The 144,179-nt window shown below is 37.1% G+C and overlaps 7 protein-coding genes across 21 annotated transcripts; all 7 read right to left on the reverse strand.

Moving 5' to 3' along the window:
• Positions 1-1,861: 1,861 nt before the first annotated feature.
• Positions 1,862-3,079, reverse strand: LOC145823659 (F-box protein At5g07610-like). Its single transcript, XM_082923157.1, has 3 exons — positions 2,922-3,079; positions 2,342-2,654; positions 1,862-2,212 (listed from the first exon to the last, which is right to left on the reverse strand). Exons 1-3 carry the CDS (start codon positions 3,077-3,079, stop codon positions 1,862-1,864), a joined length of 822 nt encoding a protein of 273 aa, XP_082779283.1.
• A 15,870-nt stretch (positions 3,080-18,949) lies between these two features.
• LOC114273666 (F-box protein At5g07610) lies at positions 18,950-24,832 on the reverse strand. The gene is made up of 2 exons (XM_028215458.2): positions 23,413-24,832; positions 18,950-19,360 (listed from the first exon to the last, which is right to left on the reverse strand). Exon 1 carries the CDS (start codon positions 24,659-24,661, stop codon positions 23,453-23,455), a length of 1,209 nt encoding a protein of 402 aa, XP_028071259.2. The 5' UTR covers positions 24,662-24,832; the 3' UTR covers positions 18,950-19,360; positions 23,413-23,452.
• A 2,189-nt stretch (positions 24,833-27,021) lies between these two features.
• LOC114316108 (F-box protein At5g07610-like) lies at positions 27,022-42,227 on the reverse strand. Of its 8 annotated transcripts, none has more exons than XR_014366275.1 (4): positions 40,865-42,196; positions 32,681-32,712; positions 27,786-27,824; positions 27,022-27,311 (listed from the first exon to the last, which is right to left on the reverse strand). XR_014366275.1 is itself a non-coding variant. In XM_082924532.1 (2 exons), exon 1 carries the CDS (start codon positions 42,129-42,131, stop codon positions 40,905-40,907), a length of 1,227 nt encoding a protein of 408 aa, XP_082780658.1. In that variant the 5' UTR covers positions 42,132-42,196; the 3' UTR covers positions 32,358-32,712; positions 40,865-40,904. The 8 variants fall into 8 exon arrangements, 3 of the variants coding, with proteins under 3 accessions (XP_082780658.1, XP_082780657.1, XP_082780659.1); XR_014366273.1 differs by having other exon boundaries at positions 32,681-32,733; XR_014366272.1 differs by having other exon boundaries at positions 32,681-32,816.
• A 3,532-nt stretch (positions 42,228-45,759) lies between these two features.
• LOC114302623 (F-box protein At5g07610) lies at positions 45,760-54,863 on the reverse strand. 7 transcript variants are annotated; one of them, XR_014366279.1, is made up of 4 exons: positions 53,215-54,863; positions 49,309-51,975; positions 47,036-47,489; positions 45,760-46,742 (listed from the first exon to the last, which is right to left on the reverse strand). XR_014366279.1 is itself a non-coding variant. In XM_082924537.1 (3 exons), the coding sequence occupies exons 1-3, from the start codon at positions 49,366-49,368 to the stop codon at positions 46,282-46,284; spliced, it is 1,020 nt and encodes a 339-aa protein (XP_082780663.1). In that variant the 5' UTR covers positions 49,369-51,963; the 3' UTR covers positions 45,760-46,281. The 7 variants fall into 7 exon arrangements, 3 of the variants coding, with proteins under 3 accessions (XP_082780663.1, XP_082780661.1, XP_082780660.1); XR_014366278.1 differs by lacking the exon at positions 49,309-51,975; XR_014366276.1 differs by having other exon boundaries at positions 45,760-47,489.
• Positions 54,864-56,511: 1,648 nt separating this feature from the next.
• LOC145823660 (uncharacterized) lies at positions 56,512-58,689 on the reverse strand. Its single transcript, XM_082923158.1, has 5 exons — positions 58,644-58,689; positions 57,977-58,167; positions 57,514-57,710; positions 57,141-57,426; positions 56,512-56,979 (listed from the first exon to the last, which is right to left on the reverse strand). The coding sequence occupies exons 1-5, from the start codon at positions 58,687-58,689 to the stop codon at positions 56,512-56,514; spliced, it is 1,188 nt and encodes a 395-aa protein (XP_082779284.1).
• A 612-nt stretch (positions 58,690-59,301) lies between these two features.
• LOC145824536 (F-box protein At5g07610-like) lies at positions 59,302-68,589 on the reverse strand. The gene is made up of 2 exons (XM_082924538.1): positions 67,266-68,589; positions 59,302-59,569 (listed from the first exon to the last, which is right to left on the reverse strand). The coding sequence occupies exon 1, from the start codon at positions 68,521-68,523 to the stop codon at positions 67,306-67,308; it is 1,218 nt and encodes a 405-aa protein (XP_082780664.1). The 5' UTR covers positions 68,524-68,589; the 3' UTR covers positions 59,302-59,569; positions 67,266-67,305.
• A 26,371-nt stretch (positions 68,590-94,960) lies between these two features.
• Positions 94,961-99,716, reverse strand: LOC114284519 (F-box protein At5g07610). Of its 2 annotated transcripts, XM_082924539.1 has the most exons (3): positions 99,447-99,674; positions 98,804-99,207; positions 94,961-96,492 (listed from the first exon to the last, which is right to left on the reverse strand). In XM_082924539.1, exon 3 carries the CDS (start codon positions 96,484-96,486, stop codon positions 95,320-95,322), a length of 1,167 nt encoding a protein of 388 aa, XP_082780665.1. In that variant the 5' UTR covers positions 96,487-96,492; positions 98,804-99,207; positions 99,447-99,674; the 3' UTR covers positions 94,961-95,319. The 2 variants fall into 2 exon arrangements, with proteins under 2 accessions (XP_082780665.1, XP_028083261.2); XM_028227460.2 differs by lacking the exon at positions 98,804-99,207 and having other exon boundaries at positions 99,447-99,716.
• Between the last annotated feature and the right edge of the window lie 44,463 nt (positions 99,717-144,179).

Consider the following 144,179-nt stretch of genomic DNA (forward strand, 5'->3'; position numbering starts at 1 on the left):
ACTACACCATTCTGTGTATATATATGCCAGTATGGGTGTTTTGGTCATTTGTTATATGTTTTTGGGCAAAAAAAATTGCTCCACTCACCATTTATGGTCGTGCAACACACGTTCTGTTTAAACAAATAGTTTCATCGAAAATTGCACTTTGGTATGAAGTATAGGGGATTTAAGTATTACAAATGAAATTATAGGGGGGCTCTGTGTTTTTTAGGCAAACCACAGGTGGTTAAATTATAATTTACCCTTTTAATTATAATTGAAAAGGATTTTAGATATGTATGAAAAATATTTAATTATAATTTATGAAGTTAATGTTAAAAGTGACTTGGTTATAAAACTTGCATATGGTACATCTTTTTTTTAGGGTGTGTATTGTATCCTCACTCATATGATTTAGTGGCTTACCAAAATACAAATAAAAAAAAGAAAAGAAAAGAAAAAAAGACTGACCAAAATGAAAATAAATAAAAAAGAAAAGAAAAAAAAGAATTGAGCTTCTGTTCAATTCATACCTGGATTGACAGGTGTTGTCCGAGTAGGGGGCTCATCATCAGTTTTATTTTGATAATTTAACCTATTCATTTTGTAAGGTCTTCCATTTATATCATTTATCAAAAAATTAAGTAGATCTGATAATTGTAATATTTTCATTTTATCATGTTTGTCTAAACAAAAGTGTGCAAAAAATGTGTTTTTTAAAATTAATCATCCGTTTTTTTTTTCTTTTTCTTTTTGTTGAAGCAAAAGCTGTTAAATGACAAGGCTACAATAATAGGATTGACCAAATGTGAAAATGTAAGATGCTGACTGTCATAATTGATTGTTAAGAGATTAAAATGAGATTTCGATAAAAGTACGACCCTAAGCGTACCAAAACCTACAGCTAGTAGAAGTTGGCAATCAAACTCAGCTCCTACTGTAAGATGCTATTTTAATGACTAGAACCTACTTTTTTGAACCTTTCTGAAAACTCAAACAACACAAACATAGACCAAATTAATAGACTCAATCTAACCCTCACTGAGTGAAGAGACCAAGTTGAGCCTTCCAAACTTGAACACAGTTTTTAAATTGCAATTGCATGTTAAATCAAATTATACCAACGTAGTATTTGTGCTTCTCTATTTCTTCTCTCTCTTTTTATATTCTTTTTTTAAAAAATTTAATTGTTATTTACACAGTTCTGAACACAATTATTGGTTCCTATGTAAACTAACACCTTAAATCTCTTGATTTAGTAAGGAATTTCATTTTATTTTGGAAGAACTAGTGAAGCAGCACGGTCTTACTAGAAGCATTTTACAAAAGAAGAAGCTCATGAAAAGGAACTACTAATAATTAATGGCAGTTGCAAACAGCGGATTGATTTCTTTGAGTTGATGACAATTATGAAATTCCAACAATTTTTCAAAACATTTTGTTTCAATATATTCTACTCCTTCCCTAACCATTTAAAACCATCCCACCGAACTACTTCATAACTAGGAGATTAAAACCAGGAAGTGAATGAATTCAACATACCCTCTTTGGTAATCGGAACAATCTAAATGATACTTGAGTGAATAAATTACTGTGGTCAAAACAGGGCTCACATATGAAGCAACAAAATTAATAATCACAGTGACAGTAGGAGCTATGCTATGTACATCAGTTGTATTTCAACGTTAATTGATGAATGAGGAATCTATTTGTAATGCAAGCTTAAAACAGAATCTAAACATCAAAAGATGATAGTTGCATAGCATCACAAACCAAGAAACTAACAATAACAAATACTTAAACAGATAGAAATATAGAACAGCTTGTTGAGGGACATACCATCTGCTGAAGAAAGAAGTAGAAACATGCAGGACAATGATCAAACAGGTGATAGGCTTTCAATGAATTGATAAGTAGTATTACACCAATTTGCTCCCCAATCATCAAGATCATCTGTTGATAAATCATGAAGCTCCTTCAATGTCTTGGACTTGACATTATAAGAAATAACTTTTTCCCAAATAGCTAACACCAGTGTAAAATCTTTTTCATTCGCTCCTTTCACGACACAGAGCACATTAAACTGATAGCATGTGACTATGGTTTTGCGTTCTGTCTTAGGTAATACAAATAAAATGGGTCTAAGATGGATCCGGTACTTCACAATCCACTCGCAGTAATCCCTGTGCATCTGAAGGATTCTAAATCCCATAGCACAACGCTGAGGAGTCTAAATAAGAAGCAAATCACCACCACATTCTCCAAAATACCTAATCTTATCAAGAGAAAGGATTTTAGGGTTTCGAGGCATTGGGGTTTGTATCAATTTCTCTTCCTCAACCTCAAATCAAGCATGAACATTCGCATAGCTTATACCATGAATAGCTCCGTTCCAAAACACGCTGAACATGAATCGCACACCTCGCGGTTCAGGCACAGAAACGTGTTTCCAAAACGAAGTCTGCGAACTGTAAATTTCAATTTCGACCCAGTGTCCATTATTAACATAACTGTAATTAAACAATAAAACTTTATAATGAGGCGATGTTGCAGGATCAAAAGCCAAGAAAGCACCAGCATTTTTACGATACGATTCAGATGAAGTGGGACCAATGTCCGGAATAAGTGAGAATTTCTTTGTGGTGAGATTACAAACAATATATGGGGGTTTTCTGAAACCATTAATGCACAAGATTAAACCATTGCAAGAGCGTTCAATCGTTGTTGCAGAACTTGATACAATGACACCATCGAGAAAGAAGAGTGAGGGAAGAAGAGTTTGCTGTCCAGCAATTGATACAGACTGGAGTTGTTCATCGGGAGACCAATGGTTTGAGTAGAAATATAAGGCTGAGATAGAGGAATGGTGATTTCAGCGAGCGTAGTAGAAGGCGAATTGGGAGTCAAAGATGAGAGAGAGCCATTGCTTTGACACCAACTTGAATCTGATTAGGGATTTTGCTGGGACTCGGATTAGGATCTCTGTTAGGAGATCTGAATTGTTGGCAATTAATTCAGCAGCGAATGAATGTTCCGAGGAAGTACAGCCGATGATAAGCTTTCTTTTTCTTCTTCTTGTTTCGCTATATACTTTCATGGTTCAATTTTGACTCCAAAAGAATAGAGAATAGCCATTAATTTAACAACTTAGTTAGTAATGGATGATGTGCCATAATTTAAGAAATTTTTTATATTTATAATTTGTTTAATGAGTAGGGTGAATAATAATGTCATAACTAATATTGATACAGTAGTTAATATACTAATTGATATATGTAGTACCGCTGATACTAATTGGTACATGTAATACTACTTATAGGGAACGACTTTCATAAAGAATCTCACTTGTTGGGGATGGCGTTAATTTAAAGGACCTCTTTGGATTAGGACTACCAATGTACACCTTGGCTGGCATTAATTTTTTGGCTGGTGTTAATTTAAAGGCTACTACTTGCTTGTTTCCAGCCACCTGTGCTTAGGTTCACTATTAGAATCATATAAATATTGTGGAGATGTATTTTTAGGGTTATGCCACGTGGCCGAGATGTTGGTTGAGGTGTCACGTGTGCGAGTTATGATACTGAGTTTGTTGTGATATTGCGAGATATGATGTAGTAATGTCAGAATTCAGATAGAGGACAAGATCCTAGATGGCATCAAGCTACCTATTCGGATAGAGATGTGACTCTTGAAAAAGTTCATCTTAATCTGAATAGTGTGAGTTGTGATAGATGTTATCCTTGTAAAGGATAGAATTCCATGAAATAAAACTTCTAGGGAAGTTGGACACTGATCATTATAAAAGTAAGGCACCCAGTGGGTCTAAGGTATGCTCTGACTTATGCATTGAGTACTTGTTTGATATCTTTGAGAGATAAATTGACTGACTTGATCGTCGGAGTACCCCCGGGTGGACGAACCATTATGGTATTCTTATCTTCTTATTGACAGGTCGTTGGCTTAATCTATTCTATCACGTGCTCTCCAGCTTAGTTCTCTATTTGGTTGTGTGGTCGGAAATCCTCACCCAAATTTGGCGCAGTCTGTGAGAACTTAGTCAGAATATATGGTCATCATCGTGCAAGATCAACGTGTCGACGACAACTAGTTCAGTGAAGATGGAAAATGTGTCGATATTGACGGAATGAAGACCCTTCCAGAAAGGATGAATGCAAAGACAAGGGGTAGAAGCGCTCCTAAGGAGATGACCTTCAAGTATGGAAAGATCAACCTAGGTAAACAGATCCCAGATCCTAGAAGACAAGATCTCGACCTAGATGATTAGGTCCGAGAAAACAAGAGCTCAGCCTAAGTAAGCAGATCCCAGATCCCAGAAGACAAGATCTCGGCCTAGATGATTAGGTCCGAGAAGACAAGAGCTCAGCCTAAGTAAGCAGATCCCAAATCCCAGAAGACAAGATCTCGGCCTAAACGATTAGGTCCGAGAAGACAAAAGCTCAGCCTAAGTAAGCAGATCCCAGAAGACAAGATCTCAGCCTAGAAGATTAGGCTCAAGAACACAAGAGCTCAGCCTAAGTGAGCAGATCCCAGATCTAGAAGACAAGTTGTTGGCCTTGATGAGTAGGTCCAAGAAGACAAGAGCTCAGCTTAAGTGAGCATATCTCAGATCCCAGAAGGTAAGATCTTGGCCTAGATGAGTATGTCTGAGAAGACAGTAGCTCAACTTAAGTGAGTAGATCCCAAATCTCAGAAAATAAAATCTCAGTCTAAAAGAGTAGGTCCGAGAAGACAAGAGCTTAACTTAAGTGAGCGGATCCCAGATCCCAGAGAACAAGATCTTGGCCTAGATTATTAGGTCCAAGAAGACAAGTGCTCAACCTAAGTGAGTAGATCCTAGATCCAAAAGACAAGATCTCCGTCTAGATGAGTAGGTCATAGAAGACAGGAGTTTGACCGAGGTGAACAATTTTGAAAAGATCAGAACTTACTGGAGGCGAACTGTCACGACCCAAACCCGCCCCTATAGGGTTAGCGACGTAACTGGCCAGTAATCCTTGAATTACCAAAGGCCTCTTATCACTTAGACATGTAATTAGGGGCTACGGAAGAAAATACATAATAAGTAATCATAGTCCATTGAGCTGTGAAGACATACATGAGACAGATAAGCTTATACTTTTATAACATACGAATGCCAACAAAAGATATAGTATACACTCGTCACTTGTTCATAAGGCAAAAGGCACAGTCTTATACATTCATAATAACATAGCCACAAAACATGACTCGATCTGGAACCTCCTCGTGAGGCGCAAAAGGTGGCTGACAAACACAAAACGTTCCAGGCATCATCTTAAGCCTGATCTTGATCTTGCTCATCTCGATCCTGCTCACCTACATACATAATAAATAACTAGTGAGCGAAGGCCCAGTAAATAACAAATGCATAAAGGGGTTAAGAATGAATGTCATTTCAGTGTTTGAAACAGTTATTTGCATCAGTAAACTAGTTAATTGATCAATATTTCATAATTCCAAATCATATCTTTCACATAGGAATTACAGTAGTCATACGTGGTACATCCAATAGCTAAACAATACAGTAGGTCTTAAAACACCGAACAATCAATTGATGTCCATCGTATCAGTAAATAGTAGTTCCAACATTGGAACTGATAGAGATCTTTGTAACAGTAACATCAGTAGCAGTAACAGTAATGGTAACAGTAAGTTGCTATGGATGCCACGAGTACAGTTCATAAAATAGGACAAACATTCATTCAGTAAACAATATCATTCAGAAAGCAGTACAATTAATCATTCGGAAAATAATTATAATTTAACATAGCTTTACAGCATTGTTACTCACAGATAACAGGGCTGCAAGCGGGCTATTCAACTTCCTTGAGGCGCGTAACCTACACAGTTACAGAATGAACGTATACTAAATTACACACCCAGAATTGATAACTTAGTCCTTTCTACTTGTTTTGGTGTGGTTGTACTTCATTATCCTTATTATGATGTCTTAATCATGGCCTAGGAATGCCTAGGATGGGATAAGGGTGCAAAAATATACTTGAAAATATTTTTCAAAACTTGATGAAAACAGGGGTCTCGCTCGAGCGTAGCTTTCTTCGCTCGAGCGGACATACCGAATGTGAGTGGTTGCTCGAGCGCACACTCCTTCGCTCGAGTGGTCTGCAAAATGTGAAAAAGTTCTAGTTGCATGCAATCTTCGCTCGATGGTTGCTTGACGCTTGCTCGAGCGCAACTCTTGTCGCTCGAGCGTGCTTCCAAAATACGCAACTTCTGAGAGCATGCAATTTATGCTCGAGCCAACCTTTTCTCGTTCAAGCGAAAGTGTGAAAATGCAAGCGGTCGCTCAAGTGTGGAATCCTTCGCTCGAGCATAGAGGCAAAATTCTGGATTTTCCAGATTTGCCTCCAAATAGCAAACTTTGAATTCAACCCTTCAAAACTCATCCTTTTGGGCCAAAATTCTATAAAACACTTAGAAACTCACAAAACATCATGATTTAAAGATCATTTCATGAAATCAAAGCCCAAAAGTATGCCAATTGTACACAAATTCAACTTAAACTTTATGAATGATTCAAGAATACAACATACATGAATTCTCTTGAACCCAGTCACTTTAAAACATGATCAAATTTGGCAATTTGATAGAAAAAATGATGAATTCCTACAATTAAGCTCAATCTATGACATGCATAAGAGAATTCTTAGCAAACATGCGCCAAATGTAATGAAATGAACATGCATGCATGGATTAATCTTCCTTCCTACCTTTTAAGCTTAATTCTTACATCTCATAGCTCAATTCACTTGAATTCATAGATGAATTAACTCAATTTCAAGACTAGAGACTTGACTTCTTACCTTAGATGTTCAATTGGGTCTTAGGTGCTAATTTTTGAGCTAGATGATCAAATCTCCAAAATTCCCTCTTCTTTTCTAGGAATTCTTTGATTTGAGTTAAATTCTCAAGCCTAGGACCAAATCTTCCTACTCTTTCCATTCCTCTCATTTTTTAGCATTAAAGAGTAGGAATGAGGGTGTAAAGTTGAACTAGTGGGGTCAAATATGACTCACTTGGTAGTAAATAATCAAGGTTAATCAAATGGCATTAAATTAATCTAAGTTAATTGTTTCAAATCGAATTTCAATTAAACCTACCATAAAATTCTAAAAACCCTAATTAACATATAAGTCAAGTCAATTTCTGAATGGGATGTCGATAAGGCCTTCAATTCGCAAATCGAAACTAAAACATGAACAGATCTTTCTACATCAAACAGATAAAAATGCATTTAAAGTAACACACTCATGCAATTAATTTAGGATTTCGTCTAAATCATTTACTTAGCATGCTTAATCATACATTAGCGTTAATCATGGGTCGGGGTTGTTACACGAACAAATTTGAGATAAAACAAAGCTTACTTGAGATTAGAAGATCTTGAAGGTAAGAGATTGTTGAGGCCTTGGAATGTGACTTGACGAAATTTGGAGCTCGGCTCTAATGATGTCAATAACCTCAGCTGAAGTATTAATAAAACACTAGTATCGCATTTGTTCATTACAAAATTGTAACAACCCTCACTTTACTCTGGTCATGCTTGCGTATATTACCTGATCTTGTCTTGATATGTTGCATTTTGCAAAACCTTGATTTGTCTTGCATAAGTGTTACTTGCATGCTTTATTCCTTGTTTGGTGTGTGTGTTTAGCCTAGGTTAATCCAAGCCGAGGTCACCTTAAACTTAGAACTATCTTGGAACCACTCTGGTTGATCTCCACCTTCTCCAAGGCATGTTGGCCGAGATGTCATCATCTAGGCCGAGGTGTTCATCACCGAGGCCGAGATGTGTATTATCTAGGTCGAGATGTTACCTTTGCGCCTAAGTGATCTTGTTCCTGGATTGGTACGACCTAGGCTGAGGTGTGGCACATCTAGGCTGAGGTGTGGCACAGCTAGGCCAAGTGTTGTCCTTCTTAGCCGAGATCATTACCTGCTGGAGTGCCTATGCCATCTTGTTTGTTGAGCACACTTTGTCATGGTCTTGTCTTTTCACTCAGTCACCTTTTTGAGAAGAACCAACCAACCGTTGCCACGTGTCCGAGCTGAGTGTTAAATCAGCCGATAGAGAGAGAAATGCATCATTTTGTATCATATCTTGTTCTTAAGGAGAGAGAAGTTCCTAGAGGAGGAATAGATTTCCAAGCTTGATCCTTAGAGTTCAAACCGTTTTATTCGTGTTTTGAGGTTAGAATCTTAATCTACTCTTGTTGTTCTTATTGTCCATCTAGCTGCATTGCATGATCGAGCACGATTTGTAAGCCATGCATTGATTTAAAGTTTGGTTTTAGAAAGAGAAAGTGACATACATGTGTTCTTGAATAAAAGCCTTGTTTGATCCAAAAGTTTGCATTAAGATTCATGCTTTTGTGTTTGTTTTCATAAAATCTTCGAGTATGGGTGCCCAGGTCCATGTTTTGAATTCATAGCATGAAATCTCAAATTTTGTAATAGCAGGTTATGCTCTTTGCATTCATGTTCTTCATGTTCTTCAAAGAAAGGGAAACCCAGATTTTCCCGACTTCGTTTCCTTAAATGTGGCCATCGGGACCACACCTCGGCAAGGAGGTGTGGGACCTCGGCCAAGACCTGGTTGGTGCCCATTATGTTTTCCCGAGATGGGGAACAGTGCTTTGTTTCGGTTCGACTTAGTTTTGAAGGAATGCCGAGATCATTTGCATTCATGTAAAGCTTGTTTGATAGTGCATTCAATGGGATTTGTTATGTGCTTGTAGGCCTTGGATCCTTGCTTGTAACCCCGACGTTTGAAGAACTATGTGAGTGGTATTTTTAATAAAGCTATGTTATAACGTTTTGATAAAGCTTTGCTTTGCCTTGTTTTGGAAAAAGTATTTGTTAATCATGAATGACTATCCCTATTTTGTGTGTCAAGTATTAGCCTTGGTTTTGATACAATCCTTGAAAGTCCGTACGTGCTAGGGGACTATAAGCATTTGTAGCACAATCCTTGAAAGTGCGTACGTGCTAGGGGACTATAAGCATTTGTGGCACAATCCTTGAAAGTCTGTACGTGCTAGGGGACTATAAGCATTTGTTGCACAACCTTTGTCAAATGTCATCCCTTGAAACTTGAACGCCTTGGAAGACTTTGATTGATGAAGCTTGAAAGATTTGTTAGATGAACTTGATTCATCCCATGTTTTGTTACAAGCTATGATTATGTATTGTTTTGTTAAAGATCTCGGATATCATGCATACAAACCCTATATTACTTGTACCATTCACTGAGTATCCAAGCTCACCCTCTCTATATATATGTAGGTGATGAGCAGGACGGCGACGACGCCTAGATGTGCTTTGCAACTTGTTTTGGATTCGCATTTGTAGCATCTTGAAGATCATGCTTCTTAGCTTGCATTTCATTGTATTTTGTATATGATGGCTCGAAAAGCCTTTCGGTGAAGATGTACTTTTGTACTTCATTTTATTGTACCCAAGTTGTAATACCTTGTTAAGATGTATGCCATTCCATTTGACTTATGCACAACTCTTATGGACTAATTAGAATTATATATATTGCTTCCGCACTTGTGAGCCCCATATATTTATACTCTGATTGTGTGTGAATTTTGGAAGTTAGCCTTCGGTAATCTCGGATTACTTGCCATCACGGCGCCATTCTACTAGGGGCGGAATGGGGTCATGACAAAAATGCTGTTTATGATTGTGGGATAAGACTGAAAAAGTCTCAAGGCAATGTTCCTATGGTGAACATGACGATTAACTTAGACTTGCCATGATGGCATAATTGAACTAAGTCAGCAATGTTTCAACATGAAATATAACGATTAACTTAGACTTGCCATGATGGTAGAGTTAAACTAAGTCTACAATGTTTTAACATGAAACATGACGATTAACTTAGACTTTCATTGATGGCAGAGTTGAACTAAGTATAAGGAGATTTTCCTATGGTGAACGAGGCGATTAACTTAGACTTGCCATGATGGCAGAGTTGAACTAAGTATAAGGCGATGTTCCCATGGTGAACAAGGTGATTAACTTAGACTTTCCATGATGGTAGAGTTGAACTAAGTATAAGGCGATGTTCCCGTAGTGAACAAGACGATTAACTTAGACTTACCATGATGGCAAAGTTGAACTAAGAATCAAGCGACGTTCCCATGGTGAACAAGGCAATTAACTTAGACTTGCTATGATGGTAGAGTTGAACCAAGTATAAGGCGATGTTTCAGTATAAAACAAGGTGAAACTTGTCATATTTTGGCTGGTTTGTGCGAAAAGCCTAAGTAAATAGTACTCTCGATATACTAAGGTCAAGCCTTAAGTGTTTAGTTTGGGAAAGTCAAACGCAATGACCTCAATCATGGATGTCTAAGTTAAACTTAGGCAAGAATCAGGAGATGCATCCTTAATGTGAACATAAGAGACACTTAGATTCACATTAGGGGACAAGAAACATGAATGAGTGTAACACTTGTGAAAATTTTTAGAAAAATTTTACAAGTTGAAGATATTCGAGACAAATGATAAAGATACTATCCGAGATATGTTACCCGATATGGTTGATCACTAAGCTAAATCTGAGATAATTAATTAGTTCTAATCTAAGATCATGTACTCGAGGTATTTTGATCCAAGGTAAGGAACCAAGTTGTCATACTTGGAAAGATAAGAAAAATTCTAAGTATGGAAACATACAAGACAGAGAAGATAGCAAGACATACATCCAACACTTCGAAGAAAAAGAATAAAGACATATATTCACAAAAGGAAGCTTGTTCAATTACATTAGAAGGCACTTCGGCCCGACAAAAATAGAAGTTGTTCAAAAGAAAAGTTACAATTAGCTAAAGAAAAAGAAATGTACTTGAGAAAGGAAAGTGCGAAAGAAATAGGGTACTTACAGGGAGAAACCGAGAAGTAAACATTGGAATGAAGTTCGCCGGAGTTAGACGATGATGTTAACTAGAACCAAATAGTGAAAGGCTCGCTTGAGGTGATGAACAGACGGTTACAGTGAGCTCGAAGGAACAACAATGGAGGTTTGAGAGAAATTTCGCAGAAATGAGTTAATGAAGACTGAGTTAGTGATTTCAAAATCTTCACAAAATTTTGGTGAGATAAAGGTATCTGAAATAACATTTATACCTGAGATGACATGATCCGAGATGACGGTTTTATTCGAGATGTTGACCTGTTCCTTATATTGATCTCGGACAGAGTCTTGGCCTTCTTGATAGGCCTTGGCGTCTGTTTCTTGCTAGTTAGTGCCTCTGCTAGTTTCTTCTCAACTTCGACAGCTTTCTTTTCAGCGGCCTTAGTAATGGCCTCAACTTTGGCAGTAGTAACTTGGTCCTTTTGCTTCAAGTGCTTCTCTTCCGAGATGTTTAGTTGCTGGAGGCATGAGCATGTTCGATTGACTATAAGGAGATGGAGTGGATTGCACAGTTATGACATCAAGGATGTCAGCAAGAAGGTCTTCTACGACAAGACATGTTGTTATTAGTTACGACGATGGTTACTTGTTAGTATGTAACAGGTAGAGCGATTGGAGGTTTGTCAAGGTCGTAGGCTAGGAGCTTAGGACCTTGGTGTTTCCTGCTCCTAGTTTTGGCAGTAGGATTATCGCTATGTCGGCATTTGCATTGCCATTGAGATGGTGGGTTGATGCGTGGAGCAGTTGATGAATTGCTTGACTACTAGTCTGATTTAGCTAGTAGAGTTTGAACCTTGGGCATGAACGGAGTATTCATAGCAATGAAAGCTTCAAGAACAACGATGATGGTTTGTAGAAAAGATGGAGTCTGGGGACATAGATATAGACAAAATGAGAAAGTGAAAAGATTTTGTTGGAATTGAAAAAATATGGCAAAACGTTATGATTTTGAGTCCTTGGGCGACGTGCTCGTGTTGACGCCAGGCGGCGGGGGGCAAAACTACTGCGACACAATAGAGATGTGATTAGTACGCTCCAATTTGATGATGATCTTCATTGAGAAGTGCGATCTCAGTAGAGATGATGATCTCGGTTGAGAAGTGCGATCTCGGTTGAGATGGCAATCTTGGTTGACATGATGATTTCAGTTGAGATGTTGATCTCGGTTAAGATGTTGAATTTGGATGGGGGCAGAACTTGTTTATTTTTGGTTTCTGATGAGTTGATACTATGATCTTGATGTTCTTGAATTAGCAAGCCATGATCTCTACTAGTAATGCGATCTCTGTTGACATGTTGGACTTGGATAAGATAGAACATGATGGTTCTTGGTCCTTGATTCTTGATTCTTAACGAGTGGATATTTGAGTCCTTGTTTCTTTATGCTGACGAGTCATGATTTTGGTCGGAAAAGTATATCTAACATGTTGTTTGGCCGACATGTTGGAAGATGAAACGATGTAGGTTCCATCACCTCAGGTTACCGAGGTAATAGAACCTAGGAGGCAGTTGTGGGGACGTATTTTTAAGGTTGCGCCACGTGGCCGAGATGTTGGCTGAGGTGCTATGTGGACGAGCCATATAACGATCCCGGTTGTCCCTTTACTATTCTGTTGTGTTCCGGACTTGGTTCTGTGAAGTTGGTAGTTGTATCTATCTTGTTGTCGTCCTTTAATTCCGCTTGATTGAGTTTTAGGATGTTTTGGGCAGGGTTGTTACAGGTTGGTTAGGCCTTGGTTTCAATTCCTTGTTGCCCAATTTTTAGGCTGTCCGCTTGAGCGGGTCTTCTTGCGCTCGAGCGGGGATTGCACACCTCCAGTATTTCGTGTTCCTGCAAAACTTCTGCAGATGTGATTTTTACGCTCGAGCGGGTTTGTTTAAGCTCGAACGGGTAACACTTTCTGGGTATAAGTTCTGGGAGGGGGAAATCTACGCTCGAGCGGACTGGTTTTCGCGCTCGAGCGAACTTACATTATTCTTGTGTCTTGGCGCTCGAGCAGGAATTTTTGCGCTCGAGCGGACCTAGTTTTTGTTCTTGACGCTCGAGCGTTGTGTTTTCCGCTCGAGCGGGAATGTCGTATATCAGTTGGCTGTGAGGCAGTTTTAAATCACTTTTTCTTCTCCTTTCTCTCTCTTACTTTTTCGAAAAAGCCATTTGAGAGCCTCTCTCTCTAAAACCTTGCCTTCTCTCTAGATTTTGATCTAGCTAAGGTGTTTTCCTCACCTTTGGCCTTTACAAAAGAGTTGTTGATCGTCGAGGGCTATCTTTTGATCTGAGAAACTCGTGATTTGGAGCAAGTTCGTTTTCGTCATCTTCTTCGTTGGTTGTCATCTTTTGATGTAGGGATTCCTACTCACTCTTATGGTCTTTGACCTAGATTTTTAGTTGTTTTGATAGAGTGTTGAACTTAGAAGATGTTGGGACTTAGGGTTTCAAAATATGTAAAAAGGGTTTTGTGATTTTGGGCTCATAACTTGTATTTTGGGTTCCAAAGTGATGATATAGTTGTTGGTTGTTGATCTTAGGCCATTGGGTCAAAATTTGGAAAAGGGGGTAGAAAACCCTAATTTGTGGTATAAACTAATTGGCATAATTAATTTGGGAAAAATTGTGAACTTATGGAATTGTGTTGGAAATAATGAAATTGACTCATTATGTTGTGAAATGATCGAGTTGGATTTATAAATCGCTCGATTTTGAAAACATTGATATTTTATCTGTTGGAGCTTTTATTATCTGTTTAGAAATAATTGCTTGGGCTACCGGTGGAGGGTAGTTTTGATTGTTGTAGACAATGCATGATGATTAGGCAAACTAAAACTAATCAATTGGATATGTCATAGAGTATGGCGGTTGATAGAATACATTAACGTTATGTATTGATTGATTGTGTATATGACCTTTGTGTATATATGAATTGTGTGTGTGGGAGGAGATAGGGGATGTACTCCACGGTTTAGGGAAAGATAGGGGATGGACCTCCAAACCAGATGTTGTTTGGGAGGAGATAGGGGATGGACTCCACTGATACAGCTCATATGCTTGTCAGATAATGTGTTGATACAGCTCATATGCTTGTCATTGGAAGTGTTGATATAGCTAATATGCATATCTGTTGAAATGTGGATACAGCTTGTATGCTTATCTGTTGAGATATTGATATAACTTATGTGTTTATCTATTGTAAAAATGGAAAATGTTTAATATGAGTCTTGTCTCATATAAGTGGTTGGCCAGGTTCAAAGCCATTGATGGAAATTGTGAAATTGATAAGAAATGGAAATAGATTATGAATTGGTTTATGAAAATTGAACATTTATCAATTGCTAATGTCTTAGTCATTGCTCATACTGTGTTTAGCATATCTCTACTGGGCTGTGGCTCACCCTATATGGGAATATCATTTTCAGGTACAGGTAACATGCCACCTCCAAGGACGTAGCTTGGGAGGCTAGAGGCGGGCATACTTTTGTTGTTTAGTTTCTTGATGTATTATATGTATATTCAAGCCAAGGGCTAAATGTGTAAATGAGTTAGTACTCTTTTGTTGTATCCAAGTGTTAACTTGGAAAGCTGTAAGCCTTTAGGGCATTTGCTTTTGTCGTTAACATGTAATACTTTTGGTAATGGAACTCTGATAAATAAAAGAATGTGGAACTTTTATATATCCATGCATGTCTATATTGATGGGTTTAATGTTATTTTTTTTGAGGGCGTTACAAGCCATAATGCCAAGGTTGTTGTGATATTGCCAAGATATGATGCAGTAATGTCAAAATTCAGATAAAGGACAAGAGTCCTAGATGGCATCAAGCTACCTATTTGGATAGAGATGTGACTCTTGAGAAAGTTCATCTTAATCTGAATAGTGTGAGTTGTGATAGATGTTATCTTCGTAAAGGATAGAGTCCCATGAAATAAGACTTCTAGGGGAAGTTAGACACTGATCCTTATAAAAGTGAGGCACCTCTATGGGTCTAAGGTATGCTCTGACTTATGCATTGAGTACTTGTTTAATATCTTTGAGAGATAAGTTGACTGACTTGATCGTCGGAATGCCCCCAGGTGGATGAACTATTGCGGTATTCTCATCTTCTTGTTGACAAGTGGTTGGCTTAATCTATTCTGCCGAGTGCTCTCAAGCTTTGTTCTCTGTTTGGTTGTGTGGTCGGAAATCATCACCCACAAATATATATGGTGAATTACACTAACGGACCTTATAGTTTGGGGTTTGTATTATTTTAATCTCTGACTTTTCAATTGTGATATATTTGACCTTGAATTTTGAATCTTGTTTCAAATAAGGACAATCGAAGTTACCATTGGATTTTTCAAGGGCAAATCATCAATTTGATAAAATATAAACTAATTTGACAAAAATAAATGTCAAAAAAATATTTTTGAATTTAAAAAAAATTATTTCTACCCACTAGAGATAAAAGGGTAAATTACAAACACACTTCCTGAAGTTTACCTAAATTACAAATTACCCACTGTTGTTTTAGAAATTACATTATGCCCCCTAAGGTTTTTAATTTCAAAACAAATAGATCATTTTATTAATAAATCATCAAGTTAATTATCGGTTTTTAATAATGTTAAAATTTTATTTGAATTAATAATTCAGATAATTTTATTACTGTATAGGTGAACAGTTAAAAATTTCACTTGTTCAATTAATTTTGTTAAATAAAAAATTCTGACAGGGAGGTATTTGTAATTTTCCAAACCACAGGGGGCAATTCGTATTTTAAGCAAACCTCAGGGGATGTATTTATAATTTACCCAAGATAAAATTATGTAAAATTGATAAATCTTTTAGATATATACTTATTTTTTTTACCAAATTAATTTTTATTATGTATTTGGATGATAATCATGTAATGGGTGATGGTTTTTGTTTTCATTAAATTAGTTTCTATTTTTACAAAAGTCAAATATTGCGACAACTTTGATATCATTATTAAATCAATCCATCAAATGAAAAAAATCAAAAACTAAAAACATTTCACATATTAAATATATCAATCACACATTAAAAACTTAACAACTATCCATTACATGATCATCATCCAAATATATAATAAAAATTAATTTGGTAAAATAAATAAATAAATGTCTAAAAGATTTATCAATTTTATATAATTTTATCTTTGGTGGATAGCAATAATTTTTAAAAATTTTAAAATATTTTTTTGATATTTAGGCCAAGTTTGGCATGAGGCAAAAAAGACAAAAAGTCAAAAAGTCACTATCCTATTTAAATCACATCATCTTATTTAAGTCACATCACCTCTCTAACACATCACTTCAAACCCAACCCAAACCCAACCCATATTTCATAAAAAGTCAAAAAGTGCACTTATTTAGTCTTCCCAAACTAGGCCTTAGTTTGGTCAAATTAGTTTATATTTTATCAAATTGGCGATTTTGCCCTTGAAATTACGTAATGGTGTCTTCAATTGTTCTTATTTGGAACAAGATTTAAAATTCATGGTCAAATATGTTACAATTGAAAAGTCAGGGACCAAAATGACACGAGCCCCAAACTATAGAGACTATCAGTGTAATTCGCCAAAATATAAATTATTCATGAAAATTCCTTTGGTAGGTTGGGTTAGGAGTTTAAAAGATTAAAATAGTCATAAAAATATAAAATAAGTTAAAAAATTAATAAGATAAAATGTCATATCTAAATCATAACTGCGTCACTTTTTTTTCTTATAAAAATTAAAATAAAAAAAAGTCAAAAAATCTAATTCAAACGAAACATTTTAGCCCAAACTAAAATAGTCAAAAAGTCAACCCACTTCCCAAACGAAACCAAAATAAGCAAACATTGGTATAATAAGTTGTAGGATGCCAGATTCCCTCTTGCCCATAATCTGGATTAGAATGTGTTGTTTGAGCTTGTAGAATTTATCATGAGTTTCGTTTTAGTGATTAAAATTATTCATTTCGTCAGATATTTTATATGTTTCATTCATAAAAAAAAATTGATCGATCCGATAATTGTAATAAATTTAATTCATCATGTTTTTCATAAAATATAAATAATTTATTTTTAAAAATACAATTATCACTATTTTTTTAATAATTAACATAATAAATTAAATAAATTACAATTATCAAATGGGGGCTTTTTTGATAAATCTTTTTTCTAAGAGTTTTTTACCATAAAACCCAAACCATTTTTGACTATCCCATTAGGTCTCATTCAATGTAGTAAGACCAAATACCCTCCCTTTCGAACACGCCTATTCCATTCCCAAAACAAAACTGTTCATATTCCATATCTTCCCAGATTTCACTCCACAAATCATTCATTCCCCAAAACTGTCATTGTTGCCCCCCCAAAACTCCCAAATTGTAACCTTAGGTTTCACATCGCTTCACCACCATCCTACTGTCATCCTCCGCCGCCCACCGTTGCCGGCCACTACTATTCCACTTCGTCTCACCACTACAAAGGTTTACATTGAAAGAAGGGTGTTTGGTTCTTCCGTGGTTGTCGCTGGCCGACTGTTTTTCCTCAATTCTGGGTATTTCTAGCCCCCTTTACACAAAAAGGAGCAAACGTAGGCATCATCCTTCCACCCTCTGTTTTTCACATGTTAATAAAATCACTGATGTATACATCTACATTGACTTATTATTGTTATTGTTTTTGGATTTGATTTTGTAATGAACTCTCTATTTTCACTCTTTGTCAATGTTGGTGTTGTTGATTTTTTGTCCAATAGAAATCAAATAAACTGATGTATACATTTACATTAACTTGTTATTAATGTTGTTTGTGGTTGTGATTTGGTAATGAAATCCCTGTTTTCCCCCTCTGTCAATGTCGGTGTTGTTGATTGTTGATGGTCATTTAATAATTAGAATAGAACCCCAAATTTTCCACTATCTTTTGACTATTAAAGGTAAATTGTTTCTACAGGATGATTTAAGACGATGTAAATATTTACATCATTTTGGCAAGTTATTGAGTGAAAACAGATGTCAACATTGACATCATGGTTAGGAACCAATGTAAACATTTACACCCTCTGTTACTGTTGTTGGTTTTATCTTGTCATGTATTATTGTTTTGTAATACTCCCTATCCCCGCCCCCTTTATGTCAATGTCGGACTTGTTAGTGTTGTTGGTTATTCATGGTGATCAAATAATTACAGCCCAAATTTTGGATGGTTGCCAACCCTGTTTTAATTCAATGTGAATTCTTATAGGCATGTTGTAAATAATAATATCATATTGTTTCTCTTGTTATTGAGTAACAACCAATGTGAACATTCACATTCTGAGGCTAGCCATTTTATAAATTTACATTATGGTGTTTGTTGATTATCGGCTTTATTCTCAGTTTCGTAGTCTCAAATGTTTGTGTGAATATTCACATTGGTCAATGTGTTTCTATGCATGTTGACACTATGCAAGCCAACTTGATTTTAACATAATGGTCTGGTCTTGATGTAATTGTGGCTCAATTAGAATTTTCTGACGTTATGACATTATTGACAATAGGACTCATGTAAATATTAGAGTGAACATTCACATTATACTTATTGCTAAAAGAATGGCCACATGGGTTTGGTGAATGTGGTTATGTGAATATTGATGTTGAGATAATATGCAAATGTTTCCTTTATGTTGTGAAATTTTATTCCTGTCAATAGGAGAAGTTTACATATGTTGGTGCTACCTCAGTGGCCTATGTGAACATTCACACCTTGATTAATTCCACTATTACTTTTGTTTTCATATCCACATTCATGTGAATATTCACATCTTTACTATTGATGTTAACGTTATATTGTAAGCTGCATTTCAATGTTGATGTTAACAACCCTGTGAATGTTCATATCAATGGTGTGGATGTTTTCAACACTGTTGTTGTCACCAAAAAAATGCAATTCTCCACTCTTGTGGTCTGAATGTGAACATACATGTCAAATAAATTTGTGCTAATGCTAACACAAATGCAAAATCTAACCCTATTCCATTCAATCCTTTATCAGATGTGAATGTTTACATCATTGTCCATACATGCGAACATTCACATCAGTGCCCCAAGATGTGAATTTTCACACTTGTGCTCAGATATGTGAATGTTTACATCAGTATTTCAAATGTTCGCATCAATGTTTTCATAGTAGGAAATAGGAAACTCAGTTGATTTTTTGTATTGCATGAATATTATGTTAATGTGTATGCCCCATGTAACAGACGTTGCACACAAGCGAAAAAGGGACGAATATCATGTCAAAATGAAGGCCCAGCTGCAGCTAACTGCATAAATGTTGACATGCATCGTGTCAACTGCAAATCCGCATGACAGGCTTGGTGAAATTAATGAAAGCCACAAAGTTTACAAAACCGCAACTTGGCTGCCTGAGACAAACCACATTTTGGCAATTATTGGACGCACCCACATTTAAGACAATTTAGTACAAATAGTTTTGACATATTGGAACAAATTAGCTTGCTTGTAAATCAATACTATATAATTTCTTGTATTGCTAACTTTGATTCACCATATATATATATATATATATGTGCGTTTTAAGGTCTATTTGGTGTTGATATTTTGGAATATGAACTATATGAACATTCACATTGAGCTTCTATTCATTTTTTGGAGTATGGCAGTTTGCTAACAAAAGTGTGAATATTCACATTATGGTAATGAACATAGTGAAAACGTATTCACCATTCAATATTATATAGGTGTGTAAATAATATTAATACCAATTGACAACACAATGACAAATTTTCATTTCAAATTAATGTGAATATAATGACAGTCAACATCTTGATGCATGGGAACTACCAGAACAAAATGACAATCAATATCCATGTTTATTTTTTGTGTGTATTATATATCAAGATTAAATATAAGGGTATAAGAGTCTAAGAAAATAGTATAAATCAAGAAAGAGGACCTTATGGAATAAAAGTATAAATAAATGGGACTAAATAGGTTACAAATTTCCTTCATGGACTTCTTTGGTTAGAACACTCCTAAATGAGATTTATCAATAAAAATCCCTTATCAATTGATTTAATTTTTTTTAAATCAACAACAATAGTATTCTATTACTAATGTATATATCTTTTGACGGAAGGGGGATGCTCCTGCTACCACTCAATTGGTGGTGTTACATGCACCTTAGTGCATTAACTAGTGTATCAACTAGTGTTATAACATTATTATTGATCCTACCCATTATATAAATTACAAATATCCAAAAATTTTAAAATTATGTCACATCATCTATTAATACACTAATTAGTATATTAATTGATACATATAGCATTATTATTAAAGAATTGGCCACGTTAATAAATAGGATAGTTTACAATTTTTCCCCTTCAAAGTATGGATTACTTTTCAATTTGATCATTAGGGGAAAAAAAAATTTCCATTTTAATCTCTTAATTATGTTATGTTTTCACATTTATATTAACTGTAAGTATAATTTTAAAATTAAATTGTTGACATAAATATGATCTGATTAAGTGATTATTGATATCCAATCAACATATTTTTGCATGAATGAAGTACTTGACGAGCCTTCCACATTGAATGATTCAAATTATTGACGTAGGCTTCGTAATAAACCTACTGAGACTCAACAACATTCTCTAATTGATTTTTTTCCAATTGGAGAGATGTCTCTCCCTAAATATAATTTCCATAGCATTATTATTTGGAATAATAATAATACTGCATTGATGGTAGACATGAGTAATAAGTCCTATTTAAATTATTTCCAATAAATAATAAATAAAATATAATACATAAATATAATTTTTATAACAGTATTACGTAATTTATTTAGTTAGGGTAATCAATGAATTTTTTATTTTTTTTATTTTTTTTGAAGAATTGACTTGGGTGATCAATTATTTATGAGCAGTCTTTACCTTTCTATAGTATCTGCAATTACGACATTTCATCATATTTAACATTTTGCTTCCCTTTTGTATCTAAAATATGAAGTCTAAAATTCAGATCAATAGACATTTAACAATTTTGCTTCTCCTCTTGTGGTTGTAATTTTAATTATAATTGAAAAGCTTTTTAGATATGTATGAAAAATATTTAATTATAATTTATGAAGTTAGTGTTAAAAAGTGATTTGGCTATAAAACTTGCATATGGTACATCTTTTTTTGAAGGGTGTGTATTGTATCATCGCTCATATGATTTAGTGGCTTACCAAAATGCAAATAACTAAAAAAGAAAAGAAAAGAAAAAAAGAATTGAGCTTCTGTACAATTCATACTTGGATTGAAAGGTGTTGCCCGAGTCGGGGGCTCATCATCGGTTTTATTTTGATAATTTAAACTATTTATTTTGTAAGGTCGTCCATGTATATCATTCATCAAAAAATTAAGTAGATCTAATAATTGTAATATTTTCATTTTATCATGTTTGTCTAAACAAAAGTGTGCAAAAAATGTGTTTTTGAAAATTAATCATCCCTTTTTTTTCTTTTTTTTCTTTCTGTTGAAGCAAAAGCTATTAAATGAAAAGGTTACAATAATAGGATTGACCAAATGTGAAAATGTAAGATGCTGACTGTCATAATTGAATGTTAAGAGACTAAAATGAGATTTCGATCAAAGTACAACGCTAAACATACCAAAACTTACAGCTAGCAGAAGTTGGCAATCGAACTTAGCTCCTACTGTAAGATGCTATTTCAAGGACTACAACCCACTTTTCTAGAACTTTAAAAAAAAAAAAAAACAATCAATTTGCAGTTCTCAAACTAAGATTCAATATACATGTTTCTCAAATTGGACCGACCATATTCAATTTCTAGAGCTAACTATCGTCCAATTGATCTTTGAAATTTTCCAATAAAAAACAAACTGAAAACTCAAACAACACCAACGTAGACCAAATTAATAGAATCAATCCAACCCTCAAGTGAAGAGACCAAGTTGAGACTTCCAAACTTGAACACGGTTTTTAAATCGCAATTGCATGTTAAAACAAATTATACCAACGTAGTATTTGTGCTTCTCTATTTCTTCTCTCTTTTTATTTATTTATTTATTTATTTATCTTTTAATTGTTATTTGCACAGTTGTAAACACAATTATTGGTTCCTATGTAAACTAACACCTTAAGGGCATGTTTGATTAACAAGATAAGAGTATGAGATTAGAATTATTAATCCGTGGACCCAATAATCTTGTGTTTGTTTTGAAATTTTATTTTAGAATTATAAATCTAATGGATAATTAATCCAACAAATTTGTAGGATTATTAGTAATGAGGTATAAGTGAGATTATATTTCCTGAGTTGGAAAATATAATAAAAAGACTCTTTTACCCTTGACTAAAAATTAAAAAACTTATTATTTTTATATAATTTTATATTTTAGAAGGCTAAAAATAAGTTTTAAAAATTTTAAAATATTTTTTGATATTTATTTCATCAAATTAGTCTATATTTAAAAAAAAAAAAAAACCAAACGTGATCTTTGTATTTTGTATTTTTATTTTGCTTTTATTTATTTATTTATAATTTTTTTCAAAACCATGTTTCTGAAGAAATTTTGATAAAGTAAAGATTGTGAAGAAACATTGATGGAGGCCAAGATTCGAAAAGAAAATAAATATAGTTGTAATCCTAAATTCATATGTTTTCTTATCCAATGCAAATCAAACAATGGACAAGGGAATAATTTACCCTACTAATCCAACTGGATAGTAAATACCACACTAATTTGATGGAATTATTAATACGCTCACTATTAAACTTGGGAATCACACATGGCCTAAATCTCTTGATTTGTTAAGGAAATTCATTTTATTCTGGAAAAACTAGTGAAGCAGCAAGGTCTTACGAGAAGCATTTTACGAAAGAAGAAACTCATGAAAAGGAACTACTAATAATTAATGGCAGTTGCAAACAGCGGATTGATTTCTTTGAGTTGATGACAATTATGAAATTCCAACAATTTTTCAAAACACTTTGTTTCAATATATTCTACTCCTTCCCTGAGCATTTAAAACCATTCCACCGAACTATTAAAACCAGGAAGTGAATGAGTTTAACATGCCCTCTTTGGTAACCAGAACAATCTAAATCTTACTTGAGTGAATGAATTACTGTGGTCAAAACAGGGCTCACATATAAAGCAACAAAATTGATAATCACAGTGACAGTAGGAGCTATGCTATGTACATCAGTTGTATTTCAACGTTAATTGATGAATGAGGAATCTATTTGTAATGCAAGCTTAAAACAGAATCTAAACATCAAAAGATGATAGAAGCATAGCATCACAGACCAAGAAACTAACAATAACAAATACTTAGACAGATAGAGAGATGATAGTAGCATAGCATCACAGACCAAGAAACTAACAATAACAAATACTTGAACAGATAGAAATATAGAACAGCTTATTGAGGGACCTACCATCTGCGGAAGAAAGAAGTAGAAACATGTAGGACAATGATCAAACAGGTGATAGGCTTTCAATGAATTGATAAGTAGTATTACACCAAGTTGCTCCCCAATCATCAAGATCATCTGTTGATAAATCATGAAGCTCCTTCAATGTCTTGGACTTGACATTATAAGAAATAACTTTGCCCCGGATAGCTAACACCAGTGTAAAATTTTTTTCATTTGCTCCTTTCACGACACACAGCACATTAAACTCAGAGCATGTGACTATGGTTTTGCGTTCTGTCTTAGGAAATACAGATAAAATGGGTCTAAGATTGACCCGGTACTTCACAATCCACTCGCAGTAATCCCTGCGCATCTGAAGGATTCTGAATTCCATAGCACAACGCTGAGGAGTCTGAATAAGAAGCAAATCGCCACCACATTCTCCAAAATACCTAATCTTATCATAAGAATGGATTTTAGGGTTTGGGGTTTGTATCAATTTCTCTTCCTCAACCTCAAATCGAGCATGAACATTCGCATAGCTTATACCATGAATTGCTCTGTTCCAAAACACGCTGAACATGAATCGCACACCTCGCGGTTCAGGCACAGAAATATGTTTCCAAGACGAAGTCTGCGAACTGTAAATTTCAATTTCAACCCAGTCTCCATTATTAACATAACTGTAACTAAACAATAAAACTTTATAGTGAGGCGATTTCGCAGGATCAAAAGCCAAGAAAGCACCAGCATTTTTACGACACGATTCAGATGAAGTGGGACCAATATCAGGAAGAAGTGAGAATTTCTTTGTGGTGAGATTACAAACAATATATGGGGGTTTTCTGAAACCGTTAGAGCACAAGATTAAACCATTGCAAGAGCGTTCAATCGTAATTGCAGAAGTTGATACAACGACACCATCGAGAAAAGAGAGTGTGGGAAGAAGAGTTCGGTGCCCAGCAATTGATACGGACTCGAGTTGTTCTTCGGGAGACCAACGTTTTGAGTAGAAATATAGGGCTGAGATGGAGGAATGGTGATTTCGGCGAGCGTGGTCGGAGGCGAATTGGGAGTCGGAGATGAGAGAGAGCCATTGCTTTGAGACCGACTTGAATCTGATTAGGGATTTTGCTGGGACTCGGATTAGGATCTGTGTTAGGAGATCTGAATTGTTGGCAATTAATTCAGCAGCGAATGAATGTTCCGAGGAAGTACAGCCGATGATAAGCTTTCTTTTGCTTCTTCTTGTTTCGCTGTATACTTTCATGGTTCAATTTTGACTCTGCAAGAATAGAGAATGCCCTGCCCTACTACAGGGAACGACTTTTATAAACAATCTTCCTCGTTGGGGATTGCGTTAATTTCCCATCAATTGTGAATTGAGCCATAAATTCATACCGTACGTTTCGTGAATAGGGAGCACGTAAGCGATTTTCATTGCCACTGTAGTAAAAATAAATAAATAAATAAATAAATAAATTTAAATTGTCATATTATTCTAATTTCTAACTCTTTTTATCTCAAAATATTAATCTATTATTTAATTTTTTTATTATTTTAGAATATTAATTTATTTTTAAAAATTAAGAACTAAGATAACATACAGTATGTTTGGTTTGAATTTTTTGAATTAAATTTCTTAAAAATTGAATTTTTTAATTTTCTTATTTTTTTGTCTTTAGTAAATATTTTTAAAATTTTAAATATTTTTTTTTACTTTTTTAGATACACTTTACTTAGATGTATCTAAAAAGTACAAAAATTATGAAAAAATATTTTAAAAAATTAATAAATACATAAAAATACAAAAAATGTACTGAATTTTCGTATTTTTTTATATTTTTGGTATTTAGTGAATTTTTAAAAAAAAATTTTCACAATTTTTTTACTTTTTAGGTATATTTATGTTAGGTATGTCTAAAAAGTAAAAAAAATTTACTTAAAATATTAAAAAAATTCAGTAAAAACAAAAAAATACAGAAAAAAAGTAGAATTTTTTGAAAAGTGGAACCAAGTAAAGAAATTTTTTATTTTGTCATTTTTTAACATTAACATTATACAAAATTATACTATCAAAGAATAGTTTTTGAAAGTTAATATTTTTAAAATTTAATAATTATAATATCGAAAAAGTTAGAATATCCATAAATGAATTAATATTTTGAGATGGAAGGAATATTGTTTTGTACAATTTTCTTAAAAAAGTCAAAACGTTAATTTCCAAACGGGCCCTAATATACCAGAATGTATCGAGATCAAAATAGGGTTTGACTTCTCTCAGCCTTCATATGAGATGTTGATTGACTTTTTGATTTTTTAATTTGTTTGATTATTTTAATCTGAATAGATTGACTTTTTAATTTTTTTTACTTTTTAACTATTTTAACTCGAACTAAAAAGGACCTCTTTGGGACTACCAATTTACACCTTGGCTGGCATTAATTAAAAGCTACTTAAGGTTCAATATTGGAATCATATAAATATAAATTATCCATGAAAATTCCTTTGGTAGGTTGGGTTGAGAAGTTAAAAGGTTAAAATATTTATAAAAAGATAAAATAAGTTAAAAAATTAATAAGATAAAATGTCATATATAAATCATAATCATTTCATTTTTTCTCTTATAAAAATTAAAAAAAAAGGGGGTCAAAAAATCTAATTCAAACGAGACTTTTTAGCCCAAACTAAAATAGTTATAAAGTTAAAAAATCAACTCACTTCTCAAATGAAGCCAAAATAAGGAAACATTGGTATAGTAAGTTGTAGGACGCTAGATTCCCTCTTGCTCGTAATCTAGATTAAAGGATGTTGTTTGAACTTGTAGAATTTATCATGAGAGTACTACTATTAGCACTTACCTTTTTTCTTTGGACCCTCCATATCTTTTATTTTTTTTTTAATTCCAATTTTGTCCAAACATGAAGTTACATTTTTAACCTCGTCTGTAACATTCTAATTCTAATTTTCCAAACCCTAACCCTAACCATTCCTATCACCTCTGGTCGTCGCCCACCCTCTCCTATCGATCATGGTGACACTTCATTCCAACACTAGTGTTTCTTCAAAAAAACAATAATTCAATCCAAAAAAATTAACAAAGAAAAAACAAGCCTCCTTTCTATTCTTTCTCTACCCATTCCCTATACCTAGATCCTCGTAATGGCCACCACTAAACCCCCCTTCATCATCACTCTCTCCTTTATCTTCTTCTTTTTCTTCATTCTCTTCAATTCTCAACAGTCCAATCTCAACTCAGACTGCTCCAACCGTTGGATCCACATCCAAAACCTCCCTACCCAATTCAACCTTGACCTCTTCTCTACCTGCTCCAATTTCCCTCTCTTCACCGACTTTTGCCCCTACCTACCTAACCACGGCCTCGGACCCAAGACCCAGAACCATTGCCACAGTTGGTTCCACACCAACCTATTCATGCTCGAACTCATCTTCCACCGCCGCATGGCGAGGCTTGCATGGGATTTCATGTCACAACCCCATAACCTGCCCCTAAAGGTTCGGGCATGACCTATGTAAAAATGGACATGAAAACTGATGTACATACCGTACGGGGCCTTATCGGAAGCATAAAATATTAATATAACATAATACAAGCATACTCCATTGAGCTATTTCCAACATGCCAGGATCTCATGCATTACATATATCGCCAAAAGCGGCAAAGTTTAGAACTATAGCCCTAAATATCGTGTACAACATATACATTACAGCCCTAGCCCGATAATTGGGCATAACAAAAGGAATATGAAAGTTATGTACAACATCCGTAGATGGTTCTCAAAAGTAACCCCATATCTTAGCAGCTTCACAAAGATAAATGGCCTGGTATGGTGCCTGGACATGTAAAGGTTGACAAAAGGGACGGCGTCAAAGTTAGGATTGACCCCCTGACTGATGACCTACAGAAACAGACAAAATAGAGAGTGAGCCGGGCTCAATGAGTAGTAATACATCAATACATAAAAGATGCAGCATGCACTTGGTGTGTCTGATTCTGCGTTTAGTTCTTAATGGTCCTAGGCCTAATCCTGTGACATAAACATGTGGCTATAAGCCCTTGAAACATGATGGCACGAAGCCCTTGAACATATGGCACAAGGCCCTTGCAATTCACTTGAAACTTGTAGCACAAGGCCCTTGAAATACACTTGAAACTTGTGGCACGAGGCCCTTGAAATACACTTGAAACTTGTGGCACGAGGCCCTTGAAAATGGCATATAGCCCTTGTAAATGCTTTTCTTTACATGCTTTAACATTAACATATCTTAAACATGCATAAGTACATTACATGCTTGAGTCATTAACATAATTGCCTTACATGCCTTGAAACATTGACATGATTGCATAACACTACATAGGTACTACTACTCACAGTGTTGAGGTGGCGTGTTGCTTCCTTCTGGAATGTGCCCTGCACCCAATTAATACATTAGTTTTCTTTTCCAGAGTCTTACACTTTGCATGCATTTACAACCGCTTTAAAATCATCTATAAAATATTCTAAAAATACCAGAGAGACAAGCACTTAAAACTGATCCGACATTTAATTTTTCTTGAAAAAGAGTCCCCCGCTCGAGCGCCACTTTGGCCGCTTGAGCGGACTGTAAAATGCACAAAACTGCTGAGAGGTGGTTTTTCCCGCTCAAGCGGACTTTCCGCCGCTCGAGCGGACCGAGCAGATTCTGAAATTCTGAACCTCCATTCGAGTCCCAACCTGGTATTCACTCCATTTTTACATGCAACCCAAGGTTAGGTTAATGCAATATTCCCACCTAACATCACTATAACATGGATTCTACCTTGAGTATAATAAATTAACCAAGATTAAAAGCTTCTACAAGCCATCTCTCTCTCTAATTCCATTCTTGGATTCAAGTTCTTCATATCCTTGAAACATAACACATGATATATGCATCATTCCATGAAGTGATGATAGAAAACCACAGATTGAAGTATAATTTCCTACCACACCCAATCTAGATGCCTAAGCAACCAATTGAGAGAAACCCTCATTAATCAAGCATGAATTAGACATGAAACAAACATACACATCAATTACAAACTCTAAGTGGCCATAATAAGAAGGATTTGAGCTTACCTTGAATTCAACCCTACACCTCTAACAATTTTGTCAAGCTTTCTTGTTGAATCCCTTCTCTCCCGATTTCTCTTCTTCACTTTCTCTTCTTTTCTCCCCCAAAATGGTATTCACGTTTTTTTGTGTTTTTTTGACTAAGGCTCATGAAGTCTTGGAAGTATATAAACAAGGCATATAAGACAAAAATGAATCGTTTAACCATTCCAAAATTAGAATTTCGCAAACATGCTTAATATTACCTAAAAATTATGCTGATCACAGATATATAATCAATTTTAGCTAATTAAGCTGTTAAGGCTTCCAATTTCTAATTTAAACGTGTTAATGGTGACAGATGGTTTTCTTGTGAGACAGATAGACATTCGTAGACATGGATTTCACTTCCTTAATCATGATTTTTTTCACGGAACTACACAGTAAGCATTTAAAAGTACCAATCGAGGACTAAGAATATAACAGAAATCATGTGCGACGGTCGGGTTATTACATTTCAACCAACCTATCTTGATCGATCAACCACCTATTTTCCGATGGAGAAACCAAAACCAATCGACCCCCGATCTCCACGACATCAAGGGAAGTCCATTTTTACCCTCTCCCCCCTTTTTTTTTTTTTCGTGGGCACCATTGATGGCTCTTCTTCTTTCACTATGATGGTTTATTGTATGTAGCTCTTATTTTGGCCTTGGTTGGTTGTCAGAGGCAGTGGCAATGGTGCCGAAGGTAGTGGTTAGAAGTGGGGGTTACGGTTTGGGTTTGGGATATAATTAGTATTAAGGTAGGTGTTCAAAGAGAAAAGGGAGGAGATTCATTTTGCTATGTGGGGGGTTTAAAGAAATGGAGGGGCCAAAGTAAAGAAGTGGGTGCTAATAGTAAAATCGTCAAATCCTATTGAAAATAAATCTTAGTAAAATCGTTACTAAAAATAATTTTTTTGTGTTGATCTTTTACATGTCGCTAAAAATTGGTAATTAGTGACTTTTTTTGTCACGATTTTCATAAAATGTCGCTAAAACTTACAATTAGTAACATTTTTTAAAATGTCACTGAAAGTTTTAAATTAGTAACTTTTTGTGACGATTTTTTTAAATTGTTACTAAAACTTATAATTAGTGACATGTCGTTGAAAATTAACAATTAGTGACATTTTTTAATAATGGTTAATAAAAAATGTCATTAATTATCATAGGACCTATTAGACAATAAGTCCACTTATTAGAACTTACACGTAAGTCTCCAAAATTCCACGTACTTATATTCTACTTAGTCGAAATTATTTTCTTATACTACAATAAGTCATTTGGGTGACATAATTACCAAAATATCCCTAATAATAATAATAGGTGAAGCGCGCATTAATGTTCACATTGACAGTGTGAATGTTTTATGATGTGAACATTTACACTATCAAATTTATTTAATGTGAATGTTCACATCACCAAGTTGCTAAAGATTTAAAAAAATATTTATAAAGGTAAAATTATCCATAAAATACTTTAAATATGAAAATTAAGATTTGATAGATCAAATATCCAAATTAATAGGACTTATTGGAATACAAGAATATCATATGGACTAATTGACATACAAATACTTAAAAGATGATTTTCTAATAAATTCCCCTCAAAGGTTTTATTAATTTTTAATTTAATTTTGAAAATTTTATTGATTTGTTATTTCTCTTTTGATTTCCTTGTTTGAAAGAAATTTTATTTTGACCTTTGCAATTTTAATATAAATAATTTGATATAAATTTTATCTAGATGGACTAATGGTATAAATAATTTTAATATAAATTTTATCTAGATGGACTAATGGTATAACTTACCCACCATTGAAATTTGACTTTGGTTCTTATCCTTCAAGGAAAATATTTGAGACCACAAAAAAAATACTCTTACAATTTTAACCCTAGATGATGTGGTTAATAGGTGTCAATTTTTTATTTATTACATCTCCACTGATATAAGACCCAACTCTCTTGCGACATCATTATAGGTGAATTTGTAAGTCTAAAAATATGAGTTTCTAACATTTCTCTTAAAACCAAATCAAACTATAAAAAAATTTGAAACCAAACTTGACTGAGCCCGTAAAATGTTCGCCTTAAAATTTTTATTTTTTAAAAAAAGCTAAATTATTAATAGGTCCTACTTTTGGGACTTACACTTATTATCCAATAAGTTCTATTGATACATTTATCAAGTGATAAATTTATCAATCTCTCTTATTTTTATGAATAAATTTACAGTGATAAATTCATCAGTCATGTCTTGTAGGTAAATAAGTCTACTTAATAGGATTGATTGGTAAGTGTCCCTAAAAAAAAAAAAAAAAATAGTTAAAAAGCCAACTAAAATAGCCACCTCACAAACCAAAGTATCAAATATGTATAAATTATGACCCACCGTACAAAAAAATAGAAAAAGTAATATAACAACTTATAATAATTTTTTGACTTTTTAGTTATATTAACTCATTGCCAAACAAAGGCAATAAAATATTTAACTATTTACTATGGGTAACAAATTATATACGTGTAGATCTATCTAAATAGTCTAGTTTGATTTGGAAAACAAATCCACAAGTATAAACTGCGGATTGAATAGTACGGTTTGCTTATTTTTAGAACTGAGACCGAGTTGTGTATTGAGAACTAAACTAAACCATACGTTTTGGTTGTCATGGTGAATTCATGTGGCGTAAATAATCATTTTTTACTTTAGTTCTTATTATTAAAAGTGAACATTATTTGAATTGCTATGATTTAGAAATGAAAAATGTTTAGGAGCTCTAAAATATGAGCTCTAAAGGAGTTCTAGGGATGAACCTCACCCATTGATGTAATGTTTTGGCCTTGGTTTTTAGTTTTTTATTTTAAATTTCTACATCATTAGAACTCAATTAGAACTCCAAAATTAGGGGATGTATCATTACTGTTTAGAAATATTCAAAGATTAATTCATTATTGAGATCGGTCTCAATAGAGATGAGTGAGAGGGGGAAGAGAAGCAAAAGGGGGAAGGGAAGAGAGAGAGAGGGGTTGGGAGTGTGTTAGGGGTATTTCTGTCCTATAAAAAACTAAATCCATGATATTGTAATTGTTTTTTGGTCTTCCATCTATATTGATATACGGGATAACATTTCCATTGAAATGATGTCTTTCCCAAAATGCTAGTATTTATTTGCAATTTCCCCAATATAAAATGATTATATTGACCCTAAAATCTTATTTTACAATTTTTTTTTATTTAATTGGATCAAATTACATAAGAAATTTAAACATCACATGGCATTGTTTAGTGAACATAACATTAAATTGTAACTAAATCTCTATTAATCAAGTTGCACTAAATTGACTCTATTTTGACTTGTTTATTTATCGTGTCATTGAATTGAAAAATGTTCAATTCTAATCCACTAAATTCGTATAGCATTCGTATCATGTTTTGCATGTCGTATAAAAATTCTCCTCCCTCCATATGGTTTTTTTTAATCATCCCTCCCAATAATGTTTTTTGTATTTTTTAAATTTTTTGAATTGATTTCTAGGTTGTGCAGCTGATTTGGTTCTTCAAATGGGGAAGTGATAGTATACATACTTAAAAATAAAAAAAAAAATTATACATGACATACACTTTAGAATTTTAGTCACAATAGTTCATTATTAGTACACCAATTTGGGTTATAATGAAAACCAAATTGGATCATAATTAAAGACGACAAAATTCTCATAATCAAGACTTATCCGGTTCATAAGAGAACACCACAAAACCTCATAGTCAAGGTCTTTTCAATTCATAACTAAACACCACAAAACCTCCCAGCTAAAACCAATTTGGTTCATTTAAAAAAAAAGTCAGTCTTATATTCATAGACACTTCGATTAACCAATCACAACAAAGGCTCATAATCATACTCACCACAAACAAATGATTCATAACTAAGATTACAAGTTAAAATTTTACTAAAAACTATTGTGGCTGAAATTTTGAATACATTTGTTATGTGCACCTTTTGTAGTGTGTATAGATATTATTATTTCCCGAATCAATTTTATATAATAAGACCAATTGTGTACTCCAACACATTCCGATGAATTCGTAAAATCAATCGAAACAAGTAATAAAATTGTAAATTATGGGAATGAAATCAAGAGAAAGCTTTACCTTGTTGCAAAACTTGAAGGGATTCAGACCAACTGGGCAGAGACGCATCAAGACTTTCAGATATAGAATGAGAAAGAAAAGTATCAAAATAGAAAGTTAGGTTCTTGTTTATTCTTCAACTTTGTCATACATTGGTCTACAAGATGAAGGGAAAAGGAAAGAAAATTCAGAGAAGGCACTGAACCTTACTTCCATTTAGCAACAAAACAAGCACTACATGCGGCAATGATGGAACAATATTGCTTATCATGCTAACCTATAAGCATGCGAACAATAAGACCTATGTGCAATATTATGAAGTGAACAATAAGACCTATGTGCAATATTTTGCGAAAGGGTAACCTGGTGGTGCAGCAGCACGCATGTGTGTCCAAGAAGTGCTATCCAAAGAGTATATGTCAATTCAGTCAAAGCAGCCATCACTATTCCTAATGTAACTTAACAATACAACTTTGTAGTGAGGTGATTTTGAAGGATCAAAAGCCAAATAACCACCAAACATAGAACTAAAGAAAACACCAAACTTGTTACGAAATGGTACAGAAGATGCCTTAGTGCCACTATGATAGGGAAGTACTGTGTATTTCTGGGTGGTCAGGTTACAAACAATGAAACACGTTGGGCCATTCAAGCATAATAGTAAGCCTTTGCAAGAGTCTTCAATCCTACATGTACCAGACCCATATCCAACACCATCAAGAAATGACGAAGTCGGAAGACTTTGGTGTTGGCCGTGAAGTGAGACAGACTTGACTTTTTCATCGTCAAATGATTTAACAGTGTTGATGAATAGTCCTGAGAACAAGGCACTGGGACGTCGGTTAGAGTGGTTGAGAAAATGGTGAATTGGAGATTAGGGAGAACCAATCCTTAGACACGCACTTGAATCTGATGAACTTTGCCAGCACACGGGTTAGGATCTCTGTTAGAATGTCTACATTGCTGCCAATTAATTCTGTTGCCGGTGTATGTTCCGATGAATTGTAGCCAATAACTAGTGTTCCTTTACTGTTGGTCATTTTTCCCTGTGCATGACCCAGAACAAGAACAGAGAATACACATCTCCATCAAACTAAGTTAAATTTCAGCCAAATTTTAGTTAAAAAATTAGTTTTCCTACTTTAACTAATCACAAATTACTGCCACTGCTAGAATTCCTTTTAGTCAAGCATTTTCCTTACAACTATGATGTGTTCTGGTCACTATTATAATTCATTACAGCAATCTCCCATCCTTCACCAAATCTAGTGTCAAATTTGAATTTGATGACAATGACTCCAATCGTTTCATCAAATTTGTATCAAATCAAGTTTTAACCGAACTTTTCATCAAATCAAGGCAAAAATAAGTTTTTCACCAAATTTGATGAAACAAACTCTTGGGGATAAGCATGGAATTTTTAAGAGTTGGGCATCACTTCAATGGCTCGTAAGGCCCACTACAGGTCTTGTGTCGATGATCCGAACCGTTCATTTCATAAGATCTTTTGCATATATTATCTATGAAAAAAATTGGCTCAATCCGATAATCGTAACATTTTCCTTTACCGTGTTTGTCTCAAAAAAATATGAATGGTCTATTTTAAAAAACATACTCGTTGTCCATTTTTTCGAAAACAAACATGATAAAATGAAAAGATTACCATTATCCAATTAAGATAATTTTTTTCATGGATGATATACACGGAAGCCCCTACATGAACGGTTTGGATCATCGAAACATAACCTGTAGCAAGCCCCACGAGCCCCTCAAGTTCTCCTTTCTAGTTCTCTCAAGTTGAGATTTGAAGTTGAGAAGCCAAACCCAATTTTCAAAATGGATTTGATGAAATTTTTTAAGTGAGGATTGGAGCATTCAAAATTTTTCATCAAATTTCACCAAATCAAGCTTTTACTTAAATTTGATGAAAAAGCAGTTGGAGCATCCCATATCATATCAAGTTTATAACTAATTTTTCACCCAAATTTGATAAATAAATAAGCTAAAAGAATGAACTAATTGTATAGTGAGATCTAATCAATAGTTCAAAACTTTTAAAAACTGAGAAAAACTATTTGTGAGATTTATTAGTTTTCTCGTAAAATACTTCTTTTGCAATGCTTATACAAGAAATTATGTTAAATTAGTAATGTATCAAAACTATGGATTTTATACACATATATGTTGGCCCCTCCCACAAAAAATTCCTAGTTTCGCCCCTGCTGGCAAATGCTGTAAAGTGTATGCTTTTCTTTTCTGGCAATGGCTATGGTAAGATCATTTGGTAAAGTGTCTCCCAGAAAATTATGACAACCAAAGAGTGACTTTGCCGAAATTAGTGGGAAATGTTAATTTGGTATGGTATTTCCAAAAAAATCAAAGTGACTTCACAAATTGTTAAATTTGTTAAAAGTATCCAATGAACTGATCATATGTTCGTAAGACACACCCTTTTAAACTGAACTCAAAAATTAGCACAACCATTATCCTTATCACAGACAAAGAAAACTGCCCAAAAATACCATTAATACAAGATATCTCGATGGAACTTCTCTACTCTAGAAGTGAATTAGGACCGCAGAAAATGAACCTCTAAAGTACATGAGATGATGAGTGAACATGTACAAAAAGAAAAAGATTACCCACACTGTCTTGGTTTCATCTGACCCTAATTCACATATCATAGAGTTGATGCGAACATATCTTAAAAAACTAACAGATCATTCTTTGTAAAAACTAACAGATCATTCTTATAGAGTTGGTGACGACAATAGCCAACGCAAATCGGTGATGTTCGTTTTCCGTTGATGGCAGACCACAATTTACACAAACACTTGAAGAGAGGCAGAAGGGAAGAGGCGTGAAAGGGAAGAGGCCTGCCCTAAACTTCCAGAATTTCCTTTGCTTTGGTGACGACAATAGCCAACACAAATCGGTGATGTTCGTTTTCTGTTGATGGCAGACCACAATTTACACAAACACTTGAAGAGAGGCAGAAGTGAAGAGGCGTGAAGGGGAAGAGGCCTGCCCTAAACTTCCAGAGATTCTTTTGCTGTGTCATTTGCTTTAAATGTTGGGGATAGGGGTGCTCATGGGCCCATCACCAGCCCAATTAAGCTCGATATTTGTAAGATTAGACTGAATTAAAATTTTAAATTCATTCAATTTTTAAGTTGGATTTAGGATGATAAACTTTAGCTTATACCTGCCTAACTCGCTTATTTATAAAACATTAATATTAATTTTATATTATTTAATTATAAAATTAACTAGACAAATAATAAAAATATAAGAAAAGTATATACATTTATTTTTATTGGGTTAAGTGGGTCGATTTGGAATTAATTTTTTTTTTAGATAACAACCAAGAAACTTACAAGATAAAGAAAGAATAAAAAAAAATAGAACAAATCCCACAAGCCCAAATAAAGAAACCTACGCAAACAACAAAAACCAGCAGCGAAAAAAAACTAGCAACCATGGGTTGCCAAAGCACATGAACACCCACAACAGTAATGGGTAACCATTATGGGTACTGATAATCCCAAAATTTAAGACCGATGAAAGGAGAAAGCACTCTTTGTGTCAGAATTACATAGAAGCTTTCAAACTCTTCTCCGTATGCATAAAAACCCAAATCTACTGCATGACAATAAGTGTATTTGGAGCTTATCGAAAAAGCGTCAGAAAGTCATTGAATGGGCGTCGGGAATCTTTAGAGAGGAAGTCTCGTACCCTTCTTCACGGGATTGTCACAAAGTCATTGGAGGGGGTATTGGGAATCTCTGGAGATAGAAAGTCGTGCACCCCTCCACGAGATTTCTGTGTTGATAAGTAACTAATTAGTTGAGAGAAGCGAGAGTGAGAGTAGCTAATGTAAAAATATATATACGAATATTAAAGCGTGTAATGTGAAAATATATACATGGCTATTAAAGTGCTTGTTAAATTATATATATTAACATATATGTGTGGGATCATATATAAAAAAACTAGTGAAAAAGCACATTCTTTGCACTTGGCGTGTAAGACTACTTGACAATTCCTTTTATAAAACAATTCAAAGTTAATAAAAATTGAAAATGAAAAAAAAATGAAAAAAAAAAGGAAAGAAAGAAAGAAAGAAAAATCTTGCACCTTCAAGGCTTTCTAATTTCATCAATTGTCTCAGAAACCAAACAAAAATTAGTGAAAAAAAGGCATAAAAAAATAAAATAAAATAAAAATTGGCACGGTAATATATTGAAGTTTGTTAAAGGAAAAAACCTTTTCAAAGATTTGATCAGGAACATGAAAGTCTTAAAAGCTGAACACATTTTTATGTCAACATAAAAATGCCTTTTGAAAAAGGGCCTTTTTACAATATACACTTCTTTTCTTTTTCTTTTTTTTTTTTATGTATATTATATGTAAGTTATGATAATTTATAGCGTTGATATCACAAAAGTTATAGTTAAATTACTTAACAACTAGTTGATTGCTTGCCAAAAAAATTGGATGCGTGGTAATAATGAAATTAATAACCAAAAAAATAATGGACAATACTATTAATTGGCAAGTAGTTTAATGAGAACATTCTAGATAGGTAACTAATTAGTTTTCGATGAAAAAATGCAGTTTATATAAAAGCCAAGCAACTTACAAGACAATGAAAAGGAAAAAATACAACAAAGCCCACAAATCCACATAAAGAAGCTACTCAAACTACAAAAAGCCGCCAAGGAAAATAATTAAAAAAGCAACGATTTTGAAAACTTCCAATCTTTTTACAAACGTAGTGTGAAGAAATAAGATTTTTATCAAACTTAAAACCAAACCCATCATCGTCGTTGTTGTTGTTGCTCAAACTCCACCGTTGCCATCTCGATCATCAATAATTGTGAGAATATTAGGTTTTATGTATATATGATATTATATATATATATATATATATATATTGTATATATTAGGGATTGCTTCATTTTCAGTCCTAGGTTAGATTGTTATATAAACCGATATACTCTTGTATTACAAACACAATTGAATATATGAATTTAAGTGTTTTCCACAGTCTGATGGCCCGAAGAAATTGTTAGCACGTAAGAGGTTTCGATCCCTCCGATACCCAAGGCCTTGCCCCTAGGCCAATTCCGGGAGAACTATAGAAACAACAACACCATCTTACAAAATCTATTGTTTTAGATTTATTAACATGAACCCAATTACAAAATAAGAAAGCAATCTCTCTCCTATATGGGAAGTAAACTATGGATGGATTATGTAAATCAATTGTATGTCAGCCTTAATCGACCAATCAAAACCTAATCAATTATGATGTTTCCTAACGCCAATTTCAAAACCGTGAAGTGAAACGAGTAAACCAAGCCCTCTTTGGTGATCAGATCAAAGGATGATAATTGAGTTAATGTATTACAATGGCCAAAATTGGACTCATAGGGCTCATAGGGATGCAATAGTACTGCAGGCGGTGGAAATCAACAATGGATGAACTAAAATGTGAAAATGGAAGATGCTGACTGTCATAATTGAATGTTAAAGACTAAAATGAGATTTCGATCAAAATACGACCCTAAACGTACCAAACCTTACAGCTACCAGAAGTTGACAATCGAACTTAGCAGAAGTCATCCCAAACATACTCGTTTTTTTTTTACATCATATTTTAGCCAAAAAGCCAAAAAGTTCCTAAAATAACCTATTCCCAAACGAGGTCAGTTTACCAAATTCCAACCCTCACTAAGTGAAGAGACCAAGTTGAGCCTTCCAAACTTAAACACGGTTTTTAAATCGCAATTGCATGTTAAATCAAATTATACAAACGTAGTATTTGTGCTTCTCTATTTCTTCTCTTTTTATATTTTTTTATTTTTTTTTATAATTGTTGTTTACACCATTCTGAACACAATTATTGGTTCCTATGTAAACTAAAACCTTACATCTCTTGATTTGTTAAGGAAATTCATTTTATTCTGAAAGAACTAGTGAGGTAGCATGGACTTACAAGATCTTTTTCATAATTTTTTACTTATTCCCAATAAACATTTTACAAAAGAAGAAACCTAGTCGCTATCCTGTCCGCACAAGAAGGAACTACTAATAATTAGCGACAGTTGCAAACAACGGATTGCTTCAATATATTCTACTCCTTCCTAGAGCATTTAAAACTGTTAGAATAGTAGAGAGAGAGAGAGAGAGAGAGAGAGAATAATATGTATTATATTGAACGAATAGTATTGAATGAATTGTCCTATATAATAGAAGGCATATATATATAGGCTGAGAAAGAGTATCCTACTAGAAATCTAACTATGAGAAAGAGTATCATATAAGAGACTTAACTATGGCAATACCTAATATATCTAGGAAATCAATACCTAATATATGTAAGAAAATATACCATATATACATTAACATTACCCTTCAAACTCAAGGAGGATAAACATCTTGAGTTTGGAGAGAGAAACTAAAATATGAAATAAAACTAAATAAAATAAAAGGCAAATAGATTGCAAAATTCGAACGGGAGCGCAAGGGCGCTTGAAATAGATCAGAGGCCGTAACTAAGGCCTAGTTTGGGAAGACTAAATAAGTGCACTTTTTGACTTTTTATGAAATATAGGTTGAGTTTGGGTTGGGTTTGAAGTGATGTGTTAGAGAGGTGATGTGACTTAAATAAGATGATGTGACTTAAATAAGATAGTGACTTTTTGACTTTTTATCTTTTTTCAATCATGCCAAACTTGGCCTAAAACCGGGAGACAGTTTATGGTTGTGTCAAACCATTGTAGAAACTAGCTGAAACTAATGTCAGGACAATTTAAGGTCATGCCGGACCAATATAGAAACTGGCTGAAACTACTGTCGAGAGACAGTTTATGGTCGTGTCGGACCATTGTAGGAATTGGCTGGAACTAATGCCAGGACAGTTTAAAGGGGTCATGCTGGACCAATGTAGGAGCTAATTGAAATCAATGTCGGGCCAGTTTACGGGGTCATGCTGGACCGTTGTAGAGACTGGATGTTGAATCAGTACGCGTGGCACACACATAACTTATGACGTGGTGTTGAACGATAATGGCAACAGATGACTGAGTGCGCAAGGAGACGGCTTGGATAGTGCGCCAGGGGGCGAGTTTGGTGGTGCACCAGAGGAAGCGGCTTGGATTGTGCGCCAGAGAGTGCGGCTTGGATTGTGTACCAGAGAGGGGCGGCTTGGGTTGTGCGCTAGAGAGTGCGACTTGGATTGTGCACCAAAGGAGGCGGCTAGGTGGTTTGCATGGTGTATAACAATGTTCACCATGATATAAGTATAATACCCCCCCTCAAACTCAAATAGGTTTGAAGATAGAAACCAATTTGAGATTGACGCGGAGAGAAAGATAGAGTGGAGGAAAAAAAATGTATTACCAGTAAAAAAAAAGAAAAAAAAATATGATAGAGATATTTAGAGTAGGAATAAACTAGCGGATAGAGGAAGAGATCACCACAAAGCGATACTGAAAGAAAAACATAACAGCGGGATAGGTTGAGGTCCGACGGGCAATCAAGGCAAGGCTGCCACCCGCCGGTAAAGCGAAATTACTAGGCACTTAACCTAGCTCTGATACCATATTAGAATAGTGGAGAGAGAGAAAATAATATGTATTGTATTGAACGAATTGTATATTATCAATTGTCCTATACAATAGAAGTCCTATATAGATAGGCTAAGAAAGAATATCCTACTAGAAATCGAACTATAAGAGACCTAACTATGGCAATACCTAATATATCTAGGAAATAAATACCTAATAAATGTAGTAATATATACCATATATATATATATTAACAAAAACCATTCCACCCAACTACATCATAACTAGGAGATTAAAACCAGGAAGTGAATGAGCTTAACATACCCTCTTTGGTAATCAGAACAATCTAAATGATACTTGAGTGAATGAATTACTGTGGTCAAAACAGGGCTCACATATAAAGCAACAAAATTGATAATCACAGTGATGTTCTATTACTGCAGGAGCTATGCTATGTACATCAGTTGTATTTCAACCCTTATTGATGAATGAGGAATCGATTTGTAATGCAAACTTAAAGCAGAATCTAAACATCAAAAGATGATAGTAGCATGGCATCACAGACCAAGAAACTAACAATAACAAATACTTAAACAGATAGAAATATAGAAAAGTTTATTGAGGGACATACCATCTGCTGAAGAAAGAAGTAGAAACATATAGGACAATGATCAAACAGGTGATAGGCTTTCAAAGAATTGATAAGTAGGACTCCTCCAAGTTAATACCCAATCATCAAGATCATCTGTTGATAAATCAGGAAGCTCCTTCAATGTCTTGGACTTGACATTATAAGAAATAACTTTGCCCCGGATAGCTAACACCAGTGTAAAATCTTTTTCATTTGCTCCCTTCACGACACACAGCACCTTAAATCCAGAGCATTTGATTATGGTTTCGCGTTCTGTCTTAGGAAATACAGATAAAATGGGTCTAAGATGGACCCGGTACTTCACAATCCACCCACAGTAATCCCTGTGCATCTGAAGGATTCTGAATCCCATAGCACAACGCTGAGGAGCCTGAATAAGAATCAAATCGCCACCACATTCTCCAAAATACCTGAACTTATCAAGAGAAAGGATTTTAGGGTTTCGAGGCCATGGGGTTTGTATCAATTTCTCTTCCTCAACGTCAAATCGAGCATGAACATTCGTAGAGCTTATACCCTGAATTGCTCCGTTCCAAAACACGCTGAACATGAATCGCAAACCTCGCTGTTCAGGCACAGAAATGTGTTTCCAAGACGAAGTCTGGGAACTGTAAATTTGAATTTCAACCCAGTGTCCATCATTAACATAACTGTGACTAAACAATAAAACTTTATAGTGAGGCGATTTCGAAGGATCAAAAGCCAAGAAAGCACCAGCATTTTTACGATACGATTCAGATGAAGTGGGACCAATATCAGGAAGAAGTGAGAATTTCTTTGTGGTGAGATTACAAACAATATATGGGGGTTTTCTGAAACCGTTAGAGCACAAGATTAAACCATTGCAAGAGCGTTCAATCCTAATTGTACAACTTGATACAACGACACCATCGAGAAAGGAGAGTGTGGGAAGAAGAGTTCGGTGTCCAGCAATTGATACGGACTCGAGTTGTTCTTCGGGAGACCAACGTTTTGAGTAGAAATAAAAGGCTGAGATGGAGGAGGAGGAGGAATGGTGATTTCGGCGAGCGTGGTCGGAGGCGAATTGGGAGTCGGAGATGAGAGAGAGCCATTGCTTTGAGACCGACTTGAATCTGATTAGGGATTTTGCTGGGACTCGGATTAGGATCTCTGTTAGGAGATCTGAATTGTTGGCAATTAATTCAGCAGCGAATGAATGTTCCGAGGAAGTACAGCCGATGATAAGCTTTCTTCTGCTTCTTCTTCTTTTGCTGTATGCTTTCATGCTTCAATTTTGACTCTGCAAGAATAGAGAATGCCCTATAGTAGGGAACGACTTTTATAAACAATCCTCCTTGCTGGGGATGGCGTTAATTTCACATCAATTATTATGCCGTACGTTTCGTGAATAGGTGAACACGTCAGCAATTTTCATTGCCACTATAGTTTTAAAAAAAAAAATAATAATAATAATTAAAAGATCAATGTGTTACCCTTCTCATTCTAAAATATTAATCTCTTATTTTATTTTTTATTATTTCAAAATATAAAGGTATTTATAGAAGATAGTTAAAAATTATTTATTTAACTTTTTGTAAAAGAGAAAAGTAAAAGTTAAAAGTTTAGGAATGACTTTTAACCCACTTCTCAAAATAAATTATAAATTTAATTTTAATAATTAAAAACTAAAATAACATAAATTTTTTATTTTGTCATTTTTTAACATTAACATTATACAAAATTGTACTATCAAAGAATATTTTTAAAAGTTAATATTTTTAAAGCGTAATAATTATAATATCAAAAAAGTTAAAATATCCAAAAATAGACTAATATTTTGAAATGAAAGGAATTTTTTTTGTACATTTTTCTTAAAAAAGGCAAAATGTTAATTTCCAAATGAGCCTTAATATACCATAATATATCGAGATCAAAATAGGATTTGATTTCTTTCTGTCTTCTTTTTTTGATATATGGATTGATTTTTTGATTTTTATTGGGACTTCCAATTTACACCTTGGCTGGCGTTGATTAAGGGTTACTACTTGCTGTTTTGAGCCCGCCGTGCTTAGGTTCACTATTGAAATCATATAAATATAAATTATTTATGAAAATTCCTTTGGTAGGTTGAGTTGGAAAGTTAAAAGGTTAAAGTAGTGATAAAAAAAAATTAAAAAATTAATAAGATACAATATCACATTTAAATCATAATTATTTTATTTTTTTCTTATAAATTTTTTTTTTTTAAAAAAAAGGTCAAAAAATTTAATTCAAATAAGACTTTTTAACATAAATTAAAATAATTAAAAAGTCAAAAAATCAACACACTTCCTAAACGATGTCAAAATAAGCAAACATTAGTATAATAAGTTGTACGACTCCAAATTCCCTCTTGTCCATAATGCAGATTAGAGAGTGTTGTTTAAACCCTCCATCTCTTTTTTCTTTTTTTTTTAGACCCTCCATATCTTTTATATTTTTTAATTCTGATTTTATCCAAATGCATTTTTAACCTCATCCCTAACATTTTAACCCTAATTTTTTAAATCCTAACCCTTACTCTAACCATTCCCATCACTCCTGGTCATAGCCTACCCTCCCCGTCACTGTTTGCCATGATCTCCGATCGATCGTGGTGACACTTCATTCAACACAGTGGTGTTTCTTCAAACAAAACAATAATTCAATCCAAAAAAATTAACAAAGAAAAAAACAAACCCCCTTTCTGTTCTCTCTCTACCTATTCCCTATACTTAGATCCCCGTAATGGCCACCACCAAACCCATCATCATCACTCCCTCCTTCATCTTCTTCGTCTTCTTCTTCATTCTCTTCAATTCTCAATAGTCCAATCTCAACCCAGACTGCTCCAACCGTTGGATCCACATTCGAAACCTCCTCATCGAATTCAACCTTGACCTCCTCTTTACTTGCTTTGATTTCCCTGTCTTCATTGACTTTTGCCCCTACCTACCCAACCACGGCCTCGGACCCAAGACCCAGAACCATAGCCACAGCTGGTTCCACACCGACCTATTCATGCTCGAACTCATCTTCCACCGCCACATGGCGAGACTTGCATGGGATATCAGCTAACCCATATCAATCGATCAACCACCCATTTTCTGTCAGAGAAACCAAAGCCAATCGACCCCCGATCTCCACAGCAGCGAGGGAAATTCTTTATTTTTACCCTCTCCCTTCTCTTTTCCTTTTTTTTTTTTTTTTTTTTTTTTTTCCTGGGCACCATTGATAGCTCTTCTTCTATCTTTCACCATGGATGTTTTAATGTATGTAGCTCTTATTTTGGCCTTGACAGTGGTCCATTGAAATGATATGTCTTTCCCTAAATGCTAGTATTTATTTGCAATTTTCCCAACATAAAATGATTATATTGACCCTAAAACCTTATTTTACAATTATTTATTTATTTACTTAATTGGATCAAATTACATAAGAAATTTAAACATCACATGGCATTATTTAGTGAAAATAACATTAAAGTGTAACTAGGGTGGTTTGGCATTCCCTATATAATTCATCTTTTTATCTTTTTTTCATCACATCACCTCTCTACTTTTCTGCACATTTTTTTTTAAAAAGACAAAAAATACACTTATTTAGATTATCTCAAACAATCCCTAAATCTCAATTAATCAAGTGGTACTAAATTGACTCTGATTTGACTTGTTTATTTATCGTGTCATTGTATTATGTTATAATTAATTTTGTATTGAAAAATGTTCATTTCTAATCCACTAAATTCGTATAGCATTCATATCATGTTTTGCATGTCATATAAAATTTTTCCTCCCCCAATATGGTGTGTTTTTTTTTGGTTCTTCAATTGGGGAAGTGATAGTATACGTACTCAAAAATAAAAAATTATACATGACATACACTTTAGAATTTTAGTTACAATAGTTCATTATTAGTACACCAATTTGGGTTATAACAAAAACCAAATTGGATCATAATTAAAGACCACAAAATTCTCATAATCAAGACTTCTCCGGTTCATAAGAAAACACCACAAAACCTCATAGTCAAGGTCATTTCAATTCATAACTAAACACCACAAAACCTCCCGGCTAAAACCAATATGGTTCATTAAAAAAGAAAAAGAAAAAGTGAGACACCTTGATTAACCAATCACAACAAAGGCTCATAATCATACTCACCAAAAACAAATGATTCATAATTAAGATTAAGTTAAAATTTTCCTAAAAACTATTGTGGCTGAAATTTTGAATACATTTGTTATGTGCACTTTTGTAGTGTGTATAGATACTATTATTTCCCGAATCAATTTTATATAATAAGACCAATTGTGTACTCCAACACATTCCGATGAATTCGTAAAAACAATCAAAACAAGTAATAAAATTGCAAATTATGGGAATGAAATCAAGAGAAAGCTTTACCTTGTTGCAAAACTTGAAGGGATTCAGACCAACTGGGCAGAGACGCATCAAGACTTTCAGATATAGAATGAGAAAGAAATGAGACAGAAAAGTATCAAAATAGAAAGTTATTCTTGCTTGTTCTTCAACTTTGTCATACATTGGTCTACAAGATGAAGGGGAAAGGAAAGAAAATTCAGAGAAGGCACTGCACCTTCCATTTAGCGACAAAACATGCACTACATACAGCAATGATGGCACAATATTGCTTATCATGTTAACCTGTAAGCATTTGAACAATAAGACCTATGTGCAATATTATGAGGTGAATTGTGGGAGTTTTAGATTGTTCTTCCCTTATTTCTTCATTATGTAATATTCTATTGACTCTAAAACTCTTTGATATGGTTTGATGTCAATTCCCACAGCTACCTATCTTTCAATTGGTCTTAGAGATTTTCATATAAAGAACTGGCTAAAAAACTAAAACATCAAAAACAAAGATAATTATTTGACTCAAGCATAAATCCCCAAATGAGAGGGCATCACTAACTTTCACAAGGAAGAAGTACATGAAGAGCATAGCTTAAACATTACAGAATTCTTAAAAAAAAATAAATAAATAAAAATAAAAATTGAGTATTGCGAAAGCTTTAGGTCAAGAACAAGCTTAAAAAAGGCACATCTGATCTGTTCCAAGATGTAGGACATGCTCAAACAATGAACAGGCTTTCATAGAATTCATAAACATACTTAAAAGCATATGCACAAGAAATGTGCTTGTAACCAGGACATTCATAAAAGCCCGTTCGCAGAGCACCTTCACTGTCTTGCACTTCAGATTATAGGAAACAATTTTGCCAGGAACAGATAACACCAACGTAAAATCTTTTTCATTTGCTCCCTTCACAACACATCATTTTCCTAACGATGGGCGGGTCACACGTGTCTGCTTCTCTCTATCTCAGGAAAAAGAGATATTATGGGTCTAAGATTGACCTGGCACTTCTCAATCCAACAACAGTACTTCCTCTACATCTCAAGAATTCTGAATCCCATCTCGCAGCACTGAACAAGAAGTAAATGGCCACAGCATTCTCCAAAATACCAAATTCTCTCTTCGGAGAGAATTTTAGGGTTTGAAGGCATTGGAGTTCCTATTAGCTTCTCAGCATCAACATCAAATCGGATGTAAACATTATCGTAACTCATCCAATGAATTGAACCATTCCAAAATAACTTTTTTGCGAAAGGGTAAACTGGTGGTGCAGCAGCGCGCATGTGTGTCCAAGAAGTGCTCTCCGAAGCGCATATGTCAATTAAATAAAAGCAGCCATCACTATTCCTAATGTAACTTACCAATACAACTTTGTAGTGAGGTGATTTTGAAGGATCAAAGGCCAAATAACCACCAAACATAGAACTCAAGAAAACACCAAACTTGTTACGAAATGGTACAGAAGATGTCATAGTGCCACCATGATAGGGAAGTACTGTGGCCTTGTTTGGTTTGTATTTGAGAAATATGTTTTGAGATAAAAAGTACGAAAATTTGTTTGGTTTGCCTTTTTTTCAAAAGATGTTTTGAAAAATTATTTTGAGAGAGAGTTTTGGAAAAAATGATTGATTTGACGTGTATGAGAGAGAGATTTGTTTGGAAAATTTGTAAACTAAATAAGTTTTGGCAAAAAAAATTGAAAAAATTTGTTTGGTTTGATTACTTTTGAAAACTTATTTGTAGAGAATTTTTCTCAAAATTTTTTGAGAAACACAAACCAAACAAGGCCTGTGTATTTCTGGGTGGTCGGGTTACAAACAATGAAACACGTTGGGCCATTCAAGCAAAATAGTAAGCCTTTGTAAGAGTCATCAATCCTAAATGTACCAGACCCATATCCAACACCATCAAGAAATGACGAAGTCGGAAGACTTTGGTGTTGGCCGTGAAGTGAGACAGACTTGACTTTTTCATCGTCAAATGATGTAACAGGGTTGATGAACAGTCCTGAGAACAAGGCACTGGGATGTTGGTTAGCGTGGTTGCGAGAAAATGGTGAATTGGAGATTAGGGAGAACCAATCCTTAGACACGCACTTGAATCTGATGACGAACTTTGCCGGCACACGGGTAAGGATCTCTGTTAGAATATCTACATTGCTGCCAATTAATTCTGTTGCCAGTGTATGTTCCGATGAATTGTAGCCAATAACTAGTGTTCCTTTACTGTTGGTCAGTTTTCCCTGTGCATAACCAAGAACAAGAACAGAGAATACGCATCTCCATCAAACTAAGTTAAATTTCAGCCCAATTTTAGTTAAAAAATTACTTTTTCTATTTTAACTAATCACAAATAAATGCCACTGCTAGAATTCCTTTTAGTCAAGCATTTTCCTTACAACTATGATGTGCTCTGGTCACTATTATAATTCATTACAGAAATCTCCCATCCTTCACCAAATCTAGTGTCAAATTTGAATTTGATGACAATGACTCCAATCATTTCATCAAATTTGTATCAAATCAAGTTTTAACCTAACTTTTCATCAAATCAAGGCAAAAATAAGTTTTTCACCAAATTTGATGAAACAAACTTTTGGGGATAAGCATGGAATTTTTAAGAGTTGGGCATCACTTCAGTGGCTCGTAAGGCCCACTACAGGTCTTGTGTCGATGGTCCAAACCGTTCATATCATAAGATCTTTTGCATATATCATCTATCAAAACAATTAGCTCAATCCGATAATCGTAATATTTTCCTTTACCATGTTTGTCTCAAAAAAATATGAATAGTCTATTTTAGAAAACATACTCATTGTCCATTTTTTTGGAAACAAACATGATAAAATGAAAAGGTTACCATTATCCGATTAAGATAATTTTTTCATGGATGATATACACGGAGGCCTCCTACATGAACAGTTCGGATCATCGAAACATAACCTGTAGCGGGCCCCACGAGCCCCTCAAGTTCTCCTTTCTAGTTCTCTCAAGTTGAGATTTGCACTTGAGAAGCCAAACCCAATTTTCAAAATGGATTTGATGAAATTTTTTAAGTGAGGATTGGAGCATTCAAAATTTTTCACCAAATCAAGCTTTTACTTAAATTTGATGAAAAAGCAGTTGGAGCATCCCATATCATATCAAGCTTATGACTAATTTTTCACCCAAATTTGATAAATAAATAAATAAACTAAAAGAATGAACTTATTGCATAGTGAGATCTAATCAATAGTTCAAAACTTTTAAAAACTGAGAAAAACTATTTGTGACATTTATTAGTTTTCTCGTAAAATACTTCTTTTCCAATGCTTATACAAGAAATTATGTTAAATTAGTAATGTATCAAAACTAACAATGGATTTTATACACATATATGTTGGCCCCTCCCAGAAAAAAGTTCCTAGTTTCGCCCCTGCTGGCAAATGCTGTAAAGTGTATGCTTTTCTTTTCTAGCAATGGCCATGGTAAGATCATTTGGTAAAGTGTCTCCCAGAAAATTATAACAACCAAAGAGTGACTTTGCCGAAATTAGTGGGAAATGTTAATTTGGTATGGTATTTCCAAAAAAATCAAAGTGACTTCACAAATTGTTAAATTTGTTAAAAGTATCCAATGAACTGATCATATGTTCGTAAGATACACCCTTTTAAACTGAACTCAAAAATTAGCACAACCATTATCTTTATCACAGCCAAAGAAAAATGCCCAAAAATACCATCAATACAAGATATCTCGATGGAACATCTCTACTCTAGAAGTGAATTAGGACTGCAAAAAATGAACCTCTAAAGTACAAGAGATGATGAGTGAACATGTACAAAAAGAAAAAGATCACCCACACTGTCTTGGTTTCATTCAACCCAAAAGATCTGACCCTAAAATTCACATATCATAGAGTTGATGCGAACATATCTTAAAAAACTAACAGATCAGAGCAATTAGTACTGTATTCAAACAAAACCCACTATTATTTGGGGCGAATCTGTTGAACATCTACGAAATATGGCAGCTTACCACAATCCATTGATTCGTGTATAGAATGGAAGGGAAGAGATTTACATTGGTGGGAAGACAGCCGATGAAGAGTGGTGAGCAAGATAGCCGACACAGACGGGCCATGAAGATTGGTGACGACAATAGCCGAAGCAAATCGGTGATGTTCGTTTTCCGTTGATGGCAGACCACAATTTACCCAAACACTTGAAGAGAGGCAGAAGTGAAGAAGCGTGAAGGGGAAGAGGTCTGCCCTAAACTTCCAGAGATTCTTTTGCTGTGTCATTTGCTTTAAATGTTGGGGATAGGGGTGCTCATGGGCCCATCACTGGCCCAATTAAGCTCGATATTTGTAAGATTAGATTGAATTAAAATTTTAAATTCATTTAATTTTTAAGTTGGATTTAGGATGATAAACTTTAGCTTATTCCTGCCTAACACGCTTATTTATAAAACATTAATATTAATTTTATATTATTTAATTATAAAATTAACTAGACAAACAACAAAAATATAAGAAAAGTATATATACTTATTTTTATTGGGTTAAGTGGGTCAATTTGGGATTAATTTTTTTTCTTTAGATAACAACCAAGAAACTTACAAGGTAAAGAAGAAAAAAAAGAAAAATTGAACAAATCCCATAAGCCCAAATAAAGAAACCTACACAAACAACAAAAACCTGCCGCAAAAAAAATAAATAAAAAATAAACACACTAGCAACCATGGGTTGCCAAAGCACATGAACACCCACAACAGTAATGAGTAACCATTATGGGTACTGATAATCCCAAAATTTAAGAATGATGAAAGGAGAAAGCATTCTGTGTAAGAATTACACAGAAGCTTTCAAACTCTTCTCCGTATGCATAAAAACCCAAATCTACTACATGATGGAAGTGTATTTGGAGCTTATCGAAAACGCGTCAGAAAGTCGTTGAATGGGCGTCAAGAATCTTTACAGAGAGGAAGTCTCGCACCCCTCTTCACAGGATTGTCACAAAGTCATTAGAGGGGGTATTGGGAATCTCTTGAGATAGAAAGTCGTGCACCCCTCCATCAGAGTTCAGTGTCGACAATAACTAATTAGTTGAGAGAAGCGAGAGTGAGAGTAGCTAATGTAAAAATATATATACGAACATTAAAGCGTGTAATGTGAAAATATACACATGGCTATTAAAGGGCTTGTTAAATAATATATATTAACATATATGTGTGGGATCATATATAAAGAAACTAGTGAAAAAGCACGTTCTTTGCATGTGGCGTGTAAGACTACTTGACAAGTTCTTTTATAAAACAAATCAAAGTTAATAAAAACTAAAAATGAAAAAAAAAAAAGAAAGAAAGAAAGAAAAATCTTGCACCTTCAAGACTTTCTAATTTCATCAATTGTCTTAGAAACGAAACAAAAATTAGTGAAAAAAAGGCATCGAAAAAAAATAAAATAAGAATTGGTACGGTAATATATTGAAGTTTGTTAAAGGAAAAAATCTTTTCAAAGATTTGCAAAATAAAAATATAATGACCTTACAAGAATTGTTGTGGATTTAATCAAGAACATGAAATCTTAAAAGCTAAACACATTTTTATGTCAACATAAAAATGCCTTTTGAAAAGGGGCCTTTTTACAATATACATTTTTCTTTTTTCTTTTTTTTTTTTATGTATATTATACGTAAGTTATGATAATTTATAGCGTTGACATCACAAACGTTATAGTTAAATTACTTAACAACTAGTTGATTGCTTGCCAAAAAAAGGGGATGCGTGGTAATAATGAAATTAATAACCAAAAAAATAATGGACAATACTATTAATTGGCAAGTAGTTTAATGAGAACATTCTAGATAAGCAACTAATTTGTTTTCGATGAAGAAATGCAGTTTATATAAAAACCAAGCAACTTATAAGATAATAAAAAGGAAAAATACGACAAAGCCCACAAATCCACACAAAGAACCTATTCAAACTACAAAAAGACGCCAAAGAAAATAATTAAAAAAGCAACGATTTTGAAAACTTCTAATCTTTTTACAAATGTAGTGTGAAGAAATAAGATTTTTATCAAACTTAAAACAAAACCCATTGTCATCGTCGTTGTTGTTGTTGCTCAAACTCCACCGTTGCCATCTCGATCATCAATAATTGTGAGAATATTAGGTTTTATGTATATATGGATATTATACATATATATTAGGGATTGCTTCATTTTCAGTCCTAGGTTAGATTGTTATATAAATTGATATACTCTTGTATTACAAACACAATTGAATATACGAATTTAAGGGTTTTCCCCCAGTTTGATGGCCCCAAGAAATTGTTAGCATGTAAGAGGTTTCGATCCTTGAACCTTGGAGGGAGCACACCTCCAATACCCAAGGCCTTGTCCCTAGGCCAATAACAGGAGAACTATAGAAACAACAACACCGTCTTACAAAAATCTATTGTTTTAGATTTATTAACATGAATCCAATTACAAAATAAGAAAACAATCTCTCTCCTATATGGGAAGTAAACTATGGATGGATTATGTACATCAATTGTATGCCAGCCTTAATCGACCAATCAAAACCTAATCAATTATGATGTTTCCCGAAGCCAATTTCAAAACCGTGAAGTGAAACGAGTAAACCAAGCCCTCTTTGGTGATCAGATCAAAGGATGATAATTGAGTTAACGTATTACAATGGCCAAAATTGGACTCGTAGGGCTCACAGGGATGCCATAGTACTGCAGGCCATGGAAATAAAAAATGGATGAACTAAAATGTGAAAATGTAAGATGCTGACTGTCATAATTGAATATTAAAGACTAAAATGAGATTTCGATCAAAGTGCGACCCTAAACATACCAAAACTTACAGCTAGCAAAAGTTGGCAATCAAACTTAGCTCCTATTGTAAGATGCTATTTCAAGGACTACAACCTACTTTTCTAGAACTTTTTCTTTTCCTTTTTTTTTAATCAATTTGCAGTTCTAAAACTAAGATTCAATATTCAGGTTTCTCAAACTGGACCGACCATATTCAATTTCTAGAGCTAAATATCGTCCAATTGATCTTTGAAATTTTCCAATAAAAAACAAACTGAAAACTCAAACAACACAAACGTAGACCAAATTAATAGACTCAATCATATACATCCCCATGAGAAAGCAACAGGTTTACCAAATTCCAACCCTCACTAAGTGAAGAGACCAAGTTGAGCCTTCCAAACTTAAACACGGTTTTTAAATAGCAATTGCATGTTAAATCAAATTATACAAACGTAATATTTGTGCTTCTATACTTCTTCTCTCTTTTTATATTTTTTTATTTTTTTTATAATTGTTATTTACGCAGTTCTAAACACAATTATTGGTTCCTATGTAAACTAACACCTTAAATCTCTTGATTTGTTAAGGAAATTCATTTTATTCTGGAAGAACTAGTGAGGCAGCGTGGACTAACAAGATCTTTTCCATAATTTTTTATTTGTTCCCTAGAAACATTTTACAAAAGAAGAAACCTAGTCTCTCTCCTGTCCTCACAAGAAGGAACTGCCAATAATTAATGACAGTTGCAAACAACGGATTGTTTCAATATATTCTACTCCTTCCAAGAGCATTTTAAACCATTCCACCCAACTACATCATAACTAGGAGATTAAAACCAGGAAGTGAATGAGTTTAACATACCCTCTTTGGTAATCAGAACAATCTAAATGATACTTGAGTGAATGAATTACTGTGGTCAAAATAAAGCGACAAAATTGATAATCACAGTGATGCTCTATTACAGCAGGGGCTATGCTATGTATATCAGTTGTATTTCAACCTTAATTGATGAATGAGGAATCTATTTGTAATGCAAGCTTAAAACAGAATCTAAACATCAAAAGATGATAGTAGCATAGCATCACAGACCAAGAAACTAACAATAACAAATACATAAATAGATAGAAATATAGAAAAGTTTATTGAGGGACATACCATCTGCTGAAGAAAGAAGTAGAAACATGTAGGACAATGATCAAACAGGTGATAGGCTTTCAATGAATTGATAAGTATTACACCAACTTGCTCCCCCCCAATCATCAAGATCATCTGTTGATAAATCATGAAGCTCCTTCAATGTCTTAGACTTGACATTATAAGAAATTACTTTGCCCCGGATAGCTAACACCAGTGTAAAATCTTTTTCATTTGCTCCCTTCACGACACAGAGCACATTAAACTCACAGCGTGTGATTATGGTTTTGCGAGCTGTCTTAGGTAATACAGATAAAATGGGTCTAAGATGGACCCGGTACTTCACAATCCACTCACAGTAATCCCTGTGCATCTGAAGGATTCTGAATCCCATAGCACAACGCTGAGGAGTCTGAATAAGAAGCAAATCACCACCACATTCTCCAAAATACCTAATCTTATCATGAGAAAGGATTTTAGGGTTTCGAGGCATTGCGGTTTGTATCAATTTCTCTTCCTCAACCTCAAATTGAACATGAACATTCGCATAGCTTATACCATGAATTGCTCCGTTCCAAAACACCCTGAACATGAATCGCGCACCTCGCGGTTCGGGTACAGAAATGTGTTTCCAAGACGAAGTCTGGGAACTGTAAATTTCAACTTCAACCCAGCGTCCATTATTAACATAACTGTAACTAAACAATAAAACTTTGTAGTGAGGCGATTTCGAAGGATCAAAAGCCAAGAAAGCACCAACATTTTTACGATACGATTCAGATGAAGTGGGACCAATATCAGGAAGAAGTGAGAATTTCTTTGTGGTGAGATTACAAACAATATACGGGGGTTTTCTGAAACCATTAGAGCACAAGATTAAACCATTGCAAGAGCGTTCAATCGTAGTTGTACAACTTGATACAACAACACCATCGAGAAAGGAGAGCGTGGGAAGAAGAGTTCGGTGTCCAGCAATTGATACGGACTCGAGCTGTTCTTCGGGAGACCAACGGTTTGAGTAGAAATATAAGGCTGAGACGGAGGAATGGCGATTTCGGCGAGCGTGGTCGGAGGCGAATTGGGAGTCGGAGATGAGAGAGAGCCACTGCTTTGAGACCGACTTGAATCTGATTAGGGATTTTGCTGGGACTCGGATTAGGATCTCTGTTAGGAGATCTGAACTGTTGGCAATTAATTCAGCAGCGAATGAATGTTCTGAGGAAGTACAGCCGATGATAAGCTTTCTTCTGCATCTTCTTGTATTGCTGTATGCTTTCATGGTTCAATTTTAACTCTGCAAGAATAGAGAATGCCCTATAGGGAACGACTTTTGTAAAGAATCTTCCTTGTTGGGGATGGCGTTAATTTAAAGAACCTCTTTGGTACCACCAATTTATACCTTGGCTGGCGTTAATTTAAAGGCTACTACTTGCTTGTTTCCAGCAGAATCAGGATGCTCTCCTTGATTTCTCTCCCATTATTGGGCTCATTTTTTGGCTTAATTTTGATAATTTGAATAGTTTATGTTTTAAAATTTATTGAGTATATCATACTTCTAAAAAATTAAGTGAATCGAATATCAGAAAACTGTTTATTAAATTTTTAGAAAACTGTTTATTAATTTTTTTTTAAAAATGATTTTTTAGTTCGATGATCTGAACACATAATTTCTGATATCCGATGAACCTGATTTTTTATAGGTATAATATACTTAACAAATCTTAAAATGTCAACGGTTTGGATCATTGAAATTGAGTCCAAAAATGGGTCCAATGGCCCAATAAATAGAGAGAAAGAGATCAATGAGAGGATTCTGATTCGTTTCGAGCCACTTGTGCTTAGGTTTACTATTGGAATCATATAAATATAAATTATTCATAAAAATAAATAAAATAAACAAATATTGGTATAATAAGTTATAGGACGCCAGATTCCCTATTGTCCATAATATAGATCAGAGGGTGTTGTTTGGGTATGTAAAATTTATCATGAGTCGTGTTTTAGTGATTAAAACTTTTTATTTTGTCAGATATTTTATATATTTTATTCATAAAAAAATTGTCCAATCTGATAATTGTAATAAATTTAATTTATCGTTTTTTATTAAAAAAATAACTTTTTAAAAAAAATATAATTATCACCATTTTTTTAATAATTAACTTAATAATTAAATAAATTATGATCATCAAATCGATTTAATTTCTTAAAAGGCTTTCGGTTCATAAATCCAATTTTAGATTTCTGTTGTCTAAAAGTCCATGTGTCAAATTACTTTCCCAATAAGGACATACTTTTGCAAAAAAAACCAAACTACCTATATATATATATATATACTCTACCGTTCAAACCCTAATGCAGCAAACAAATCTCTCTCTCTCTCTCTCTCTCTCTTCTTCTACTTCCTCTGTGCATCCTTATACACAGGGACGGATGCAGGATTCTAATGTCGGGGGCAAGTGTATATGCAATCAAAAAATTTGTAATGAACATACGATATACAATATCAATTTCTACCCAAATATCACAAAAATATATAATTAGATGTTTCCATTCATCGCATATAATTACAAAATATTATTAAAACACAATTGGATATGTTCTAGTAAATCCATATTAATTTTCAAAAAAGTAACTATTTGTTCTACATATCTACTTAGGCATCTAAAGTTGTGCTCGACGTTTTTTCATAATATAAAAAGCATTTATGATGGAATCTACATCAATATCTTAAGCAATGTCTTCCTCAACATATGTTAACAAGTAGCTTGAAAGAAAATCATCCTCTATCCTGTTGCGCAATCTATTCTTTACAATTTTCATTGCCGAAAATGCACGTTCTGTTGTAGCCGTAGAAACTAGTAAAGTTAGAACAAGACGAATTAATCTATCGACAAGAAGATAAATTGTTGACTTCCTTGTTTTTACCCACATTTGGCACAAGTCAGAAATTGTCAACAACTGCTAAAACTCAAGATGTTCAAGGATGTCAATCTCGCAGTTTTGCAATTGAAATTTCAAATGTTTTTTTTTTTTTTTTTTTTTTTTGCTCTGTAAAGTCAATAGGATAAAATTGATTTGCAAACTTGCATATATCTTCAATTTTGAACAAACTATAATGATCCCTAGGATCTAAAGCAAAGCTAAGAATAAGCAACTCCATCACATCTTCTTTAAATCTGTTGTTCAATTCTTGTAATTGAGAATCATATATAACTGTAAAAATATCAACCCAAAAATGATGCTCAATAGTAATGTGATCTCTTTGGTGACAAGCACGAACTCTATCAGATGTGTAACGAGCACTCACATCATGAATATCTATGTCATATTTTCCACAAAATAGTTGAACATTCTCCAACGAAGGAATCCATCCATCTTCTCTATATTTTGGACAAGTGCTTTTGTAGTTGACACTAGATGTATTGCATTCAATATATATTGGGATTTACGTTGCGAAGCTTGGCAAATATCATCATTTGCCCGCATAATATCTCTCATAAGATGTAAGTTAAACACAAACTCAAAAGATGTAATCATATCATAAACTCCATCTGCATTTGCACGTTGAGTAGAGATGGCTCCATCATTGATGACAATATTTAAGACTGAACAAGTTGCACTAAACATATTTATCAAATTGGAAATAGATCCCAAGTGAGAACCCCATCGAGTATCTCCAGCCCGTTTCAATATCCTAACTTGATTTTTGCCTTTACCAGTTTCAACTTTATCAATGGCAAGTTTTGCTGCAATTTCTTCAGCTTGAGCAACTTTCAACTGATCATGCTTTTACAAGAAGAGCCACATAGATTAACTGTGAGAGCCAGATAAGAAAAAAATTGGGCAATGGGTATAACCTCTCTTGTTGTCGCTACCAATGCTAATTGGACTCAATGAGCAAAGCAATGAACATAATACGCAAAATGACAGTCATGAAGAAATAAAACTTGCAACCCAGTCCATTCTCCACGCATATTACTAGCACCATCATACCCTTGATCACGAATATTTTGTACACTAAGATTATGACGAGATAGGACAATACATATTTCTTCTTTCAAAGTTGCTGATGTTGTATCCGATACATGAACTATGTCAAAAAAATGATCCTTTATAAAACCATCTTTATCAACAAATCTTACAACAGTGGCCATTTGCTCCCTCTTTGATTCATCTCGATCTTCATCCACTATAATGCAAGTTTTTGCTTCATCAATCTCTTCATGAATGAATCTTTGTATTTTTTCAAAGAAAATATTAAGAATCTCTTTTTAAATTTGATGCGAGTAGAATGAAACATTTTGAGGAGCTTTGTGTAACATAACATCTGCGACATCCGCATTATAAGATGCCAAGAGCTTTATGAATTCAATAGCATTCCCTCGATTATTAGAATCATGACTTTCATCGCGACCTCTAAATGCACAAGCTTGAAATGTAAGCCATTTGACAGCATCTATCGTAGTCTTCAACCGCAAATGGTTTTTTTGCAACTTGTTGAGAAGTTTGTTTGTCAACTATATTCTCAATGTGTTGTGAATGATTTGTTAAATCATGGCAAGAATTAACATCAATTATGTGCGATGAATTAGGACTCTTTCCCATATAAGTTAAGAAAGCACAATTCTTCCTACTATTGACTTTCTTCCATGAAGAAAATCCATCAAAAATGAAAGCGCTAAAAGTAGTGCATCCATTCGGTTTTGTAAAAAGATAGCAAGGAAGACAAAAGGCATAATGTTTGGTTGGAGAATATTCTAGCTAATCTAGAAATAACTTGTACCAAGAAGCTAGAAAAATGACGCCCATTATTCTCTTCAAAAGTTTGGTTGTCGGGTTGGTATAGTCCAAATTTGATGTAAGCTTGTCGAATCTCATCACGTTGAGATATCAAATAATCCAAAATTTGTGGTCGTAGTCCTGGATCCCTTACCAAAGAAGATGTATCAACTTCTTTGGATTCTATTCTAGGCACTTTACAAGGACATTGTTCAAGAATAGAAGCTTCAACATTATCAGTGGAGGTTTTGTAGTTGCATTAACTTCTATATCTTGAGAGCCTCTTTTCTTAAAGAAAGAATCAATTTTTTGTGTTCACCATAATTCACCTAACATTCATCTCAATTTGATTTAAGAACTTGAAAATTATTTAACAATTTTTGTTACTCACTAGGTAAGAAGCACACTAACAATATAATCTAATCTAACAAATGACATGTCATTTTCAATGGGTAAACAATAAAAAAATTAACATAACAAGCAACAAGTCAATAGAAATGTAATACAAAAGCATAAATAGTTGACTGAGAATTACACAAATGGTTCCATTACCAGTATTACCAAGTTCATAGTCCAATCTTTTTTTCCCAAATAATAAACCCTAACTCTTCTTCTTCTTCTGAGAGAGAGAGAGAGAGAGAGAGAGAGAGAGAGAGAGAGTGCCGAAGTACTGCCAGAGGAATCACGATCTTGAATGCCGGAAGACTCGGGACGCATGAGAGCGAGATTGTGTTTTCGGTCACTGGTTTTGATGATTTGGATTCACTGGTTGTGAAATAAGAAAGAGAAGAGAAGCTTTTTTGTTTTGAATATGTGATGACTGCTCTAGGTAGGCTACTGCTACCTACATAGAATTGAGACTTGTATCTTCTTGAGTAATCAGTTTTTTTTTTTTTTTTAAATTTTTTTATTTAGTTATAAGAAAACAACTAAAAAATTTGAGCCCTAATTAGACAAAAAGGACTTTAACATATTAACAAATAAATTCTCAATTATTTTAACATACTAAATTTCAAATAAAAAGTAATCATACTTAAAAAATAAATTATTATTATTATTATTTAGTATTTATCAAAAAAAATTAAATTTTAAAGTACAAAATTTAGGGAGTGGCAATTCTTAAATTTTTTGCAAAAACTTTGGGGTGGCGAACCTATATAATTTAAAAATATTTGTGTCACGACCCAGACCCAAACCCATCCCTATAGGTTAGTGTTGTAACCGGTTAATAATCTGTGATTACGAAAGGCCTACTTAACAGTTGACAATAAACAGGGCTAACGAAAGCCAATATATAATAAAATAAAACGTCTAATGAGCTGTGCAGACTTAAATAAACAAAACAAACCTTTATATCAAGTTCAAGGCATTACATATGTACAAAACATAACATAACTTAGGGAATTAAATCTCGTTATCAAAAGTCATAGAACAAAAACTTCATATCATTAGTTCACATTTATAGATGGGCGAATCTTGAACCACCCAAAAGCCTTGACACATGACAGTTTGGAACCTTATAGTATGGCATGGTAGTTGGCTCGACAAAAACAGGGTTCAGGTCGACGCCGCTAAGTTTGTTCCTGTGCTTGATCACCTATATACATATATTAACTAGTGAGTTAGAGCCCAATGAATAAATTTCACAATAGACTCTAAAAATTATGCTGATCACAATAAAGTAATCAATTTTGGTTTCTGTAGCCTTTACAATCCTCAATTTCAGATTTTAGTACAATTCAGAATAGATTTTCCTACGATAAACAGATACGGATTCAAAACTCTTACAAAACACATAATTAGCATTCGAATCACACATGGCACGTATCACAATTAAAATTAAACACATAATTAAATTAATATAATCATGATATGCATTTTGGTGTCATTACAATTTGTAATTTTATTACTATATCTAGGGGGGGTTTTTCAAAACTTTGGGGGCAGCGGTCGCCCCTTGCCAGCCCCTCCTCGGTCAATCCTTGTCATATATATCTCTGTATATATCATCTCTCTGATCATCGTTCTCCGAAACCATCATTGTCGGCCTAGGGTTTCTGTATCGGACGATAGACTCATCGGAGTTCCGACGATGGATTTAAGGAAGCTAGGGCACCAGCTCACTCCTTCGTCGCCACACACTTTATCCCCCTTCGACAGCAACAGAAGCGACAACGGTGGTGGTGCTAGAACCAGATCTTTCTCTCTTTCTCTCTCTCTCTCTTTATATATGTATATACTTTTCAATAAGATCTATATTTAACTATATAGTAGATCTGGAAGATCTCGGTGCTGTCGTCATCAGTGACGCTCTTGCAGAGGCGGAGGCGGATTTGGAGAGCTAGAGAGAGTGAGAGTAGAGAGCTCTAATGGGGACGATAGAGGAGAGGTGGAGGTCTCTGTAAATGGAGACTGGTTTAACGAGCTTGAAAACACGGATGATGAGGAAGACCGAACTTTCAGACATTTCCTGCGCAAGCTTTATCTTCTCTATTTCTCGTATCGAAAATGGAATCCAAGTTTGACAGTATCGAAGTTGAAATCAAAATCTCTCTCTCTCTCTCTAGAATTTGACACAATTGGTAACTTCAATTAATGTATGTGAGTTTCGTGATATATATATCTAAATTATATTTGTCAAAATTCATAAATTGGTTAATCAAATTCATCTATTGAAAAGCTAATTATCAAATCATTTCTTAATCTTTATTTTAACTTTATTTTTCCATAATTGCAAGGATTGTGCTCTACTTTGTGAATGAGGTAAAGCATTTTTTGAGTGTAGTGTGGAGTGTGGCTATCTATGTGTGTATGTCTTTCCTCCGGTTAAGAGAGCTCTCACGTCTTCTTTGATTTTTCATCTTTGTATCTATTTATTTTGCTGTTGTGTTTGTGTGCGTGTTTTCTCAGCAATCGAACAAAGAACTACTACTGATCTGTTCTTATTTCAACAAATACAAACAGTTATAAGGAGATCACAAAGAGGGGAAGAGAAAAAGGGGAAATAGAGATCACAAAGAGAAGAGGGGAAAATGCATTTGATTTTTGCTTCTTTGATTTTTGATGATCATCTGTGTTTGAGAATGATTTTTTTTTTTTTTTGATATGTTTCTTAGAAAATTCCTTTTGCTTATGTGATTTTTGGTAGTGGTTTGAACATATAGTAATTGATTGTGATTTTGTTATGCAGTTTGTTGTTGCAGCTAAAAATTATACAGATAAAACATACACAAAACATATCTCTTACAAACTTTTTTTCAATTAGCAGCTTTGACCAAGATTAGTTCAAAACATGTTTCTGGTAAAAGGTAGGGTGGACCAATTGAACATATAAAATATTTTGGGATAAAAAATTGAATAGATAAATTTTTCAAAAAAAAAAAAAAATTTTGAACGAAAAAATACACAAATAAAAAAATTTAACAAATAAAAAATTTGAACAAATAAATAAGATATTTGCATTTTATTTTTGTTCAAGCAGATAGATAGAGAACCTCACAGGCTTTAAACAGATAAATAGAGAAACTCATAGATTTTGAACAGCTAGGGAAAAAATTAAACAAATAGGGAAAAAATTCAATAGATAGATATAAATTTGAACCGAAAGGGAAAAAATTGAACAAATAGAAAATAATTTGAATAGATAGATATAAATTTAAATGGATAAATATAAATTTGAATAGATAGTCCAAAAAAAGTCCACAAATAAAAAAAGTCAAGAGATAAATTAAGGGGTAAAATTGGAAATAAAATATAATTCAAAACTAACAAAAGGACTTTTCACCAAACTATTTCACAAAAGATATACCTTTTATCAATAAAAAATAATCACTGTACCTAATACCTTATACCCTACTTAAATTGGATTCATCACCAATTTACTCTTTAAAAAAAAAAAAAATCAACGGCAATAGTGACAATATAGTGTTCTATTACTAATGTATATCTCTTTTGAGAGAGGGGGGATGCTACTGCTGCCACTCAAAATGGCAGTGTGTTTGCCTCTTACAAACGAACCTCCGCCCAAAGCACAATTATTAAGGAATTGGCCACGTTAATAAATAGGATAATTTACAATTTTCCCCTTTAAAGTATGGATTGTTTTTCAATTTGATCATTGTAGAACAAAATTTCCACTTTAATCTCTTAATTATATTATGTTTTCACATTTGTATTAACGGTGAGTATAATTTTAAGATTATTTTATTAACACAAATGTGATCTGGTTAAATTGGGATATTTAAGCCTCATTTGGGAACAGGCTAATTTAGTAATTTTTTGGCTATTTGGCTAAAATATGAGCTAAAAAAAACTAGTATGTTTGGGATGACTTTTTGACTTTTTACGAAAAGATGTGCAAAAAGTAAAGAGAAAAGAGAATCTTTGACTTTTTGGTATGGGTTGTTGGCTTTTTTGGCTAATTTAGTAACTTTTTGACTTTTTTGCTAAAAAGTTCGGTTGCCAAACGAGGCCTTAGTCTAGCATCCCTCTTCAATTTTGATAGTGGGAGTGGTCCACAATATTTTTTTTCCCACCTCTCTCTCTCTCTCTCATTTTCTTTTCTGCTCTCACGCATTTTCTCTCATTCTTTCCTTTTGACACCGATCAAAGTCTAATTTGCATCATCAGAGTAGTCTACAATCTCCAAAACGGGCGTAGGAAAGGAAACAAAGATGCCATTGATTCCTGTATCTCTTGCTTTTGATGTCCCAGCACCCACAAGCAAACCCTCTGTAAGAATAATAAATTGAGATGTATATTATTATTGATGTTTTGATTGATATATTACAAGATTGTTGTATATCTTGATATTGATTACAACTCCTATATATAGAAGAGAAGGTAGCAGATTGTGGTGGTGCTGGTAGGGGGTGAAGTGGAGGTGGTAGGTAGAGTTGAGTGTGTTAGGTGAAGTGGAGGTGGTAGGTGGAGTACAATTTACATTTACAATTTACATTAACAGCCTCCCTCAAACTCAAGGAGGATAGGTACTAGCCAACTTGAGTTTGGAGAGAGTAACAAAACAGAAAGTAAACTGATAAATAAAAACAAAACAGGATAGGAGACACGGTATGGTCGTGTCAGACCGTTGTAGTAGACAGTTTACGGGGTCATGTCGGACCGTTGTAGCAGACAGTTTACGGGGTCATGTCGGACCGTTGTAGAAGACACTGTGTGGTCGTGTCAGACCGATGTAGAAGACAGTTTATGGGGTCATGTCGGACCGTTGGAGCAGACAGTTTACGGGGTCATGTCGGACCGTTGTTGAAGACAGTTTACGGGGTCATGTCGGACCGTTGGAGAAGACAGTTTACGGGGTCATGTCGGACCGATGTAGCAGGACAGTTTACGGGGTCATGTCGGACCGATGTAGAAGACAGTTTACGGGGTCATGTCGGACCGTTGGAGAAGACAGTTTACGGGGTCATGTCGGACCGTTGTAGAAGACAGTTTACGGGGTCATGTCGGACCGTTGTAGCAGCTGACCGGAATCAATGTCGGGACAGTTTATGGGGTCATGTCGGACCGATGTAGCAGACAGTGGTGGTGCACCGAGGAGGCGACTTAGGGAGTGCGCCATGAGCGACTTATACATGATACTGGTATAACCCCCCCTCAAACTCAAATAGGTGGGAAGATAGAAACCTATTTGAGGTTGAAACAAAGGGATTGATAAAGCTGACCGGTGGAAAAGACACTGTATGAGTGTGTATATAGGCTGCCCAAAAAATATACATGGATGTAGATATCGAGCCCTCAAAAGTCGTGCCCTCAAAAGGTGTGCCCGCACCCTCAAAAGGCGTGCCATCAAAAGGCGTGCCCGAATGCATCAAAAGGCGTGCCATGAAAAGGCGTGCCAGTTTGTCGGCGAGAAGAGGCGCGCGATGCGCGTGGCTGCCTCGGCTATTTAACCAAGACGGAGCTGAGGCAGAGGCGAAGACAAACAATTGGCGAAAATCCTCTGAAAAACTCTTCGTTTTGCTGAGAAGGTTTTGCTGAGAAGATACTCTGTAACACTCTCTATAACACTCTGTTGCCCAGAAAAAAAAAAATGGCTTCGTCTTCCCGCGGGCTGCTCACCCTCTTTCCCGACCTCAACGAGTCCACAGGAGAGAGAACTGGTGCGGTGGCCAGTGAACCGCAACCAAACACTGCTGGGTTTGCTCCGCTGAATTTTCCGATGCGGTCTGTGGAGCAAAAAATGGCGGTGCAGTCGGATGTGGAGGCCAATCAGTATACGTTGAAGACATGTGTGGAGTCCATGACGGCGGTTACAAATCTGTCGCACCGGCTGCAGAGTAGGACAAATGAGGTGCAACAATTAAACTCCCAGCTGGCTCTGCTCCAACGCATGTATAAGGATGCGCGAGCAGAGATAAGCGTGCTAAGGGCAGAAAACAAGGAGCTGAAGCGGAAGGCCACCGTGATGTTCCGATTTGGAGGGCCGCCATATGGTGCAGTGGAGGAGCAGGGCGTAGTGATGATGCCCAGTGGAGTGGGAAACACGGAGGCAACACCGGCAAGGGCCGCCCAGGACGGAGGCAAGAAGAAGAGACCGACGGCAGAGTAGAGAAGAAAAATCCCACTGTGGGTGTGGGTGCTTTGTTTGTTGTTTGTTTGTTGGTTTGTTTGTTTTTTTTTTTTTTTTTTTTTTTTTTTTTTTTTTTTTTTTTTTTTGTAAAATTGTGAGCGGGGTTGATCCCGGAGATGAATAAAATAAGAGGCTTGTGCAAATGTGTAAATTGTTGGGTTTTTTTTTTTTTTTTTTTTTTTTTTTTTTTTTGTGTAAAGAGGAGGAATTGGCGCATTGTCCAGCAAAGTAATGGGAGATAGGAGGAGAGAGAGTGTGTTTGAGTAATAAATTACAATAAAAATATATATAAATATATATAGATAGATATATGGGGCAGTGGAGAAGATGAGTATGTTTGTTTTTTTTGTGGTTTTTTTTTTTTTTTTTTTTTTTTTTTTTTTTAAAGACACCACCAGCTCGGGAAAGAGAGGGATGGTGTCGGCAGTGAATGATGTATAGAGAGAAAGAGAGAGTGTGTAAGGGAAATAAAAAAAGAGAGAGAGAAAAATAAAAAAAAAAAAAAAATAAAGAATAACATAATGGAAAGCAAAGGATGGTGTGGGGGCGGTGGATGGGTCAGAGAGAGAGAGTAAAGGGCATTGGGTAGTGGGATTGTTGTTGAAACCCCATTTGTTTTGGCTGCCAGAGTGAGGTGGAGTCAATGGATCAGTAGATTTCGGAGGGCGGCCTCTAGGCCTCGGCGGGGAAGCCTCCTCCGCGTCAGGCGGCGGCTGAGCCTTGGGCTCCGGCGGACGGCCGCGTCTCGGTCGTGTCAGACCGAGAACAAGATGAAGCAGAGCGGTCAGCTCGTCATGGTCAAGAACAACTACATGAAGCCCGACCCCAACGCGCCGCCGAGACGCGGCCGGAAGCGGTGGCCTCGATGTGCTTCGAGATCGCCGACTTGCTGGAACCGTTCTTGTCGTTCAGAGCCTCGATCGCAGTCATAATCATCTCTGGGAACTGAGGAAGAGAGAGAGGAGCCGGAGGCTCTTCAGCAGTTTTATGTAGATCTAGAAATGCTCTGAGAAGAAAGCTCCAAATAGGGCAGCAGTGGTGGTTAATCTAGGAATTTGTGAGTGTTGATAACTCATGAAATAGAGAAAATGGTGAGTGTACTCAAGAGAGAGTGTTTCGGCGATGAGGCGGCAGGTGGTGTTGGTCGCCGGTGACAACGACGGCGCCTGGAGTGGAGGACGGACTGACGTTTGTGTCCGTCACGGTGGGAGCAAGCGATGCAAATCCGAAGGGTGTGGGAAGAGTGCACAAGGTAGCACTGATTTTTGCAAGGCACACGGAGGAGGTAAGAGATGTGTAGAGGTCCGGCGGGCGGCCAAGGCGAGGCTGCCGCCCGCCGGTGAAAATGACTAGGTTGTTAACCTAGCTTTGATACCATGTAAGAATAATAAATTGAGATGTATATTATTATTGATGTTTTGATTGATATATTACAAGATTGTTGTATATCTTGATATTGATTACAACTCCTATATATAGAAGAGAAGGTAGCAGATTGTGGTGGTGCTGGTAGGGGGTGAAGTGGAGGTGGTAGGTAGAGTTGAGTGTGTTAGGTGAAGTGGAGGTGGTAGGTGGAGTACAATTTACATTTACAATTTACATTAACACCCTCAAGCTGCGTCATATGTCTTTTTCAAATAGTAGAATACTGAAAAGAAATTACAATATCCACACACATATACATAACACAAGAATAGTTAATGGCATCGCATCAGAGTACTGTTTGAATTGATACTGAATGGAATTGCAGGAGTTTGAAAATTGAGCATAAGACTTGCAGTTTTGGAACTTTTTTTTTTTTTATAATCAATTTGCAGTTCTCAAACTAAGGTTCAATATTTAGGTTTCTCAAATTGGACCGACCATATTCAATTTCTGGAGCTAACTATCGTCCAATTGATCTTTGGAATTTTCCAATAAAAAACAAACTGAAAAATCAACAACACAAATGTAGACCAAATTAATAGACTCAATCCAACCCTGACTATGTGAAGAGACCAAGTTGAGCCTTCCAAACTCAAACACTCTTTTTAAATCGCAATTGCATGTTAAATCAAATTATACAGTATTTGTGCTTCTCTATTTCTTCTCTCTTTTTCTATCATTTTTTTTTAAAATTTTTAATTGTTATTTATACAGTTTTGAACACAATTATTGGTTCCTATGTAAACTAACACCTTAAATCTCTAGATTTGTTAAGGAAATTCATTTTATTCTGGAAGAACTAGTGAAGCAACATGGTCTTACTAGAAGCATTTTACAAAAGAAGAAACTCATGAAAAGGAACTACTAATAATTAATGGCAGTTGCAAACAGCGGATTGATTTCTTTGAGTTGATGACAATTATGAAATTCCAACAATTTTTCAAAACATTTTGTTTCAATATATTCTACTCCTTCCCCATGAGCATTTAAAACCATTCCACCCGACTACATCATAACTAGGAGATTAAAACCAGGAAGTGAATGCGTTTAACATACCCTCTTTGGTAATCAGAACCATCTAAATGATACTTGAGTGAATGAATTACTGTGGTCAAAACAGGGCTCACATATAAAGCAACAAAATTGATAATTCAGCCTTAATTGATGAATGAAGAATCTAAATATCAAAAGATGATAGTAGCATAGCATCATAGACCAAGAAACTAACAATAACAAATACTTATATAAATATAGAAAAGTTTATTGAGGGACGTACCATATGCTGAAGAAAGAAGTAGAAACATGTAGGACAATGATCAAACAGGTGATAGGCTTTCAATGAATTGATAAGTAGTATTACACCAACTTGCTCCCCAATGAACAGTATCTTCTGTTGATAAATCATGAAGCTCCTTCAATGTCTTGGACATGACATTATAAGAAATAACTTTGCCCCGGATAGCTAACACCAGTGTAAAATCTTTTTCATTCGCTCCCTTCACGGCACAGAGCACATTAAATTCAGAGCATGTGTCTATGGTTTTGCGTTCTGTCTTAGGAAATACAGATAAAATGGGTCTAAGATTAACCCGGTACTTCACAATCCACTCACAGTAATCCCTGTGCATCTGAAGGATGCTTAATCCCATAGCACAAGGCTGAGGAGTCTGAATAAGAAGCAAATCGCCACCACATTCTCCAAAATACCTAATCTTATCAGGAGAAAGGATTTTAGGGTTTCGAGGCATTGGGGTTTGTATAAATTTCTCTTCCTCAACCTCAAATCGAGCATGAACATTCGCATAGCTCATACCATGAATTGCTCCGTTCCAAAACACGCTGAACTTGAATGGCACAGCTCGCGGTTCGGGCACAGAAACGTGTTTCCAAGACGAAGTCTGCGAACTGTAAATTTCAATTTCAACCCAGTGTTCATTATTAACATAACTGTAACTAAACAATAAAACTTTATAGTGAGGCGATTTCGCAGGATCAAAAGCCAAGAAAGCAGCAGCTTTTTTACGATACGATTCAGATGAAGTGGGACCAATAGCAGGAAGAAGTGAGAATTTCTTTGTGGTGAGATTACAAACAATATATGGATGTTTTCTGAAACCATTAGAGCACAAGATTAAACCATTGCAAGAGCGTTCAATCGTAGTTGCAGAACTTGATACAACGACACCATCGAGAAAGGAGAGTGTGGGAAAAAGAGTTTGGTGTCCAGCAATTGATACAGACTGTAGCTGTTCATCGGGAGACCAACGGTTTGAGTAGAAATATAAGGCTGAGACGGAGGAGTGGTGATTTCGGCGAGCGTGGTCGGAGGCGAATTGGGAGTGGGAGATGAGAGAGAGCCATTGCTTTGACACCGACTTGAATCTGATTAGGGATTTTGCTGGGACTCGGATTAGGATCTGTGTTAGGAGATCTGAATTGTTGGCAATTAATTCAGCAGCGAATGAATGTTCCAAGGAAGTACAGCCGATGATAAGCTTTCTTCTGCTTCTTCTTGTTTTGCTGTATACTTTCATGGTTCAATTTTGACTGTGCAAGAATAGAGAATGCCCTATAGGGAACGACTTTTATAAACAATCTTTCTTGTTGGGGATGGCGTTAACTTCGCATCAATTGTGAATGAAAAATGCTTGGGAGCAATAATTAGTGCTCCCACTAATTAGGTGGTAGTGAGTTTCGTCATTAATGATGTGATGTTTTGATTTTGGAGTTGTATTTTTTTTTTTTTTTTTACTTTTTTAATGCATTAGTGCTATTAGTGGTGATGTTTTTAGTGGGATAAATCATTGTTGATTGTGAATTGGGCCATAAATTCATACCGTACGTTTCGCGAATAGGTGAACACGCAAGCGATTTTTGAAAAAAAAAAAACATAAATTCAGTGGCTTTAATTTGAGTTTTTTGAATTAAATTTTTTGAAAATTGAATTTTTTAATTTTCGTATTATTTTATTTTTAGTAAATATTTTTAAAATTTTAAACATTTTTTTTACTTTTTTAGATGTACCTTACTTAGATGTATGTAAAAAAATATTTTTAAAAATTAATAAATAAATAAAAATATAAAAAATGTACTGAATTCTCATATATTTTTGTATTTTTGGTATTTCGTGAATTTTTAAAAGGTTTTTTTCAAATGTTTTTTTACTTTTTAAGTATATTTATGTTAAGTATATCTAAAAATTAAAAAAATTGCTCAAAATATTAAAAAAAATCAATAAAAATAAAAATAACACGAAAAATAAAAAAGTAGAATTTTCTGAAAAATGTTTTTGAAAAATGATAACCAAGCATGCTTATAAATTGCCATATTATTCTAACTCTTTTCATTCTAAAATATTAATCTCTTATTTTATTTTTTATTATTTCAAAATAGGGTAAATTACATTGACACCCCTGAGGTTTATGTGTATTATAGTTTCCCCCTCATGTTTTGGAAATTACACCCCCTCTTCCTGAGGTTTAAAGTTTCATTATAGATTGCTCCATCAGTTAGTTAACTGTTAAGTCCACTAAAAGATTTTGCTGATGTCAGCAATTTAATTTTTTTAAATACCAAATTTTCCCTCATTGGGTAAATTACATTGACACCCCTCATATTTTAGAAATTACAATTCTCTCCCCAAGGTTTAAAGTAGCATTACCAATTGCCCCCTCGGTTAGTATTCATTGAAAAAAAAAATCATTGAAAGAAAAAATTAGTTGGAAAAAAATTATTTGAAAAAAAAAATTAATTGAAAAAAAAAATTGTTAGTCAAATTTTTAAATTTCTGTTTAAAAATCAACGTAAACTCATTTTTTGAATTTATATTTTTTCCTCAAATTTACAAACTGAGACAACCATTTATAAACTAAAAAAAATTGTCAAACAAGTTTTTATGACAGTTTTTAAATTTTTGTAAATATAAATTGAAAACTAAAAATGAAATGGTTACCAAACAGGCATCAGATGGTAAAAATATTGCAAAATTAACAAATAATTAAATAAGTTACCAACGTAAGAAATGACTTATCAAAAGATTCTTAGGCTATGTATGGTTTGATTTTTAGAATTTTTTTTTAAAAAATTAAAAATTAATTTGGTTAAGAAATAAAAAATAAAAAATAATTACCATTTTTATATAATTTTTTATCTTTCGAGTGGTTAGAAGTAATTTTTTACAAATTAAATATATTTCTTCATATTTATTTTTATTAAATTAGTTTTTTTTTTTTTAAATGCCCGGGGGTTCCATATTAAATTAAAACCTCAGGGGGTGTCAATCTAATTTACCCTTTAAAGTATGTGTAAAAGGTTAAGGGTAAATATGTCATTTTAACTTAAAAGTTAACACCGTCAAATAATTACACTGGCAAGGGGGGTCAGTGTAATTTTTCAAATGTGAAGGAAAAAACTGTAATAAACATAAATCTTAGGGGGTGTCAGTGTAATTTATCCTTCAAAATATTAATTTATTTTTAAAAATTAAGAACTAAAATAACATAAATTTCTTATTTTGTCATTTTTTAACATTAACATTATACAAAATTGTACTATCAAAGAATAATTTTTGAAAATTAATCAGCTTGCTTGTTTTCATTTTTCAGAAAACACTTTTCAGAAAATTCTACATTCTTATTTTCTGTGTTTTTTTGTTTTTATTGTTTTTTTTAATATTTTATGTAATTTTTTACTTTTTAGACACACCTAACATAAATACATCTAAAAAGTAAAAAAAATTGTAAAAAAAATCTTTTAAAAATTCACTAAATACTAAAAATACAAAAAAATACAAGAATTCAGTACATTTTTTGTATTTTTATGTATTTATTAATTTTTTAAAATAATTTTTCACAAAATTTTTACTTTTTAGATACATCTAATTAAGGTGCATCTAAAAAAGTAAAAAAAATGTTTAAAATTTAAAAAATATTCACTAAAAACAAAAGAATACGAAAACCAAAAAACTCAGTTTTAAAAAAACTTAATTCAAAAAACTCAAACCAAACACACTGAATATTTTTGAAGTGTAATAATTATAATGGATCTGGGGTGTCTGTTGTGCACCCAACAGCAGGCACTGTTGTGCTGCCTTATGGGCTCATGTCGGTGTTCGGTTTGATAATCCAAACCGTTCACATTTTAGGATACATCAAGTAGAACATACTTATAAAAAATAAAGTTAATCGGATATCGTTAATCATTTCATTTACTCACATTTGTATCTACAAAAATAAATGACATTGTAATTTAAAGTATTAAAATGAATACAAATGTGAGTACATGAAAATGTTAACGATATTCGATTAACTTGATTTTTTACTAGTATGTTCTAGTTGATGTACTCTAAATTGTGAACGGATTGTCAAATCGGACCCCGAAATGAACCCATAATGTGCTGGGTGCACAGCAGGCACCCAAAATCCAATTATAATACTAAAAAAGTTGGAATATCTAAAAATAGACTAATATTTTGAGATGGAAAGAACATTTTTTTGTACATTTTCTTTAAAAAGTCAAAACATTAATTTCCAAACGAGCCCTAATATACTAAAATGTATCAAGATCAAAATAGGATTTGACTTCTCTCCGCTTCCGTTTTAAGATATGAATTAACTTTTTAATTTTTTTAATTTTTTAACTATTTTAACTTGAGACTGAAAAAAGACGTGGTTGGGACTACCAATTTACACCTTGGTTGGCATTAATTTAACGGCTAGTACTTGCTTGCCTCCAGCCACCGGTGCTTAGGTTCACTATTGGAATCATATAAATATAAATTATTCATGAAAATTCCTTTGGTAGGTTGGGTTAGGAAGTTAAAAAGGTTAAAATAGTCATAAAAAAATTAAAAAAATTAAAAAATTAAAAAGATAAAATGTCACATTTAAATTATTATCATTTTACTTTTTCTTTTATAATTTTTTTTTTAAAAAAAAGGTCAAAAAATCCAATTCAAACAAAACTTTTTAACTCAAACTAAAATAGTTAAAAAATTAAAAAGTCAACCCATTTCCCAAAATAAGCAAACATTAGTATAATAAGTTGTAGGACGCCAGATTCCCTCTTGCCCATATTCTAGATTAGAGGGTGTTGTTTGAACTCGTATAATTTATCATGAGAGTGCTGCTATTAGCACTTACCTTTTTTCTTTGAACCCTCAATCTCTTTTTTTTTTTTTTAATTCCAATTTTGTCCAAACATGAAGTTACATTTTTAACCTCATCCCTAACATTCTAACCCTAATTTTCCAAACGCTAACCCTAACCATTCCCATCACCTCCGGTCATTGCCCACCCATCCCGTCACTGTTTGCCACGATCTCCGATTGATTATGGTGACACTTCATTCCAACACAGTGGTGTTTCTTCAAAAAAACAATAATTCAATCCAAAAAAATTAACAAAGAAAAAACAAGCCTCCTTTCTGTTCTCTCTCTACCCATTCCCTATACTTAGATCCCCGTAATGGCCACACCCAAACCCATCATTATCACTCTATCCTTTATCTTCTTCTTCTTCTTCTTCTTCTTCTTTTTCTTCTTCATTCTTCTCAATTCTCAATAGTCCAATCTCAACCCAAGACCCAGAACTATAGCCATAACTGGTTCCACACCGACATATTCATGCTCGAACTCATCTTTCATCGCCGCATGGCGAAACATGCATGGGATTTCAGCCAACCCATCTCAATCGATTAACCACCCATTTTCCGTCGAAGAAACCAAAGCCAATTGACCCTCGATCTCCACAGCAACGAGGAAAGTCCTTCATTTTTACCCTCTCCCTTCTCCCTTCTCTTTTCCTTTTTTTTTTTTTTTCCTTCTTTCATGGGCACCATTGATAGCTCTTCTTCTATCTTTCACCATGGATGGTTTACTGTATGTAGCTCTTATCTTGGCCTTGGTTGGCTGCTGAAAGCAGTGCAGTGATGTCGGAGGTAATGGCTGGAAGTGGGAGCTAGGGTTTGAGTTTGGGGTATAATTGGTATTAAGGTAGGTGTTCAATCATGGGCACCATTGATAGCTCTTCTTCTATCTTTCACCATGGATGGTTTACTGCATGTAGCTCTTATCTTGGCCTTGGTTGGCTGCTGAAAGCAGTGGCAGTGATGTCGGAGGTAATGGTTGGAAGTGGGAGCTAGGGTTTGAGTTTGGGGTATAATTGGTATTAAGGTAGGTGTTCAAAGAGAAAAGGGAGGAGATTCATTTTGTTTGGTGGGAGTTTAAAGAAATAGTGGGGCCAAAGTAAAGAAGTGGGGGCTAATAACAGCCCTCTTATCATGAGTTTTGTTTTGGTGATTAAAACTATTCATTTCGTCAAATATTTTATATGTTTCATTCATAAAAAAATTGATCAATCCGGTAATTGTAATAAATTTAATTTATCATGTTTTCCATAAAAAAATAAATAATTTATTTTTAAAAATACAATTACCGCTATTTTTTTAATAATTAATATAATAAATTAAATAAATTACAATTATCAAATTGATTTAATTTTTTAAAATCAATGACAATAGTGACGATATACTGTTCTATTACTATTGTATATCTCGTTTGAGGGAAGGGGGCTACTGCTGCCACTCAAAATGGCAGTGTGTTTGCCTCTTACAAACGAACCCCCAAAGCACAATTATTAAGGAATTGGCCACGATAATAAATAGGATAGTTTACAATTTTTTCCCTTCAAATTATGGATTACTTTTCAATTTGATCATTAGAAAAAAAAAAAATTCACTTTAATCTCTTAATTATATTATGTTTTCACATTTGTATTAACGGTAAATATAATTTTGAGATTAAATTTTTGATACAAACGTGATCTAATTAAGTGACCATTGATATCTAATTAACATATTTTTGCATGAATAAAATACTTGACGAGCCTTCCACATTAAATGATTCAAATCATTGATGTAGGCTCCGTAATAAACCTATTGAGACTCAACAACATCCTCTAATTGATTTTTCTCAACTGAAGAGAAGTCTCTACCTAAATATAATTTCCATAGTATTATTATTTGGAATAGAATTGCATTGATGGTAGACATGAGTGATAAGCCCTATTTAAATTATTTCCAAGAAATAATAAATAAAATATGATGCATAAATATAATTTTTATAACCGTATTACTTAATTTATTTAGTTAAGGTCATCAATGATTTTTATTTTTTCTTCCTAAGGAATTGACTCGAGTGATCAATTATTTATGAGCAGCCTTTACTTTTCTATAGTATCTGCAATTACGGCATTTCATCATATTTAGCATTTTGCTTCCCTTTGTAACTAAAATATGAAGTCTAAAATTCAGATCAATAGACATTTAACAATTTTGCTTTGTATCTAAAATATGAAGTCTAAAATTCAGATCAATAGACATTTAACAATTTTGCTTTCCCTATTGTGGTTGTAATTTTAGTTATAATTGAAGAGGTTTTTAGATATGTATGAAAAATATTTAATTATAATTTATGAAGTTAATGTTAAAAAGTGATTTGGTTATAAAACTTGCATATGGTACATCTTTTTTTTGAAGGGTGTGTATTATATCATCACTCATATGATTTAGTGGCTTACCAAAATGCAAATAAATAAAAAGAAAAGAAAAAAAAAAAAATTGAGCTTCTGTACAATTCATACCTGGATTGAAAGGTGTTGTCCAAGTCGGGGGTTCATCATCGGTTTTATTTTGATAATTTAAAATATTCATTTTGTAAGTCCTTTGTGTATATCATTCATGAAAAAATTAAGTGGATCCGATAATCGTAATATTTTTTTATTTTATCATGTTTGTCTAAACAAAAGTGTGCAAAAAATGTGTTTTTTAAAATTAATCATCCCTTTTTTTTTTCTTTTCCTTTTTGTTGAAGCAAAAGCTTTTAAATGAAAAGGCTACAATAATAGGATTGACCAATTTTTTTTTAAAATGATACACACGGAGGACCTTATAAAATATGCCGTTTGGATTATCAAAACGAAAACAACACCCTCTAATTTAGATTATGAAATGGAGAGAAGCTCAGCGTAAAAAGAAAGTATGTCAAACATATATCTTCATTATTAATTCAATATCTGTTGGCTACATATTTTGTACAAGTCAGTTACAATTCGACGCGTGGCAAAGTAAGGGTAGTACGGGGAGACCATTCAAATCTTCGATCCTGATCGTACACGTGGCAGTTAGTATTGGTTGTTATGAGATCTGAGTAGCAGTGGATCAACAAAGAGATACAAGGTGATGTGACATCAACGGTTACTCACATTTAAATTCACATTTAGGAGGGAAGTTTAACTGCAAGTGATGGCGTAGTGAAGCTAATCTTGAGGTTACATGATCAGCGATCATGGAGGAGCAGTTCGACGGTTGGAAATACAGTTCGATGGTCATCCTTAAGCAGTATAAATAGCAGAGAAGGCCCCAAAAAAAGCTCTAGACTCAGATCCAAAAAACCAGTCTTATTCTACTTTACCTAGTTTTACATATCCTGTTCTTTACATTCCAGTACTTTAAATTCTGCACTACACTTCATTCATAGGAGTAGTTTCAAGTAGATTGTCGCTGTAAACCTCTACGAAACTGAGTTTGAATCATTGTAAGTTTTTTCATTCTAATGAAATGCTTCAGTTGTTCTTTATTTGATCGGTATTCTGTTTAATTCTCCTAAATCAAGCCACCTGTAAAAGTCCTCTTCATTGAGGCTGAGAGAACTAAAACACAATCGTCTGATAATTGGTTGGCAATTAAATTTCTGTAAGGACTGATTGATCCTTGCTGGCACGCTTGCAACAAAAAAGTCAACATATATTTTTGGCACGCCTGGTGGGGCAAAATTGAAATGGCTAGACGTAAGAGACAAGGAGAAAATGAACGCTTGGAAGAAGGCGCGGAAGGAGAGGTAGAGATACCTAATCCAGAGGATAATGTGATAACACATCCTGTGGAAACTCCCATTTTATCAGAACCTATGGTCGAACAGACCAGTACTTCAGAACAAATACTATATGTTCGTAATATTGGACGAGACCAAGGAACCGGACCATCCACTGTCCCATCTACTCAGCCAGTGAATTCATGGGGTGGCTTAATAGATGCAATGGGACAGCAATTAATGAACACAATGGAAAGGTGGGCAACATCCTTTTTAGATCGAATGAATAACCACCAACTAACAAACGTAAGACACATGGAGGAAATTTCGAATGTCCCTCAGCAAAGATTGGCTAGAGATAAACAGCCTATGCAAGTTAATGGACATTCTAATGGTCAAACTAGTAATCAGAACCATGAAAGACCATTACCTCAGTCTTGGTACGAACCTATTCCAAGGCCTGTAGTAGGTCAAAATGTCTCAGTACTTAACAGTGAAGCCATGCAATTTGGTGGAACTGGCCCAGTACAGGAAAATGACATAAGAATGGTTCCAAATCCCATGTTCGAAGCCATACCTGGCACAAGGGGGTTCACTAATCCCTTATTCGAATTTATACCCGGGGGGTTGGAAGTTTTTCCTACAAATGGAAGAGACACAACACCAGTTCCAGCACCTTTCGCAGGTCCTTTCGTAGGACAAATTCAAAGGGGTTACCCACACCCCCAACAGTAACCTGCATCATAGGGACAACCAGTCCCAAACATGCCACCTTATGGACCAAGAGGACCGCAAGCACAAGTTTGTCCACTTCCTGTGTTTGTTCCTCCAGCGGTGGTTCAGCAAACACAAAGTATGGTCCCTAGGGACCAAATTGCTGACATCGTTAGGGAGATGTGTGGACCAATGGCTTGAGGGGTCCAGACTCCTGTATACAGAAAACCATACCCAAAATGGGTAGATAGGGTACATAAATACCCAAGAGGTTTCAGGATACCAGATTTCGCCCTTTTTTATGGGAATGGAAACCAGTCAACAGTAGAGCATATCGCTAGGTTCGCTGCTCAATGCGGTGAATTCACTAATAATGACTATATGAAGCTGAGACTGTTCCCAAACTCTCTAACTGAGGGGGACATTTGCATGGTACATTAACCTTACACCTGGCTCAATTCAAACTTAGCAACAAATGGAAGAGGCATTTCATGCCTAATTCTTCCAATCGGAGCCAGAGGTTTCCATGGCAGACCTAGCAAGGTTGAGTCAAAGGCCTGAAGAGAAGGCTACTCAGTTTATTGCCAGATCTAAAAGGGCTCAAAATAAATGTAGAGTCATTTTGCCAGAGCCAGAATTCGTAAGATTGGCTCAAAATGGTTTAGAGTTTAGGCTTCGAAAGAAGTTTAACTCAACAGAGTTCAGGGACTTAGTGGAACTGACTTACAAAGTATCTAGATATGAAGCATTATTAGAAGAGGAGCAAGATCGAAATAATACATCATACAAGACATACTACAAAGATCCTAACTATGAGATTGATGCAGCAGAGATTGTGGGGAAAGAACTTGTGATCTGTGAAGCATTAATTCATAAGGATACACCAATTGACCAGCAGTTTAAAAAGAAAGACCTTCACAGGAAATACTCTTTCGATTTAACTAAGGCAGATGACATCTTTGATTATTTGCTTGCGGCCAACTTCCTTAAGTTACCAAAAGGGGTTAAAATTCCATCTCTTGATGAACTTAAAGGGAAAGTATATTGTAAATGGCATAATTCTTGGTCTCACTCGACTAAAAACTTTGTTGTTTTTCGAGACAGGATCCAAGAACAAATTCGGAAAGGGAGTTTGAAATTCCCAGCCAAAGCTGAAAAGGCCATGGGGATCGACAGTAATCCATTTCCAGAAATTGGAGAGGTGGCAGCCAATGTCATTATGCCCAATTTTCAGAACCTGTCTTTGAAAAAATTGGAAGAAGTCAATGTGCAGATGCATGTGGCCAACCAGACAGCTATCAAGAAAGACACTGGAAATCTGCCAGCTATTGGACAAGGTTTCTCGCACCAGAGGGAAGACTTTGAGGAAGGAGCACTAGATGGCGATTCCTTAGAAGCAGCTGTAATACAGAGGATGTGTCCTAGGTGCAGACTAAGCTACAAATGGTTGAAAGGACTCCCGATTGATGGGAAGCAATACTACAGGGATGTGCAGAGACGTCCTAAACCAACCAATGCTTACAATAAAAGGCCATATCCATTTGGCGTCAGGCAGCAGCCATTGAGGGATGAACCAACAGTTGACAGGATGCATTTCAAAGGCAAAAAGCCTTTACATGAATCCAGGCCAGCAAATTATTACAGAATGGAGAGCAGTCATTCTGGGAGGAGGTTGGAGAAAAGTTCAGCTTATGGGATTAAAGCCAGAGATTGATCCCCTAGACCAGCCTCATGTAAGGTAGAAAGTGGACACCTTCATCGAAGGCCGAAGCAAGGCCCAAAGCATGAAGTCAGGATTAAGCAGTGGCCATCGCAGCTAGCTTCGAGAAAGGTTTTAAATGAAGAAAGAAGTAGTTCAGCGGCAGGGTCAGTAGGTTCGTGGGTACCTGGGGTCCCAGATTGGTTCGTAATGCAGAACAAACCTAGGGAGGTGTCTACCCAGAGAGAGGTTGTTGGAAACCAAGGTAGGATGGTCAAACCTCTTGTGGTGGCTCCAAACAATTGGGTCTTGCTTAAGCACCCAAAAACAAAGAAACCAGATATGGTCCCTGTGATTTCTAGATCACAAAGGAGAAAAATTCAGCGTAGGTACACTTAGTACCAGTGAGACCTGAAAGAGAATGGTGAGAGTTCTTCATTGATATAGACAGAAAGAAAAAAGAATCCAAAGTCAAACCATACTCCAAAACCAACTCTACAAGGCAAAATGGGTTGCAGCAGAGAACAGTTGGCCAAAGTTCACTTTGAACTAAAAGCCAGAGAGAAATCCAGTTTAGCGGGATTGGAGAGGGCATTGATGGAAAGTGACAGCGAGGCAGAGACGGAAGTTGGCTTAGGCCAAAAGAAAGAAATGGTTGAGGAAGAAATGTTCGAAGCCTTCATGGCTGAACAAACATTTCTGGTTGAAAAACTAGTCGTGACAGACCATTCAAAGGATAAAGTACCAGAGAACAGCATGGAGGATGCTTCTGGAGTGACTGAACAAGGTGGCCAAAAGGAGAAGCAGACACAGCCAGTTATCCAATTTGGTTCAGTGTTAGTGAACATGGTACACATACTACCGCATGAATTCCAAGCTGGAGATGAGAATCAAGAGGGGCAAGAAATTGACCCAATTCCAATCTCTAGTGAAGACTCACAAGTGAGTATGGTACAAGATAATTTCGGAATGGTCACCCCAATGGAAACTGAATATGAGAGTGAGGAAGTGGTAAGTATTAACCTCTCGTATCCTTTTGAGTATCCCTCAAATTCAAGGATCCCTCGAATTCTATGACACAACATGCTAAACCTTTGTATATTAAGGCCTTCTTCGATGGGATACAGTTGAACCGAATCTTAGTGGACAATAGCGCAGCGGTGAACTTACTACCGAAATCTTCCTTGAAGAAATTAGGGAAAAGGAATCCCAGGTTAATCCCAACCAGTACAACCATTGCTGGTTTTGCTGGGGACAAACAGATGGCCCAGGGAATTCTACCCATCAACCTGAGTGTGGGAACCAGGGACTGCATGACGGCGTTCTTCGTCATCGACAGTAATGCTAAGTACAATGCTTTACTTGGTAGAGATTGGATCCACTCTAACAAATGTGTGCCTTCCTCTTTGCATCGAAAAATAATGATGGCCCTAGGCAATGGAGAGACAGAGGAAATTGATGCAGATCCTCAACCTTTCATAGCCTATGTAGACTTCGTAGAGGCCAAGTTGTATATTGAGGGAGTGACACCACTCAATATACTAAGGAAATCTGATGGTTCAGTCGAAGTAACGGCTGATGAGGAAGTGACACACCTGAAGCACCTAGTTCAAGAGAGTGCTGATGAAGAGGTGGTCGTTAAAGATGACAATGATGCCTGGTTGTAGGCAACAAGATGAAGCACCAAAAGCCAAGTCTTTGGCTTTAATTAAGTTTTCAATATTGGATGTAAAGTCAATAGTCCAGAAAGTGCAGGAGCAAGAGAAAGAAGCCATGATAATTGGCTACAAGCAAGAGCAGCAACAAGCTAGAGTTTTGGCCCTTGATAAATACTGTGCATTAGACATAGAAACAAAAGTCCAAGAAATACAGGAAGAAGAAGCCTTGTAGATAGACTTCGTCTATGAGGAGGAGGGTAAAGAGGTTGAATCAAAGAACCGGGGAACGGAACACAACAAGGAGATTGCTTCGAAGCCAGAAGGAATCAAAGAAGGAGCTCTAGTAAATTCTCAGATACAAGACCCCTTAGAAGAAATAAATTTAGGGGAAGGTGCTGTACAACAATCCATTTATATAAGTGCTTGGTTGAATACTCTTGACAGGGACCAGTTGTTGGTTATTTTGAGGAAATATAAAGATTGTTTCGCATGGTCTTATAATGAACTACCAGGATTAGATAGGTCATTAGTGGAACATAGGCTCCTTATGAAGCCTAACTTTAAGCCATACAAGCAAAAACCAAGAAGAATGGGTCCAGAAGTGATTTAGAAAATTAAGGAAGAAATTCTTAGACTACTCATGGCAGGCTTTATTAGGACAGCCAGGTATGTTGAATGCTATCTAATATTATGCCTGTAGTTAAAAAGAATAGTAAAATGAGGGTATGCATTGATTTTAGAAACTTAAATCTAGCAACTCCAAAAGATGAGTATCCTATGCCTATAGTAGATTTGCTGGTAGATAGTTCAGCAGGGCATCAAATTTTATCAATGATGGATGGGTACTCTGGTTATAACCAAATCTGCATTGCGGAGGAAGATGTTCACAAAACAGCATTCAGATGACTTGGAAATATTGGCACCTTCGAATGGGTTAAAATGCCATTCGGTCTGAAGAATACTGGGGCTACATATCAGAGGGCCATGAACACTATCTTTCACGACCTCATTGGAGGATATTTAGAGTGTTATATTGATGATATTTTAGTCAAGTCCCAATCCATGGAAGAGCATCTGTTTCTCTTAGAAGCAGCTTTCGAAAGAATGAGAAAGTTCAAGTTGAAACTTAATCCTCTTAAGTGTGCTTTTGGCGTATCATCTGGAAATTTCTTGGGCTATGTAGTACATAAGAAAGGAATACAGATTGACCAGAATAAAGCCAAAGTCATCATTGAAGCCAGATCTCCATCAAGTAAGAAGGAATTACAAAAGTTCCTTGGACAGGTTAATTTCCTTCGAAGATTCATTTCTAACACTGCAGGAAAAACTAAAGTATTTTCTTCCTTGTTAAGGTTAAGAGATGAAGAGGAATTTGTATGGACAGCAGAGCATCAAATTGCTTTCGAAGGAATCAAAGCCTACTTGGCTAACCCTCCAGTGCTGATGCCGCCAAAGGGCGATAAGCCTTTGAAGTTGTATATAGCTGTAGCAGAAGATTCATTGGGAGCTTTCTTAGCCCAAGACAATGAAAAAGGCAAGGAGCAAGCTGTTTATTACCTTAGTAGGTTTTTAAATTCTTGTGAATGTAAATATTCAGCTGTAGAAAAGCTTTGCCTTGCACTGTATTTTGCTGCAATAAAATTAAGATATTATCTTTTGCCTACAACTGTCTTGGTAATTGCAACCACAGATTTGGTTAAGTATATGTTATCTAGACCTATGTTGAGGGGAAGAATTGGCAAATGGGTATTAGCCTTGTCAAAATTTCATTTAGAATATGTTCTCCAAAAGGCAGTAAAAGGACAAGTTTTAGCCAATTTTTTGGTAGACCATCCATCTCAAACAGAGAGCCAAGAGATAATGGAATTTGGTATGGCTAGTGTTGAGCCATGGCGAATGTGGTTCGATGGATCGAAAGCCAATGGTCTAACTGGAATTGGTATAGTAATTAAGTCACTACAAGGAATAGAAACCACACATGGTTTCAGAGTGTATGGAACTAGTTCTAATAATCAAGCTGAATATGAAGCCTTGATAGTGGGATTGGAAGTTCTTATTGGATTACAAGTACATGCAGTTGACATATTTGGGGATTCTCAATTGGTGGTTAACCAAGTGAAAGGGATTTTCAAATGTCAAAGTATAAGCATGTTGTCATATTATGTTGTTGCATTACATTTACTCTCTCAATTTCAAATAGCAAATGTAACTCATGTCCCAAGATTCTTGAATAATAAAGCTAATGATGTGGCTCGGAAAGCTTCGAATTTCAAGAGGATGAATGATACTCAAAGGGACATAAGCCAAACAACATACCAGAAATCTATATCACCCCTAAATAAAAGGAATGTGGTCCTGGAAGTCAATCATAATGATTTGCAGGAACAAGATTGGAGGTATCCAATAATACAGTACTTGGCTGGCTCATCCTCAAAGGCCAGCAGAAGAATTAAATTGCAATCTATGCAATACATCATATATAACAATGATCTCTACAAAAGGGGGGGAGATGGTCTATTGTTGGAATGTTTAGGCCCAAAAAAAGCATTAATAGCTATGGCTGAGGTTCATGAAGGCATCTGTGGTGCTCATCAGCCTGGTATAAAAATGAGATGGCTACTTCGAAGGCATTCCTACTATTGGCCAACTATCCTTAAAGACTGCATAGAATATGCAAAGGGTTGCCAGGCATGTCAACAGCATGACACAATAAGGCATGTGCCTATAACTGACCTACATGCAGTAGTAAAGCCTTGGCCATTCAGAGGATGGGCCATGGATATGATGGGGAAAATACACCCACCATCTTCGAAGCATCATTGTTTCATTTTAGTGGCTACTGATTATTTCACCAAGTGGGTCGAAGCTAAGCCATACAAAGCTGTTGACCAGACTGAGGTCATTGGGTTCATCAAGGATTTAATCCATAGGTTTGGCATCCCGCAAACCATAACTGTTTATAATGAGACTGTGTTTGATGGAAAAATGGTAAGGTCTTTTGTGGTTAAGTTTGGAATTAGCCTTGTTAATTCCACTCCCTATTATGCACAAGCCAACGGCCAGGCTGAATCATCCAATAAGTCCTTGAAGAAAGGAATACAAAAGGTTGTGGAAAATAATCCTAGGGATTGGCATAACTTGTTGTTGGATGTATTGTGGGCTTATAGAACTTCCCCAAGGTCAAGCACAGGAGTTACTCCTTATGCCTTAGTGTATGGGCATGATGATGTGTTGCCTGTGGAAATTAATGTTAAGTCTTTGAGGGTAAGATGCCAAGACCAGCTAGATCCTGAGCAATACCATCAGACTATGTACTTGGAATTAGAAGGAATAGATGAAGCCAGAATTCTGGCATTAAATAGCATTCTCTTTCAAAAGAAGAAAGCAGACAAAATTTACAATAAGAAAGTCAAGAACATTGGCTTCGATGAAGGTGATTTGGTGTGGAAAACCATACTCCCAATAGGGATTAAAAGCCATAAGTTTGGCAAATGATCACCTAACTGGGAGGGGCCATACCAAATCCATAGAGTCCTTCCTTTTACAGCATACCATTTGAGAAATTTGAATGGATATGTACATCCCAAAAAGATTAATGACAGGTATTTGAAACCTTATTTTCCAACTATATGGGAAACACAAAGGGATAAATAAATGCCAAGTACAAGAACACAAAAATACTCAAATGATAAATAAGAATTTATTTTTCATAAAGAGTTAAAGACATTCTGCCATAAATTGGCCCAAAAATCATTACAATGCCTCAGTTGTTCTTTTACAACAGATGTTCTAGTTTTAAAAGATGAAAACAACTGAATGGCTGTAGTCATTTCTTGCTTTCGATCAGCCAGTTCTTGGTTGGTGATCAGCAACTTGGTATTAGCTCGGGCTAAGGCCTGGTTGACTATAGATAACTCCTTCTCAAGTTGAGCCTTCCTCTCCAGTAGTTGAGTGTGAAAATGGGAGACAGAGGAATGTTGTTCCTTTAGCCCCGAGACTTCAGCATGCACTGTGGAAACAAAGCTCTGGTCTCTCACTAATTTCTCCTCTGCAGTCTTGGCAGCCTGGCAAATGTTGATATAGAAGTCGATGGTAGCTGCTGCCTGAGATATATGATTTGAGACATTCATGCCGGACTACTCAGCAACTTTGCAGCACTGAAGGAACCCAAAAAGGTTCCTCGAAAATGAGACTAGTAGTTCTAGGCAAGTGTCTAAGTCCATTAGAAGTTCGGAAGGCTTGCTATTGGAGGAAGAGGGGCTTTCAAGAATTTCTAACAAGGAGTTAGCCAAGACTAATGGCTCAACTTCATCATTGGCTATTGGAGAGGTAGAGGGTATGTCGAATAGATTGGCTAGTCTTGCTTCGAAGATATCTACCTCGTTTGTAGACATGAGGGGCGTAGAGAGAGCTGTGGTGGAAGGCACAGAGGATTGCATGGGGATAGGAGAAATAGGTGGAGCATCTTCAACAGTCTCTATGGTCCTAGCCACCAATAGGTCAAGAGAAGAAGGGCTGGAAGCAGGTAAGGTATTAAACCATGGGCTGGAGAGCTGCCAGCACCCTCTGTAGGGGAATCAGCTACCATCAGAGATGGAGCAGCAGGTGGAACTCCTTTAGGAGGGAGGAAAAGAGCAAGGCTCGAGAGAGAAATAAATTGAGGTAGATCCAAAGACAAGTAAGGAAGATATGGATTTAATCCAAAAGAAAGAGATGAATGAATGCTTGGCTTAAGGAGGATACATTGGATGTAGGCCTAGGAAGTGGGGGCATTATCTGAAGGATCCTTACATTTTGCATCTGTTCAACTTCAACTGAAACTGAGGGAGTCCTCATTGGAAGAATAGGCTCAGTAGTTGTTGCTGCAAAAGAAGAGAAGTACCAAGAATAGGCTCAGTAACGACAAAGTTCAACACCAAAATTTGATAAGAGGGAAACAGTAGAGGCTTGAAAGAAGTTACTTGTTTCAAAAGTAATAGCAGCAATGGGAGAGCTTCGAAGGGAGTAGTGCTCAGCAATATGTTGCCTTCTTGCAGCCTCCCTTTGGATTGCATCAGCAGTAGCAGCTTCATCCCTTAAGAATTGTTGCTGCCGTCTCTTTTCAGCTCTCTCAAAGACAATTATGGCCCTGGAATGTTTTTGTTCCACTGCCTTAGCAGCCGCCTCATGAATAGGGTCTTTGACGAGGTCAGAAGGAGAGACAGTCGTTTTTCTTCTTTTCCTTATTGGTCCTGGCATTTCCTGTTCTTTCTCAACTTCTCTCTCTTCAAGATGGGATTCAGACTATTCAGGGGCAAGTTCTTTTTCTGCTACTTTGGTGGCTGTCCCATGAGCAGGATTTTCGACTGAATTAGCAGCAGTCATTTGCTTCATCTTTTTCCTCTGCAATGGTACCTCCTGTTCTTTCTCAATCTCCCTCTCTTCGGTGTGGGACTCAGATTCATCAGGAGTAAGTACCAGCTTTCTTTTCTTCTTCTGCTGTTGTTTGTCCTTGAGAGGAGCTAGAGTTTCAGTCCTCTTATGAGATTCTTCTTGTGGAGACCCTGCACCAAAATGTATGAGTATAAAGGAAACAAACAAGAGAGTCAAAAAGAAAAGTGACCTGGAATTACTTACCATTTTTTGAAGCAGCTCTAGTGACTCTAGCTAGAGGAGGCGAGGCTGCAGGAACAGTTTGGGCGACTGTGGAAAGAAAAGGCATGTTCTTAGCTGTTGTGGATTTAGCCCTAGAGGGCACTCCTAGCCTTATCAGTAAATCATGAGGGTGCGTTGATAGGCGCACTTCCATATTGACTGACCACCAGTTTTGGAATCTTTTCAAAATCGAACCATAGGGAAGAAAAGGGACAAATGTGAACTCATATGATTCTTTCAACAGTCTGAGTGTAGCTGCCTTTAGTTTTGATCTGGGTATTCTCAGGTCTCTGGCCGTAAGATGGACATTCGAGAGACTGCAAAGTGGAACAGGAATCCCTTGAGTGAGCCCAAATTGCTTGGCAAACTGAGAAGGGTAGTACCCCTCAGCTATACATTTATAAGCTCGAGGGTTTAAAGTGCCAATAAACAGCTCCCTTGGTAGCAAAATAGAAGCCCGCATATCTTTGTGAGGTGAGGTGGAGCACTCTTTATCAGCCAAAAAGGTTTGCAGCCAAGCGGGTCCTTTGCTGGCATCAAAGGGACAAAAGAAGGTGGGAGATGGAGAAATAGGAAGCTGGTGAAAAAAGGCGAGATAATAAGCAAAGGAAGCAGGATAAAGAACAATCCTAGCATACTTCTCCCCGTAAGTGCTAGGGTCCTGAACAAGGAATCTTAAGCATTTGGGATGCAAATCAGTAAAATAGGTGAAGAGCCAAAGTTGGAGCACCCAAAGGGGACCCCCTTGGTTCACATCGAGAGGTTTCTTACAAAATTGGAAAAATGCTCTATAAACATGGCCTAAGAGGTAAGGAGCCAGGGCTATACGTTTTTTCAAAACAAGTGCCTTGGCAAGTGGAGCAAACTCAGGCATAATCCTCTGGGATGATGTACAAAAAAGAAATTTACACAACTAGTACAAAATAAAGGAAAAAAGTTCTCTATCCCTCACGGGACCTACCCTTTTATTTTCGGTCTTTACAAAATCACTGTAGGAAGAGTTCAAGGGTGGAAGGGAGAACTTAACAGAGAGGTCTGGATAACTGGGAGTGAAAGGAGAGCCAAGGGGTGAAAGCCCTAAGAGATGACAAATATCAAGAACGGTGGGGGCCATCATGCCACACCGAAATTAGAAAAAATTAAAGGCCATGTTCCAAAAACAAAGGGCAGCAGGAATCAAGAAAGGGTCTTCAGGAATGATAAACCTAGAAAGACGGAGGGAATCAAGAATACAAAACTCTTGCAGGTCATCTTTTCGCGCAGGAACAACTCTGTCATACCATTCTTCCCATTCAGCTCTCAATGTTGGCCAGCAGCGATGAGGTCGGGTCACCCTCCAATTTCACCAATCAAGCCCTCCTTCGTAGAGAAGAAAATGGTCCTCTAGCCAAGGGTATAAGGTTGGAAGTTGAGCAGGGGCCTCTCGAAAGATGGGGCCCAAGACGTATTCTTGTTTGTTACTGTGGCAAGGGACGAAGAGACGGCCGTCTATGGCGCTCGACTCACCAGATGTTAACTTGACGATCTCTTCATCAACGCATTTTTTCAAAGCCATGGTTGGGCTTATACGATCACTAGCAAGCACTTTGAGAGAAGAAGAAGCCATTGGTAACAAGCAGCAAGGAAGAGGCAAGGAAGGGAAGGTTAACAGAGGAGAAGGGTTTGTGTTTTGAACGAGCGAGTGATTTCAGAGCATGAAATAAAAGGGTTTTTAAAAGCCTGTGTCTGGAAAATATATCGCGTAATTTGTTAAGTACTAAAAGTACGAATACGAAGAGTTCCTTTCAATATTGATACTTTTGGAGAGAAAAACACAGCTAAAATGATAATACCAGCTTCGAAATAAAATATTTGGCTTCGAAACCAGCGTTTGGCGCCAAAAGTCAAATAACAACGGCTTTGAAACTACGAAGCCGGCTTCGAAGCACATTCCATACCTAATGGATACAAGAATGCTCAAGTATTCATTTATTTCAAAGGGATTAAAGACCCGTTTTAGGTTTTCTCGATAAAAGTAGTGTTCTTCGAAGCAAAACTAAAGATCCCTTAAGAATGGAAATTGGTATTCAAAACATCAAAACCAATAGTTGGTTTATATATTCCAGAAAATTTGTCTTTTAAAACTAGAACAGTGCAGCCCTCAAAAGGAGCTTCCATATTTTTGAAATTATGGGCTGTTGTTCAAAGCAAAAGGATCAATTCAATACTGATTGATCATATTAAATCATTGACCATATGCTAGTTATGATTGAAACAAGTTTTTAAGGGTAGGGTTGTTAGATTCGAAGCATGAATCCTGAATAAAAATCATAAAAACTATCAACGGCAGTCCATAAATTGGAAAAGTTCATGGTCGTTTTGGTTCATTTAAAACGATTGAGTCCAGGTTCGAAGGATAAGATTGTTTAGTTCGAAGCTCTAAAGTTGCTTTTAAAGACAAATGAAGACAAGATCAAACCATACCAAACAAAGAAAAGTCTTAGTGGTATTAAAGCAAAAGCAGTTACATCGAATGGCCCTATTTGGGTATAAACTCAAGCACATAAAAGTAGGGAATGGAATAAATAACAAGATCATGAAATTTAGTCCAACAATGATCAATGAATTTCTGTTCTTTCTTTATTCTGTCCTCTATTTCTTCTAACATTGGTTGCATGAGTTGATGTGCTCTCACTTCGTAAAAGAGCTCTTCAGCCTTTATTTCAAATGCTGTTTCTCTCAATCCTTGTTCCAATTCATCTATCTCTAAGTCATCCCACTACACAGAATCTTTATTCTTAAAATCATCGAATTCTTCAACGAAGTTCTCTGCTTCGTACTGGGCATGAATTCGAAGGGACGAAAGTTGGTCTAAAGATTGTGTGGTGGCCATAGAGGTCTGATGCCAGTAGAGAAGCAATGGAAGTTGGTCCAAAAACATGTGAAGCTCTGCTTGGGTGAGGGGATTGAGAACATGACCCCGAGTCAGAATATCACAAGCCCATCGAAGGTTCTTGAAAGGGACTTCGTCCTCAAGAACATTGAATGGCAAGTGAGAAAAAGCCGCGAGCAGAAGCTGAGCTTGCTTCCGTTCAGCTGGAGTAGGGGAAGATGGAGGTTTGTAAGGTGGAAATATCTTATCTGCGGAGAGGGCAAACCTCAATCTCTCTGTCCAGCAAAGGTTTAGCGGAGGAGAAGGTGTGGATGCTTCTATTTCAAGAGATGGAACAAGGGCAGAAGGAACGAGGGCATTAATATAATCGAGCCAGTCAGAAGAACAAATCTTTGCCTTCTGGGCTAGGAATGATGGATTGTACCCTTGTGCCTCTTCTAGGCGTCGGGCGGTGTGCACTATCTTTGTAGGCATGAAGGATGTATACCATGCCACAAGCAGATTCTCCTCCAAACTGCGTCGATGGTCAATGGGCACGTAGGGGTAGACCACCGAGCTTCGTGCATAAGAAGGGAACTCTAAAGGGTCAGTAAATTCGACAAAGTGATGGTTGATTCGTTCCCTCAAATTACAAGCCTTAGGTTTTGACCAACTTATCCAGTCGGAAGCACCAGAAGAGGAAGAAGTCGCAACCTTGTCCCATGCAGAGGATTGTGAGGAAGAATTTCCCATGTCCATATTTGCAACTTTCTGAATTAAAGGATTGAGAGCAGTTTGTTCGTAGTCCAAGGGTGAGTCAGAAGAAGAACTTCCCATGTCCATATTTGTGAGTTTCTGAATCGAAGGATTAACGACAATATGTTCGAAGTCCAAGGGTCGATAATTTGCAAAGGCATCCATGACCTGAATATAGAAAGGTGAGTAAAGGTGGCTAATTAATGCATGGACGTTCTTTCGAGGAGGAACAACATCGTGATATGACTCTTCGTGTGCTCGATCATTGGAGGAAAAAAATTAATTCGGCCATGAAATGTATCAGTCTGTTCGAATGCTAAGGTGGTGGGAGTGTTTATAGGATTAAACAAGAGTTTAATACATATAGTGAATGACAGTTGCATTTCTGGGAAAATGCAAAACCCATGCACGTTCTAAGACGTGGAAAAAAGACCTTGATCCACTAATATCACCAAGTGTTGGGTATATTAGTGCGGGGGGTAATGTTGGCTATATATTTTGTACAAGCCAGTTACAATTCGACGCGTGGCAAAGTAAGGGTAGTATGGGGAGACCATTCAAATCTTTGATCCTGATCGTACACGTGGCAGTTAGTATTGGTTGTTATGAGATCTGAGTAGCAATGGATCAACAAAGAGATACAAGGTAATGTGACATCAACGGTTACTCACATTTAAATTCAAATTTAGGAGGGAAGCTTAACTGCAAGTGATGGCGTAGTGGAGCTAATCTTGAGGTTACATGATCAGCGATCATGGAGGAGCAGTTCGACGGTTGGAAATACAGTTTGATGGTCATCTTTAAGCAGTATAAATAGCAGAGAAGGCCCCAAAAAAAGCTCTAGACTCAGATCCAAAAAATTAGTCTTATTCTACTTTACTTAGTTTTACATATCCTGTTCTTTACATTCCAGTACTTTAAATTACGCACTATACTTCATTCATAGGAGTAGTTTCAAGTAGATTGTCGTTGTAAATCTCTACGAAACTGAGTTTGAATCATTGTAAGTTTTTTCATTCTAATGAAATGCTTCAGTTGTTTTTTATTTGATTGGTATTCTGTTTAATTCTCCTAAATCAAGCCACATGTAAAAGTTCTTTTCATTGAGGCTGAGAGAACTAAAACACAATCGTCTGATAATTGGTTGGCAATTAAATTTCAGTAAGGACTGATTGATCTTTGCTGGCACGCTTGCAATTACAATAATAACCTTCGAAAGCCAAAAAGCCAACAATATCATTAAATTATTTTCCATTTTTATGCAATAATTTAAAAAAATAAAAAAATAAAAAACTAAACACCATAAAACCTCACAAGTTAGATCAATTTAATTCATAATTAATATTAAAAAAAAAAAACGGACCAAAGCGTTATATCCAAAGTCACTTCGCCTCATAACCAACCACAACAACGTCTCATGGTCACGTTCACCACAAATTTAACCACCATAAAATCTCATAGGTAACCATTTGATCCATAACTAAGAGCATATACTATACACTTTGCAAACTGTAGTAGCTATTGTTGATGCCTCATGTTGTCCAGCTTTCTTAGATAGTCAGACATCATGTGATCACTTAGTTTTAGGAAAGAAAAATGTTAGGGATCTTAAATATTTTACCAAATATTCTACCATCTGTAAGGTCCATACCCATATAAGACATTTATAAATAGAACATTTGGTAAAATATTTGAGATTCTTAGTATTACTCTTTAGGAAAATAAAATCAAGGTGCAATAGCTATAATCTTAAAAACATATTTTATGTGCACCTTTTTGTACTAGGTACGGACAATAGTACTTCCCCTTTACATGTGCTGACGATAGTACTCCCAACAGATTAGGTCACATATAGAAAATGACCAAACGAGTTAATAAATTTGTACATCATGGGAATGAAATCAATAGTGTCAGGGTGACATCTTTCACAACATAATTGATCAATAAAAACCAATCAATTAAAGTGGGGTTAAGAGTGATCGATGAGAGTATCTAATAATGTTATTACTGTTGCACCCAATATCTCATTGGCAGAATGGAGATGCTATTATTTTTTGCAACATCAGAATCCCTAACCTCAAGCGAGAGGAAGCTTCAGCTGAAGCAAGAGGAGACCTCAACTGTTGAGTATCCACACCATATGAAGTTGGCTTTGGAAGTTAAGAATTGAGGCCGCTGATTTTGGCTAGAGATCTGGAGTTTTTCAACCTAGTTATCCTATTGTAGGGTGGCTTAGGTCAATGGCTTGCTATTTATTTTAGTGGTTGGTTGTTGGTAGGCAAGTATTAATTGTTGCTCTCCCGTTTGTGTATAAATAGGGAGAGTTGTGAGCTGAGTTGATAGATAGAGAGTGAAGAAAAGAGAGAGTTGTGAAAAGCGTATGAGAGCTGTGAGTTGAGTTGAGAGAGTAAGAGACTCCTTTTCTGTTTTGTTTTTGTTTTTGTTCATAGTGAAGCTTTTTCTCTCTCTCCCATAGACGTAGGCATTGGGCTGAATCATGTAAAAATTTGTGTCTTATTTGTCTGTGATTGTTTGTTGATTACCTTTCTGGGCATGTTTAATCCCAACATTAACAAGATTCAAATCAACCAGATAGAATATTATTACAGCTGCTTAAGGCACTCTTTCTAAAATACCACCTCTGTAAACTCTAATGATCCAACATCAACAATTACAGAGATAGGATGAGAAAGAAAATGAGAGAGAGAGGTATCAAAACAGAAACTGATCTTTTGTTTCTTTATCTTCTGTGTGTCTCTTGACAATGGATCTGTCCTCTAGATCTAGTTGCACATGTCTTAGAGAGACAGAAAACTAACTCGAGATAACTAACCACCTCTCTAATTAACTGAAGCTCCATGGTTGCCGAACTGTATCATTCTGGCTAATCCTTAACTTCTTATCAGTTTAGGATATGCCCTTACAATTGACCAACCTTTGGACGTTATCAATTGAAATCTTTATGGTACTATTTATCAATTCATTATCCCTCCTGATCAAAATGCACAAGAAGAAGCCAGTGATCTTACTCAGACTGTAATGCACCGTTTCATGAACCACAAATCAATTTTATCAAACTATTATATATTCATACCATTTCATTGTAAATAATAATAATAATTATTCAGTAGGCAAAATTGTCAAACTATGAATAAAATTCAATACTTTAGTCTACAAGGTGGAGGGGAAACGAAAGCAAATTTAGAGAAGGCTCTGCAACTTGCTTCAATTTAGCAACAAAACATGCACTTTATAAAGCAAAAGATTGATCACAGACAGCTGATCATACGAACTTATAAGCATGTGAACAATAGGACGTGCAATATCATGAGGGAAATTTGTAGGATTTCCAGATTGTTATTCCCTTATTTCTTCATTATGCTATATTTTGTTGACTCTAAAACTCTTTCATATGGTTGGTTGTCAATTCCCACAGCTACCTATCTTTCATTCGATTTTTTACACAAATATTTTACTCAACGAGTCCTAAAAAGTGAACGGTTTGAATTACTAAAATCGGTCCCAAAATGGTTCTACCAAATCCAAACACTCTGTTAAGTTGAGATGACAACTTGAGAAACACTCTGTTAAGTTAAGATAACAATTTGAGAGAAACCAAACCTATTATTTTTCTCAACTCTTATTGGTAGAGCAGTGCTAATTCTAACCTTCCTCTTCCTTTTGATTTTTATTATTCGATTTCTTTTTTTTATTATTCATTATCATGTTAGTCATTACTATTCCTCTCGTCTTCATCATTAGCTTATCACTGAAAAAGTTTTCAGATTTACACTCAAATCTGATTTGTAGTTGAGATATAATGCTACTAAACCCACTTTTACACATTAGGTGACCTATGCCCTAGGTACTCTAAAAAATATCTTCTTCTTTTTTTTTTCATTTCCCTTTTCTTTTCTTTTTTGTTTCTTTTTTCTTATTAAAATTCTTAATTAAAACACATAATAAAATCCCTAATTGTTAACCAATGGATTGCTCCATTCCATAAGACCCCGTGAGTCGAGTAATCACCGCAACGTTTGTTGGCAGGAATGTGTTTCCAAGACGCACTCTCTGAAGAATAGATATATATATATATATATATATATCAATTAGATAAGGTCCTCCATTATATTTAGACGAGTAATTATGAATGTAATATGGTCCCATTGATAATGCAACTATTGTAGTGTGTCACTCGATTATGAGGACCTCGGGCAAATGATACTTGTATCTTCACAATTTTTCATTTGCATTTTATCACAGACATACTTGAAACCCTCATGTGGTAATTTTTTTCCTCACATACATACCCCTCATGTGGTAACTCATGTGGTAATTTTTTTCCTTTCTTCCATCTACATATAGTTTCTCCCTAATGCCCTCCGACATATTGTATTGAGAATCATTGTCCGATGCATTATTTGATATTGATGGTTTCACCATGTATTTAAATGTTAAATGGTATGCAATGTTTTGAAATCCATACCGTTGGTCAAATAATTGTCGAATCAATCAGAATTAAACCGCAATGTCTTAATTATCTTATAACTATATTTAAAAAAATATTTAAATAAAAATTATAAGTATTAATATACAATTATTTAAATTGTTTTTAAATATAAAGATATCTTTGTATATTAATTGGTTGCAAAAAAAGCTAACTATAGTTTTGTTTAAAAGACTTAGGCCAAGTTTGGCATGATTGAAAAAAGATAAAAAGTCAAAAAGTCACTATCTTATTTAAGTCACATCATCTTATTTAAGTCACATCACCTCTCTAACACATCACTTCAAACCTAACCCAAACCCAACCCATATTTCATAAAAAGTCAAAAAGTACACTTATTTAGTCTTCCCAAACTAGGCCTTAGAAGTTAAGTGTATTAAATATTATATTTATAGTTATTATTATGATCCTAGTAATAAACATTTTTTCATCTGATATTTTGTAAGAAAAATTGAAAACATAATAAAGTCACGATTGAAGCAACTTCGTCACAATACTCCAAGCTTGAGAAACCTTATAGTATAAAAAAAAATCTGCTAGATAACCAAAAAAAGAAAAAAGAAAAAAAGAAAAGACACTATTTGTTAACATAAATAAATGGGTAAATTACACTTACACCCCTAAGGTTTGGATTTAATACATATTACTCCTAAAATTTAAAAAATTACATTGACCCCTCTGTCATTATAATTATTTAGACGGAATTAACGTTGGTATAAAAAATACATTAAATTCAAACAGTCTCTCTTTTCTTACTTTGCTTTACTTCTTCTGTTTTTTTTTTTTTTCTTCTTTCCTTTGCTTTACCTTTTTTTTTTTTCAATGTAATTTTCTTTATTTTTCTACCAAGAGTTGTTGTGTTTTATATAAGTAGGAGGCTTGTGAAATGAGACAATTAATCATAGGGATTAGAATGTAATTTCTCAAACGTCAAGGAGTGATATGTATTAAATCCAAATCTCAAATAAATAAATAAACAATTTTGAAACTGATAATTAATTAACATAAATAAAAGATTGTCAAATGAATGAAATTTTCACTACCTGGCAATCAGTCCAATGAATGAAATACTAACCAACCATTTGAGATGGCAAAATATTCAGACAAAAAAAGAAATTACAACAATATTTGGAACATTTTGTTTCAATATTTTCCATTCCTTCCTTGAGTATTTAAAACCACTAAACCCAACTACATCAAAACAAGTAGATCAAAACCAAAGAGTTTAAAATGCCCTCTTTGGCGATCAGACAAATGAATAATACTTGGGTTAATGCATTACAGTGGTCAAAACGCGGCTAACATATAAAGCAACAAAAGTAATTATTACAGAGAGGATCTATGGATGAACTATATACACAACAATTCTATGTCAGCCTTAAAATTGACCAATGAAAGCAAGCTTAAAACAGAATCTAACCAGCAAAAAGAAGCTAACTACTGATAATACTAAGCAGAGAGAAATTTAGAAGAGTTCACTGAGGGACATAACCATCTGTTGAAGAAAGAAATTACAGCAACATAAGCCTTTAAAACAAGCACCCTACTGCAATTTGTGACAACAAAATACTGTTTTTTAACACTAAGAAGCTACTTCATGCAAAATGATTTTAATAGGCTTGCTCAAACAGGTGGGCCATTGATCAAACAGGTGAAAGGCTTTCAATGAATTGATGCGTATTATACCAAGTTGTTTCCCAATCTACAGACTTACTAAGCACCTTCAATGTCTTGGACTTGAGATTATAAGAAATAACTTTGCCAGGAATAGCTAACACCAGTGCAATATCTTCTTCATTTGCACCCTTCACAACACAAAGCACATTAAATTTTGGGTAAATTTTCGACGGGAAGACATCTATTATAGGTCTCAAATTAACCCGGTACATCACATTCCAGCAGCAGTAGTCCCTGTTCATCTCAAGAATCCTGAATCCCACAGGAAATGACTGACGATTCTGAATTAGAAACAAATGGCCATGACATTCTCCAAAATATAGAATTTTATCTTCTGAAAGAATTTTAGGGTATGGAGGCATTGGAGTTCCTGTCAAATTCTCTCCATCAACATCAAATCGAATGTGAAGGTTCATGGAATTCATCCAATGAATTGCTCCATTCCAAAAGACCCTGCGTTTGAAGGTGCCACCTGGTGGTGCACTGACACAAACATGTTTCCAAGAGGCACTTTCTGAAGAGTAGATATCAATTAGATAAGATCTTCCAGAGCTTCCGGCATAATCAAGACTGTAATCAACCAATACAACTTTGTAGCGAGGTGATTTTGAAGGTTCAAAAGCCAAGTAAGCACCAAACTTGTCATAGAATAATCTAAATGATGTGCCAACACGTGCAGGTAATGCAGTGTATTTTTGGGTGGTCGGATTACAAACAATGTAATGCTGTCTGTAAATCTTCGAGCACAACAGCAAGCCGTTGCATGAGTTTACAAACATACGTGTAGATTCTTCTCCAACACCATCAAGGAAGGTGAATGGTGGAAGAGTTGAGTGGCTTTGAAGCGAGACAGAATTAACATCCTTCAACATCCAATTGCTGTAGAAGTATAGGCCAGAGATCACTGAAATGTTAGTTCGGCGGGTGTGGTTAGAGGAAAATTGTGAGTCTGAGATGAGAGAAAGCCAATGCTTAGATACACATTTGAATCTGATGAGTGACTTTGTTGGCACACGTAGAAGTATCTCAGATAAAAGATCTACATTGCTAATTACTTCTACTGCCAGTGAGTCTTGCAATGGCGTGCAGCCAGTAACTAGCTTTCTTCTTTTATTGGATATTTTCTTGGTCATTTTTTCCTGTACATACGACAAGAAGATCAGAATAGGAGAGTGTGCACATATGTGATTAGAGGGAAGGGTTATTTCATCATGCCAATTACATTTGATATTTGAGTCTAAGAGTGATGTGATGCTAAAACTACTTATTTTCTAGATAAAATTATGTGTGCTTCTTGATTGCTCCAAGAAGTGAAACTCATAGCCATTTCTTGTTTCTTTCACAAGAAGCAGAAATTTGAATGGACTCCAGGGATCTAAAAACTTGGTTCAGTCTAGTTTAAAATCAATGTCAACTGGGGGTGGCACTAATGTCAAAGGTGATTATGATGCTGCCACAGCACTTTCCCTCTCAAACAGTCTATTTCGTGATGGTGCCAAGTGGGTGTGTGCTAGGTGATCTCTGCTTAAGTGAACCCACATCCCCACCCACTTGACCTTCTGAAAACCAAAACTTCAAAAAGGAACACATTGACAAAAACCCTTTTTAGATAGTGCTCTTTTGGCACATCTGGTTCAACAGTATGAACCAAAACCATGCATTTCCTTTCTTTTCTTTCCGAAATAACCCAATGCAAACGGACTGTGAATGTGAAACAAGGATGTGAATACAATAAACATGGCCAAGTATTATTGGCCAAGAACAAGCAGGGCAAATAAGAATTGTTTTAGCTAAAAATAAAACTAGGCCAAGAATCATCACAAAAAGTTCTAGTTTTAACATATTCCTCATGCATTATTCTTTGTCCAACTCCTTATGGAATAACAAGGATCCAAAGTAATTCTAGCAGCGAATACCTCCGCAAAGTCCTACATTTTTTTTTTTGGCCAAACATTGTGAAAACTTATTTGGATTTGTGAGTTGGGGCAACTAGATAATCTATAACAAAAATTGTGCACATTTTAAACAGCATGAGAATCTAGGAGAGAGAAGAAAAGAAATGATTACTTTAAGTCAAGATAGGAAAGAAAAGAAGAGAAAAGATAAATAGGACTCTCTCTCTCTCTCTCTCTCTCCCTCTCTCGTTTGGATAAATAGGAGGAAAAAAAAGATTAAACTACATAAAAGATTTCTCTTATCCCATATATTTGGATAAAAATTTCTCTACTATCTTGAAAAATTAACAAATAGGTCTGATCCGAATCAAACCACACTGTTTGGTTTAGTTTTGCCAATGCATGGTTTGGTTCTAGTTTTAAGATAGCAAATCATACTTCACAATTTGGTCCGTGGTATTACACTTATGGTTCTGGTTTAAAACTAAACTGGACCATTTAAATATATACACAAGAACTCAAGTAGCTTATTAGTATCTCATTAAATTCTTAACCCTTGTGCTCTTACATAATTGATAGACTTAGTTATAAACAATCATTTAAATAATTGTTATATATAAAATGATCACATATTATTTATCAAAAAAAAAAGAAAGAAAAAAAGATCACATATTGTTTGATGTTTAAGTCTATTGCAATCATATTATGAACAATAACAATATTTATAAGGTTAATTACACTTTTCACTCTTGTTCTTTGACTTAAATTTCACTTTAGTCCCTTAAATCTAATTTTAATTTAGTCCTTCCATTTAAATTTTGTTAATTTTGAATACGTGTCTACCTTAGAAAATTGACAAGGCTTACAAAATAGTTAGTTTAATCTCTAATTTGGATAGAAGAACCAAATTAAAACCTTAAAAAATTGAAAATTGTCCCAAAATTGTTAAGTTTAACCTCCAATTTAAATTCCAATTGGATCATGGAGTGAGAAAAGAAAAGCAATTGATTTTATTTTCTCACTATCATATTTAGATGAGTAACAAAACAAATCATGTGAGAGAGGGATATGTATGAGTTTTATTTTTATTTCTTTGTATTTGAAGGAGCAATATTGATATTATATAACCCAAGGGGGTGTGGCAACTTGGTAAGGGTCGAGGTATAAACATTGAGGTCCCAAGTTCCACTTTCGCCTGGGCCAACCATCCAGGCAACAACACATATGATTGGTAGGAAGAACCTTCAAGGCCTAGGTTTGAGCATAACCAGTGTTAGAAGTGTGAGATCGAATCTCCACCTGTACGCAAGTTCGTGACTTATCACTACATAATTAAGCTGCTCTACTGTGTAGAGCCACGTAAGGGTGACCTCTGGGGCTGCAGCTGCTTAGGCCTAATCTAACTGAGAGGCACCCCTATGTGGTTAGGATTTTTTTTATCACTCTAATATTGATATTATAAATATTTTACAACCAATCAATTTGTTTCTAACCAAATCTGACTATTTCGGTGACAAATAAAATAGGCTTACTAAGACCATCTACAACATTTCACCTTTTCTTTCAGTAAATTTAAATTTGATGAAAAACTTATCAAAATCCTGCTCCAACGTTGTCATCAGTTTGACATCAAATCAAGGATATCTAAAAGTTTTCATCAAATTGAGAATGCCTGAAATTTTCATCAAATTACTGTAGATAGCCGTTAGTGTAGGAGCACTGTACGACCAGCCCATTGTCCCCGAACATCCACTTCTTTGCAATTTACATTGGGCAATTTACAATGGCCAGTCAACCGATCAGACATCCTCCTGGTTGTCCGCCCAATCGACCAGTGATTTGATGAAAGATCAAATCCTAGTGGGCAATATCAGATGAAGCTTTTACTCAAATTTAATGAAATAAATGAGTAAACGTTGGAGATGCCGTAAGGCAGTTCACTTTCTCAATCCTCAACATCTGGATGAAAAGACCAAATTGAAACTAGAGTGTACAGATTAAATTATTCAAAAAAGTGAAATTCGGATCAAACTACAAGCAAAAAAAGTGCAATTAACAATAATGGTGGTTCCAAACCGAATGAATCGCATTTTCATGGTTCAATTTGAACCCCAGTAGTGATTTTTGGGTTAAATTGAACACGAACATGATTTGCATATTGAAATTGAGATCTAAACTTGTCTGATCAGTAAATTTACCTCTTCGTTTTCATGATCCTGTTCTTGCTCTTGCCGATGGCCTGCGCTGTTTACAGTCGAAGGAGACTTGTATTTGACGACAGCCTCGATCTTCTCCTTATCTTCCTCCGAAACATTTGAGGCATTGCACAGAGCTTCCTCCGATGAGTTCTTCGATTTCCATGGTTTCGCCATGTATTCGAAGGTCAAGGGTTTTTCTGAAGCCACAAAACCAAACTGTTTAGAGATAGAGAAATTAGATTTTATTTTTATTTTTATTTTTTTTTGACAAAAGAGACAGAAATTGGTTGAATTGTTTTTTTAAAAGACCGAAATTAGTTTTTTAGTTTTTTTATAAATGGAATTTTAAGGGATTATTTACGTAGACCCTCAAAATTATTAAGAAATATTTTGATTGAGAGGGAAGTTTTTATGTGCACTAGGGTCGAGTTAGGCGAAGGTACGGTAATGGGTCGTTCCGTGGGTCGCGGTAAAAAGGGCCCAGTGAAAATACCTTGCAGTTAGCTCAGTCCAATTGTGGTTGTGGTTACCACGATCGGTATGGTAATATTTAGCTCGGTTATGGTATTCAGAACTGAGGTATTTGGGTTCTTATGATGGACCTTACTCTCGTTAGCTCGGTCAAAGCTTACTGCGGTTAGCTCAGTCTCAGCAGACCAAACCGAGGTACAAGCAATGAAGGGAAGAACCAAGCTAGTTGGAGCTCAGTCATTTCTGCCGCTTTACCATGGCCATGTTAGCCCAGTCATTTTGTCATACTACCGAGGTAAAACCATCTCACTTGGTTTAAGCAGTGAGTGGGGTGTTGAAGGATAAGCATTATCTTTCAGGAGTGTGATTCCTAGGAGGACTCTACATAGAGGAATAAGGGTCCTACTAGGATTGTGCTACACGGAACTTATAAAAGCTCACAACATCACCTATGGAGAGGTAACACAATTTTGACTTTCGGAATATATAGAGCTTTTGTCTATTTGTCTATTTTGCTGACTTAGGCATCAGAGAGGTATCCGGCACACACCCGTCGGCTAGCTCACGTTTGTGTTTTCAGGAAGTAAAGCGATGACGTACGGAGGAGCGCTGACTTGATCAACAGGATTATACGAGAACATTATTTCGTGCTCGTACAATTGGCGTCGTCTGTGGGAATTCCACAAAGGACAAAATCTCTTGATCAAGCTTTCCTCTCTAGTTGGAGGCAATGGCGCACAACGAAGACTTGCCGCAGTTAACCATTGATGGACAAACCCCAGAGGGGGGTGGGAGGCACGAAGGTTTGCCTTTTATCCCTCCCATGGCGGATTTGGAACCCCAGCGACAGAACCCCCGGAGGGATACAAGGGGGAGGCGGGCTAACAGCCCCCGTCGCTCTCAAAATCTTGAAAGACAGAGGCGGATGATCAACCGCCAAGTTCTGGAGGACTGCGTGAAGGAGCAGGACGAGTTAATATGAAGGATGGCGGCGGACATGGAGTCAATGAAGTGCCAGATAAAAGGAAAATGGGTGGTGACAGGAAAGGGGCGCAAAGGCAGTACGCCCCCTCGCCACTCGAAAGGTCGTGGTAGACATACCACGCCATCGCAAGCAGAGAGTAGGAGCCTGAGAACAAGCGACACCCAAACAAGAACTTCCAGGACTCGTTACTCCAGGTCTAAGAGAATGAGAACTGAGAGATCTTATACTGAGGGAAGCACCTATCGGCCCTCGCACACACACCAGACGTCATCCAAGCACAGAGAGTTGCCTAGATCATCTGACTTGCGAACTGTGCTTGAAGAAAGGGCACGATGGAAAGAGGATGTCAGGGCACGCGACCCGCACAGAGTTTCAGCCCTTCATCGGTTGGCCCCTCGGATGCATGGGAGCGTCGAGGTAGGAATACCAATACCGCGCCTTGCTTATGAACCAGCAGACAAAGCATTAGCAAGATTACAAAGCTCGCCGTTCGTTCTGGCAATTGAGAACGCACCACTACCTTCGGGCTTTCTCTAGCCCAAATTCACTACTTATGAAGGGAAGACAAACCCCTACATGCACTTAAGCCATTTTCGCCAGGTTATGGCAGTATACCAGTGGAACGAGGCCTTGATGTGTATCCTATTCCCATCCAGCCTGGGCGACCTAGGTTTAACCTGGTTCGAAAGACTACCAGAAGGCAACATCGCCTCCTAGGCAAAGTTGGCAGAGGCGTTCGTGACTAGATTCAAGACGAACACCAAAACACCAGTGGAGATCGACCAGTTACTCTCTATTGACATATGCGACAAGGAGACGTTGAGATCCTACAACAGTCGTTGCTGGGAAAGTTTCAACCAGATAGGGGATTACCCTACAAACCTCGCCATTGCGCAATACAAACGGGGTCTGCCAGTCGGAAACAAGTTGAGGGACTCGATTACTATGACGCCACCCCTCACGATGGAGGCCTTAATGGAGCGAGTGCATCAACATATTCGCGTGGAGGAAGATGGCACCCGTGCTAAAACAAAATCTGGCACAATAGCAATGCCAGATAAAAAGACTACGGCAAAAGTCAACACGGTAGAACGACCCAGCAGGAATGGGCGAGGTAGGCGGGCCAACAAAGAGAACCCAGACAAAAGGTGGTTAAGAGTCCGCACCGCCATTACCATAGTATTCAAAAAACCAATCTACCGAATTCTCAGCGAAATACGCCACGAACCTTTCGTCAGATGGCTAGCTAAATTAGGAGAAGTACAAAAGGACTACGACAAAAGATCCCGGTGCACCTTCCATGATGAAAAGGGGCACCGTACTGAAAATTGCATGCCATTGAGACATCATTTGGAGGAGTTAGTGGCAGCTGGGCACCTGGACCAGTACATAGAAGGAGGAACATAGCCAGCCCCTCAGAACTACAACAACCCAAACGGAATGCCGATCGACGCCCCACCTCAAGGCGTAATTAACGTAATACATGGGGTATTCAAACCTGAGCGGGTTTGTGAGCTCAGGGGAATGATCAAAAAGGCTGAGCACTTGAGGGAGGTATTAAGTGCGTAGCCTGCCATCAAAAAAGGAAAAACAGAGGCCACAAATGTCATATCTTTTTCAGACAGAGATTTGGCAAGGATATATTGCCCTCACAATGATGCACTGGTCGTCACTCTCCGCGTCAAGAATTCCGACGTCAAACGGATTTTGATTGACCAAGAGAGCTCATGTGAGATAATGTATTACGAAACCTTCAAACAACTAAAACTGGAGGATAAAGACTTGGCACCTGCAACATCTCTCCTGATCGGATTCAACTCAATGCCAGAATGGCCAGTGGACAAGATAATCCTCCCAGTCAGAGTAGGAAGCATGATGAAACAGGTGGAATTTTGGGTATTGAAAGTCCCTTCCACTTACAACATAATCTTGGGTAGGGCATGGTTGCACGCCATGCGATCGGTAGCGTCAACCTACCATCAAGTATTACGGTTCCCCAACGAAGCCGGAGTAATTGAAAAGGTCTTTGGAGACCAAATTATGTCCAAGCAGTGTTTCGTCACAGTAAATGGCAGTTGAGCTGCCAAAGGGTATGTACAGATGGTGGAAGAACCTGAGAGCAATGAATTGTTTACAGATGTTGGCAAAGCCGCTGAACAGAAGGCAGTGGAAAACTTGGTACATGTAAGGATAGATGAAAAGAACCCAGAAAAGTTCTTTTTGCTCGGCTCATCTATGTCCAACACTGAGAGAATAGAGGTCATGGAATTCTTAACCTCTAACATCGAAGTGTTCGCCTGGACACCGTATGACATGCCTGCCATTGACCCAAACTTCATCTATCACCAATTAAACGTCCACCCAAATGCCATACCAATTATACAGCGCACTCGCAGATCAGCACTCCACCATGCCGAGATAGTGGCGGAAGAAGTGGGAAACCTTCTAGAGGCAGGAGCTATCAGAGAAGTGCACTATCCCAAGTGGATATCTAATACAGTAGTGGTGCCAAAGAAGAATGGAAAATGACGTGTTTGCGTGGACTACAAAACAGCCAACAAGGCATGCCCAAAAGATAGTTTTCCCTTACCCAGGATAGACCAACTAGTAGACTTGACGGCAGCCCATAATCGACTTAGCTTCCTTGATGCGTATAAAGGTTACCATTAGATCGCTATGTATGAGCCTGACCAGGAGGTCACATCTTTTACAACGCCCAGAGGTTTGTATTGTTATAAGGTCATGCCCTTTGGCCTAAAGAATGCAGGGGCAACATTCCAACGGATGGTCACCAAGATGTTTGAACCATTATTAGGCAGAACAATGGAAGCTTACATAGATGACATGGCGGTCAAGAGCAAGGATGAGAAGGACCATCTCAGGCACCTAGGTGAAATGTTCCAGATCCTGAAGAAGAACAAGTTATGCCTTAATGCATCCAAGTGTGCATTCGGCGTAGGATCAGGCAAATTCATAGGCTTTCTGGTGACCAACCGAGGTATAGAAGCAGACCTCTCTCAGATTAAAGCAATTCAGGATCTAGAGAGGCCCAACTCAGTAAAAGAAGTGCAGCATGTCACTGGCATAGCAGCTGCGCTCAAGCGGTTCATAAGTCGATCGTCAAACAGATGTCGACCATTCTTCCAAGCACTAAAGGCCAAGTTTGAGTGGGATGAAGAATGCGACCGCGCACTAGAAAGCCTGAAAGAATACATGTCTTCTCCACCATTGCTAGTAACCCCAATACCTGGAGAAGAGCTCTTTTTGTACCTGGCAATTTCACAGCACGCAATAAGCGCGGTGTTGGTCAGAGCGGAAAGAATCCAACACCTGCCCATCTTTATGTCAGCAAGACCTTGCTGGGCACAGAGACCAGGTACTTACCATTGGAAAAATTGGCCTTAGCCCTGATGATGGCCTCTAGGAAATTGTCGCATTACTTCCACTCCCACACTATAATCGTCCTAACAGCTTTACCAATCAAATCTCTGTTTGAGAGGGCGAACTTTTCTTGGTGAATCGTGAAGTGGGCGGTGGAGTTGGGACAATTTGATATCAAATTTCAACCCAGAACCGCAATAAAAGCTTAAGTCTTAGCAGACTTTGTGGCAGAGTTCACGCTAGGAAGCCACCATATCTGCCCAGTTGACTTGACTGGCACAACAGAAAAGGGGATGGAAAGTGCCGCAGGAACTGCGCAACCCCCAAAACAAGATGCCCAGACACACCGAATTGAAGAAAGGGAGGAAGAGGCAGACCGCGCTATGCCTGGCGAAGACTCATCAACAAGTAAAAACTCGGTTCAAACAGACATTGAGGGGCAAACAGTAGGTATGGACTTGAAAGAAGACATCAGCAGTACTCATGACCCCAAGACATCATCTGACCCCTCCACCTGCTGGAAGCTATTCGTTGGAGAGATGTGGAAGCTCTTTGTGGATGGAGCATCTAACAGGCACAGTGCAGGACTTGGCATAGTTCTCATCTCACCAGATGGCCTAGTGGTGGAACAAGTAGTCAACCTTGGCTTCCCAGCATCAAACAATGAAACGGAGTATGAAGTGCTCTTAGCAGGCCTAAAATCAGCACTTTTCATGCAGGCCACCGAGCTAATGGTTTACAGTGACTCCCAACTGGTAGTAAACCAGATTTCAAGCGATTATGAAGCAAAGGATGAGAGGATGACTAAGTACCAAGAGTTAGTCAGAAAGGAGATCATGAAGTTTGAAGTAGTACAGATAGAGCAGATCGGCCGAGAAGAAAACAGTAGAGCAGACGAACTAGCAGGCTTCGCGTCGATGGCAGATACATCCATCCTACATCCATTACTGATCGACTTCCTACCAAGACCAAGCATTGAAGAACCTGAAGCAGCTGAAGTATGTTGCGCCGAACTAGGCCCTTCGTGGATGGATCCCATTATAATGTTCCTAAAAGACGACATTTTACCCGAAGAGAAGAAAGAGGCCAACAAAATAAGAGCAAAGTCACAGCGATTTTGGCTTTCTCCATCAATGGTCTTGTACAAAAAATCCTTCACAGGACCTTACTTGAAATGTGTCCATCCCAGCAAGGTTAAGGCATTCTTGTTCGAGATACACGAAGGTGTATGCGGAAGTCACTAAGGGGGAAGATCATTGGCTTACAGAGCAATTTCGCAAGGATATTGGTGGCCATACATACAAGCAGATTCAGAGAAATATGTCAAGAAGTGCGAGAAATGTCAGAAGTTCGCACACCAAATACATCAACCAGCCAGAGAGCTTCTACCATTAACTAGCCCATGGCCCTTCGCAATGTGGGGCTTGGACATAGTAGGACCACTTCCAATGGCATCCGGCAACAGAAAGTTCTTTCTTGCAGCAACAGACTATTTTACAAAATGGGTAGAAGCGAAAGCACTCGCATCAATAAAAGAGAAAGATGTGAAGAAGTTCGTCTGGCATAATATCATCACTCGATTCGGCATACCCAAGGCTCTAATATCTAACAACGGCACCCAGTTCAATGGCAAAATTTTTAGAGGCTTTTGTGAAGAATACAAGATAGAATTCTACAACTCTATATCGGCATACCCCCAAGCAAATGGCCAGGCGGAAGCATCAAACAAAGTCGTCTTGGATGGATTGAAGAAAAGGTTAGAGAAAGCAAAAGGAAAGTGGGCTGAGGAGCTTCCTCATGTTTTATGGGCTTACCGTACCACACCTCGGCGATCAACTGGAGAAACACTATTCTCCTTAGCCTACGGCATGGAAGCAGTAATCCCACTGGAAATTGGTCTCCCCACCATTAGAAGCAAAAATTTTGACCTAGAGTTAAATGGAGAAGCCATAGCCTTGGAACTCGACCTTGTGGAAGAAAGAAGAGAAAGAGCACTGGTTCACATCGCCTCATACCAACAAGAGTTATCTAGAAAATATAACAAGACAGGAAAAGGGGCATACCACTTGGTACGCAAAGTAATGGGTGCTACGCAAAGTAATGGGAAACACCCTAGTACCCGGAGATGGCAAGTTAGGGCCTAATTGGGAAGGACCTTACAAAGTGGTTGGATTAGCAGGAAAAGGGGCATACCACTTGGAGGATAAAGACAGCAAGGCCATTCCTAGGCCATAGAACACTGTCAATCTCAAACTATTTTATTTTTAGCTTTTCTTTAAAGTACTTGTAATTTTTCCTTTTTCAATAAAACAAGTAGTTTCTTTTCAGTATAATTGTTTTCCTCTGTAAAAGTTGTTTTAGTAAGCTCGGGGCACTGAAAGTAGAGTTGACCGGAATACTAACTTTGCGCTCTCTTCAGCCAAGATCAGGATCTGAGCTGAAGAGGTTGGCCGGAAAAACCAACACTTACTTTTACCTAAGCCAAGATAAGGATCTAGGCTGCAGGACATTTGGCAGGAATAACCAAACACTTCGTTCTAAGTTGGCAGGAATAACCAACTTTGAGCTCTCTTCAGCTAAGATTAGGATCTAGGCTGAAGAGGTTGGCTGGAAAAACCAACACTTCTTTTAAGCCAAGATAAGGATCTAGGCTGCAGGACGTTTGGCTAGAAAAACCAAACACTTCGCTCTAAGTTGGCAGGAATAACCAACTTTGAGCTCTCTTCAGCTAAGATTAGGATCTAGGTTGAAGAGGTTGGCTGGAAAAATCAACACTTCTCCTAAGCCAAAATAAGGATCTAGGCTGCAGGACGTTTGGCTGGAAAAACCAAACACTTCGCTCTAAGTTGGCAGGAATAACCAACTTTGAGCTCTCTTCAGCTAAGATTGGGATCTAGGCTGAAGATGTTGGCTGGAAAAACCAACACTTACTTTTACCTAAGCCGAGATAAGGATCTAGGCTACAGGAAGTTGGCAGGTATGACCAACACTTTCTTCTCTTTAGCCGAGATAAGGATCTAGGCGGAAGAGTGGTTGATTGGAATAACTAACTCTAAGTACTCTTCAGCCGAGATAAGGATCTAGGCCGAAGAGTGGTTGGCTGAAATAAACCAACTTTAAGTACTCTTCAGCTGAGATAAAGGATCTAGGCTGAAGAGTGGTTGGCTGGAATAACCAACTTTTAGTACTCTTCAGTCGAGATAGGGATCTAGGCAGAAGAGTGGTTGGCTGGAATAACCAACTTTTAGTACTCTTCAGCCGAGATAGGGATCTAGGCTGAAGAGTGGTTGGCAGGTATGGCCAAACAGCTTTCAAGGTTAAGACCGAGGTATGTATCTCGGCCAGGAAATGTTATACTTCATACAACTACAGTTGAAAAATAAGTGCAAGAATGGAACAGACCGAACAAAAAGAAGAAGATTTTCATTCAAAAGTAGAAGTACAAAAGGTGGGGCCTCAGCCCGGTTATAAGCTTTTTTGTTAAACAAAGAAAAGAAAAATCAGTAGAAAAGGTCCTCCAAGTTGGCGTCCAAATCAACCTGGGCTTCACCCAGAGGTAGCTCGGTTAAGGCAAGCACACCTTGGTTTAGCTCGGCCGTAGGCACCACGGTAGTCACAACAGTTGAAGGTGGGACAGAGACCACTGAAGTGGGAGAGATGGATTGGCGACCGAGCTGGGTGTTGGCCTCAGGAGCAGAATCCTCGTCGTCCTCCCCTTCTTGAAGAAATTTTTGTTGAATGGCATTGGCGTACTCTACCATGTAGCTGGGAATAAAATAGGGAGGGGGGCTCTGAAAAACCTCGGTTTCCTGACCATAACCGAGCTGCGCCACGGCTACTTTCCACCCACATTTAAAAAATATATCCTTAGCAGCCTCACACTGCTGGATATAGGTGGCTTCACCCTCCTTGTAACCGCGGTCTTCCGCGTCTTCTATCTTTTTCTCCAGTTTGGTTATTTCGTCATTTTTCTTTCTCTCGAGCTTGGCCAGCTCGCGCAGATATTTGCCTTTCAGCTCGGCCGCAGCCTTTTGCTTATCTGTTTTAGCCGAGCTGACGAGACCGGTCAGACGGGCTACTTCGGTGCGTAGCTCGGCCATTTTTTGCTGGGACTCTTTTAGCTCGGCCGTCTTTGCGTCGGCCTCTGCCACGGCCTGCCGTGTGGTCTTTCGAAGTTCCAACATGCGCTTGTGAGTGACGTGGTTCTTCTGTAGGGCTTGCAAAAGGAGAGAAACAATTTTGAGAAAAGCTGAGCAAACAGATGTATAAATTAGGACAGGAAAAGAGAGAACTTATCAACACCATTGATTTTGTTGCCGAGCGAATGGCCTTCAGCTCGGTGAGATGGTCGTGGTGCTCCATATCAACTGGAAGGCATATACTCTTGGCAAGGTTAAAAGCCAACGAATGGTCTTTTTCGGCGACCACTGAGTCAGAGTCAGTGATAGCTCGGTTCTTGTAGGTGACCTTCGGCACCCATTCTGATGGGCTAGCTCGGTCTGATCGCTGAGGTTGTGGGCTCGGTGGTGTGGTTTGGGGAAGAACAGTTTCATCCTCGTCAACAAGGCGTGGCTCGGTTGTGGAAGTGCACGCTTGCTGGGCCGAGATGATGGAGGCTGGGCAGTTGGAAGCGCTACCGCTGCCTCTTGTGTTTGGTCGGTTGGTGGTACCTCGGCTTGGTTTGTTTCGGTGATAAGCGCCTTGACAGCTCTCTTCTTGGCCATCTCTTGTTTTGCTGATAATGGAATGAGGTTGATTTATGGAAGGGAAGGATCAAGTTCTGGTGATGGCTCTAAAAGGAAGTCTATGACCCTGGTCTTCCTCCTACTGCTGTATCTGTAGGTCGGTTCGAAATTGAGTAGATCGGCCCAATTTCTATCATGATATCAAAGCGTGGCACGGAGTGCGTTGAGATTGGGGTAACTGTACTGCGACTTCATATGGTTCAAGTCTGCATAAAGGAAAAAGGCCAACGGTTAGCACGGCGCAAAAATTATCTCGGTCAAGAAAAGAAAGCACAAACTAAGCCGAGGTATTTATACCGGCTACTCTTTTATTCCAGTTGATTCGGTCGCCCGGGATCTGGGCTTCCAGGTCTTCGAAGTTGCCCGAGATCTAGAAAAAGTCATCATCATTTACGTTTTTGTCCAGTGTCTTCTTTATTATTTTCTCTCGACGACGTCTTATTCTTAAATAATATACCCAGCCATCCTCGTTTTGGCCTAATGAATATTGGTGGAATAACTCCGCTAAACCGAGATTAAGGCCAAGTCAGCAGTTTAGCTCGGCGATGCCATTTATTATTCTGTACGAATTGGTACTAATCTGGGTTGGGCAAAGTCTTGTTTGTCGAAGCAATTCACAAAGAAGAGGCTGGACGGGAAAACGAAGGCCAGCCTCTACAATGGAAATGACGTTGAAAGGGATGAAGCTCGGTTTTCCCCAGGGAATAGTTTCTAGTTCGGCTAGCGAGAGGTGGACGTCATCTGGAATTTGGTAATCCTTTCGGAACTCGGCTATGGACCCTGGACAGTTCACTAAAAATCGACACTTCCCCATGTGACCTTAAATCATGTATAATTTAGCTTGGCGTTGAGATGACCTTCGGTATCTCGGTTGAGCGTGCAAAGGTGTGCCTGGCCAACCTAAGTCAGTCTGCAAAGTGAAGAGGAAAAGTGTTAAGCGCAGATTGATGGGCCGTGCTAAAAGTAACAAAGGTAAAATAAATGTTGTCCTAGCTCGGCTACGAAGGATATTATCGGTCCTTAGCTCGGTTGAAACGAAGGACTTTAGCCCAATTAAGTAAGCGAGAGGATCGTAGCCCGGTTGAAGCCTAGGGTGCAGCATTCTTAGTTCGGTTTTGACTAAGTTAGAAAGCTAGTTTGGTCCCAAATGATAGCCCGGTCATGGGTTAAGGCTTTCTAGTTTGGTAGTGCACACACTTAATAGAGTTCCTTAGTGCAGCTAAGTGAGACAAAAGGTAAAACCTATTTGAACTTACTCAAGTTCGGCTAGGGTGCACACCTTAAGTACAAACAGGTTCCTAGCTCGGTTGGAATTCTATTTTGGATCAAACTCATCGTTCTACAGATTGTTCGTGAATCTAGTGGTTCTACTAAGTGGTTATTTCCCATGGAAACTACAAGAAAGTATTTTTGAAAAACATATATACTGTCCTATGTATTACAATACAATGCGAAATGAACCAAAAAAAAAGAAAAAAAGATGTGAGCCACTTACCAGTGCAAAGTGATGGAATTGAAGATGAAAACAGTACCAACAGAGAATACGAGCTTTTTCAGATGCAGTATTGAGGAGAAATGAAAGCTCAGAAGGTAGAGAGAGAAGAAGATGAATAGTGGTACGTTTGGTTCAAAGAGTAGGGTTTTTTGTGAAAAGCACGAGTTTGGGCGGGACTGTTCAAATGTTGCGAAGTACAAAGACGGTTGGACATCTGTGCTTGACAAATAAGGGTCAGCCACGTGTCCGTGGAATAGAAAGCGATTCAGTTTTGCAGTGACTGAAAAGACATTTAGACCGGACAGACTAGTAGCCCGGTGTAAATTTAGCTCGAATAAAAGCCACTTCTTAGCTCGGTTGGAAGGCTAAAGTTTTTAGCTCGGCTGGTAATAGGTAATTCCAGTCATGTTGCGCAGATGGAATTAAGGGGCAATTGAGAGGAAAGTTTTTATGTGCACTAGGGCCGAGCTAGGCGAAGGCACGTTAATGGGCCGTTCCGTGGGCTGCGGTAAAAAGGGCCCAGTGAAAGGACCTTGCAGTTAGCTCGGTCCAATTGTGGTTGTGGTTACCACGGTTGGTATGGTAATATTTAGCTCGGTTATGGTATTTAGAATTGAGGTATTTGGGCTTATTGTGATGGACCTTACTCTTGTTAGCTTAGTCAAAGCTTACTGCGGTTAGCTCGGTCTCAGCGGACCAAACCGAGGTACAAGCAATGAAGGGAAGAATCGAGCTAGTTGGAGTTCGGTCATTTCTGCCGCTTTACCATGGCCATGTTAGCCCGGTCGTTTTGTCATACTACCGAGGTAAAACCATCTCACTTGGTTTAAGCAGTGAGGGGGGTGTTGAAGGATAAGCATTATCTTTCAGGAGTGTGATTCCTAGGAGGACTCTACATGGAGGAATAAGGGTCCTACTAGGATTGTGCCACACGGAACCTATAAAAGCTCACAACATCACCTATGGAGAGGTAACACAATTTTGACTTTCGGAATATACAGAGCTTTTGTCTATTTGTCTATTTTGCTGACTTAGGCATTAGAAAGGTATCCGGCACACACCCGCCGGCTAGCTCACGTTTGTGTTTTCAGGGAGTAAAGCGACGACGTACGAAGGAGCGCATACTTGATCAACAGGATTATACGAGAACATTATTTCGTGCTCGTACAGTGATTCTATTTATACACCACTAATAGTTTCAATATACACTATTATTTAGTACACATAAAATAATTTTTATGATTTAAAAATATCGTAATTCATACCTTAACTTTCAATTACTAAACTTATATTAATACATCACTAACTATTTGAATACACAACTCTTCATCTTCACCACTACACACAACAAAAACCCCATAATTTTCAAAACAGAGACCAACATAGATCATCTTCATTGGTCTTAATCTCCATCACCGACAGAGGTTTCATTCGGCCTCCATCTTTGCCGGTGTTGATCTCCATAGTTGATGTTGAACTCTCGTTGTATCTCATCTCACCGTCTCGTTGTTTTAGATCACCAGTGAAGTGTTTCATTCGGCTTCCATCGTTATTGGTGTTAATCTTCATTGTTAGTCTTGAACTCTCATCTCTTGTCATCATTTCAAATTCATCAAATTAGTTATGTTCATACATACAGAGTTAAACATTAATATGTATAAAAATTTATATCGGAACAATAAATAAAAGTTTAATTTATTTTAACCAAACTAACTTAAAACGCTTAATTTTTTATGTGTGAACATTTAATATTTGGTCAATCTTAATATTTTGTTCAAATATAAATAATTGAATATTGTGTAAAAGTTCAATTCTGGTTATTTGAACATGATGAACAAACTCATCTTCCCAGCATACGAATGAGATAAATAAAAAATCAAAACGCTAATTTATAAACTAACATTTTTAATATTCTAATCAATGTTTTCAATATTTATATTAGAACCAACGATCTTAGAGTCATCCATGGTGTGCAAATCTTCAAAACTAATTGATTTCAATATTTTTAAACCCTAAATCTTCAAAGACAATAATATTTTGAGTTTGAAAAAAAAGTATAATGGAGAAGTGAATGAAGTGAGTTAATTGATAATGAATGATATCATAAGTGTATGTTAATGATGAAGATGATGAAGAAATAGAATATTTATATGTTAAAACCCTAAACTCTATAGGAATAATGATGTATGAAGAGTATATTGTGTTTTAAATATGAAATTTTTGAATTGATAGAAAACACCTCATGTTGTCCTTAATGGTAATTTCATTGGGAGATATTATTGAATATAAATTTAATCTATTAATGGGGTCTACTGAGAGTATTATAGTGTGTAAATAGAATCACCCATCACTTTAACTCATAAATTATAAACGACAAAGGCCTCATTTGGTGTAGCTGTTAAAACAGATTATAGATTATAGCTTAATAGATTATAGATTATGACTTTAATCAGAAGTTATTTATCTGTTTGGTGTAACTGTTAGATTATAGATTTAAGTTGCTGAGTAGTGTTTGTTAAATAAGCTATGAAGTAGCTTTTTGCTGTGTAAATGTCTTTTTTACCTTTGTTAGTTATAAATTGAATTTATCTTGACTTTTTGCTATTCTTTTTCTTCATTTTATTTTATTTTCTTTTTTGTTCTTCTCTTCTTACATATTAATTATTTAAAGATGAACCAACAAAATTAGTATAAAAAAATAAAATAAAATGGATAAATTACACTCTTTTGTTGATAATATAAAAATTGTTAATTTTTTTTAATTTATTAATTCATTACAAAAATATACAATATACACAATATTTGTTTCAACTATTTTTTCATTTTATTGTTTAATTTATTATCAATTAATGGCTTAATTAGTATCAATTACTACTAAAATTATTAATTAGTATCAATTAATATAAAATTTATTTATTTCATTAATGGCTTAAAATGCTTAATTATTATTATTATTATTATTATTATTATTATTATTATTATTATTATTGAAAAAACACTAAAAACCCTAGGGTTGGTCGTTGATAGTCACCGTCAAAGGCACAGCGGCGATGGAGGATGGGGGACGATGACGGATGATTGATCGTCCCCATTAATCGTCATGTAGTTGATCGTGACTCTAGGGTTTTAGATCGCGATGGTTAGGGTTTCACCCCTCAATTGAGATTGCAGACATGGAAGCTCGATCGTGAAGCTAGGGTTTACAAATCCATGGTGGTAGTGAAGAGAGAGAGAGAGAGAAGAGAGCTTTGGTTTGTGAATGTGAGAGAGAGGAAGAGCACTGGTTCATGAGAGAAAGAGAGAGAGAGAGAGAGGTGTTGAGAATAGGTGTTGAGCGCCGGAAATCGCGTCTTGCTACAAATCGCTTGCCGAAAATTGCCTCTCTCTCTCTTTGAGAATGAACAGTGATCTTTGTGGTTTCTATAATGGCAATCTGGTAATACTTCAAATTAGTAAGGGGCATTTAAGTAATTTTGTCCCTCAATTTTAGCTTTCCGCTTAAGTTGAATCCGAAAAGCACCCTTTCTGCCACTAAGACAAAAATTAATTTAAGCTACAAAAAGTGATTTTAAGCTCTACCAAACACACCAAAAAAGCTCAAAATAATCTAAAAGCTGAGTTAAGCTAAAATTAAACTTTACCAAATAGGGACAAATGAAAATGTACAAATGGACCTTCTAATTCATTAGCGTATTTCACTTTGACTCATTTTGTTAACGGTCCAATTTGTACGATTTTATAGTTTAAAGAGTAAAATGATACTTCTCAATAATTTAGAGGATATATTTATACTCTTTCATAGTTTAACAATCAAAATAATATTTATCAATAATTTAAGAGATTTTTGTATAAATAACCTAATTTAAAGAAATTGGATGCTTTCAGAAAGTTGTGAAACAAATTTTTTTTTTTTTTTTATGTGAAAAAATTAGTGGGTCTTCAACTTTTTTTCTAAAGTTAATGATAAATAATTTTTTTAGTGTTTTTTTTGTATGGTTTTTATTATTTTTAATTTAAAAAATATATTAAATATGTTCATGTCTATTTTGGATAAAAATAAAAATGAAAATAAAAAATATGTTTATTACACTAACATTTAAATTTTTTGTTTTGAAAATAATTGAAAATGGGAGATAATGAGAGATACATTAGGCAAACATCCACTCTGTAATGCCCCAAATTTCTAGCCCAAATGATAATACAACAATCATGGCTCTTTCAAGGAAAACCGAATATAAATCTCCAAACTTACATTACATGATACAATAGTTCTTCATGCAACAATACATTAATCCAACAACAAGTAAATAAACAAATAAATACCCCCAAGGGTTTACAAGTTTTCAAGGCTTACACAAAACGGTTATTCAAACCCACACAAACACAGCCCTTGGCTTACACACAAAGTCATAACAAAATGAGAGCATTGTACTCCCAACACACATACTTCCACGTCCCTAGTTGGGTGGGATCACCACATCTTTTCCTGCACAAAAATCCTGTAGGGTGAGCAAGAAGCCTAGTAGGAAATTCTTAACAAAGTATATACATTTTATACAAGTCTCAAGAGATGAAATGCACATGCCATGCTATGCCTTTTTGAAGATAAATCACATTTTCATCTTTTGAAAACCATCATGCTCAATGATATCATGCAATTTCAATTGTTCAAAACTTAACAATTTATTTCAAGGGCGGTAAATATGACTCTGTAATCCTTAGGTCGACGTCTACAAGTAGACTATACAAGTACTACCAAATTGTCATTTTTACTGGCATTAACTGAAAGGCTCGACACCTATCCACGCGGGTTTTCGGTCTTTCACCTCGGACTCTCAGGCCAACTTGTTCAATACCATCTACACCACCTATCAAGACTTACCAAAGTATTTACCCCAAAACCATTTCATGAAAATTTATTTCTTAACATTCTTTTCTCAATGCAAGTTGTCAAATCAACTTTCAAAGTTTCATGTAATCAAATGAATTGATATGCCAATTTCACAGATGAATATAAATACTTTTATTCTAATTCATCATCTAAGGAATAACACAATTTCCTCTTATCAAGTATCCTCAACAATTAGTTATTTCAAGATTATTTCAACATTTTGAACAATACTTTTCAAAATAAACAACAATTCTTATATTCCCTGAAATTTATCATTTATATAAATATAAATAAGAAATTTTCCAAACATCAATTTATTTTGACACACAAAATAAATATAACAATATCATTCATGTATTTTCATTCTTCTTAAAAAAAATTCCCCAAATTTTAGGTTTTCTCACCAAAACTATACAACTCAAATCTTTTGAAAGAAAACTTTCCAAAATCATATTTTCTTCAATCAACGAAGATCAAAACCTATAAGATCATTTTAAAAGAACAAGAGGCAAACCCACTTTCAAAATCGCTCAACTTCTTGAATCAACAATCAATTTTCAAAGCTATCGAAAGATTATTTTAAAAATCATATAGATCTTGCAAATATATATATATATAACTCTAAGAAAATCCCTACCTCAAATTTTGAAGAAGAAATGAGATGAAACCCCCAAAATCAACGGTGTCGAAACTCGATCTTCACCGCACACAACAAAGCCCTTGAGAAGTTAACCAACTTTGATGAAGAACCTATGGCAGAACTCTAATGGATCTTGAGAAATCAAGGTTTTGATCCAATTTGGCATAGGCAAATGTAGAGAGAAGGAAGAGGAAAGGGTTTTTAGAGAGAGAGATATATACAAAAGTGATTTGAAATATTAGATTCACGAACTGATATAACATGGTCCGCTCGAGCGTGGAAAGCCTCGCTCGAGCGTCAAATACACTTTCCCAGTACTTTTGTAGACAGTTCAAACTTCTGGAACCAAACATTCTCCGCTCGAGCGCATAAACAACCGCTCGAGCGGACAAGCAACTTCTAATGCATTTTGCATTTTTGCTTCGGGGGCGCTGCCCTTCAACCCTGCCAGGGCGCTGCCCTAGGACCCGCCAAGGGGCGCTGCCCCTTGGACCCTCGCGAGCTGACCGGGCAGCTCGATCCCCGACATACTCAGCGAAGTGGCAAAACTGGGATTGCTACACACTCGACTTGCCTAAATTAAATAAGCTGACAGTTTGATAGATGTGGATGCATTTTTCTCAATCTGTCTAAATGCAGACGAATGACAGATGTGAGGTAACCTACCTCGATCCATGTGTCACGTCCCAAAATAATTACAATGTTCCCATCTCATAACAGCCGGTAAGTGGTAACATACATGAATTATTAAGCTTTCATTAATCAGAGTTTGATATACAAAATGTGGCACATGCGATATCCATTCATATACAGTACATCCTGAATCTACAGCATGTGTTACAAGATTGAGAAAAGAAATTGAAGCTAAACAAATAATCGTATGCCCTAAAGGCTTACACCTTTCCAAGTCAATGCTTGGGTACATCAAAAATGAGTCTTAAGCTCAATACATATAAAGCCCTAGGCTTGTACAAAATAAAAATAAAAAAAATAAAAAAAAAACAAAACAAAACAACACTAAGCCTTCTCCTCCGCAATCTTCCCAAGCTAAGTCCTTGGTGAATGTATGTCACCAGCACCTAAAAATGGTTTTTCTATACAGGGTGAGCTAAAGCCCATTAGAAATAATCTAACACAATATATGAATCTTAACAAAGATATAATGGTGAAATGCATATGCAATGCTCATGTCAAAATGTTTTATCTTTCTTTCCCAAAACTAGGCCATGCTCAGTTTATATAACAAGTCCAAATTCATGTTCTTTACAGTGGAAAACAAGGGGGGAATCTCAAATTGGTACAATATTTCATAGATATTTTGTCTGGCTTGAAAGTTTAGGCCATGACCGGCCTGTATTTATGCCTTAAAACAAAATTTTTGAAAATATTTTGCTCAATAATGGGGCTTGAAGCGGAAGCAGATAAATAACAGAATGTCAATTGAGCAGTGCTTATATGCCCAAATTTTAAAATATCATGTCATATATAGAAAGTCCATATACATAGTTCATATACACAAAAGTACAGGTCAAGTAAATATATACAGGGAATTAGTAAACCAAAAGTTTCATAATAACAAAGTGGCCCAATAAAAGTCACCAAAGGCTTAGCTTAACATCAAGGTAAATCTCCAAAAGACAAGAGGCCCCATTTTGGAGGCTTAACAAAATAGGTCCAACAAATAGACGCCTGAAGCTGACCTAAGGCTGGCCTCCGAGCTGGTCACCTACATAAATACACATAAATATGGAGTGAGCGAGGCTCAGTGAATAATAATAATGTAAGAGGGTTCGGGTGAATATGCATATGTCTTGGAGAATATTTATCTAACGTATACATGTCTCCTTCGTCATATTCCAAAACGGGCTCAGGCCCACATAAGACGGAATGGCCTAGGGCCCAACGTAAGACGGAACAGCCTTAGGCCCAATGTGATGCACAACAGCCTTGGACCCAACATAATACATAGCGGCCTCAGGCCCAACATAATAGATAACGGCCTCGGGCCCAATATATTAACACAATAGCCTTAGGCCCAACATATCCACACAACGGCCTTAGGCCCAACATATCAACAGCTGTTCTAGACTTTATAGGGTAGATGGAACATCGGCATATCTCCATCTCCCTTGGCCTTAGAGCCATTAATCATAACGATACATATCACGGTAGGGTAGATGGAACATCGACTTGTCTCCACCTCCCTCGGCCTTAAGGCCATCATATATAACGGAAAAAGAATGACCTTAGGTCCATTTCATATGCCATTGCTCATACTTGTACCATTGCTCAATTGTTTCCATTCACTTATAATTTATTTAACGTATGCCACTCACAAGCAAAAATTCGTGAATCATAGCACCATTTATCCAAAATATGCCATTCATAATCATAATGCATAAACCATAGCATAATTTATCTTGAATATGCCAAGCACAATCAATGTACATAATTCATAAACAGAAATATAGAAATAAATATATCATTACACTATTATTACTCATAGTGGTTTAGTTGAGTGGCGGTCGCTTCCTGTAAGTGAACTACACATGGCATATACACATTCTTTTCTTAACTTCCATTCCTTAATCATTTTTTCATTTCGTTCAATTCTTATTTCGCTTTAAGCTTTTCGGAGTGATTAAATATACATATTACCAGATTCAGAGGATCAAAAAAGGTAATAGAGAGTGATAGGATTCTTCTCCAATGCCCGCACGTGCGGTGAACATGTACGGAAGTCCTTCACCGCACGTGCGACTACGCATGTGCGGCCCCGCACGTGCGACTACGCATGTGCGGCCCCGCACGTGCTTTTATTTCAGAATACCGAAGTTGCTTCCCCTGTTTTCCGCACATGCGGCTGTGCATCCCGCACGTGCGACCATGGGCCCTACACGTGCGGTCCTGGGCTCTATTTGAGCGGTCCAAAAATTCTTCAAAATCAAGCTGTCCAAATGCATTTCTAAGCTCAATTCAAGCAACTTCACTTCAACAACAGGACATATGATCAAAACAAACATGAAACCTAAACTCAAGTGGATCATAACTCATTTTAATTTCTCATATATAACTCTAATTTCCACATTCCCTCATCTTCTCCATATTTTCATGATATATATTTACAAGCATCTATACAAATATATACATATATATGCATGAGTTCAAAACAAGCCAAAAATTAAAGATAAAAAGGAAATGACCCACAATCTAACTCAAGACAACTCAAAACACAAGGATCAACCCTTAAATTAGCCAAATCCAAAGATTACATCTTCAATTTCATGAAATTGGTTAAGTTGAGATGATAACCCAAAACCCTAACTCATATAAATGTAAGAAACTTCATTTTAAGACTTGATTCCAAGCAATTGAAGAAATATCGAGAGCATTTGGGTTGATTAACACTTACCTTGAGCCAATCTTAAAGTTACTCTTCCAATCTCCAAACTTAAATTGAATTCTCTTCTTTTCTCTCTTTTCTCTTCTTCTCCCTCTCTCTCTTTCCACGTTTTTGTCTCTTAAAAGGCTAAGGATGAGCTCAACGACATAACAAGTCATACGTATCTATATAGGCCAACCACACATAACTTAACGAATCAGACGAAATCAATTTTCAATTAAACTACCCAAATGGCTCTAAGAATTCCCATTAGCATATACATGTACTCAATTTTGGTTTCTGAACTCATTGAAGTCATTAATTTCAGTTTCAAAGTGTTAACTCTAAGAGTTTTAGCCAAATAGAACTAATTAATTCATTACGAATCAAATTTTTACAAAACTTCATATAATGTCCTAAAAATCATGCTGATCATAACTGTAAAATCAATTTCGGTTTATCGCGTCTCTAAGACTTTCAATTTTCAGTCCAAAGATCGCAATTTCAATAGATTTTTGTGATAACCGATAGATACAATTGATATATTTGTAATTCACACATTGAAATATGGAATTTCACATTTACCACATAAACATACGTATAATGAGGGAATTATAGCATATGAGAGAGTCAGGTTATTACCCTCTTCCCCCCTCTAAGAAGATTGGTCGCTCAAACTTACAATGGAACAAGATTCAAGATTAGAAATCTTGGTTTCATAGCATTATCCAGTTCCGTTACAGATGCTCAATTTCAGTCGTGCAGAATTCGAAATTAACTCCATCTATTATCCCATAGAATCACGTGTACAATAAGATAAGGCTATAGCAATCAAAATCATATATTTCCGATAGACAATGTTTATAATCTCAGTAGTTTCCTATCAACAAGTGTCATAGGAGTTTATCAAATCTCATAAATAAGTGTGTATACCCGTTTTTATATACATATATATATATATATATATATATGCTAATTGATATGAAGCAAAATTAAAATCAATGCCGTTAGCCCCCTTACCAGATCCGAAGAGGAGTCAACACGCATAAATTCTTGCCACTGCTATTAATACTACATTCAATGTCCAATTAGTTCTAACATAGATCAATGTGTCATATATAACAGTTCGTATCAAAACGTCAATACATAGCATGAGAACTAACCTAATAAATTAGTAAAATTACAAGTTTAACCCTATCCATAGTAAGGGTAATCTATTGATAAATTTCATTCAGAGCATCGAATATAAAATTTCAGTCAAGCAATAAATTTCAGGGGTACTCCACAATTAAAGTTCAGTTAGTCTATGTAGCAGTTGATTGTCACAGTTTTCTCATTAAGCATAAGTAGCAATACTCATCATATATTAACGAAGCAATTTCACTCCAATCTATTCAGCAGATTTAATTTGATAAGTTCTTCAAGTTCAGAAGTTCATCTGTAATTCCCAAGAATATTTCAAAACCTTACGTCAATTCCTTCATGTTCGATACAAATACAAGTCTAATCTTAGCCCTTTAGAAATACTTAACAACAAAAGTTCATTCGTCATCCCATTCCCAAAATTTTACATATGGAGTATTCCATTTGTGCAAGTTTATAAGTCTAATAAGCTTTTAAGTTCAGTCAGCACGTCCCCAAGTTTTATCGAATTCAGAATGTTCAATTTCCATTCTAATTACCACATAATTATTTGCACAATATCTACGTTAATTGTTTCATTTATGCTCATAATCATCTCAATAGGCATCATAGTAACTTGCCAACTATAGTGTGAGGGCTAATCAACATTTTCTGTATACCCACAAGGTCAAACATAAAAGTTATCAATCAGTGAGGTTCAAGAGTGTGCAATTCTAATACCATTTCACAACAATATTATCAGAGTGTCGAACGTAAAATAAATCATCTTATTACTATTGCATTTCATGCCAAAGGATATATGAATTTCCCCAAATCGATTTTCCACACATAAACGTTGCATATAAATAAGGGGTTAATCCTGTGGGGCTCATCAATCTAATACACATGTCACAGATATCTGTATCAAATAATATCCCAAGCAAGGATGTACACATGCACTAGCCCAAAATCAATCAACATATAGGCATTCAGTTATAAACAATATAAATACCTGGAGTAACAAGTTCAGTGTTCTGGGTGTTTTCTGACACAAGTGTAATTACTCTATCCTAAATATCAATCCGAGGGCAGTTCCTTACTACATGATCCATTTCACCACACCTATAACAAGTCCTGGAAATGCGGTAACAAACCCCTCGGTGTTTCTTACCACATTCATCACATGTTGGTGCTGTATTCCTTGTAAACTTGGAAGTGCGCGATGATCCCGCATCTTGTTTCTTAAGCGATCTTTTCCTTAGGAAAAAGTCATGCCTCCTAGTTTCCCATTCAGAAGGTCGGTTCAGATTCATTTGGGGCTCTTACATTGATGGAGGTAAAGATTCTTGTCGTAGTAGCAGCTGATGTTGTTGCCTTAGGATCTCTGCCATTTCTGGGACTATACCTTCCAGTCTATCTAGTCGGGCTGTGGGAGAGTCTTCTAACTCATTTGCCCTTGTTTTCTCCATAATCTAGTCGCGCTTGTAACCTATGTAGTACAGAAACAAGCACAATATATAGGCATACATTTTTCGTACCATCAAAACACGATATTCATGGTAATCATATACATAACACATAATTGCATACTTATCAGATATCGTATGCTGAATAGTATTAAATAAATGCACACCTATCCATATTCATAGTCTACATACTCACCCCTTTACAGAATTGAAATGGCTATAAGTAATAAGTCATGCTTCACATGTCCATATACTTGCATTATGAACAAAACAACACTTGCTTGTCCACATTCACACAACAATGCATATCTCATAATTGCATAGATAATAAGATCAGAATCATACATGTGGCTACATAACCTTCGTATTCATAGGCTAATAATTCTTTACATTTTTCATAGATTTCATTCAGATATATTCCTTCAATTCTCATGTGTTCACTTCATTTCATTTTCTAATGTCTTCACACACGCACCCATGTTAGTGCAATGTCCCTAAGTCTTTTCTAGAACACCCTATAGCTCAAATGGACCCGTGTGTGTGGAAGTAACTCATGCTCTGATACCAACTGTCACGACCCAAACCTGCCCTTAAAAGTTTAGGCCATGACCGGCCTGTATTTAGGCTTCAAAACAAAATTTTTGAAAATATTTTACTTAATAATGGGGCCTGAAGTGGAAGCAGATAAATAACAGAACGTCCATTGAGCAGTGCTTATATGTTGGGATTTTAAAACATCATGTCATACATATACATAGTTCATATACACACAAGTACAAGTCAAGTAAATATATACAGGGAATTAGTAAACCAAAAGTTTCATAATAATAAAGTGGCTCAATAAAAGTCACCAAAGACTTAGCTTAACATCAAGGTAAATCCCAAAAGACAAAAGGCCCCATTTTGGAGGCTTAACAAAACAGGTTCAACAAAAAGACGCCTGAAGCTGACCTAGGGCTGGCCTCCGAGCTGGTCACTTACATAAATACACATAAATACGGAGTGAGCGAGGCTCAGTGAATACTAATAATGTAAGAGGGTTCGGGTGGATAGGCATATGTCTTGGAGAATATTTATCTAACGTATACATGTCCCCTTCGTCATATTCCAAAACGACCTCAGCCCCATATAAGACGGAACGTCCTAGGCCCCAACGTAAGACAGAACGGCCTTAGGCCCAACATGATGCACAACAGCCTCGGACCCAACATAATACATAGCGGCCTCAGGCCCAACATAGTACACAACGACCTTAGGCCCAACATATCCACACAACGGCCTTAGGCCCAACATATCAACAACTGTTCTGGACTTTATAGGGTAGATGGAATATCGACATGTCTCCATCTCCCTTGGCCTTAGAGCCATTAATTATAACGATTCATATCATGGTAGGGTAGATGGAACATCGAGATGTCTCCACCTCCCTTGGCCTTAAGGCCATCATATATAACGGAAACAAAACGACCTTAGGTCCATTTCATATGCCATTGCTCATACTTGTACCATTGCTCAATCGTTTCCATTCACTTATAATTTATTTAACGTATGCCACTCACAAGCAAAAATATGTGAATCATAGCACCATTTATCCCAAATGTGCCATTCATAATCATAATGCATAAACCATAGCATAATTTATCTCGAATATGCCAAGCACAATCAAGGTACATAATTCATAAACAAAAATACAAAAATAAATATATCATTACACTATTATTAGTCACAGTGGTTTAGTCGAGCGGCGGTCGCTTCCTGTAAGTGACCTACACATGGCACATACACAAATGGATAAGCCACATATTCTTTTCTTAACTTCCATTCCTTAATCATTTTTCCATTTCGTTCAATTCTTATTTTGCTTTAAGTTTTTCAGAGTGATTAAATATACATATTACCAGATTCAGAGGATTAAAAAGGGTAATAGAGAGTGATAGGATTCTTCTCAATTCCTGCACGTGCAGAAGTCCTTCACTGCACGTGCAGAGAGGTGTGCCACATGTGCGGCCCCGCACGTGCTTTTATTTCAGAATACCGAAATTGCTTCCCCTGTTTTCCGGACGTGCAGTTGTAAGCCCCGCACGTGTGGCCATGGGCCCTGCACGTGTGGTCCTGGGCTTTGTTTGAGCGGTCGAAAAATTCATCAAAATCAAGCTGTCCAAATGCATTTCTAAGCTCAATTCAAGCAACTTCACTACAAAAACATGACATATGATCAAAACAAACATGAAACCTAAACTTAAGTGGATCATAACTCATTTTAATTTCTCATATATAACTCTAATTTCCACATTCCCTCATCTTCTCCATCTTTTCATGATATATATTTACAAACATTTATACAAATATATACATATATATGAATGAGTTCAAAACATGCCAAAAATTAAAGATAAAAAAGAAATGACCCACAATCTAACTCAAGACAACTCAAAACACAAGAATCAACCCATAAATTAGCCAAATCCAAAGATTACATCTTCAATTTCATGAAATTGGTTAAGTTGAGATGATAACCCCAAACCCTAACTCATATAAATGTACGAAACTTCATTTTAAGACTTGATTCCAAGCAATTGAAGAAATATCGAGAGTATTTGGGTTGATTAACACTTACCTTGAGCCAATCTTAAAGTTTCTCTTCCAATCTCCAAACTTAAATTGAATTCTCTTCTTTTCTCTCTTTTCTCTTCTTCTTCTCCTTATCTCTCTCTCTCTCTCTCTCTCTCTCTCTCTCTCTCTCTCTCTCCATGTTTTTGTCTTTTAAAAGGCTAAGGATGACCTCAACTACATAACAAGTCATACGTATCTATATAGGCCAACCAAAAATAACTTAACGAATCAGACGAAATCAATTTTCAATTAAACTGCCCGAATGGCTCTGAAAATTCCCATTAGCATATACATGTACTCAGTTTTGGTTTCTGAACTCATTGAAGTCGTTAATTTTAGTTTCAATGTGTTAACTCTAGGAGTTTTAGCCAAATACAGCTAATTAATTCATTATGAATCAAATTTTTACAAAACTTCATATAATGTCCTAAAAATCATGATGATCATAACTGTAAAATCAATTTCGGCTTATCGCGTCTCTAAGACTTTCAATTTTCTGTCCAAAGATCACAATTTCAACAGATTTTTGTGATAATCGACAAATACAATTGATATACATGTAATTCACAAACTGAAACATGGAATTTCACATTAACCACATAAACACACATATAATGAGGGAATTATAACATATGAGAGAGTCGGGTTATTACACCCATGACTCATGCCATGTCCATTGTTCGTCATAACCTAAGTTGTCTCGATTCGGAACCTTAAGCATTAGAGGGGAAGGTCATTAATTGAGCATCCCCACTCACCCGATCAAAAGATCGGCCTTTACTAAACCATGATATGAATTTTATTTATTTTATGTGTTCAGATTTCGATTATTTAATAAGTCTTACAAATTACTATGTGAAACATACAAGTATAGACTAATGTCATTTATTTTAGAACAATTTGATTTCATCTAGTTTTGAAAGAGTTTTGGAGATATACAACCCAAATAAATTGAGTTTACAAACATGAAAATCAACACTATTCCAAATTAAGCGACTGTAGACGTGCCCGCGTGGGACCCCGCTACAGTTCGGACTCGATTTGTGTCACAGTTCTTAATCTTGAACCAAAGAGTCCAAATCCGGCAAATCGTTTTGAGAAAACAGATTTTGAAAGAAGTGCCAAACATGGACTGCTTTGCCAGATACAGAGTCGCCACCTAAATATTTTATTTTGGGGGAATTTAGGAAACCCTGACTCGGTGCCAAAGGCCACGTGTCCGTCATCACCAAAGTTGCCTCGGCTCGGGAACTTGGGTACGATTGGGGAAGGTCAGCTATGAGCACCCCCTCTCGCCCGATCCGAAGATCGGCCTCTACTAACCATAATATCCAATTTTGAAAACGTTATGTGTTTTTATTCCATTTATTAGCCTAGAATTACTATGTTATGCGCGCAGCAAACAAGTATAGACCAAATCACCTAAATTGGAACAAAACATTGCTTGTTCATTTTGAAGATGGTTTGCTACTCGCAAGTAGGCTAAAATGCAAGTTTTGCCACCCTTGAGTGGGCTTTTAGAAAAGATGGTTTTGCCACTATCTAGTGGGCTTAAAACTCACAGTTTCAATGCATTATCCCAATTTAGTTAATTCAACCTCCACCCACAGGCACTTAAGCAGTTATATCACATAAGCATCTAGCCTCATGGTAATCATACTATTATGGCAACACTCACACTCATGCAAGGATGCTAAAACATAAATGCTCACCGAGTACTCCAAGCCAAAACAGAAACTAGTTAGTAATCATATGCATGATCCTAGTTCATGTTAAGATGGCTAATGCAACACATGCAAAATGCAACTAAGATAGGCTCGGCTATCCTAAACGTGGCATGTGAAATGCTGCAATTAACAAGTACTCAACTTTGGAATTGAAATACAAGTGCAGTTAGCATGATGTGCCGAGCCCGGTGCATGCAAGACGAATGTATGAATGCACGCATGCATAGCATAAGGTATGCTAAATTAAACATGTCCTAATACTAACCATCAAAGCAGGTAAGTAAAAGGGAGAAAGAAGTGGGGATTGGAAGACATGCACACACGCACCCACACTTATTACAAATACGCCCTCACTCGGAGGGACCGAATAAATATTATAGTCCAAATAATAAATACATTAATTATTACAGAATTTCTACTTAATTACTAGGAAGAATGCAAAAAAAAGGAGAAAGGTGGCCACAGCCTCCGCCTCGAGATGCGCGAATGATGCATGCTCGATCCTACCTCGTCCGGAAAGCCCGCACCATACCATTGCTGCCTCTGTTTTTACTGCCTTGCTTCTCTGAAAAATGCCAAAATTCTGGGACAGGTTCCTTGCACACTGCAGAATACCACCGGCTGGAGGAAATGCCCACAGGCAGTGTATAACTTCCATCGGCTGCTGATTGGGTCATCGGCCATTCACCAATGGCCGGTCGGCACTGAATTATGCCGGTCGGCAGAGGATTCCTGCAGAGGACAGTTTTGACAGCAACAGAGGACAGACAGTGTATGGCATGGGATTTTAGGCACATGTGAGCATGGACACACTCCCTATCATGTAATGGACTCAAGGGAGCATGGCCCTCGACCCTCGGGCCACCAATCACGCATTTCGATGCATGATGGCCAAAGAGTCAAGTATGCATTTCAATGTCAAATGCAATGCACACAAAACATACAAGGGACCCAACCTCAATCATGGTTGGTCAAGAGGCGAGGCAATGCACAACAATGCACATGCGACCTAAGCATGCAAGCAAACGTACAAACATGCAATACAATTACATGGCACACACAATGCTAACAACATAACATGCACAACGCATTGAAACATGGCATACACAATGCAAGATGGACTTATACCAATGTGAGTGAACCTCAGCCGCACTCACATCAGTGGCCATTAGATGAAAACAAGACAACTCGAAATGCGTGCACGCGTGCACGCAAATCGAGGACCGACCCTCAGGCACCGAAATGTCACTCTAATGAGACATGGAAAAGACATGGAATATGATATGCAAACATGTGAAAATCAGTAGCAAAATGAGGGGGGCAAAACAGCCCCGAAACAAGGCGAAATGACACCCGATGCATGGAATTTCTCCCCGAAATGCAAAACTAGGTACATGAAATGACTTACAGCTATACAAAGCATGCATAATTGGTACATGGAATGAAAATACAGAAGCAAGGAAGCCCCAAAATAAGCATTTTTACAGTTCAAAGCATGGCCAAACAGTAAGCACAAGTGGGACTAAATTATCATACAAAAATGGCTCCGCAAGGGAGGCAATAGATGCAAAGCCCAAACAGAAAAAGACTCTTCTACAACACTGAAGAGGGACAAAAAATATGACTACTTACAGTTTATGGAAACCCCCAAAACAATATACAAGTATGCTCAAAATGCCATGCAAGGTAAGGCCCAAAAGAGGTCAAAACACAAAGTATACAAAAAATTCATCAAAAGGCCAAAGACCCTTAATGAAACATGACAAGGGGGTCAAAATATGTCCACTTTCAGTTCGGACCAAGGTCCAAAAACAGAATAAAAATAGGCTAAAAAAACATGCAAAATGAGGCAAAAACATGGATTTCAAAGCAAGTAGCACATGGGGTATCTAAACAGTGATGAGCCCTTCTTCAATGTTGAACAAGGGCTCAAAATAAGCCTATCTACAGTTTACATCATGCTCCAAAACAGATCACACATAGGCCAAAAATACTATGCAAGATTATGGCATACAAAGGGGTAATGAAGCAAGTGCAAGATGGAGTTCCCAAACAGGGTAAGACCCTTAATGAAACAGAAAAATGAGCTCAAAAAAATGATATTTCCAGTTATGGTCGGAGCTCAAAACAGCAAGCAAAAGGGGCTAAGAAAATTTGCAAAAATGAGCTAGAAAGAGGGAGAAATCAACTCACCCTTGAAGACCAATCCTTTGCTACCTCTTGGACCAAGAAAAGCTGCCTCCTAGACTCTGAGAAGGCCCTCCAAGCTGCTGGAATGGAGTGGTGGTGTGGTGCTAATGGGTGTAGTGCAAATAGGTCAAAAACAAGGGTTTTTGAGCACTCTAACACACCCAAATGTAGAGAGAGAGGGAGATATAGAAAGAGAGGGTGATATATATGTTATATGTATGTATTAGGTTTGATTTTTCTGAACCAAAACAATGGAGCAGGAGGCTTTTTTATATAGGCAAAGGGAAGGGCTTGAAGCTTATAAGACAAGCTAAAAAGAAAGGGTCAAGGGGGGGCAAAGGGGGCAAGGCTTATTAAGGAAGCCAAGTTGGGGGTGCAAGCTTCTTGAGGAAGCCAAGACAAGGGATCAAAGCTTCCTCAAGAAGCCTTGAGCAAAGGGTGCAAAAAGAGGGGTCAAAGGTGGTCAAAGGTGCAAAATAGCCACACCTGTGCATGGGGGGACGGGTTTGTGTACTCCAGCTGGCACAGCTGGCATGCACCATGCTTGAGGGATGAAAAAGGGTCATATCGGCCATGAAAGGAGGTCATCGGCAAAATAAATGGTCGGTCGGCACAATATATTGCCGACCTGCAATTTATATTGGCCGGTCGGATAAATGGAGTGCCGATGGGTGGCTGATGAGGTCAAAAAGTGCCGGTGGATGTCCAGATTGAAGCCCCAGAAGTTAGCTTTCCAATGGCGCAAACCTTGCATTAAAATTCCTCCTGTGGAAAAAGTTATGCCCATTTTGGTGAAGCCGCGCAGATTCGATCCAACCGGGATGATGTCCAACTTCAGCTGCTCATATCTCCCCCACCCGGACTTGGCTTTAAGAGATTCTTGAGTGAAAAATGAAGCCCCGGAAGTAAGCTTTCCGACGGTGGTGGCCCCATAGCTAAACTCCAAGTGTACAGACAGATAAGCCCGATTCAGCGGGGGCTGCTCGACTCGCTTCTACCCGGATTCATGCCGAACTTCTCCCAAACTAGTTTTCTCCTCTCCTTTCCTCTCTTCTTCAACTCCAAACCCCTAAACAAAGTGTTTTGAAGGATTTGCCTCTCTCCTTGCCGAAGAAACTGAACATTTTCCCTGCACACCTTTCTCCACCAAGTAAAACATCAGTAACGCCCAAGTCTTATGGGCTGTCAAAAATGGGGTGTCTACAGTTGCCCCTCTTTGACAGAACTCGGAAGTCATAAGAATGACGGGAATGAATGTCAAAGCCCAGAGACGACCTATTTTTGACAAGGCCGATGACTTGGACAAACAAACAAAATACAAATGAATGAATGGTTGTGCCCGCAGGCTGCCTACGTATCCCTTTGCAAGGAATCAAACCAGCGTAGTTCAGGGGCAGGATGCAAATGATATGAAAGAAGACTTTGACAATTGGACTTATACGCTACGCGAAGCTGGTTTGTATTCAAAACAATGCAATGTACTAACAAGTACAAGTGAGGTGCGCAAGATAGCACGATAGGATGCATGCAAAATGCAAGATGAGAGAGAGCATGTAATGAAATGCACAAGATAGTGCGATGCGCAAGAGAGCGCGAGTGATAAACTGCACAAAATAGTGCGATGTGTAAGAAAGCGCGAGTGATTTGAAATGCACAAGACAGTGCGATACGCTGAACAGCACGAGTGATTAAACTGCACAAAATAGTGCGATGCGCAAGAAAGCGCGAGTGATTTAAAATGCACAAGACAGTGCGAGTGATTTGAAATGCGCAAGAAAGTGCGATTGAGGTGCGTAAAATAGCGCGAAATGTAAACCGCACAAAACAGTGCGATGCACAAAATAGCACGAATCTAAACTGCACAAAACAGTTCAATGCGCAAAATAGCGTGAATGATAAACTGCACAAAACAGTGCGATTGAGGTGCGCAAAATAGCGCGAATGTAGCTACACAAAACAGTGCGATTGAGGTGCGCAAAATAGCGCGAATGTAGCTGCACAAAACAGTGCGATACGCAAAATAGCGTGAGTGATTTGAAGTGCACTAAATAGTGCGATACGCCAAACAGCGCGAGTGATTTTGAAATGCACAAGACAGTGCGATACGCTAAACAGCGCGATTGATTTTGAAATGCACAAGACAGTGCGATACGCTAAACAGCGCGAGTGATTTTGAAATGCACAAGACAGTGCGATACGCTAAACAGCGCGATTGATTTTGAAATGCACAAGACAGTGCGATACGCTAAATAGCGCGATTGATTTGAAATGCATTGAACAGTGCGATACGCTAAACAGTGCGATTGATATGCAATGCACAAAATAGTGCGAGTGAGATACAACCACAAGATGCACAAGACAGTGCTAGTGAGATACAAAGTGTAAGTGCACAAGATAGTGCGAGTGAATGCATGTTCTATGCAAATGAGGTGCATTTTCTATGCAAGTATGGAAGAGTGCATTTTCTATGCAAAAGATACGAGCATTTTCCATGCAAGAAACAGGGGCATATTCTATGCAATATTGAAAGCAAATTCTATGCAGAATCGAAAGCAAGCATATTTTATGCATGAATCATAACAATGCGCGTCATGTATGTAACAGAAGTGTATATGAAAGTGCACATTCTATGCAATGGAAGGGCATCAAACACGTACTCTGGTGCCTTCGATTTACCTTTCGGAGGACTTGGCAATATGCTCAGCTCAAAAGGGGACACCCTGTTTATGTTGGCAAGAGATAACATCTGCTGCTGCTTTAATTGCCATTCTGACTTGAAGCAGGCTTACACTTGGGGTCGAGATACACTCATACTCCAGAGAAATGGCGAGGTCTGGGAAGGTGCACCTGAAATGCAGTCTCGGATCTTGCCAAAGCTGGAACACCCTAAGATGCTCCAAATTTTCCTTTTTTCTTTTGCTTTGCAATCTGGAACCTACATAGCTTCAGATAGGTCCTTGTTCTACTGTTCACACTTATCGGGGGTGCACCCTGCAGTTTTATGAAAGAACAAATACTGTTTTGCACAAATGTGGAGAATGGCACAGCACTCTGAGCACAAGATGATTTTTTGGAAATTGAGAAATGAGTTCTTTAACCGGGTATTGAGCCGACGACTGGCCATAGCCAAAACGACTCGACAAGGGAAAAACAAAGGTAAACAACCTAAACACATCGAGTAACACTCGAAGCGACTCAAAACAAGAATCGAGAAAGATAAAATAAAATACAAGGCTCAAATGTGCACATGGAGCCTATTTCTCCGGGTATTGTTTCCCACCCTTTCTCATTTGTGATTCTCACATCACTCGGCCCTCAGGCTCCGTTTTTCTGAAAAATCCCTTTTTCTCACTTTTTCTCTCAGGGCACATCTCTCTATTCTTCAATCTCTCATTTTAAATCCCTTCCCTGGGTGGTTGATGGATAAACAGAAAGTTGCGGGCTCTTGCCCCTAGCATTCCGTTAGATTCTTCTTCTTGTTCACAACAGTGAGTTTCTCCCAGAGAGGGGCTGTGCCACAACTGGACGGGTAGCAGATCCGCAGCTGACATCGGTTGACGATGCTCTGCTGGGGAGTTTGGACGTGATCAGATCTGTCCAGATAAAGGAGTGGAATATCCTAATCCATTCCAATTTGCGCTTCGCACTTGGTTTGATACCTCGTTGCTTGGAGGATGTGAGAGTTTTCTGCCTTTTTGCGGTTAGCTTCAGTGGTGCCCTTTTCTGGCAGGTAGAGTGCCCTTTCTGGCAGATGCATTGACAATGGGAGAAAGACAGGAAGCCTGACTCAACTGTGCCCCTAGTTCATTATTTTGACCATTTTTTGTTTTTGCTTTCTACTGAAACAATTTTGACCAATATGAGAGTCAGATTAACATACTTGTTCAATTTTTGATTTGAAAATCATGCAAGTTAGGTTATGAGCACTAAAAATTTTCCCTTTTTGGGTCCAAGAAATGGTCCAGTTTTTTGGAAAAATAGAATAATTTTCGAGAGAATAGTCAACCTCAGTAAAAATTCTCAAAAACTATTTTTGCAAACGGCCAATGCTCAACAAGAACGGAACCTACTCTTGAGATGCGCAACTTCAGATCCGAAGGAAAATTGCCCATTTCTTGAAAAGAGCTGCATGGCAACAGAAAGTTGCCCCTTGTTTGAATGGCACCACGGCACACTGTATGGCAATGGAAAGTTGCCCCTTGTTTGGATAGCATCGCAGCGCATTGCAATCAGTCCTCAGAGTAACGATGACAACCGAACTCTCGGATACAGAGAAGGCAAAGATGATCAAAACCATTACTTGGACACAGTTGATTTTGGAGTGTTTTACGGCTGGACTTCGGAATGAAGTTGCCTACGTATCCCAAAGATGGGAATCAAGCCTTACGTAGTTCGGGGTTAAGGTACACTCGGGTATTTAACCTCTCCTTTTACGCTCTAACTTTTGCCAAGGCCGCCCTTCCGGGTTTTCAACCTTGCGAGCTCTGTTTTTCTTTTCTTTTCAATTCCTTTCATTTTTTTTTTCATCTTTTCTTTTCTTTCTTTTTTTGTTCTTTGTAGTTTTCTTTTTCTTCTTTTTTTGTTCTTTTCCTTTTTTCCTTGCTTTAACTTTTGCCTGGGTCGCCCTTCCGGGTTTTCGACCCAGGGAGCCTCTCAAGGGTAAAAGTGTAGCTTTGTCCATGCCAAATGGTTTTAGGGTTTTGAAGCCATCTGTATCCAGGAGAGTGGCTGTTGTATTGATTTACTGAAGGATCCATCTTCGGCTCTTCGAGCATATCTGACATTTTTGCCCCTAATTTGAGGGGGGGGGGGCCTTCTGATCTAGCTTTACAAGATTCCTTTGATCTGATCTTCTTGATCTGACTTTGGTGCTGCTTGTTCGAGGGCTACTTCAAAATGGCCACACAGGCCTCACGTTGTGGTTGACCGTTGAACGCTCTGAACTCAGGTTCAAGGTTTGAAAGTGAGGGGTCGAATCTCGAGGCTGAGAGCGATCCTGAGCTGCACAATCTCAAGAGCGATCCCACACAAGTCTTCGCAAGACCGCGCAAAACATTTTTTGAATTTTTTTTAAAGAAAGCGACAAATCGCTCGCGCCGAAGACAGTGTAGAACCAATCTGGATTAAGCCAGAGTTCTTCTCAGTACTCACATTAATCAAGCATGATCTCGACCATTAAAGGCTTAACATGCCTCTCTTTCTCTCAAATGATCAAATTTTGCAAAACCCAAGGAATTCCTTCCTCTTCGTTTTCATCACGATGTTCAGAAACAGCTTTGAAAAACTTAGGTCAATGCAATGATTTAAAAGCACAGAAAAACAGGTGAAATGCACTGTCGTTCCATTCGACTTTCTGGAACAACTGGCACAAGGCAGAAGTAAGCACAAAAGCATGAAAAACCACTGTTGTTTCATTCATAACTGTTGGTGTAACTGGCTCCATGGCAGAAACAGACTCAAAAGAAAGCGAAAAGGCAAACACAAAACAAAATAGTGATGCCCGAGGTAACACCCCCGGAATCACTTGACTCTAACAAAACAGGACTGACTCGATACAACAAGACAGACCTGATCGACTTAGTACAAAAAGACTGACCATGTACAAAATAACAAAACTGACCCAATACCCAAGTCAGGAAGTACAAAAACTAGTGTTCGCACATTGCTCAGAATTGTGCATGCCAAACGCCACATCTGAAGTAAACTGAGCGCCGCTGTAGACACCCCATTTTTGACCGTCCTCAAGACTTGGACGTCAACGTTTGAACACTCGGTGATTATCCATGTTTGTGTTTGTTTGGGGTTCCCGGAGGCCTCGGCTCGCGTGCCTTGCTTCAGGATCTCCGAACTCGACCGTTTAGTGTCTGGTTTTGCACCAAACACTTTTGTTTTGCCTTGGAAGGGCAGGGTAGGGCTTGTAGACCATCCCCACCCACCACCGGCAGTGGCTAGAGGCCACCGGCTGGTGTTTGCTGCCACCGGCAATGTTTATTGCATTATAGATTGCATGCATTCATTGCATCACCTTCCATCTATGGCTTGCGCCTTTCCAGGTTGAGCTTGGTCTGGTATGTGCCCTTACTTTTCATGTTAAAACACAGTTCTGCATGTGTATCGCGCCGATTCCACACTGATATGTTGGTTGAGGGTTGCGGCACCTTTTCTGTGTTACACATGGCACGTACGTGTACATGCCTTTCCTAGGCAAGATTTGGTTTGGCTTGTATGCCATATCCATTGTATCCATTCCATTGCATATTTGTAAATATTGCATTATAGATTGCATGCATTCATTGCATCACCTTCCGCCTATGGCTTGCGCCTTTCCAGGTTGAGCTTGGTCTGGTATGTGCCCTTACTTTTCATGTTAAAACACAGTTCTGCATGTGTATCGCGCCGATTCCACGCTGATATGTTGGTTGAGGGTTGCGGCACCTTTTCTGTGTTACACATGGCTTGTATGTGTACATGCCTTTCCTAGGAAAGATTTGGTTTGGCCTGCGTGCCATATTCATGTATTACATTGTAGTGTAATTTTTGCATCCGGCATTAGGATCGTAATCCTTTCTCCAGCGGGTTGTTTCCCCACTTATGTCAATTCCACCCAATACTTGTTCTTGCGTCTGTCTACAATACTCATAGTTCAGTTGACCGTTCTATGGTAGACAGACTTGTTACCTCCATCAATCTATTTGACATAGGTGTGGTTTCGAACCGTTCGTGATTGGATCACGATCCAAATGCTTTGCATGTAGCTTGCATTGTCTCAAATACATTGCATCTTCATTTGCATTGTTTATACATTGTTTTGTATATATTGCATTTCGTTTTGCATCCACATTTGCATTGTCATGCATGTTGCTAACGATTTTGTACCTGTTAAGTTTGTTTTCTTTGCAGGCACGATATTGTATGTACGGTTCATTTGAAGTTGGTGCAACCAGACGAACCGCACAGGTATTGTATCTCCCGAGTGAGACGTATTGAGAATTCCATAATTCTCTTACATCCTTTCTGCATTGTAGTGTAGTTTGGTATGCTAGCTTAAAATTGTCGCATGTTTGCTTCATTACAGCTTTCTTTGCATGATCATAAGTTGTGCTCGGCTTCGTGCATTGTCTTGCATTTTGCCCCTGCCTTCGGGCGCATATCTTATTTTGTCTTGCATGTTTGTCTGAGTCTTCGGCCTTGTCAAAAATGGGTCGTCTCTGGGCTTTGACATTCACTCCCGTCATTGTTATGACTTTCGAGTTCTGTCAAAGAGGGGCAACTGTAGACACCCCATTTTTGACCGTCCTCAAGACTTGGACGTCACCGTTTGAACACTCGGTGATTATCCATGTTTGTGTTCGTTTGGAGTTCCCGGAGGTCTCGGCTCGCGTGCCTTGCCTCAGGATCCCCGAACTCGACCGTTTAGTGTCTGGTTTTGCACCAAACACTTGCTTCTTGCCTTTGAGAGGCAGAGTGGGGCTTGTAGACCATCCTCACCCACCACCGACATTGGCTAGATGCCACCGGCTGGTTTTTGCTGCCACCGGCAATATTGTTTGCCGGCCGGCACTCTTTGTTGCCGGTCAGCACTCTTTTGTGCCGGTCGGCACTCTTTTTGGCCAAGATGACATTTTTGGCCGGCCGATTGCTGTTCATCTGCTTTTGCAGATATTTTTAGACAGCTGTATGGCTTTTGCTCCCCTCCATACACGTGTATGGAGGGATCTCCCTCTTGCAAAGCTTGTCTTGTAAGCTTTACAAGAGGCATATAGAGAGAGGCTCTCTCTAAGGCAAAAAGAAGGCTTTAGACATTTTTGAGAGAGAAAATACAGAGGAGAGCTCTGGTTTTCTAGGGTTAGGGTTAGACATACACAACCTATCTCTCTTTCCCTCTCATTTTGCACACTAGGTGTTTTGTGTCTCACTATTGCACACAAACACCTAGTGTTTCACCTTCCTCTTGGAGTTGAGGTTCTAAAAAGTGTGTTTTGAAGTTTTGGTGTTGGATTCAAGCTCAAGGAGGCCATTGGAGCACCATTGTTGAAGAAGGCATCAAGGGTGAGAAACTAGTCCCTTTTTCCCCCATTTTTGCATTGATTTTCTACTAGCCTTAGAGCTGTTTTTGTGATTATTGTATAACATAAAAAATTTTTGTTTTTTAAGCCCTCTTTGTTGTTTATTAAGAGTGTTTTGTTGTTTGAGGGGTGTTGACCACCCTTAGGCCTCAAAAGGCCTCATTTTGAGCCATTTTGTGTTAGCTCCGGGATTTTGGTGTTGAGGTCTCTTCACCACTGAAATCTTGAGGGATTTCAGTGGTGAAGATGATGCTTTGAAGTCCTAAGAAGGAGAGGGCCACCCCCTCTCCTTGTTGTCCTTGAAAAGGACATATTTTGGCCTCTTAAGGAAGCCTATGCTTGAGTGTGTGTTGAGCATGTTTGGTTTGTTTTTCATGCTTATATATCCATGATATAACATGATTTCAAGTTGGTTTTGGAACTCCATGCATGTTTAGCATAGTTGCCATGTAATGCCTTATTTGTGCCTTAACATGTTCTAGGTTGTTAGCCTTTGTTGGAGCATGTTTTAGGCTTGCATTTGTGAAGATTATGTGCTTATTTTGCCATGTTTTAGCTCTGTCCATAATCGTTTGGGTCGATCTTTGCATGCATTATATAGCTCCTTTGTATTTGGGCTTGTTGGCCTTGAGTATGTGCATGTGTAGCATGCCATCTTTGCATTGTTTTGATGATTTGGAATCATCCTACATGCTATTTCAGTCCCATTTCCATGCTTGTTTGATTGCCTTGCATGTCTCTTTAATGCTTTGAAAGCATGTGTTGCAATGCTCCATGTTTTGGCCATGGTGTATGCCTTTGTATTTGGGCCATTTAGATGCCATCTAAGTAGTCCTTTAGCTTTGTTTTAACATGCTAAACCTCTGATTTTGGTCCTTCTCTGCATGCCATGTTTGGTCATGTTAAGTGTAGTTCAATGCCTTATTGATTTGCTTTGAACACTTGGACTATTTGTTGCATGTTTTGGCTTGATTTTGTTGCTTGGTTTGGCACCATCCTAACATGATTTTGGGGCTCGTGTTGCATGCCAATTATCCATGTTTCCTCCTTTCAAGTGTGCTTGAATGTTGTTTGATTTGTGCTTAAGTGTTGGCCCTTATGTGCATGTGTGTGTGCATGCCATTTAGCCTTCATTTTATAGCACTTTGGCTACTGTTTTAGGCCTTTTTAGAGTTGCCTAATTCATGTATAAGTCCATGTTGCCATCCATTTGCATGTTTGCTTGTAAGCTTTGCATGATTACATTGCATTGTTCATGTTGCATGATAGCTAATATGCTTAGGTTGCATTGCATCAACATGCATTCCTTGTCCCTTGATTTGGGTGATAAGGATTGGGAGTTTGTTTGATTGATTTGCATTGCATTTGAAATCAAAGTTGCATACTTGGTTCTTTGGGCCATCATGCATGGAAATGCGTGATTGGTGGTCCGAGAACCGAGGCACATGTCCCTTTGAGTCATTACAATGATAAGAGACATGGTTGGTGCATACATGCCTTGAAATATGCTGCCATGCCTTGTTTTGCCCTCTGTTGCTGTGAGTTGCAGGTTCTGCAGGAATACTCTGCCGACCGGCAGTGTAATGTGCCGACCGGCACCATTTTCTCTGCCGACAGACCCTATTTTGTGCCGATGGACATAATACACTGCCGGTGGAAGTTTCATTCAGCCGATGGTGATCCCCTCTGTCCAAGGATGCAGTCCAGAGGTTTTGACAGCCTCCAGAGGAGGAAAGGGAGGAAAACAGAGGCAGCTTGCGCATGGTGGCGCGTTTCCCGAGACGTTTTCCTGCTTTAATTAATTTATTTAATTTGTTAATTAGATTAGGCAATTTGTAATATTAATTAGCTTGCGTAGTTAATTAATTTGTAATATTTATTTGGTCCCTCCGAGCGAGGGCAAATCTGTAATAAGTGTGCGTGAGTGTGTGTATGTCTTCCAACCTCACGTCTTTCTTCCCTTTTATTTACCTGCTTACGATGGTAGGTTAAGGCACGTTTAATTTAGCATACCTTATGCTATGCATGTGTGCATCCATGCATTTGTATTGCATGCATTAGGCTCGGTACATCACGCTAACTGCATCAATACTTCAATTCCCAAACTGAATATGTGATAATTGTGCATTTTCACATAACATGTTTAGGATAGCCGAGCCTATTCTAGTAACATTTTGTATGCGATGCATTAGCCATTTTTAACATGGACTTGGATCATGCATGTTTTCTAACAAGTTCTTTGTTTTGGCATGGAGTACTATGTAAGTATTTTCGCTTTAGCATATCGCATGAGTGTGAATGTTGCCATGACAACATGCTTAACATGTGGCTAGATGCTTATGTGTTAAACTGTTTTGAATGCCTGTGGGTGAAGGTTGGATTGTTTGAGTTGGAAAGACTCGTTGAAATCCGCATTTTAGCCTACTTGCGAGTAGCAAATTCCAAAGCATTTTCAAACCGAACGGATATGCAATGTTTATTTCCAAATTAGGCAATCTAGTCTATACTTGTTTGCTGTGCGCATAACATAGTAATTCTAGGCTGATAATCGGAATAAGAACACGTAAAGTTTTCAAAAACGGATATCACGATTAGTAGAGGCCGGTCTTCGGACCGGGCGAAAGGGGGTGCTCATAGCTGACCTTCCCCGATCGTACCCAAGCTCCCGAGCCGAGACAACTCCGGTGATGACGGACATGTGGCCTTCGGCACCGAGTCAGGGTTTCCTAAATTCTCCCATAAAAAATATTTAGGTGGCGACTCTGTATCTGGCAAAGCAGTCCATGTTTGGCACTACTTTTTCAAAAATCTGTTTCTCAAAACGATTTGCCAAATTTGGACTCTTTGGTTCAGATTAAGAACCGTGACACAAATCGAGTCCGAACTGTAGCACGAGGCCCTCACGCGGGCGCCTGTTACACCACGAAATACAAGATCTGATTGACAATAAGGTCATCGTCGCACCAACTCAACAAAGTCTATTGTCATTGGATCAGTGAACCTGGGGGATAATGCGGTGCAATCGGGGGATGAACCACCTGTGGGCGGCTGTAGACGTCCCCCGAACGCCCCGGGAGGGTGAGTCCCGTTCTGTTCATTTGTGGGGTCACTACAGCTTGGACTCAATTTGTGTCACGGTTCTTAATCTGAACCAAAGAGTCCAAATCTGGCAAATCGTTTTGAGAAACAGATTTTTGAAAAAGTAGTGCCAAACATGGACTGCTTTGCCAGATACAGAGTCGCCACCTAAATATTTTTGAAATGGGAAAATTTAGGAAACCCTGACTCGGTGCCGAAGGCCACATGTCCGTCATCACCGGAGTTGTCTCAGCTCGGGAGCTTGGGTACGATCGGGGAAGGTCAGCTATGAGCACCCCCTTTCGCCCGGTCCGAAGACCGCCCTCTACTAACCGTGATATCCGTTTTTGAAAACTTTATGTGTTCTTAAACCAATTATTAGCCTAGAATTACTATGTTTTGCGCGTAGCAAACAAGTATAGACTAGATTGCCTAATTTGGAAAGAAACATTGCATATCCGTTTGTTTTGAAAATGTTTTGAAATTTGCTACTCGCAAGTAGGCTAAAAAAATACGGATTTCAACGAGTTTTTCCAACTCAAACAATCCAACCTCCACCCACAGGCATCCAAGCAGTTTATAACACATAAGCATCTAGCCACATGTTAAGCATGCTGACATGGCAACATTCACACTCATGCAATATGCTAAAGCGGAAATACTTACATCGTACTCCGTGCCAAAACAAAGAACTCATTAGCAAACATGCATGATCCAAGTCCATGTTAAGTGCCTAATGCATCGCATACAAAGTGTTGCTAGAATAGGCTCGGCTATCCTAAACATGGCATGTGAGAATGCACAACTATCACATATTCAGTTTAGAATTTGAAGTACAAATGCAGTTAGCGTGATGTACCGAGCCTAATACATGTAGCACAAATGCATGAATGCACGCATGCATAGCATAAGGTATGCTAAATCAAACGTGCCCTAATCTACCATCGTAAGCAGGTAAATAAAAGGGAAGAAAGACGTGAGGTTGGAAGACATACACACACTCACGCACACTTATTACAGATTCGTCCTCACTCGGAGGGACCAAAATAATAATACAAATTAATTAACTACGCAAGCTAATTATATATTACAAATTGCTTAATTAATTAACAAATTAACTAAACTAAAGAAAAACAGTAAACCGCCTCGGGGCGAGGGCCAGATGCAACACATGCTCGGGACTGGCTCGGAATCGCACTGCCATGCATAGTTTGCCTTTGTTTTCCCTGCTCTACTCCTCTGAAAACTGCCAAAGTCTCAGGGATGCCTCTCAGGACACTAGGGGATATCATCGGCTGAGCAGAATTTCCACCGGCAGTAGCATTTAGTCACCGGCATAAAATAGATCCAACGGCCATCGATTGACTGTCGGTCGGCACTAAATACTGCCGGCCGGCAATAAATTCCTGCAGAACCTGCAACTCACAGCAGCAGAGGGCAAAATCTTGCATGGCAATGCAATTCAAGCAATTTATGCACCTATCACATTCCTTATCATGTTAATGACTCAAAGGAGGATGTGCCCCAATTCTCGGACCACCAATCACGCATTTCCATGCATGATGGCCCAAAGAATCAAGTGTGCAACTTCAATTTCAAAATGCATGCAAACCAAATAAACACACAAGGAGGCCTAACCTCTATCATACTCATCTCAAGAGGCAAGGTGATGCATGCAAGATGCAATGCAACTTAGGCATACGAGCTAAGGATGCAACATGCCGATACAAGCAAACATGCAAGGTGAGCATGCAAATAAGCAAAAGATGGTCTTAAACATGAATTAGGCAGCTCTAGTTAGGCCCAAAACAGTAGCCAATAATGCCCAAAATGGATGCTAAACACACATGCACACATACACATGTTATCGTCCAAACCTTAGGCACAAATTGAACAACCCTCAAACACATTTGAAAGGGGGAATCATGGACTAATTAGCATGCAACATGAGCATTGAAAGTCATGTTAGGATGGTGCCAAACCAAGCAACAAGATAAGCTAACATTCACATGCAAAATGATCCAAATGTTCAAAGCAAGCCAATGAGGCATTGAACTACACTTAACAAGACCAAACATGGCATGAAAGGAAGGACCAAAATCAGAGGTTTAGCATGTTAAAACAAAGCTAAAGGACTACTTAGATGGCATCTAAGTGACTCAAAAACGAAGGCATGCATAAACACGAAAACATGGAGCATTGCTACACAAACTTCCAAAGCATTAAAGAGGCATGCAAGGCAATCAAACAAGCATGGAAATGGGACTGAAATAACATATAAAGTGACCCCAAATCACCAAATCGATGCAAAGATGTCATGCTACACATGCACATACTCAAGGCCAACAAGCCTAAATACAAAGGAGCTATATCAAGCATGCCAAAGTCAACCCAAACAACTTAGGACAGACCTAGAACATGGCAAAACATGCACAAAATCTTCACAAGACTAAGCCTAAAACATGCTCCAACAAAGGCTAACAACCTAAGACATGTTAAGGCATAACAAGGCATTACAAGGCAACTATGCTAAGCATGCATGGAGTACCAACACCAACTTAAAATCATGTTATATTATGGATATATAAGCATGAAAAACAACCTAAACATGCTCAACACACACTCAAGCATAATGCTCTCTCAAGAGGCCAAAACATGCCCTTTTCAAGGACAACAAGGAGAGGGGGTGGGCCCTCTCCTTCTTGGGACTTCAAGGCATCATCTTCACCACTGAAATCCCTCAAGATTTCAGTGGTGAAGAGACCCCAACACCAAAATCCCGGAGCTAGCACAAAATGGCCCAAAATGAGGCCTTTCAAGGCTTAAGGGGGGGTCAACCACCCTCAAACAACAAAACACTCTAAATAAACAATAAAGAGGGCCTAAAAACAGAACTTTTTTATGTTATACAATAAGCACAAAAACAGCTCTAAGATAGGTAGAAAATCAATGCAAAATTGGGGAAAAAAGGTGTAAGTTTCTTACCCTTGATGATCCCTTCACAAATGGTGCTCCAATGGCCTCCTTTAGCTTGAATCCAACACCAAAACTTCAAAACCAGTCCTTTAGAACCTCAGTTCCAAGAGGAAGGTGAAACACTAGGTGTTTGTGTGCAATAGTAAGACACAAAACACCTAGTGCACAAATGAGAGGGAAAGAGAGATAGAAAATGTATCTAACTCAAACCCTAGAACCAGAGCTCAACAATGGCTGTTTTTGCTCTCAAAAACCTAAACTCTCTCCCTAAGTCCCCTCTTTTGCCTCAAGAGAGAGCCTCTCTCTATATGTCTTGTAAAGCTTACAAGACAAGCTTTACAAAAGGGAGATCCCTCCATACACGTGTATGGAGGGATGCAAAAGCAAGATAGCTGTCTAAAAATATCTGCAAAAGCAGATGAATAGCAATCGGCCAGCCAAAAATGCCATCTTGGCCAAAAAGAGTGCCGGCCGGCACTAAATAGTGCTGACCGGCAACAAATAGTGCCGGCCGGCAATAAACATTGCCGGTGGCAGCAAACACCAGCCGGTGGCCTCTAGCCACTGCCGGTGGTGGGTGGGGATGGTCTACAAGCCCTACCCTGCCCTTCCAAGGCAAAACAAAAGTGTTTGGTGCAAAACCAGACACTAAACGGTCGAGTTCGGAGATCCTGAAGCAAGGCACGCGAGCCGAGGCCTCCGGGAACCCCAAACAAACACAAACATGGATAATCATCGAGTGTTCAAACGGTGACGTCCAAGTCTTGAGGACGGTCAAAAATGGGGTGTCTACAGTTGCCCCTCTTTGACAGAACTCGAAAGTCATAACAATGACGGGAGTGAATGTCAAAGCCCAGAGACGACCCATTTTTGACAAGGCCGAAGACTCAGACAAACATGCAAGACAAAATAAGATATGTGCCCGAAGGCAGGGGCAAAATGCAAGACAATGCACGAAGCCGAGCACAACTTATGATCATGCAAAGAAAGCTGTAATGAAGCAAACATGCGACAATTTTAAGCTAGCATACCAAACTACACTACAATGCAGAAAGGATGTAAGAGAATTATGGAATTCTCAATACGTCTCACTCGGGAGATACAATACCTGTGCGGTTCGTCTGGTTGCACCAACTTCAAATGAACCGTACATACAATATCGTGCCTGCAAAGAAAACAAACTTAACAGGTACAAAATCGTTAGCAACATGCATGACAATGCAAATGTGGATGCAAAACGAAATGCAATATATACAAAACAATGTATAAACAATGCAAATGAAGATGCAATGTATTTGAGACAATGCAAGCTACATGCAAAGCATTTGGATCGTGATCCAATCACGAACGGTTCGAAACCACACCTATGTCAAATAGATTGATGGAGGTAACAAGTCTGTCTACCATAGAACGGTCAACTGAACTATGAGTATTGTAGACAGACGCAAGAACAAGTATTGGGTGGAATTGACATAAGTGGGGAAACAACCCGCTGGAGAAAGGAT

Source organism: Camellia sinensis, chromosome 4 (genome assembly GCF_055761805.1).
Source record: "Camellia sinensis isolate YWXY chromosome 4, ASM5576180v1, whole genome shotgun sequence".
NCBI classification, from domain to species: domain Eukaryota; kingdom Viridiplantae; phylum Streptophyta; class Magnoliopsida; order Ericales; family Theaceae; genus Camellia; species Camellia sinensis.

Coding starts and splice junctions, on each gene's coding strand:
- LOC145823659 (XM_082923157.1), bottom strand. CDS start 3,079: ATGAAAGTATATAGCGAAACAAGAAGAAGAAAAAGAAAGCTTATCATC. Junction 2,655..2,921: donor AAATCCCTAATCAGATTCAA/GTTGGTGTCAAA, acceptor TAATGGTTTCAG/AAAACCCCCATATATTGTTT. Junction 2,213..2,341: donor ATGGTATAAGCTATGCGAAT/GTTCATGCTTGA, acceptor CTTCTTATTTAG/ACTCCTCAGCGTTGTGCTAT.
- LOC114273666 (XM_028215458.2), bottom strand. CDS start 24,661: ATGAAAGTATACAGCGAAACAAGAAGAAGCAAAAGAAAGCTTATCATC.
- LOC114316108 (XM_082924532.1), bottom strand. CDS start 42,131: ATGAAAGCATACAGCAAAAGAAGAAGAAGCAGAAGAAAGCTTATCATC.
- LOC114302623 (XM_082924535.1), bottom strand. CDS start 54,472: ATGAAAGCATACAGCAATACAAGAAGATGCAGAAGAAAGCTTATCATC.
- LOC145823660 (XM_082923158.1), bottom strand. CDS start 58,689: ATGCGTCCCGAGTCTTCCGGCATTCAAGATCGTGATTCCTCTGGCA. Junction 57,427..57,513: donor GCGGATGTCGCAGATGTTAT/GTTACACAAAGC, acceptor AAAAATACAAAG/ATTCATTCATGAAGAGATTG. Junction 56,980..57,140: donor GAGAATGGACTGGGTTGCAA/GTTTTATTTCTT, acceptor TTCTTGTAAAAG/CATGATCAGTTGAAAGTTGC.
- LOC145824536 (XM_082924538.1), bottom strand. CDS start 68,523: ATGAAAGTATACAGCAAAACAAGAAGAAGCAGAAGAAAGCTTATCATC.
- LOC114284519 (XM_028227460.2), bottom strand. CDS start 99,620: ATGGCGAAACCATGGAAATCGAAGAACTCATCGGAGGAAGCTCTGTGC. Junction 96,493..99,446: donor AGGATCATGAAAACGAAGAG/GTAAATTTACTG, acceptor TCGTATGTACAG/GAAAAAATGACCAAGAAAAT.